This window comes from Pteronotus mesoamericanus, unplaced genomic scaffold (genome assembly GCF_021234165.1).
Source record: "Pteronotus mesoamericanus isolate MK-2021 breed Mesoamerican mustached bat unplaced genomic scaffold, CSHL_Meso_final contig_25, whole genome shotgun sequence".
Taxonomy (NCBI): Eukaryota; Metazoa; Chordata; class Mammalia; order Chiroptera; family Mormoopidae; genus Pteronotus; species Pteronotus mesoamericanus.
Window position 1 is genome coordinate 17,868,935 of NW_026555105.1, and position 126,532 is coordinate 17,995,466.

Here is a 126,532-nt window from a genome sequence, read left to right on the forward strand (position 1 = left end):
AGCAGAGATGAGAACTGCTGTAACTTTTAACAGGACTTGACTGAAAGCTGAAGAAATTGTAACACCAAAGAACACCTAAAAAACATTAGTTATGGCTGCTCTTTAAAAAAAACTTTTATTTATTGATTTTTAGAGAGAGAGGAAGGTGGGGGAGAGAGGGAGAGAAACATTGATTTGCTGTTCCGCTTATTTATGTGTTCATTGGTGGATTCTTGCATGTGCCCTGACCAATGATTAAACCTACAACCTTGGCGTGTCGAGATGACATTTCAACCATCTGAGCTTCTTGGCCAGGGCTATGGCTGCTCTTAGAGCCACATTCCATCTCAGTCATTATTCACGGCTTCTTTGTAGCAGAGGCCAGCTCACCCTCACATTCATGGACACCCCTGATCACCAATCAACACCGTAGAGTCTAGGCCAAAGAGACATAGGAAAGTCCTTTATCCTAAAGCCCATCCTCTACCCAACTTAGAAAGTTGTATTTTTAAGCAATTTATTAGCATAAATTTATTTTATCTCTTTTTTTATTTCTAATATTAGTTACCCATGCCTTCTCTTTTTCTTGATTAGTCTTACCAGACAGTCTTAATTTTATTATTCTTTTTTAAGAACAAACTTTGACTTGGTTGTTGCTATCAGTTGTTATGTTTGTTTTCTCTGTTCCTAATTTTGGCTTTTATTTTATTATTTCCTGATTTTGTTTGATTCAGATGGAATTTGCTTGTTACTGTGGCATAACCTAGTATGTAGGATACCTTCCATTTGTCCCTGTGGATATATTGTCTACCCTTTTAACCCTAAATGCACGAGTTGTTGTAAGCTACTATAGTCCTGTGCGAACCATGATATCAATGGGTTCATTTGCTCTCTGGCTACCAGTTGGGTCCCGCCAATGGGGCATCTGGTCAGGAAATTGGAGAGATGGAGTACAGTGAAGTCATATTTACTTTCCTGGCTCCCTTCCAGCAAGGTTGCTTCAGGCTGGTTAGTCTCTCAATGGAAGGTCACTGTTTCTCTCAAGGTGGCTTTCTCTACACAACCCTTTCTTTTCAGGTAATGGTTGTGCTATTGAAGAGGATGGTAATGGCTAGTATTATTACTAGCCCCACGTTACTAAGTTATCTCTTGTGGTTCTCCTGCACTCTGCCCACACTTTTTTTATAAAGAGTCTTTTTATTAAAACCTCCTCTAACTTTCCTCGTTTAAGTGAGCCCTCTGTTTCCTGTCAGGTAACCAATTCGTAGAGACAGAAAGTAAATTGGTAGTTGCCAAGGACCAGGAGGTGGGGGAATGTGAATTACTCCTAATGGGTATAGGTGTTTTGGGTTTTTTTGATGTGCGGTGAAAATGTTCTAATGTTCTAGAGTTAGATAGTGTTGATGGTTACACAATTTTGTGAATATACTAAAAACCACTGAATTGTACGTTTTAATAGGGTGAATGTAATGGCATGTGAATTATATCTTAATAAAAAATATCTAGGGTGAAAAGAAGAGAAAAAGAATACACATGCCACCTCATGAAGCAGCAGCAGTTTGCAGGCACAGTGTGGTCTAAATCCATACTTTAAAAATAAATTTACCAGAGGAAACATTCTGCATGCAGAGAGGTAAGCTATTCTGTTTATATATTTTTTAAAACCATCTTTCTGGTTGTATTAACAGTTTAGTGCTTTGGAGCAGTGTTTCTGAGACTTGGCTTATGACCCTATAATAGATCAAGACATAAATTTAATGTGTCACAACTAACTTTCCAAATAATAAAATAGAATGGATTAGAAAGTATTACGAGTGTAGGATGTTGGCACCATGCTAAGGCTTACTGCCTCATATTGTAGGAGAGAAACAGCGAGGAGATGTGGAAAATATACCCATTGGCTAAAGACATTGTTTTATTTAGCACCCTGGCATCTAATTTAACTTCTTGGTATATAATCGTCAATATGACCATCGCCCTATAATGGGAGAATTGAGTATTATTTCATTTTTTTCCATTGCATGTTGTTTAATTTTGTATCGACACAATATGAAGTTAGTTGTGAACTAAAGTGAGGGAGAATTTTATTCATTAATGGTAAAATTGGTGTGATTTTCAACTGAGTTGGTCAGGAATTTGCAGTGTGAGTTTTCAGAAAGTGCATAATCAAGAAAATTTCGAATGCATGACAAATGTAGCACTTTAATTGAATTAGTTCAAATTATGCTTAAATGGGTTGTTTTAATGCTACAAAAAATGAGAATGAGAAGATGAAAAATATGGGAAGAGTGAGTAGTGATATTGGGGAAAGTATCAACATTAATCAGCAATGACTTTATTTGCACCTCATTATAGAGAAAGGGAAGCATAAGACAGCTTTTTAAAAATGTAGTTTTATCAAATGTGCAAAACCAACAAAATGACATATATTAATGTATTATTTGTAATGATATTTTTGCAAATGAACTTAAAGCCATCAGAATTAAAAAGATACTTGGAAACATGACATGCAGAATTAGTCAGTCCCTTGAATATTTTTCAAGAAAGAAAACTATATATAATGTGATGAACAAATTATCTGAGACATGATATAGCAGTCAATGAGAATGTCTTACTATTGTTGTGTTGGGTTTCATATTGTGTGCCAAAAGAAAAAATTGCTCACATGGCTCTTGAAACAAAATTCTTCTGGCGTGATTTTGGTATGTACAGTTTTTAATGAAGAATCAATTGCTGTAAGTATGTTTTAGCAATAATAAATTGTCTTTGAATCTGTTGTAGAACTTTGGAAGCAATGCTTATTATGTTGTTACAATCTGGTATAGGTTTTGTGATCCAACTTGAGAAAGAGAAGTTAAAAACTGCATACTTTTTTTTTTTTTAAATGTCTTATATGGCCATTTTAAGGAGGGTCTTCTGCCCTGGCTGGTGTGGCTCAGTAGGTTGAGTGCCAGCCAAACCAGAGTTGCAGATTCAATTCCCAGTCACATGCCTGGGTTGCGGGCCAGGTCCCCAGTTGGGGGTGCATGACAGGCAACCACATATTTCCTCTCTTTCTCCCTGCCTTCCCCTCCCTCTAAAAATAAATAAAATCTTTAAAAATATATTTCAAAAAAAAGAAGGGTCTTCTTATGTGTTTGGTTAACCTCCTCACATAAAACTGGATTAAAAATATTTGCAGAATTGCCCTGGCTGGTGTGGCTCATCTGCTTAGGTGTCATCCCACAAAGCGAAAAGCCTCTGGTTCAATTCCCAGCCAGGGCACATGCCTGGGTTGCAGGTTTGGTCCCCAACTGGGGAGTGTGCAAGAGGCAACCAATCGATGTTTCTCTCTTACATTGATGTTTCTCTCCCTGTCTTTCTCCCTCCCTTCCCCTCTCTTTAAAATTTAATAAAGAAAATAATTTTTTTAAAAGGTCTCATCAATTTGATGTAACAATAATGAAATATTTAGTACTCTGGTTCACAAACTTGAGCATACATCAGACAGAATCACCTAGAAGGCTTGTTAAAATACATATTGCTGCCCCTAGCCCCAGAGTTTCTGATTCAGAAGGTCTGTGGTGGGGCCCAAGAGTTTGCAATTGTAACAAGTTCTCTGGTGATGCTGATGCAGCTGGTCCCGGAGCTGCATTTGAAAGCCAAGAATCTAGTAGCATACATGGTATTTTGAAATCTTGTCTGTCTTAGTAGTAATGACATTTGGAATGCTCAGATGGGTTTGAAATGTTGGTATTAGTATTATGTTGGCATTGTAATGTCAGTTGGAAATGTCACCTGTTCTCGTATTTGGAAGAAACTGTGTATTGTTGGTATTATATCTTCCTTAAAAGTTAGGTAGATTTCATAGCCATGTAGGAATTTTCCTACATGTGGAATTCATAGCCATGTGGAATTTTCTTTGTGGAAAGGTTTTTAAATTACAGATTCAATTTTTAAATTTTTTTTTAGAGTTTAAAGTAAAATAGAGTTTATTAGTGAACCTGAGAGATAGAGAGTGGGCTACTCACAGAGCAGCCAGATTCCATTTTTTAAATATAGGATTATTCCAACTTTTTATAACTTCTTATGTCCATTTAGGTGTGGGGTTTTTTTTTCCCCTTAGAAATGTGTCCATTCCATCTAAATTTTCAAAATGTATGGGCACAAAATTGCTCATTATATCCTCTTGTGGTCTCTTAATGCTTAAGAATCTCTTGAAATGATGTTCCTTTTTTCAATTTTTAACACTAATTCCTGATTGGAATCTATTCTGTTTTTTTCATAGAGTCTGTTCTAATTTGGTTGATTGTTCTCTAGTAATTACTGAAGCACAGCAAGCAATCTGGGACTTTTTTCCTTTGTACTACAGCTTAAAAACAAACAGAAAAATGATGGTTATGTAAGATGTTAACATTTGGGGATCCTGAGTGAAGGGTATAAGGGAACTGTCTGTACTATCCTTGCAACTCTTCTGTAAATCTAAAATTATTTCAAATAAAAAGTCATAAAGACAAATACCAGAAAATTGTTATTAATCATCTACTTATTTATCAAGCTATACTCAGAAGGACTTTGGGTTATTTGTAAGACTTGAATTCTCTAGAGAATTTACATTTATCACCTGTGAGGAGGTTCCAAAGAATTGTAGTAGACTCAGAGGCAGTGACTTTTACTTCAATTTGTCTTTCTTTTTAAAAGACACTTTGTGGATTGTTTCCAAAGAGGAATTCCAAAAGGGATCAAGCCTTTGCAACTTCATACAATTTAAGGAAATGAGGCTTTGCATGCGTCTTGAATTAGATCTGTGTTAATGGGAAAATCTGACTACTTTATCCTTCTGTCAGATGCAGTCTACCTAGGAAGAAAAGAAACCTCTAGAATTAATTACAAAACAATACTAAAGAGGTTTGTGAGCCAGGGTTAAGTTGTGAGAGTCTGACCAGAAATGCTTCCAGAGTTTGGGAAGGGGAGGAACTTCATCATCAAATGTGGGATTTGCAGGAGTTGGGAAATCTCACCTTCAGCAAGACAGGGAGCCTCTAAGGATTTCACCTGGCACATAGAGGGCATGTGGAGGAACTGTGGGAATCAGGGTCGAATACTTAGGGGTAGACCTGGATTGGGGTATCCAACCTTTTGGCATCTCTGGGCCACACTGGAAGAAGAAGAGTTGTCTTGGGCCACACATTAAATACACTGCAACATGTAATCACAAAAAAAATCTCATGTTTTAAGTAAATTTATGATTTTGTGTTTGGCCGCATTCACAGCCATCCTGGGCTGCATGCCGCCTGCAGGTTGCACATTGGACGTCCCTGGTAGAGCCTTAAAAAAAAAACACGCCAGTTTAAGCCATTGCACTTTATGTATTTTTGAATTGAAAGCTTATGTGATAAAATCATGTAATAATACTAGTGACTTTTTTAGTGCTGACTTTGTGCCAGACCCTGTGTCAAGTGCTTTGTATCTATTATCTCATATACAACTCAGAACAATCCATTCAGGTAGATGCGGTTTTTCTCTCCATTTACAGATAAGCAAGTTAAGGCTTCAGAAAATTAAGTAACTTGTTCAAGGTTATGATGTTTGTGTGGATTGGAGCCAGAATTTTAGCTGCTTGTTATCTGTCTTCCTCCACTAGATTCTGGGCCCTACAAGTTCAAGCCATTCACAACTGTATCCCCAATTCCTAGGACAGTGCGTGCACAAAGTAAATGTGCAACACATTTCTGGTGAATGAATGAAAGTTAGTGACGACAGGCCCTTATTTATAATTGCACATACAATGGTACCTCAGTACTCGTTGATTCGTTCCAGAACTTGTGACCAGTCCTGAAACTGAGTACCTAGCAAGCAACGAATGATGAAGCATTTTCTCTTATGGGACAGCATCGTGACTCCCACAAGTTCTAGCAAGTACAACGAATCCCGAGCAAGCACCAAGTGCTGAAACATCTTTTTCTCGTCAAAATGTGAAGAATACAGGGTTTGACGAGTTCTGAAGTCAATGAGTACCAAGGTATGACTGTATTCTATTTTGCTGTGGTAATTTGTTTGCTACTCCCTATTTCTGAATTCCCTATTTTATGCCTCTTTGTTGATATGACATGACTTGACAGTGTCTGAAACACATTTAGTAGGTATTTTTTAATGTAAAATTTTTTCTTCCCTTTGCATTTCTAGCATAATTCTGCTGTGTAGTAGGTATTCAGTGAACAGACTTTAAGACAATTAGTTTGAAGGCCACTAAAGCAATCTGAGAGCCCTGTGGCAAATTTGTGTGCACACACACATGCATTCACACACACGTGCATTCACATGTACACATCTTCTGGGGAGAAAGGGTTCAAACTTTCTCATAAAGGTGTCCTCAGCCTCCCCAAAAGGTTAAGAATGTTAAGAATTACTGTTGTAGATTAAGGGATGACTGACTGTGGATGAGAGGGAAAAACTTACCTCTGTGGTGACTGGAGAGGAGATCTATGACTGTTTTCTGAATTCAGATCATATCACATAGTTGGACAAGTTTTAGTCTTGCAAGGGCCATTTAAAATTAGGATCATCTCGGAAGATATGAAAAAGGCACAGGAACTGGCTTGAAAGGACTACGGCTGGTCAAACTAGTGACAATTTGAGCATCAAAAAGAGAAATGAAATACACCTCAAAAACTTGTAGGAGTGTCCAAAGGAGCTTTATTTACAATAGCTCCAAACTAGAAATAACTCAAATATCCATCAAAAGGAGAATGGATAAACAAGTTGTACATATTCATATAATGAAATGCTTCCCAGCAGTAAAAAGTGGAACTGGCACATGGAACAGCTTGGATGAATCTCAGAAACATTATGCTGAGTGAAAGCTCGATACAAAAGACTACATACTGCACATTTCCATTTATATGAAGTTCGAAAGCAGTCAACACTAAGCTATGAGGAACAAAATCAGGACAGTGTTTGCCTGGAGTACAGGAGTTGACTGAGAAGGGGCATGAGGAAACTTCCTGGATGATAAAAATGTTCTGTATCTATTGGGGTATTGGTTACACAAATATCTCTATCTCTGTCTCTATCTATCTATATCTATATGCCAAAATTCATCAAACTAAATACGTAGGATCTGTGCATTTCATTGTAGGTAAATGATAACCTAACAAGCCAAAGGAAAATAGATAAACAACAGTTATGTATTATAATACATTAAATTAAAAAAGAATGCATGAGTCCATAGAGTCCAGATAAAAAAGGAATGAGTACCTTTTTCTTTTTTCAGGGGACTATAATCTAATAAAAGGGGAAGAAATGAGAGAATTAGAAAATCACTATTTTGCAACCACTAGCATAATAATCCAGGCAAGGATCAGTAAAGGATGCTAAAAACTATTGCGTGATTGGTAGTTGGGGAACAAGATATTCCTAGTCTCAAAAGCCAAAGGTTACTTATTAATTACAAAGGGGAGAGTGTACCATTTTCAGTAAAGATACCTGGCAGACACCATGTTAGTCAAGAGATCAAGCTTGGTATTATTAGTAATGGGACGAATTTACACTAGTTCCTCCTGATGTGAAGCGGTAGGAAAGACACACCATCAGCTATGTAGTATTCTTGCTAAAAAAGTTGAGCCCTGATCTAATCAGGAGAAAAACAGTCAACCAGACCCAGATGGATGGGCATTCAGTACAGTTGGCCCAGACTCTTAAAAACTGTGAATGTCATGAAAAGATGAGAGGATTTCTTTAGATTAAAAGACACTAAATAGACATGGCCGTCAAAAACAATGCATAATCTTTGATTGAATCCTGGATTGGGGGGACAAAGACTGTAGGGGACATTCTGGGGGCAACTGTAGACATTCGAAGGTAATATATCAACATTAGATTTCTTGGGTATGATGGTGTCATGGTTATTAGGAACATATCCTTGTTCTTTGGGAGATACACATGTACACACACACATACACACCACACACACACACACACACACACACACACACACACACACACACACACACACACACACACACACACACGCCTGAAAGCAGGTCTGGCTGTGGGCCGCTACAAAAGCCAATACTCAAGAGGCAGGAGCTGATGTAAAGGAAAGTGGTTTCTTTGCAGATGCTGGCCATTTGGAAGATGGGGGACTCATCTCCACCTCTCATTGGAGGCAGAGGTTTTTTATAAGGAGGGAGAGTGGAACAGAACAGAACAAAGAGATCAAGGAGGAGGTTGGAAAGTCCTCTACATGCAGACGAGCACAGTAAATTCCAATAAGGCAAGTGATGGTCTGGTGTGCATCATCCTGGTTTAGTCATCCTGGCTTCATGTCTTCCTGGCTCCATGGATGAAGGTGAGCAAATCTCTTAGAACTTGGATGCTTGAAGATTGGGGTCTGTATCTTTTGAAGTTAGTTCCTAGGACTCTTATACAAACATGCTGTTCATCTGTAGGCCACATATTAGAGTTAGCACTAACAGAAACAATGTTAAAAGAATGATGGGGTGGGTTATAATTGCCTATTACAATTTTCCACTGCTATATATATATTTATGAATATACATTTCACTGTTTACATATATATAAACTGTCTGGAGAAAAGTCCAATCATTGTTAATATAACGAGAATGGTTTGTGCAACATCAATGTAACCTGGCAGCCAAGGAGAGTGGACTGGCATGCACATGGGTGAGAAATGACAACTGTACTAATCAGTGGAGGCAGTAACAGCATGAATAAGTGTGTGTACTGTGTGGCCATCGAATTCAAAATGCCTGAGCAAGTAGAGCAATGAATCTGCATTAAATTTTGCATTAAGCTTGAACGTTTCATGGAAACTATTAGAAAGATTCAGAAGGCCGCAGCTATGGGCAACTGGTGATTGGCACCTTTATCGTAACAACGCGTCCGCTCATGCATCACATCTCGTGAAGAGTTTTTTGGCAAAACATCAAATCACTCAGGTGACTCAGCCCCCCTACAGCCCAGATTTGGTGCCCTGTGACCTCTGGCTTTCCCCAAAACTAAAATCACCTTTGAAAGGGAAGAGATTTCAGACCATCAATGAGGTTCAGGAAAATACAACAGGGCAGCTGATGGCTATTGGGAGAACTGTGTGAGGTCCCAAGATGCCTACTTGAAGGGGACTGAGGCATTATTGACTTAATGTACAATATTTCTTGTATCTTCTTCAATAAATGTCTCTTTTTCATAGTATATGGATGGATACTTTCTGGACAGACCAATACACACATACATATATGTATATTTATACATGCATATACATATATATACACAATATACACAGATATACATACAGAGTAAGTAAAGATAAAACAATATTAACAATCAGTGAGTCTAAGCAAAGGGTATATAAGTATTCACAGTGCTATTCTTTCAACTTTTCTGTGGCTTTGAAAATTTTCCACATAAAAGCTGAGGGAAAATAAGATAATGCAAATAAAGTGTTTGGCCAGTAGTAAATGCTCAAGAAGTTGGGTTTTAAACAACAGTAGGAAAGCTCCATGAGGGCAGGGACTTTTGTTTCTTTTATTTAGCCCTGTATCTTTAACACTTGCAACAGTGCCTTCCACATCAGATGATACTCAAACAAATATTTTTGAAACAAATCATTGAGAGGTTGTACATTAGAAATGTAATGTGAAAAAAATGTAATTGTACAAAATAACACAAGACATGATTACATGAGACAGTTGCTTCTATGGTCTGAATATAACTGCGCCAGTTGCTTTGATTAAAATGGCTTCTCTATGATAGAAAAAAATGATTTAAAAAATTTGTACCAGGTAATCCATCTGCCCAACTGAGATGAGTTTAGTAGCTCATTTATAAGAAGTAACATACTCTAATGGCAGCATGTTTGGTTAAGTCATTTGGGATTATTGTGAAAATAACTGTAGGAGCTTCGTTTTTTCTATTGCCGACCCAAATTGACATCACTGGCCTCTTATGCGAGGGGTGCTATGCCCTCTGGTGGTCAGAGACACTCATCTGATTTCTATGGAAAAGGTCAGCAGGACAGAGATGGAGTGGAAAGAGTGCCTTTACCTAGAGGTTTCTGGAAATCTATTTCCTTACTTGCTAGTCACATAGTGACCTTAATGAGTGAATTTGACATCATAATTTTTGACTCAGTGAATCACCAGCTTTGAGGAATGTCTAGGCCGGGCTGGACTGAGGAAGTTACTAATTTAGGAATGGAAAGTGATATCTCTAGCTGGGTCAGAGCTGAGGTGGGAAACCTTGTCCCCAGCATGACTGACACAGGAAACGTGGAGGGCCATATGAACTGTAAAATTTGTGAGGATCCTTTTTCCTCGCTGTGATAAGCTTCAGGATGAGCTCTGACGGAATCCCGGGGCTGTGACTGCCCAGAGAAGGCTGGATTCTGGCCAGACAGCCCGCCAATGCTCAGCTTTGTTTGTATCCCTTTCTTATATCTTTATTTCTAACATTAAAAGATCTTTTTTCCTGAGTTTAAAAATGATACAGGGCCTGTGTTAAAAATTATGAAAAATATTAATGATGTTAAAATCACCTGAAATCTATCCGCATCGGGCTAACCACAGTTGACATTTTTAGATGACTTTTCCTTTAGGTAATTCTATACATATAACCACATAGGATAAGAATGTCTAATTAGACATTAATAGGATCATAATATACTTATTCCTTTATAACTTGCTTTACTTTTCTTTCAAAAGTGTGTGGTGAGCATCTTTCTATATTATATCTATACATACAATTTAAGTTAAAAAATTTTAAAGTATTAAAGTTATATATACTTACAATAAAATGCAAATATGTAATAGAGTAAAAGTTAAGAAAATGGATCTGGCCAGGTAGCCCAGTTGGTTAGAATGTTGTTCCCGTATGCCAAGGTTACAGGTTTGATCCCTGGTCAGGGCACATATAGGAATCAACCAATAAATGCATAAATAAGTGGAACAACAAATTGATGTCTGTCTCTCTGTCTCCATCTCTCCCCGCACCCCCACTTTTCCCCTCTCTAAAATCAATTTTAAAAGGTTAGGAAAATGAACCTTTCCCCTCACTCCACATCCTGGTGTCTCCCATGAGATTTTTCACTTAACTGTGTCATGAACATCTTCCCATATCAGAGAGAGAGAGAGAGAGAGAGAGAGAGAGAGTGTGTGTGTGTGTGTGTGTGTATTCTATTGCTTTTAGTGACTGCATAGTATTCTACTCTATAGATGAACCATGGTTCATTTAACCAGTCACCTATTGATGGATATTTAGGTTGTTTTGAGTATATTGATATGTAAATACCTCACTGAATATTTCAGTAATACATCTTGTTATACTTGTTTAGCTATTGCTAAAACAAATTCCTAGAAGCACATAAAAGGATATGCATGTTTAACTTTATTTGAAATATTATTTAGTAAATAATGATATTTGATGGCTCAAGTATTCCATTATATTGGAATGCTAGAATTTATTTAAAATGATCCTATTTTACGGTCAAATTGTTTCTATTTTGCTATCACAAGTAATACAATAAGCATTTCTGCATGTAAATCATCACCAAATAGTATCATTAGGATAGATTTCTAAAAGAGTAATTATTGAGTAAAAAAGTTTGGATTTCTCTATGACAATTCATATTGCTAAAAAAATTGTTTTCTAGAAATGTATATCAATTAAGTTCTCACCATCAGTATTCCACTATTAGTAAAATTGAGGACGGGTATCTTTTTATACATTTACTGGCCATTTATTTTTCTCCTGTGAATGGCCTGTTTCCATCTACTTGTTTTTCTGTTGAGTTGTTTGGCTCTTCCTTGTAGTTTTGTAGAAGTTCACACATCTGTTTATTAATTCATCAAGCCAATCAACACATATTGATCACCTACTATGTGCCAAATACTATCTTAGGTGCTGGAGATAAATGCAGCAATGAAACAAAACAGACCAAAATTATACTCCAATCAGGGCAAGAGGTACAGAAAGTAAACAGCTATGTATCTGGTGGAGGCAGTGCTGTAAAACAAACAAAGCAGGTAATACAATGGAGAGTGTGAGGGGCGCTGTTTTATATGGATGGTCAGGGAAGGTCCCTCCTTGAACAGAAACCTGGAGTACATGAGGAGGTTAAGCCATTTAGAGAACTTCTTGGGGATGAGAACTTCAAGCAGAGGGCACAATAAGTTATTCAAAAATTCTGCATATTTACTCTTTCCCAGAATAGTACTTTTTTTTTATGGTTTATAGTGTCTTATACAGAAGTTTTTGTTGTTGTTGAGGTCAAACTTGTCAATCTTTTCCTATTCATGACTTTAGAGTTTTATGACAGAAAGGAATTTTCTACCTCCAAATCAAAAATATTTTCATAGATTCATTTCTACTATTTTTATAATTTGATTATCAGCTTTATTGAGTTATAGTTTACATAAAATTCACCCATTTTGAAAGTACAATCCAGTGATTTCTAGAGTTGCATAACATCACCACAATCCAGTTTTAGAACTATACTTCGATTTTTGTTATACATAGCCTTTAATATAGCTGAGATTTAGCTTTTGGTGTGAAGTTAAAGATATAACCTTTTTTTCTTTCCTAATTGATTTGACGTATCTCCCCAACTACATACTAAACTTTAAGTACACCTGGATCCATTCTGGTCTCTGTTCCAGGGCTCACAAAGAGACAGGGTTTTATTTGGCTCATGGAGTTTTCAGAACTGGGAAATTTCACATAAAAATTCATATTTTTTATTTTTCTGGAAAAATTAGGAGATCCAGCAACAATTCGATGGAAGCAATAGAGACCACTCATTTTATCTGGGCATGAGGGTGGAGACGATAATCCGTTTTCCTGGGACAGTCCCCATACATGCCTGCTGTCCCAGTGTAAATTAATACTGTCCTTTTATTCTTAAAATGTTCTGGTTTGGGCGATAAATAATGAGTCACAATCTCCATAATTCCTTATCGCATCATACCCAGCATTCTACTTTCATTTATAAGACCCCTACCAGGAAAGGAAAAGGGGAGGGGGCAACGCGGCCCTGCCACAGGACTTTGCCAAAAGAATGATCAGGTGGGCTTGGAGTAGAGGGAGCATACTATCAAGTGGGAATAAATTAGGACAAGTGTCCTCTGACAGAATATAGTATCTTAACCTACCAATCCCTTCCCATTATTTCGTTTAACTTGACAACAATTTACCTAGTTTCACAACTTACCCCATTATTGAGCGTTTGCGTATGGATTTGCTGTCTTCCAGTGTAACCTGCATTCCAGAGCAGGGATCTAGTTAGTCTGTTCTGTTTACCACTACTTCCAGTGACCTGTTCGGTGCTGGGGGCAGAGCAGGCTCCTAAGAACTACGTATTGACTGAAGAGGCACCCGGGAACTAGTTATTGAGTGAACTAACGAGGAAACTGACGCGCAAGCTGTCGAAGTCCACCGTGAGTCAAGGGCAAAGACGCAGGCAGGAATTAGACCGAGTGGCTTGGTTCCTGGTCTGAAGTCCAGGATCTTTTCCAGGCCAGTTAGCTGTAAACTAACCAAAAAGACAAGAAATGCAAGAGTACAAACTCAGGACTCGTCCTCGACCTGGCGGGGGAGCCTCGCCGAGACGTCGGACGCAGGATCCCAAAAAAGAACCAGTGCATGAAAAGATGAGGATCGTGCCTGCCCTGCCTGAGACCAAGACTACATTTCCCAGCAGCCCTTGCGGCCGCACGGTCTCTGCCACGCGGCTTGTGCTTCCGCCGACGGTCCGCTGGGGGCGCTGTGGCGACCCATCTGCCGCCCCGTAGAAATCTCCCCGGCCCTGGGGCCGCTTGCTTCCTGTTTGTCGGACGAGGAGACATGGCGGCGGCGCCGGCGGCTGCTGGGTCTGGGGCCGGCCGAGGGCGATGGGCGGCGGCAACGGTGGCGGCTTGGGGCGGATGGGGCGGCCGGCCGCGGCCTGCTAACATTCTGCTGCAGCTGCGGCAGGGCCAGCTGACCGGCCGGGGCCTGGTCCGAGCCGTGCAGGTACGAAGCCGGCCCAGAGGGGCGGGGCGGACCAGGCGGGAGCTGGCGGGGGGCCGGGGAAGAGGCCTTTCCGGGCCGCCGCAGTGTGGGCGCGACCCCCCTTGACCGACCGCGGGACCTCTCCGTGGGCTGCACAGACACTGTCAGCCACGGTGGGGTGGTGGGCAGCGGCCGTCTACAGGCCCCCGGTAAGGGGCCAAGCGGGGCTGGACTGCAGCGGGCATTAATGGCGTGTACGAGCCCTGGGCCCAGCTCCTGGATTCTGCCTTCCCTGCGCCACGTCTACACGTCTGGGGGACCCTGGGCGACTTTGCTTTAGTCTCTGCGTACTTCGAGTTTCTCCACTGTGACCTGGGCGGTGGGTCATCATTGCAGTCCCCAGACGGTTCTTAAGCTTATCATGTGTCATCCCCTCAGAGAGGCCTTGTGTTGACCCCCTCTCCCCGTAGGCCCCCATTGTTAGTCACAGCCCTGAATTTGTTTCGTTCACATTACTTTTTTAGTATGTAATTAAATATTTCTTTGTTGTCTACCCGTTTTTTCCTCCAGTATCTCACATTAGGCTATGCTACAACGGATGCAGGGGCTGTATCAGTTTTGCCCATGTAGAACGTCATGGTTAAGAGTGAGGATTCTGGAGTCAGGCTTGGATTCAAAGCCTGCTATCTCTTGCTTGGGCAAGTTACCTTCTGTGCCTTAGTTTCCCCATTTGTAAAATGTAGATAATAATTAGTAACCTATCTCTTAAGGCGTTGTGAGGGTCAAAGGAGACAATTGTGTAAAGCATTAAGTGCATTTCTGGTGCATAGTAAGGGCAGAAGGGTAATTAGTTAATATTAATGCTATATTTGGTATCTGGCAAGGCTCAATATATGACTGGTATATTTTTTTAATGGACGAGGCCATTGCTTTAGAGTAAAGCGGGGTAAGACCTAAACTCCTTTCTCCTTCCGTTCCCCCTCCATCTTCCCAGAACTTAAGTTGTCAGTACACCTGTAAAACATTAGCTTGATTTAAAGACTTTTTGCATAAACTTTTGAAGGATACACAAGAAAGTAATGGTGGTTGGTGGGAGTGTAGTGGCAATTGTGTAGATGGAGGAAAAAAAATGGAAGTGAGACTTCTCACAGTATAACTTTATATATGTATGTTGATCTTGACCATTTCAGTATTACTTATACTGAAATTAAAAGGACAGAATAAAATAAAGATGAGGTGATCTGTTTGGAGATTTGCTGATAAAAGAAGCAATTTTGGCTGAGCAGTATTTACCTGGACAGTGGGATAAGCATAGATGAGTAGTTTTTTCCCCACTTGCATTCTCTATCTGCCTTAAGAACATCCTGGAAATATTTGCTCTATCCTTTAAGCTAAAATACCTTACTGAGCTGGGTATTAGGGACAGGCAGAAAGGGAATCAACTCACCTTCACTGACCAGATACAGTACTTTGGCTGAAGCATTGTGCACGGTGTACACTGTTTTTATTTAATCCTCAGTCTTTTGAATTTGGTGTCAGCACTTGTCCCTTAAACCAGATGAGAAAGCTAAGGCACAAAGAAGGTAGAAAATTTGCTCCTAAACACCATCTTGATAATCCTCTGTGTCCTGAGGGCAGTAGGGAGCTGCACGAGTTATTTAGCATAATGAATGAAGCAACTTTGGACACTTAATGTTTTCAGTGTTGGATGACTTGGAATGGGAGGAGCCTGGAGAAGCTCACCAGATAGAAGGCTGCTGGAATATTGGTTTCGCTTGGCTATTGTGGTGACTGATAGTCGTATACAGGTGTAGGAGCTATTTCAGGGATTGGGATAGAGACACCTCCCCAGAATTACAGTGAGGATAAAGTAGGGACCTTTATCTTTCAAATGTGCCCTTTCTTGGTAACTTTGCTTTATTTTGTCTTCCTTGCCACACCTCTCACCTCCTCTCTCCCTCACATTGCAGAATAAATTAATTTCTCACAGGTATTTCTGTAGCACAATAAGCATGTCCGTTATGGCATGTGGTATACTGGGAAAGACCAGATTTCCAAAAAAAATTTGTAATTGTGCTTAAAAAAATATAATGTAAAATTTACCATCTTAACCTTTTGAAGTGTACAGTTCGGTAGTGTTAAGTATATTCACATTGTTGTGAAACAGATCTCCAGAATATTTTCATATTGCAAATCTGAAACTCCATACTCATTAAACTCCCCTCTCTGCCCCTTCCCCCAACCCCAGCCTCTGGTAACCACCATTTATTTGACTTTCTGTTTCTGTGAACTTGATTACTTTAGTTATCTCATATAAGTGGAATCATTCATTTAGAATGTCTTCAAGTTTCATCCACGTTGTAGCATATAACAGGAAATCCTTGGAAAAGACCAGATTGTCAGGATGGACCTGGATCAAACCCTAGTTCTGTCACTAGCTGAGTGACCTATGTTATGTTACTTAACCTCAGTTTCCTTATTTCTAAAATGGTGATAACATCTACTTCACAGTGTTGTTAGGAGGATTAAGTGAAATAATATGTATAAAATGCTTGGCAAGTGTGTGGCATGTAGTAGATACTCATTAAATAGTTGCTATCAGGTTGTAGCTATTAGACTGGGCTTTTTGAGGAACATTGTTTTATTCTTAGCATCCACAGAGGCTGAAACAGCGCCAGGCACTTGATGGATACTCAGATGTCATTAAATTGTTTGAACTGAAATACGTACTGTATATGAGGGCATAGTCTTCCTCCTACTCAGTCCTGTTCTGTCTGTATTCCCAAACAGTCCTGTGACTTTAAAGAATTCTGGAATCAGATTACCTCGGTTTGAGTCCCAAACTGATACATGCTTGATATATGTCTTTGGGCAAGTTGCTTAATTTCTTTATGTCTCAGTTTGTTCATTTGTAAAATAGGAATGATCATGGGGACTAACATCCTAAGGTTAGGAACAAGTGAGTTAATACATATAAAGCACCTAAAATAGTGTCTGAAACACAGTAATCATGCTATGAAGTTTAGTGAGTATTGTTTTCAGCAGACACTCTATATTCTGATGGATCTTAAATCTGTATTTCCATCCTGATTTTTCCCGTTTACTCCAAATGGGTATATCCAAATAGTTTCTCCAGTTAGATATTTAATGGGCATCTCAAACTTAATATGTCCAAAATACCTTATTGCTCTTCCACCAAACCTGGTCTTCCCCAAGTCCTGTCCGTATCCCTAAATGGAACTTAAGCCTGGAAAAAGGCCCCTGGCCACATTGCTTAGAATGGGCCTGTCCTACTTAGATTTTAGTGTGCCTTATTTCCATTTCCCTTTCAATTTGCTCTCTGTCCAGGTAATAAAATATGCTGGCATGATGCTTTAGCATCCACAGGGTCTGTTCATGCTTATCCTTAAAGCACATCAGATCTTAGAAATCTCTTGTTTAAAATCCTCTAGTGCTATCCCATTGTAGTTGGAATCAAATCCAGGTTTGTTACCGTGGACGTACAAGACCCTGCATGATCCATAGGAATTGACAGAAAGGGATACACTAGGTAAATCATAGACTCTAAGGCAGAGTAACTAATACAGGTCATACCCAGCACCCCTGGAGATACTCCTTCAGATACTCCAGGGTTAGGACATCCTTGTTCTGTTTTCTAAATGCCAGTCATTGTTTCCTTGATGATTATTAGCATTTTGAAATTCCTGTTTTCCTGAGTGTAACTTCATATTGTTTCCTCAGATAGACTCCTGCCATTAAAAAAAAATTTTCCATAGGTACTACTTGTTTTAACTTTATTCTAGTAAGCATTAGTATTTGTGATACCTTAGGGACTTACGTCAAATACAGTCTTCCCTTGCCTGTCAAGGGTAATTTGATACTGAAAAACCCCTGGATAGGGTAAATTCTCATAAATTAGAAATATAAATATTGCCCTGACTTGTGTGGTTCAGTTGGTTGGGTATCATCTTGCAAAGCAGAAAGGTTGCCAGTTTGATTCCCAATCAGGGCATGTGCCTGGGGTACAAGAGGCATCTGATAGATGTTTCTCTCACTCTCTTTCTCCTTCCCTTTCCTTCTCTAAAAATAAATAAATAAAATATTTAAAATACACATATATAAATATAGTTCATCTTAACAGGCAATTTTCATAATCACAGACCATAAAATTCACTTCTAATTATATTAAGCAAAACAAATTGTATTAAAGTTGACACAAGTATTCATGGTTCCTGTTTGTTATCATAACAGGAGCCTAACAGGATATTTAATCTTCATTAGTAATCCTTTATGATAGCCATTTCCTTGTACTTAATATATTTTGAGGTATTAGATATTTTAAACTTAGGACTTAACAAACAAGATACACATTGATGTATATGGAATTCAGCCTTTAATCCTTTAATTATTTAAAAAAGAAAGGTGCAGTGAAGACAAAATAGGTCAATGAAAACGGGCAATGTCATACTCACTAAACAGTTGATAGCCCAGACAGCATGATGTAAGAGATTATCACTGGTATAAACTGTTAAACCACAAGTACTACAAGAGAAAAACCCATATGACACCTGCCAACAATTTAAACTTTGAAGATGACTGGATGGTGGCTCTTTCATCACAGTACTCAGCTGTTAACAAGGAAAGCAAAATCCAAATGATTATTTTAAAATGAGAGTAAATGCCTTGTAAGACAGTATAGAAGTAGTAAAAGAAACTCCTTGTGAAGTTGAATCTCTGGAATATGATTGGGAGGATCTCTTGGTATCAGGAGCCTTATGACAAAAAACAGCAGTGCCCTGCCCCATTTTTCACCCCCAAGTTCCACCCTCCGGAGGCAACCACTCACTGTCCACAATGTATCTGTTTTTGTGTGTGTGTTTTGTTTTTGTTTTCCCCCAGAGAAGGATCCAGGAAAAAGGAGAGCCAGTATTTCTAAATAACATGCTTATAAGGCTATTTACTGACTTAAATTTCCTTTCCCCCTTCCCCTCCCCTCCTTGCACCTCCCCCAAGGACATGCTTATTGATAGAGAGGGGAAGGGAGGGAGAGAAACTTCGATGGGCTGCCCCAGTGCGCCTTACTGGGGACCAAAACTGCAACCCAGACATGTGCCCTGACCAGGAATTGAACTTGGCAATCTTTCGGTTTATGGTATGACACTCCAAACAACTGAGCCACACCAGCTAGGGCACTGATTCTTTAATTGTAGACATTATTATTTTCTTCCTCTTGTAGAAGATTAGAATTTAATTCACAGCCCCGTCTGTCACATGTTTTGAGTCCATCGTTCTTCTGTTGTAACTATACCACAGTTTTCGGTGTTGGTGTTAAGTATTTGCATTATTATAGAGATGATGATATGATTGTTTACAGAGCAGCCATATAGTATTCAACAATTACTTTTGTGTTGTATAATTTTTTTGGTTTTTTTTTTTAGTTAAAAGCCACCCTTTCCCCCATTTCTTAAATCAAGAATAAATATAAACAGTACAGTTCACCCTTTCTGGTGTATAGTTCTGCATATAAGTTTTGATAAATGCATAGTCACATGCCCACCACTACAGTTAGGATTAGAAAATTCCCTCATAGTAGTAAACCCTTTTCCCACCCCATCTTCTGGCATTTGCTCCTCTGTTTGTGTCCTATTCTTATGTCCTTTCACAGATTGTCATAGGAATGGAATCATTCCCATACCCAGATGTAGCCTTTGAGCCTGGCTTTTAAAATTAGAATAATCATCTTTTTAAATTTGTTTTGCCTTTTGTGTCCTCACAGTTTATTTCTTAGTTCTAAAACTTTTTTTAAAAAAGAAATCCTTAGAACTTTCTATGTTTCTGTTCTAGTTTGAATTACTCGCTGGGATCTGAACAGCGGAATTCTTGGGATTTCCTGTCACCAAATTCAGAGCATTTTATTTTTCTCATGTTTTAGATCCTATTTCCTGAATCCTGTCTTCCTTTTTCTTGGGGAATACATTTTCTACTGGCCTCCTCAGAAAGAATATATGGGAAGTAACTTTTTTTAGAAGTTTGTATATCTGAAAAGATCTTTTATTCTTACACTTGCATATTTAGTTTAGTTGGGTATAGATTCTAGATTGGGAGTTATTTTCCCTTAAATTTTTAGTGGTGGAGAGGGTCACTTCCTGTTAGAGATGCAGCACAGAAAACTATTGAAAAGTTCAAACAACGGGCTGTCTTAGTGGCTGAAGTGCCTCTGTGCCAGAATATTTCCCAGTCTGTACTGGAGATACTCTGGCTCAAAGCTATCCACTGTGCCTTCCTGATCCTGGAGTTCCCCTTTCTGATTCTCTTCAGCAGAATAAGGAAGTACTTTTTTTCTAAGTTTGCTGAGAGATTTTTAAAATCATGTAAGGATAGACATCCAGTCAAGACAAAGGCGTAGATAAACATGCTTCACCTCCTCATACAACTACTGCAACAATTACAACTAGACTACAAAATAGATATTACCCAGACTTGTCAGAAAACTGAGCTGTATGGAAATCCAACAACCAAGGATTTAAAGAAGGCACATTCCTCCAGACGAGTAGGAAGGGCAGAAATGCAGACGGCCATCGAGCCATGGAGACGCAGAGTGGTGCAGAGAGGTGTGGAGATGCAGAGTAGGTGGTCCCACATCCACGTGTGGTGAATAAAAATCTGCGGGGTACCTCAGGAACAAGGGATCCCAGCCCAGACCACCCAACCCAGGGTTCCAGTACCAGGAAGATAAGTCCCCCTAACTTCTGGCTATAAAAACCAGTGGGGATTGGCAGGGGTGGAAGAAACTGCAAGATTTTCTGGAGACTCCTCTTAAAGGGCTTGCAGCAGTTTAAGGACGTATGCAGACCCACACCCTCTGGGCTTCAATACCAGGGCAACAGCTGGAGGGCATACAGGAAGAAATTGAAGTGACCAGCAACAGTGCAAGTGGCAGGAGACAGCTTCCTCCTGGACAAAACTCCAGAGGCCAGGCGAAAACATTGTCTCCTCTGCAAGCCCTCCCCCACACGGAGCCACTGAGTGGTGACATGGGTTGTCCCACCCTGGCGATGACCGGGGCTCCACCCTATGTAACTTAAGGGTGCACTTTTCTACAATAGGCTATGCTACTAAGACAGAGTCAAAGCAGCTTTATGTACTAAATAGAAACAAACACAGGGATGCTGCCAAATTGAGGAGACAAAGAAATACGGCTCAAATGAAAGAACAGAACAAAACTCCAGAAAAAGAACTAAGTGAAATGGAGACAAGCAGCCTATCAGATGGGGAGTTCAAAACACTGGTTATCAGGATACCTGACTCATTGGGTACTTCAACAACATAAAGAAGACCCAGACAGAAATGAAGTTTATATTACGTGAAGTAAAAATCTACAGGGAACCAATATTGGAGGGGATTAAGCCGAGAATCAAATCAACGTTTTGGAACATAAGGAAGAAAAAAGCATTTAATCAGAAGAGCAAGAAGAAAAAAAGAATTCAAGAGAACAAGGATAGGCTAAGGAGTCTCGGGGACATCTTCAAACGTACCAACATCCAAACTATAGGGGTGCCAGAGGAGAAGAGGAAGAGCAAGAAATTGAAAATGTATTTGAAAAAATAATTAAAGAAACCTTACCTAATTTGGTGAAGGAAATATTTAAGTCCGGGAAGCACAGAGGGCCCCAAGTAAGTTGGACCCAAAGAGGACCACACCAAGACACATCATAATTAAAATGCCAAATGTTAAAGAGAGACACTCAAAAGCAGCAAAGAAAAAGCAGATGGTTACCTACAAAGTTCCCATAAGACTGTCGGCTGATTTCTCAAGAAACTGCAGGCTAGACTGGCAAGAAGTATTCAAAGTGATGGAAAGCAGAGACCTACAACTAAGATTACTCTGTCCAGTAAAGCTATCATTTAGTATTGAAGGGCAGATAAAGTGCTTCCCAGAGAAGATAAAACTAAAAGAGTTCATCATCACCAAGCCATTATTATATGAAAGTTAAAGGGAATTACATGAGAAAAAATAGAAACTATGAAAATTAAAATGACAGTAAATTCATAACTATCTACATTTGAATCTAAACAAACTAAGCAAACAAGCAGAAAAGGAACAGAATCATAGGTATGGGATCATTTGGAGGGTTATCATCTTGGGGGAGGGAGGGGGAGAATGGGGGAAATGGTGCAGGGATTAAGAAGCGTAATTGGTAGATACAAAATAGACAGAGGGATGTTAAGAACAGTAAGGGAAATGGAGTAGCCAAAGAGCTTACTAAGAGACGGGGGATTGTTGGAGGGAATGAGGGTACTGGTCAGAGCAGGGCAAAAGGGAAATTGGGACAACTGTAATAGCATAATCAATAAAAAATATATTTAAAAAATTTTAATGGTGTTATCCTATTGTATTTAAGCACCCAGTGTAACTTTGGGAGAGTCTGTTCCAGTTCCCAGTCCTTTGTAAATTATTTATTTCCCCACCCCTCAGCTCCTGGAAGCTTTTTAGGATCAATCTCAATCTCTCTCTCTCTCTCTCCCCCCCCCTTCCTCTTCCTCTTCCTCTCTTCCCTCCCCCTCACACCCCGGCTTCCCCCTGCCCCCTCCTCTCCCCTACAGCCCTCTCTCCCCTGTGTTCTGCAAGTTAGCTATCACACACAGTGATGAAAGTCTTTATTCACTGTGCCAAATGCACAGTGTAGATACACAATAAAATATATAACAACTATAAAATGTCATGCCTATCACCTGACATGAACCCCCTCTGCAGAATGATTGCACTGAATGTTCTCTAAGAGTCTTCCTTTTTTTAAAAGACTTTTTGTCTCCTGTGAAGTTTTACTGTCATTGCTTTGGAGAGCTTTGTGGAATAGGTGAGACTTTGAGATGGTTCTGAAGGATAAGTGGAATTGGAACAGAGTGGCAGAGAGATTTCTGGCTCTAAGACCACCACTGAGAAAGTCCTCATAACTGACCATTAGGAGACTGGGGAAAGTGAAATGCTTGTGTGGGAGATAGGTGAGAGATAAGTTCAGATAGACTGGGAATAGGGCAGGGAAGGTACTTAACATTTATTGAGCATCCACAGTGTGCCACTGCAGACTTAAAAAAAAAATAGTGTTAAATATTTGACCTATAAAAAACAATCGTAATAACAATATCACAATAACCATGTACCAATCGCCAAACTTAAGACGTTACTAATACAGTAAATGCCCATTTCGTGTCATTCCCTCCCCACTAGAGGTACTATGCATTTTGAATAAATTACATATGCATATGTACAAAAGGGTTACAGAGAAAAAAGTAAGTCTCCTTTGCAAAAAGGCTGCTACTGCGTCTACTAGCACCTTCCAATTCTATTCCCAGAGGCAACTATGGCTATTGAGTTCTTGCGTGGCCTCCGTGTGGCCTCTAGAGACGTCCTAAACTTAGAAAAGGAAATGTGTGTATGTTTTTTTCCTTACACAGGTTATTATTGTACTGCATACATTGTGCATCTGGCTTTTTAAAACTTAAAATGTATCTTAGAGATCCTTGCATAATCAGTACATACAGATTATTTTGTTTCAAGCAGTTAAAATACTTTCTGTTGAAATAAACAAATAAAAATGCACAAAGATAAATATAGAACTCAGTGGACAATAACAAAGTCATCGACTATATAGCAACCACCACATCACCTCTCGTACCACCTGTCAACCACTCTCCCTCCACTCCAAATGAAATTACTAGCTTCTAACTGCATTCAGTTGTGCAAGTTTTTATTATGCTTCATATAAATAAAATCAGGCAATATGTATCAAGTTGGCCTTCTTTCAGTCAACACTGTTAGGATCATCCATGATGATAGTGAAGCTGTAGTTCATTTTCTGTATCAACAAACCAATTTATTCTACTTTTGATGAGTATTTGGGAGTTTTCCAGTTTGGGGTTATTATAAATTATGCTTACAAGAACATTCCTGTATCTGTCTCTTGATGTGTATATGCACAATTTCTGTTGCATATATACTTAGAATCACCAGGTTATAGGGTACAGGTTCAGCATCAGTAGTCACATTACAAAACAATTTCCCTAGTGTTTGTACTAATTTACACTCCCACCAGCAATGTATGAATTCCTGTTCCATGTTCTTGCTAATCCGTGGTGTTGCCAGTCTTTTAACTTGAACCATTTTCATGTTTGTGCAATGGTCTCGTGATCTTAATTTGTGTTTCCCTAATGGCTAATGACGATAAGCACCTTTGCAGACATTTATTGGGCATTTGGATACCGTTTGGTGGATTGCCTATGTAAATCTTTTGCACATTTTTTTTATTAATGAGATTTTTTCATTTTTTTATAGTTTTGCAGATATTTTCTCTCATTTGGTGGCTTGCATTTTCAGTCTCCATAAAGATCTTTTGATGAACAGAAGTACTTAATTTTAGTACAACTAATGGTATTGCTGTTTTCCTTATGTTAGTGCATTTTGTATGGTTTATAAAAACCTTTGCCTGGTTTGAGGTCATGGAGATACTCTGTTTATCTTTTAGAAGCATTATTGTTTCATCTTTTATATTTAAATATACACTCTACTTGGAATTGATTTTGGCATGTGGTATGAGCTTTTCCATATAGATATGCAGTTTGACCTAATGTTACTTATTGAAAAGTCTCTTTTATTCCTCCCCCCCTTACTTTTTATTCCCACCTCTGTCTGTTTTATGTCTTTCTGATCCTCTGGTGAGTCTATCCTTGTACTGATACATTGTCTTATTTTCTGTAACTTTATATGTGTTGATTCTGTCTATAGAATATTAAATAGGAGTGGCTTCTCCTTAATTATCTTCAAGATTCCTTGGTTCTTCTTGGCCCTTTGCCATTTCCATACACATTTTAGAATAAGCCTGTACAGTTTTACAACAAAATTTTGATTGAGATTGCATTCGATCTATTGAATGCAATGTGTTTATTCTTTCTTCCGCTCTTCTCTACCCCTCTCCCTATTCCTCTTCTCTTTTTCTTTGGTTTGGTCTTCCTTAATTTCTCTTGATTTTTTTTTTATAGTGTTCTATGTAGTGATCTTGCCTAACTTTTGTTCGATTTATTCCTTAGCATTTGACATTTTCTGATGGTATTGTAAATAATGTTTTAAAATTGCGTTTTCTAACTGTAGCTGTAATTAAAAAAAGGTGGATTTTTATATTGGTCCTATATTAATACATTACCTTTAGATTCTTTTGGATTACGTATATGTACAATAATCTGTGAAATCTTTGGTTTCTTTTTCTTGCCTAACTGTGCTTCTTATGCTGTGAATTGAAATGGTATGTCCCTGAATTGAGAGGGAAAGCCTCAAGTGTTTCACCATTAAGTATGATGTTTGCTGAAGGTTTTCTGTAGATACTATTAGCTCACTTGTTTTCTGAGTTTATGAGTTTATTATGAATAAATGTTGAATTTTATTAAAATGCTTTTCTGTATCAATTGAAATGTTCATATAATTGCTCTCCTTTGTTATTAATGTGATGAGTTACACTGAGTAAAATTGTCAAATATTAAACCAAATTTGAATTTCTGATACAAGTTTTCAACCTTTTTATAGATTGCTAAATTTGACCCACAAAGTTTTTATTAGGATTTTTTTCTATGTTCATGAGTAAGAGTGGTCTATAATTTTCCTTTCAACAGGTTTTATCATCAGGTTTATGCTGGCCACTAGTCATGGCTTTAGTTGTACCCCACAACTTTTGAGATGTAGTATTGTTCACTTTCATTCATTTCAGAATATTTTCAATTTTCATCTTGGATTTCTTCTTTGTCCCATGTACTTTTTCAAACTGTATTTAATTTCTAAACTTTGGGTTTTATAGTTACCTTTCTGTTACAGACTTTAGGTTAATTGCACTGCAAAGAACATAGTCTGTATTTTGATTCTTTTAAGTATGTTGATATTTCCTTTATGGCTTAGCAACTGGTAATTTTGTAAATGTTCTCTGGGTACTTGCAAATAATGTGTAGAGAGCAGTTATTAGGTATAGTGCTGTAGATTGTCAGTTTTGTTTATCTTCAATATCCTTACAAATTTTGTATCTATATATATTAACTTCTGAGAGAAATTATGATTGTGAATTTGCCTCTTTTTTTTTTTTTTTTAGCTCTGTCAGTTTTTGCTCTGTGTTAAAGCTGTGTACTAGGTATATTGAAATTTAGAACTGTTACATTGTCCTGGTTGACCTTTGTATCCTTACAAAGTATCTCTATCTCTGGTAATACTTTTTACTTTAAATCTCTTATACTGATTTTAAAACACTCACACTACCTTATTTTTGGTTTGTGTTTGCATTGTGTATCATTTCCCATTCTTTTACTCTGAGCTTTTAGTACATTTACATTTAATGTAATAACTGATGCTTTGGGATTTAAATATATATACTTAATACAGTATTTACTTTTAAGTGTCCCACCTGTTTTCTCTTCTTCTCTCTTTCTTAAATGTTGCTTTTTTAAAAACAGCTTTATGGAAGTATAACTTATATACCATAAAGTTTACCCATTGTAAATATATGCTTTAAGGCTTTTCAGCAAAATTATAGAGTTAGGCAAATATCACCACAATTATTTTAGAACATTTCCAATACTCTAAAAAGTTTCCTTATGCTCATAATTTAGTATTTTTAAATCTTTTTTTCCCATTACAATAGACATAAATTATATTAGTTTCAGATGTACACTCCAGTGATTAGATATTACATAACTTACTAAGTGGTCATGCCCATAAATTTCGCACCCACCTGACACCATACATAGTTATTATTAGACTATTGTTGACTGTATTCCTTATGCTGTACTTTACATTCCATGACTATTTTGTAACTCACTTCACCTTTTTCACCCATTCCCCCAAACACCCCTTCCATCTGGCAGTCATCAAAATGTTCTCTGTATCTATGAGTCTGTTTCTGTTCTGCTTGTTCGTTTATTTTGTTTTTCAGATTCAGTTGTTGATACATAGGTATGTATTGCCATTTTATTGTTCATATTTTTAATCTTTTTTTTTCTTCCTTTTCTTAAAGATGACCCTTTATTTAACACTTCATATAACACAGGTTTGGTGGTAATCAATTCCTTAAGCTTTTTCTTCTCTGGGAAGGTCTTTATCTGCCCTTAAATTCTAAATGACAGCTTTGCTGGGTGGAGTAATCTTATTGTAGGGCCTTGCTTTGTATCACTTTAGGTATTTCTTGCCAGTCCCTTCTGGCCTTCAAAGTTTCTGTTGAGAAATCAGCTTGCAGTCTTATGGGAGCTCCCTTGTAAGTAACTAACTGCTTTTTTCTCTTGCTTTTAAGATTCCTTGTCCTTAACCGTTTGCATTTTAATTATGATGTGTTCTGGTGTAGGCCTCTTTGGGTTCATCTTATTTGGAACTCTGTGCTTCCTGGACTTGTATGTCTATTTCCCTCACTAAGGGAAGTTTTGTCATTTTTTCAAATAGATTTTCAATTTCTTGCTGTCTCCACCTTCCCCCAACCCCACGATGTGAATGTTGATATGCTTGAAGCTGTCCCAGAGGCTTCTTATACTATCCTCATTTTTTAATTCTTTTTTTGTTTTTACTGTTCTGATTGGGTGTTTTCTGCTTCCTTATCTTCCAAATCTCTGATTTGATCCTCTGCTTCATCTACTGTACTGTTGATTCCCTGTAATATATTCTTCATTTCAGTTAGTGTATTCTTCATTTGTGACTTAACTCTTCTTTGTTTTCTATCCTTGTTTTATGTTTCCTGTTTGTTTGTTGAAGATATAACAGCTTTATTGGGATATAATTCACATTCTGTACAAGTCAGCCATCTAAAGTGTACAGGTCAGTGTTTTTTACTGTGTATGTGAGTTATGCAGCTATCACCACAATCAGTTTTATTTAGGACGTTTCATCACCCTTAAAGGAACACCATATCCAGATAGTAATCACTCCTCAATACCCCCCACCATCACCTTCTTTCAGCCCTAGACAGCCACTAGTCTACCTTCTGTCTTTATGGATTTACCTGTTCTGGGCATTTCATATTGGTGGAATCAATCAATAAATGGCTTTTTGTGGCTGACTTCTTTTACTTTGCCCAGTGTTCTCAAGATTTGTCCATGTTGTAGCAATTACTAGTACTTCATTCCTTGTTACTGCCAAATAATATACCATTATTTGTGTGTATTATAATTTTTTTATTCGTTCATCAGTTGGTAGACTTGTGTTTTTCTTTTTCACTTCTGTGTTATTATGAATAATGCTGCTCTGAATATTTTTGTACAGGTTTTTGCATGGACATCTGTTTTCATTTCTTTTGGCTCTCTACATAGCGGCAAGATTGCTGGGTCATGTGGTAATTATTTAACTTTTGGGGAAACTGCCAAACCCTTTTTCCAATGTGGCTATACCATTTTACCTTCCCACCAGTAATCTATGAGGGTTCCAATTTCTCTGCACTCTCACTGACACTTGCTACTATCTGTCCTTTTAATTATAGCAATCCTAGTAGTAAAAAGTGATATCTCACTTTGGATTTGATTTGCATTTTCCTGATGACTAATGATGTTGAGCACCTTTTCTTGTACTTATTGGCTCTCTGTTTATTTACTTTAAGAAAGTGTAAATTCAGAGATTTTCCATTCTTAAAATTATTAACCCAGTATCTTTAGTAGATACAGGTTCATCAGTATAGCTATTTCTCTTCACGTTAATTTTGATCGTTTGCATCTTCAAGAGATAGTCTGTTTAAGAGGTAGGTGATTTTCAACCCAGTGTGCTACAAGAATTTATAAACCTTGCAATACTTAATTATTTAGTCAGGGACACTGACCTCTTTTCCCTTAGATTTTCAAATTAAAAAATGACATAGCCAACACAATAATAGCTGTCCAGTGTAAATGAATCAAAATTATAGCTATTTTTTGTCAGATACGCAAAATATATAGTATTTTGGTGTGCTACAGAATTTTAGTAATTAGTTTATGTGTGCCATGAGGTGAAAAAGGTTGAAAGTCAGTGATCTAGGTAATCAAATTTGTGGGCATAGTTACTCATAATATCCCTTATTATCCTTTTATGTCCAAGGTGTTTGTATTGATGAGCCATCTTATATTTCCTTTTTTAAAAAAATTATGGTAGCTGAGGGGTTGCAGGTTTGATTCCTGGGGGACATATGCCTAGGTTGCAGGTTAGGTCCCCCACTGGGGTATGTGCAGGAGGCAGTGATCAATGTTTCTCACATCGGTGTTTCTCTCCTCTTTCTCCCTTCCTTCCGCTCTCTTTGGAATCAACAAAATAAATAAAATTTGTTTTTTTAATTTTGGTAGCCTGAGCTGGTGTGGGTCAGTGGGTTGGAGCGTCATCCTATAAACAAAAGTTTGTAGTTTCCATTCCCAGTCAGGACACATACCTAGGTTGCAGGTTTGATCCCTGGTCTGGGAGCATACAGTCAGGCATGTATGGAGGGGGAGTCGGGGTGGAAACCAAACGATGCTTCTCTTTCACATCGATGTTTCTCTCTCCCTTCCTCTCTCGCTAAAAGCCATGAAAAAATGTCCTCGGGGAGGATAAAATAAATAAGTAAAAAAATAAATACAAAACTGCGGTAACATAAGTTTACCATCTGGCTTCTTTCAAGACTTGTCTCTCTGATTTTCTCTGGTTTTGATACGATATGTGTAGGTGTAACTATTTATCCTGCTTGGTGTTTACTGAATTTTCTGGGTCTGTGGTTTGGTGTCATTAATTTTAGAAAATTCTCAGCCTTTTTTTTTTTTTGCTCAGAAAGTGTCAGTTTTATTTATCAGAATCTTCTGTGTTTGCCAGCTCATAGCATCGCCGCACATGTCCATAGAAACATTAGAAGTGCCCGCAACAGGATTCTTTCCTTGATCAAAATTCCACCCAAATTAAAACCAGGGGTACAGTTTTCTTTCAACTAAAATTTACCTCGTAACTGTGTTGTCCAGATGTACAATGTTTTTGACAATTTGTTTATGGATTGTACACAAGTAGTGCTTTGGAAAACAGAGAAGCTGTTGTTTTGGCAGTTGACTCTTAATGCACTTGGAATAGTTGTTTGTGGGACCTTTACTGGAAATCTGAACATTTGACTGCCTTGGATGAAAAAGGCTGAAATTCACTGATCTAGGTAGTCAAATTTGTGGGCATAGAGTTATTCATAAAATTCCTTATCATCACTTTAATGCCCAAATGATGACCCCTCTTATGGGTGGCTTTGTTTGGTTCTTTGCCGGTCAGTATCTCCTAAACCCTCAAAATGTTTTACACAACTTAATTTCCTCTCACGTCCTATTAAGACACAGCTCTGGTTCAGGGAGTATTTTGGCATTTCAACTATATAATCCAAGAATGGCATGTCCAAGTGAATTAGTTAGGATTCTGGGCATTGTTCTGGATATCAGTGATTTTCTTGCAGAAGAAAGGAGAAGAGAATGCATGTTTTCCCACTGTTTTCTCCCTGCTGGTGAGTTTGGGCACTGCACTGTAAGTCATTTACAGTCATCTTGTTTTTTTTCTAAAGATGAAATTATATCTGAAGAGAACAATTCAGCATTGTACAGAGTCATCTCCCTAAGTGAAAAGTTTTTCTTCCATTTAAGATCTATTATCTGAAGAGAAGATAATTAAATTACCATTGGCTCCATATCACTTTATCTTTTCCTAAATTTCTGTTGATTTTTTTACATCAATAACAACAAGGAAACAATTTTTACATGTAGAAGTGGTCATTATTTCAGTGTAGAAGAGAAAACTCCAGCATACTTTTGAATGGGAATAGCAGCAGTTACTATGATTCCTTGGCTTTCAAAAGATACTATGTTAGAGATTATCACAGCAAATCTATAGTAAACCTTTAAATCCAGAAAAGACAACCCCAAGATAGCACATGGTTTTCACATGGAGATTTGGTGAGATAAAGCCATGTACTTGATTTTGGAGGTCAAAAGTTCTTATTCTGTAATGAATCTCACATAAAACACAGTAAAACTCAGCCATTTTTATTTCAAGTATTTCTGGTTTTCTTCTGGTATTCCAATTACACAATTACACATACATTATAGTCTTTATAAATGTCTCACAGTTCTTAGATATTGTGTTCTGGGTTTTTTTTATGTGTGTCGCGGGAGGGTTCATTTTTTTTTCTCTCTCTCTATTTCAGTTTGGGAAGTTTTTATTGACATATCTTCAGGATCAATGATTCTTTCCTTGGCCACATCCAGTCTACTGATGAGCCTATGAAAGGCAGTCTTCATTTCTCACGGTTTTTTATTTTTAGTTTTTAACCCATTGTTTGGGTTTTTTAAAAATTTATTGATTTTTAGAGAGAGGAAAGGTAAGAGAGAGAGGGGCATTGATTTGTTGTTCCACTTATTTATGCATTCATTGGTTGATTCTTATATGTGTGCCCTGACTAGGGGTCAAACTCACAGCCTTGGCATATTGGGACAATGCTTCAACAAACTGAGCTACCCAGCCAAGGCCCGTTGTTTATGTTTTAACTTACTTATTTGGCTTTATTATTGAGTTGTAAGAGTTCTTTATATTGTCTGGATATTAGACACTTATCAGACCCTTACTGATGATTTACAAATGTTTTCTCCCATTCTTTTCACTTTCTTTGTCTTTTCACTTTCTTTGTAGTGTCCTTTAAAGCACAAACATCTTTAGTATTAAAGAAGTTTAGTTTATTTTTTCTTTGGCTGCATATGCTGTAGGTGTCATCTGTGAAATCATTGTTTAATCTAAGGTTATGAAGTTTATACCTATGTTTTCTTCTCATAGTTTTAGCCCTTACATTTAGGTTTTTTATTTTGTTTGTTTTGTTTTTTAAAAAATGATGTGAAAAGGGGTCCATCTTCTTCATTCTTTTACTTATGGATGGCAGTTGTCCCAGCAACATTTTTTAAGAGTTTTTTCAAAGAATAAACAAATGGGACTTCATCAAGATAAGAAGCTTCTGCACAGCTAAATAAAACATCAGCAGAATGAAAAGGGAACCAACCATATGGGAAAATACATTTGCCAGTGATACCTCAGACAAGAGTTTGATCTCCAAAATATATAAAGAACTCACAATGGTCTGCGGTTTGGTGTCACTACAGGAAGACAATCCAATTAAAAAATGGGCAAAGGACCTGAACAAGTACTTCTTCACGGAGACATACAGAGGGCCCAGAGACATTTGAAAGGATGCTCAGCATCACTAGCCATCAGAGAAATGCAAATTAAAACCACAGTCAGATACCACTTCATACTGGTCAGAAAGGCCATCATAAACAAATCAACAAACAAGTGCTGGCAAGGTTGTGGAGCAAAGAGAACGCTAGTGCACTGTTGGTGGGAATGCAGAGTCGTGCAGCCACTGTGGAAAACAGTTTGGAATTTCCTCAAAAAAGCTAAAAATGGAACTGCCTTTTGACCCAGCAATTCCACTGCTGGGATTAGACCCTAAGAATCCTGAAACACCAATTCAAAAGAACCTGTGCACCCTGATGTTCGTAACAGCACAATTTACAATAGCCAAGCATTTGAGGCAACCTAAGTGCCATCCATAAATGAATGGATCAAAAAGCTTTTATACATTTACACAATGGAATACTACGCAGCAGAAAGAAAGAAGGAACACCCTTTGAGACAGCATGGATGGATTTGGAGAGCATGATGCTAAGTGAAATAAGCCAGGTGATGAAAGACAAACACCATATGATCTCACCTGTAAGTGGATCAACAAAACAAACAAGCAGGAAAAATATAACCAGCAACATTGAAAGAAAAAACAAACCGACAGTAACCAGTGGGGAGGTGGGAGGGGGGTAATGGGGAAAAGAAGTGAAGGGTCAAGTCAAGGAACATGTATAAAAGACCCATGGACAAAGCCAAAGTGGGGAAGGATTGAGGGTGGGAGGTAGAGGTGGATGGGGCAGGGGAAAGTGGTGGTGGGAAAATGGAGACAACTGTACATGAATAATAAATTGAAAATAAAAAAAGGTGTTGTTGTTTTTTTTACTGAATTGCCTTGATAGCATTGTCAAAAATCAGGTGGCTATAAATATTGTTTATTTTTGGAGTCTCAGTCCAGATACTCAGTAGACAATTGATCTAAATGTCTACCCTTAGGCCAGTCACAGTCTTATTATAGACTTGGAAATCAGGAAGTGTGCTTTTTTTTCCAACTGCATTCTTTTTCAAGATTATTTTGGCTGTCCTGAGTCCCTTACATTTCTATATGAGTTTTAGCATTTGCTTGTCAATTTCTGCAATGGGGCTAGCTTGGATTTTGATAGGAACAACATTGAATCAACGTAGGGAGTATTGCCATGTTAGCAATATTAAGTCTTCCAATCCATGAACAGTGATGTCTTTCCATTTATATAGGCCTTCTTCCTTTTGTTACATTTACTAAGTATTTTGTTCTCATTGATGCTATTATAAGTGAAATTATTTTCTAAATTGTGTTTTTGAGTTCATTGCAAGTGTGTAGAAATGCATCTGATTTTTGTATATTGATTTTGTATCTTGCAATCTTGCTGAACTTACTAGCTCTGATAATTTGTATGTGTTCCCTAATATACAAAGTGGGACAGAAGTAGGTTTAAGTTGTGAGTACCTGAAACACAGAATTTATTCTTGTATTATTATTTATTAATTATTGTATTATTTTCCGTATGAACAACTGTAAACCTGCTTTGCCCCACTCTGTATTCTATATACAAGATCATGCCATCTGCAAATATAGTTTTGTTTTCCCTTTTCAATCTGGATGCCTTTATTTCTTTTTCTTGTCTAATTGCCCTGGCTAGAATTTCTAGTATACTGTTAAATAGAAGCAGTGAGTCAACAACATCCTTGTCTTTTTCCTGATCTTAGTGGTAAAGCATTGAGGCTTTCACCATTAATTATGATGATAGCTGTGGCTTTTTGGTAAATAACCCTTTATCAGATTAATTACATTGACCAATTGTTGTGCATTGAACCAACTTTACATTCTTGGGATACATCTTGCTTGGTCTTGGTGTATTGATTTTGTATGTTGTTGGATTTGATTTGTTAGTATTTTTCTGGGGATTTTTGTGTCTGTTCTCATAAGAGACAGTAGTCTTGTAGTTTTCTTGCTATGTCTGTCTGATTTTGTTATCGGGGTAATACTGGCCTCATAGAGTGAGTTGGGAAGGATTCCCCTGTATTTTTTTTTTTTTTAAGATTTTATTTGTTTATTTTTAGAGAGGGGAAGGGAGGGAGAGAATGTGTGGTTGCATCTCTCACATCCCTTGCTAGGGACCTGGCCTGCAACCCAGGCATGTGCCCTACACTGAGAATCAAACCAGCGACCCTTTGGTTCGCAGGCTGGCTCCCAATCCACTGAGCCACACCAGCTAGGACAGGATTCGCTTGTATTTAATAGAAGGATCTGGACTTGGGCTTATTGTTATGGGTAGTTTTCTTTGTTTTTTATTAAATCACTAATGTCATCTCTTATAGGGCCATGAGATGTTCTGGTTTGTCTATTTCTTTTTTTCCTTGAGTCAGTTTCTTTTGTTTTCATCTTTCTAGAAATTTGTCTATTTTACCGAAGTTATCTACTTTGTTGGCATACAATTGTTTCTAGTACTCACTAGTAAACTTTATTTCGGTAAGGTTGGTTGGTAGTAATGTCCTTTCTTTTACTCCCGAATTTAGTAATTTGACTCAGTGTAAGTTGGTCAGTGTAAGTAAAGTTTTTACTTTTGTTGCTTTTTTCAAAGAACCAACTTTTGACTTTGTTGATTTTCCTGTATTATTTTTCTATTCACCATATCATTTAATTTTCCAATAATCTTTTTTATTTCCTTGTGCTTGTTTTGTGTTTGGTTTACTCCCTTTTTTCATAGTTTCTCATGGTGGAAGTTTGAATAAGTGATCTGAGATCACTCCCCCTTTTTAAAATATAAATGTTTACAGCTATAAATTTGTCTGTAAACACTGCTTTTGCTAAGTCCCTTAAAACTATGTTTGTTTTCTTTGATATCCTTTCAAGGAAAAGAAAGAGGTTTGTCCGTTGTTTTTTGGACTTGCATTGATTTGAGCTTACTTGATGGTATGAAATGCTAATATTCGATCATTTTTTACCTGCAGAAATGGGAATTTCCTGTGCTTCGTCCTGATACAAATTACTGTCACAAACATTTCCTCCCATTACCCCAGTATTATCTTATTTTTATAGTTAAGCAAAACGAGCTCAGGAGGGACAATGGGATTTGTCTAGGTTGTTAGGACTGACACGTGTCAAGATAGACTAAGATATTATTGAAGACCTGCATATCCTGTAATAACAGTTACAAGGAACTCCTAGTCTGATTGAGAGACAGGTACACATGAAAATAGTTGATATCGGGCCCCTGATAATGGTTTGTCGCACTAGTGTTAGTGGAAATTGTGCGATAGTTGATTAATGTAGTTGTCATTAAATTAGTGCCTGGCATTCTTTGAGAGAGAAGGCATGCACAGCAAACAACAACGTGGTACCCTCTGAAGGAGCTTGTATTCTACAGGAGGAGGTGAACAAAGGAACGATTAATTATGGTACAGTAGGATAAATATTAGATAAGGTCCCAGTGGAAGGGCGCCGCCTCTTTTAGAAAGGAGAAGTGAACTCCAGTCAAGGTTTCTGGCCATTTGGTTTGCATTTCGAAGACGAAGGAGCTTCCAAATGGAAAAAACTGGGAGAGGGTATTTTACGGGAAGAACATGTGCAGAAGGGCACAGAGAGAAAATGTATTTATTTGGAGCCTGGAGTATGCATTGGGTAAGAAATGAGGCTAGTAAGGAAAGTATGTGATAGGACAAGAAGGGTGTTGTGTCACAAAGCAAGGGGCTGACTTTTAGCTTACAGGCTGTTGGGGAGCTTTTGAAGGCTTCTAGAAAGAGTCCTTTGAATTACCTGTCCTGGTGGATTTGGGATACAGCTGCTCTCCTTTGCCCTGTATGCTAGTATAGTTGTCCCTCAATGTCTGTGGGGTATTGGTTCCAAGACCCCTGCAGATAACAAAATCTGCAGATGCTCAAGTCCCTTATACAAAATGGCAGAGAACAGTTCATACAGTCAGCCCTCCACATCTGTGGATTCCCAACCACAGTTCAGAAATACTGTTTTCAGTCTGTAGTGGGTTGAGTCTGTAGATGTGAAACCTGGGGATACAGAGGGCCAACTGTGTATTAACTGAAAAAAATCGACATGTAGGTAGACCCACACAGTTCAAACCCATGTCGTTCAAGGTCAACTATAGTTCTTTCCTCACTAGTAAAATGTTTCTCTCTCTCTCCTTTTTTTGACTCACAGTTCACTGAGACTTTTTTGACGGAGAGGGACAAACAGTCCAAATGGAGTGGAATTCCTCAGCTGCTCCTTAAGCTGTATGCAACCAGCCACCTCCACAGTGACTTCGTTGAGTGTCAAAACATCCTCAAGGTAATTTTTGTGGGCCTTGGAGGGGCTGCAATTCAGGGCCTCCAAGTGACACAAGATGTCTGCCTTTTTTTTTTTTTTTTTAATCCCTCCTTCAGTCTAATTTTTAAAATAGCTTGTTTTCATTATGTAAGCTGTAGAACATTTAGGAAGTTCAGAAAAGTGCGAAGAGGAAAATAAAACTCACCTATAAAGAAAATAAAAACCCTACTACCCAGGGATAATCACCATTGAGTTCCCTGTGTCTGTCCTTCTGGACTTTGCTTAGTGTCAGTGCATACTCAATTTGGGAGGTCAACACTGTGCCCTGGGATTGAGATGACATTCTTTTTGAATAGGGTTTAAAAGATCCCATATTGCTGAAGATTCATGGAAGTGGCCTTGTGGTTGTTGATAATTATGACTAACATAAGAAAATTAAAGGGATTGGGCTCGGTAGTTGGGAGAGATATGGAAAGTATGCAGAGAAATATGGTAAAGCAGTTCTCAAACTTGAGTGTGTGTCAGAATCACCTGGAAGGCTTTTTAAAAGAGTGCTGGGCTCCACTCCCAGAGTTTCTGATTGAGTAGGTCTGCAGTTACCTTATCTAAACTTTAGCTTGAGGTGGGGAGGGGTCCACATTTGAATTTAGATCACCAGCTTTAGCTGCAATTGAAATCCATGCAAATTATATTTGGTCATAATGAAACTTAATGATACACTGTTCTTCAGAGGTGAAATTTTGATTATTATATCACATAATAAGTCATTCTAAAACATAAAAGGTTCCAGAATAAGCTTAATCTTTACCTTTAAGAAGAGATGTTTTGGGCCGCATCTACTGTGAGCATGAAGACCATTCTCAGCAATCACTGTGACGTTTCAGGAAATGTGGACATCACTCCGAAGGGCTACACAGTTACTGTGAAGGGCCCTAGAGGCATTCTGTGGAGGTACTTCAATTACATCAACGTAGAGCTCAGCCTCCTTGGAAAGAAAAAGAAGAGGCTCCTCCTGTTGATAAGTGGTGGGGAAATAGAAGGGCACTGGCCACCGTTCGCACCACCTGCAGTCATGTACAAACCATGATCAGGGGAGTTACAGTGGGCTTCCGTTACAAGACGAGGTCTGTGTATGTTCACTTCCTCAGCAGCAGCGTTATTCAGGAGAATGGTTCTCTTGTTGAAATCAGAAATTTCTTGGATGAAAAATACATCCTCAGAGTTCCAGTGAGGTCAGGCTTGCTTGTTCAGTATCTCATGCCCAGAAAGATGAGTTAATTCTTGAAGGAAATGACTCTGAATTTGTATCAAATTCGGTTGCTTTGATTCAGCAAAGCCACAACAGTTCAAAGATAGCAGAAAATTTTTGAATGGAATTTATGTTTCTGAAAAAGGAACTGTCTAGCAGACTGATGAATAATATCTGTTTGTCCAGCCTCAGAAACAGCAAGACGACGAATGATTCCTCAGACTTATTTATGGTATTTTTAAGATGCAATAAAAGTCATGTATTGATTTGAGGGGGGAAAAGATGTTTTGTATTCTTGGTCTTCTCATAGTCTGATTAGGATAGAAATAATTATAGTCACTTACACTTGTTTAAAAACACTTTGCAAAGAGTTATATATTATTTTATTTGACTCCTGCAAAATCTGCGATATGAAGGAGGAGGAGGAGGAGGAGAAAGAAGTAGAAGAAGGAGGGAAATTAATACTTGTGAGTGCTTGCTGTGTGACCATCATTTCTTTATTTCACCCAGCAAACACTTATTTGAAATTTACTGTGTACCAGGCATATTTAATTCTTATGGTAACTCTACAAGAAGGGTAGTATTTTCCTTTGTATTAGTCTAGAATATTTTGATTTTAGGTAACATCAATTCCCTCACATGGGCGGGGGGATCCTTTATTGTCTCACATAATTGGTAAGGCACAGATACGAATATGGGAGCTGAACAGAATTAGGCTGTCCATTTCTTATCTTGACATCTGTGTGTGACCTCAAGTTCCTCCACATAATCACAGGTCCCGGGTGACATTTTTACCACATGGGCTAGCCACTGTGGTGAGAGGAATGAGTGACTGAATGTTGGCTAGGCCTGATCACCTGCTCCTGGTGACAACCCCAGCAGAAGCGTGGAATGTCAGGAGGGGCACTTCCTCTAAGGCAATGGGGCTGTAACCCTGAGGAAGAGAGAATGCTGCTGGTAGGAAAAATTCAGATGCTTTTTATAGTCGCTTTTTCAGTTGAAAGAAACAAGACTTGCCTAAAACCTTGTGGCTTCTATATGACGAGCCCAGCTTTGTCTTATCCAAAGACAACCTTCCATTCTGCTAGGTTGCCAACAGGAAGTACTTCCTCATTTTATAAACTAGAAAAATGAGATCCAGAGAAAGTGGTTAAGTCACTAATTATGTGACGCTAGGCAACTATGTGGTTTCGTTTTTTGCCTGTAAAATGAGTAAAACTGCACTTATTTCACTGAATTATTTTAAGGATTAAAATGAACTAAAATACAAAAGCCTGGCATATAACAGGTGATCTATAAGAGTGAGTTCTGCTTTTCTTGATGTGTGGTACCTGGGCCAGCAGCATCAGCATTACTTGGGAGCTTGTTATAAATGTACTTTCCCAGACCCCGCCATAGACCTGTTGAAACTCTGCAGGTGGGGCCCAGTAGTCTGAATATTAAGAAGCCCTTCAGATGATTTGGATGGCCACCAGTGTTTGGGCAAACAGTGTTTGCTCTAGCCCACTGTGTTCCATTTTCCCTCACAGGTTCCTGTGGAGAGAGCATATTGAGTAGGGTCCTGGATTCTCCCTCCTCTTTCCCCTGTTTCATCCAAAATAGTTCTGCTTCTGTAAGCACAGACTCTGGAGCGAGACTTCTGTGTTCAAACTCTGGCTCTACCACATGTAATTGATAAGCTTTGTTATTTGTAAAATTGGGAGAAGTTAATATTATCTCTCACAGGGTTGTGAGGATTAAGAGATAATACATGAACTGCTTAGAACCAAGTATTAAATAAATTAGCTATTATTACTATTATTATAATTTTTATTATTATCAACTTCTCTGTAAGATTATTTTTTTCTATTCCTCTGTTCTCTATGAACAAAGGATTCTTTGGTCCCTCCAAATTTGACACCCTCTGCACTGCATTGACTGTATTAAATGCCTGCTGTGTCTTTGGACCTAGGGATAACACAAAGAGGAATCTGTTTCAGTCTTATCTTTAAAGAACACTTAATCTAGGGAAGAAATAACATATGTTTGTAAAGAGGTACAAAGTAAAAATGCTAAGTACCACAATGAATTACAGATTGCTTTGGGGGTTCAGAGGTACATGAGAATGCTTCTGGCTGAGGGAATCGGAGAAGACTTCCTGAAAGCCATGAGACTTGAGCAGTGTTTTGGTTATCTGTTGCTGCAGAACCAGATCCCAAAAGCTTGAAATAAGCATTTATCTTTAACAATTGTAGAGGTTGATTGAGTGGTTCTTTTGCTTCATGTGGGGTTGGGTTGGGTATTGAATCATCTAGAAGGTCCAAAATGGCTTCAGTCATATGCCTGGTACGTTGATGCTGATTGTCAGCTGGAGATCAGCTAAGGATAATCATTCCTGGCCTCAGTTCTCCTTGTGGCCTCTTGAGTTGTCCATGTTGGACTTCTCACAGTATGGTGATTGGGCTCCAAGATGGCAAAAGCCAAGTTTGCCAATCTTTCTTAAGACTTAGGCCAGAATTGGTGTAGTGTCACTTGTGCATTCTGCTGGTTGAAGCAAGTCACACCAGCCCGGATTCAGTGTGGGGGATGATTCTATAGGGGGACTGAATACCAGGAAGCGAGGTTCGTTGAGAGCTGTCTTTGTGCTCATGGGGACCTAAGTTGTGACTAAAATGCAAACTGATGCTTTGGAGTCTGGTTTGTGTTAGATACAACAACTGAATGTCTCTCTGTGCACTTTTTTTATACTAGGAAATTTCTCCTCTTCTCTCCATGGAGGCTATGGCATTTGTTACTGAAGAGAGGAAACTTACCCAAGAAACCACTTACCCCAATACATATATTTTTGACTTATTTGGAGGTGTTGATGTAAGTAGTTGTTTATTATTTCTACTGCAATTATTCTTATGGTTTGAGAAGTTAACTCTTGAAATAGAATACAGGAAACATTTCAGAATACATAGCAAACATTTGAGACTTTTAATTTTTTAAAAGCTTGGTAGCACTCACCTGTGTTGAAACAGCATAGCTTTTACTTTAGAAGAATTGATTTATTTGAATTGATAATACAGCCACCTTTTTTTTTTGTAAAGCACAAAGTTAAAGATGTGTCTCCTACTTCCCCACTGTCCTCTCCTCAGAGGCAGCTGTGATTACTAGTATTGCTGATGTCCTTCCAAAGATTTTGGGGGGGGGTGTGTGTGTGTGTGTGTGTGTGGTGTGTGTGTGTGTGTGTGTGTGGTGTGTGTGTGTGGTGTGTGTGTGTAACCCGAGCACTCCCACTTGAAGTTTATTTTTCTCCCCACAAAGAGGAGGCATATGATACACCCAGGTACATCCCAGGAAAAGGCTTTGTACATTGCCTTTTCCATGTAATTCTCTACTTTGGGGATAGTTTCATTTGAGTCCATGTAAATTTGTCTTGTTTTACATCTCTGTAGTATCCCCTGGTCTAATTGTACCATAATTTATTTACCCAGGCCTCAGTTGATGGACATTTAGAATTTTCTCACACATTTCCTATTATAAACAAATTGCAGTAAAGGTTTTTGTACACATTTTTGTGTACGTGTATATTGTACCTTTGGGATCAAAGCATCTGTGTTGTTTATTGTTTATAAACGTATCAGTTTACATACTTAAGAGATTTTTCAGCTTATATCCCCAGTAACGAAGTACAACAGTGTCTGTTTACTCACATGATCACCATCATAGTGTGTATATGTACGTTTTTATGGACTTTGTTATTGAAGTATAACTTGCATAAAGAAGAGCACACCAGTAATAACCACAAAATAAGTTTACCTTTGTCACTACCACCCAAATCACAAAATAAAGTATTACTGGCATCCGCTAGCCTCCTTCACCAAACATAACATTTTAAGTATTTTAAATATTTGCTAAGCAGATAAGAGAAAGTGGTATTTCTTCATAGTATTTTTACAGCTTTATTGAGATATAGTTCACATAACCATGCAATTCAGTCATTTAAAAATGTATCACTCAGGGGTTTTTAGTGTATTCATAGATATGTGCAACCATCACCACAGTCAGTTTTAGAACATTTTTATCATCCCAAAAATAAACTCCCATGTTTTAGCTACTACTGCCCTAGTCCTCCAACTCTCATCCCCATCATAGACAACTATAACTCTCTTTTCTGTCTCTATAGATATTTCTGTTCTGGACATTTTATATGAATGGAATCATGTAATATGTGATCATTTGTTACAGGCTTTTTTACTTAGCTTAATATTTTCTTTCTTTTTTTTTTTAATTTTTGTTTTTTGTTCAAATACATTTGTCTCTACCTTCCCGCCACCACTATCCCCTGCTCTCCTCCCCCACCTCCCTCCCTCAATCCTTCCCCACTTTGGCTTTGTCCATGGGTCCTTTATACATGTTCCTTGACTTGACCCTTCCCTTCCCTTTCCCCCCCCCCCCCACCTCCTTCCCTCTTGACTCTGTTGGGTTTTTTTTTCTTTCATTGTTGCTGGTTATATTTTCCTTGCTTGTTTGTTTTATTGGTTAGGTTCGACTTACAGGTGAGATCATATGGTATTTGTCTTTTGCCCCCTGGCTTATTTCACTTAGCATAATGCTCTCTAGTTCCATCCATGCTGTCACGTAGGGTAGTAGTTTTTTTCCTTTCTACTGTGTAGTTTACACATTGTGTAAATGTACCATAGTTTTTTGATCCACTCATCTACTGATGGATATTTAGGTTGCTTCCAACACTTGGCTGTTGTACATTGTGCTGCTATGAACATTGGGGTGCGTAGGTTCTTTTGAATTGGCATTTTGGGATTCTTAGAGTATAATCCCAGCAGTGGAATTGCTGGGTTGAAAGGCAGTTCCATTTTTAGCTTTTTGAGGAAATTCCAAACTGTTTTCCACAGTGGCTCTATCCCTTTCTTGGAGAAGTGTCTTCCCAGGTCCTTTGCCCATTTTTTTTTTTCCTTTGCCCATTTTTTAATAGGATTGTTTGTCTTCTTGGAGTGGAGTCATGTGAGTTCTCTATATATTTTGGAAATCAAACCTCTATCTGATATATCATTGGCAAATATATTTTCCCGTACAGTTGGCTCACTTATCATTTTGCTGATGTTTTCTTTAGCCATGCAGAAGCTTCTTATTTTGATGAGGTCCCACTTGTTTATTCTTCCTTTATATCCCTTGCTTTAGGGGACATATCAGTGAAAATATTGCTGCGTACAATATCTGAGAGTTTCCTGCCTGTGTTCTCCTCTAGGACTTTTACGGTGTCGCGACTTATATTTAAGTCTTTTATCCATCTTGAGTTTATTTTTGTGTATGGTGTCAGTGGTGATCAAATTTCAAATTTTTTTTGAAATCAAATTTTTCATCAAATCAAATTTTTTTGCATGTAGCTGTCGAGCTCTCCCAATATCATTGTTGAAGAGGCTATTTTACTCCAATTTATGCTTCTGCCTCCTTTGTCAAATATTACCTGACCATAGAGATAAGGGTTTATTTCTGGGCTTCTATTCTGTTCCACTGATCTATGTGTCTATTCTTGTGCCAGTACCAGACTGTTTTGATTACAGTGGTCTTGTAATATAGTTTGGTGTCGGGTATTGTGATCCCTCCTACTTTTTTTTTCTTTCTCAAAATTGTTGCAGCTGTTCGGGGTCATTTATGGTTCCATATAAATTTTTGAAATGTCTGTTCTATGTCTGTGAAATACATCATTGGTATTTTAATAGGGATTGTGTTAAATCTATAAATTGCTTTGGGTAGTATGGACATTTTGATGATGTTAATTCTTCCAATCATGAACACGGTATATGTTTCCATTTATTTGTGTCTTCCTTAATTTCTTTCTTCAGTATTGTATAGTTTTCTGCATACAGGTCTTTTACCTCCTTGGTTAAATTTATTCCTAGGTACTTTATTTTTCTTGTTGCTATAGCAAATGATTTTTTTTTTACCTAATTTCAGCTTCTTCTATTTCAATGTTGGTGCTCAAAAATGCCTTCAATTTCTGAATATTGACTTTGTATCCTGCTGTTTTGCTGAAGTCACTTATTAGGCCAAGTTGTTTTTTGGTGGATTCTATAGGGTTTTCTATGTACACTATCGTGTCATCTTCAAACAATGATAGTTTTACTGCAAACAATTTGGATGCCTTTTATTTCTTTTTCTTGTCTAATCACTGTGGCTAGGACTTTCAATATTACGTTGAATAGAAGTGGTGAAAGCAGACATCCTTGTCTTGTTCCCGATCTTAGTGGGAAAGCTTTTAGTTTTTGCCCATTGAGTATGATGTTAGCTGTAGGTTTTTCATATATGGCCTTTAATAATAAAGGCTTTGGGTATGCCCCCTTTATTCCCATTTTGCTGAGTGTTTTTTACCATAAGTGGGTGATATACCTTATCGAATGCTTTTTCTGCCTCTATCAAGATGATCATGTGGTTTTTGTCTTTCCTTTTGTAAAATCCAAGATGAGGGAAGACTCCCAAACTTTTTATGAGGCCAGCAGCACCCTAATCCCAAAACCAGATAAAAACACTACAAAGAAAGAAAACTACAGACCAATATTGCTGATGAACATAGACGCTAAAATCCTCAACAAAATATTGGCAAACTGCATCCAGCAACACATTAAAAAGATCATCCATCATGATCAAGTGGGATTCATCCCAGGGATGCAAGGATGGTTCAGTATATGCAAATCAATAAATGTAATACATCACATAGCTTAATATTTTCAATAGTTATCCATGTTGTAGCATATATCAGCACTTCATTCCTTTTTATGGTTGAATAATGGTTTATTGTATGGGTATACAACATTTTGTATATCCATTTTTCAGCGATGGACATTTTGGCTGTTTCTACTTTTTGGCTATTATGAATAATGGTAGTGTTAACATTTGCATACAAGTTTCTGTGTGGACTTGGATTTTCATTAATTTGGGGTATAAAAGTGGGATTACTGGGTCATATGGTAACTCTTAGGTTTAATCCTCTGAGGAACCATTAGATTGTTTTCCAAAGCAGCTGCACCATGCCCACCAGCAGTGTATGGAGGTTCCAGATTTTCCACATCCTCATCAAAACTTGTTGTTACATGTTTTTGAATATACCCATCCATTCTAGTGGGTGTGAAGTGATACCTCATTGTGGTTTTGATTTGCATTGGCTAATAGTGTTCACATCTTTTTATGTGCTTGTATAGCATTTGTGTGTCTTCCTTGGAAAAATGTCTGTCTCCTTTTTTAATTGGATTATCTTTTTATTATGAGTTCTAAGAATTCTTTATATTTTCTCTCCATAGCTTTTAAAATTTGCATTCTTCTGTGAATGACATTGAATATCTTTTTGTGTATTCATAAGTTGTTTCTTTTCTGCCAGTTGTCTGTTAGTGGCTTTAGCGTTCTTTCTGTTTATTAGGCTTTTCTCTTACTGATTTTCTATCTTAGTTCTTTCAGGTTGCTATAATAAATGTTACAAACTGGGTAGCTTATAAACAACAGAAATTTCTTTCTCACACTTCTGGAGTCCGGGCACTATGAGATCATTGCATTGGCAGATTTGGTGTCTGGTGAAGGCCCTCTTCCAGGTTGCAGACTGCCAGCTCTTTCTCATTTCCTCACATGGGGAGGGGCTAAGGATCTCTTTGGAGTCTCTTTTCTAAGGGTATAATACCATTCCTGAGGCCTCCGCGCTCAGGACCTAATCACCCCTGAGGCCCTACCTCCTAATGCCATCGCAATAGGCAGTAGGTTTTAACATAGGAATTTTGGGTGATCATAGACATTCAGATCATAGCAATTTGTTACTACTCTTCATTAAAGGTCCTTTGTCTTATGTGTTGTATTTTTTTTCCTAGTAGGAGAATTGAATTTTGACTTTGTTTATAGTACTTTTAAATGTAGAAAGGTTTTTTTAAAAACGTAGAAAGGTTTATTTTTTAGGTTGTCAGATTGATTTGTCTTTTCCTTTTATAGCTTCATAATTTTGTTTCTTGCCTTTCCCATTGTTGGATTATAAACTATGTCTATGTTACCTTTTAATATTTTAAAGTTTTTATCATGTATGTTTAAATTTTTGCATCATTTCAAATTTATTTTGCTGTAATGAATGAAGGACTGGGATCCTACTTTTTCCCCTAGATATCTGTCCTTACGGCCATCACTTGGATGGAACCGAAGGAGGCTTTCAGGGTGTTGTGGTTATTCTGTATCTTGATCTGAGTGGTGATTGTATAGGAATGATGTTCACTTTGTAAAAACTGGTGCTGTGCACTTAAGATTTCTACTCTGCTGTAATACGTTACACTTCAATTTTAGAAAAGTTTTCTTTCCTTAGAGATGCCATTTTCTACAAAGGTAAAGGTTGAATATTATACATTTGCACACATATTGTTTACCATAGACTTTATTCTGTCATTTCTGCTCAGCATTCGCTGCCCTCAGCAGTCGCAGTAGCCCTGTACCATTTACTTACTACGAGTTGGCTCAAGGGACCCCTCCCTGCTTCACTTCTGAATCACTCATTAGGGAATTTACTTAATAGAAAGCAACGTATTTATAGGAGGAAAAATAATAATGTGGGTCTCTAGCCTCATGTCTATTTTTAATGAAAATGTGACTTTCTATAGCAGGTACCTATTCCACCTTAGGACATCTTTGGATCAATAGTTCTTGATTTTATGGAGTTTTTCTCTCCTGCATTGAGTTAGATTGGCTTCTCCAGGAACTCAGTCTGTTCATAAATACAGGCTTTTGGGTCATTTTTGCCCATCACTGACCTCTAGTTGGGTGCATTTTTCTTGCTACACTCCCTCTGTTTTTTATTGTGTTTAAGTCTTCCGTTTCTTTGCTGTTGCTTAGTTGTCTGTTATTGCATGTGGGGTGTTCAACTATGACTTTTGAATTGTCTGTTTCCTTGACTTCTGTCAGCTTTTGCTTCATTTACTTTGAGGGTCTGTTATTAAGTACATCTTTGTTTGTAATTGTTATATACTCTTGATGGATTGACCCTCTTAATATTGGAAATTGTCCTCCTTTGTTTCAACAGATTGGGTTTTTAAATGCATATGCTCATTGAAAATAACTAAAATTGTGTTGTATTTAAATATGTAAAATGAAAAATGAATGCATATCACCCCTAATCCCTGTAGAAATCAATATTGATAGTTTATAGTGTATTTTTTGAGATTCTTTTTATAAACTTATGTGTATAAGAGAAAACGAATGTTCTTGAAGCAAAAGAAGAATTGTAGTGATATTCTGCAGCTTTTAAAAAATTAAGCCACAGTGGATCCCCAGAGATTACCTAATCTAATATGCTTATTTTTTAAAATTAGAAAACTGAGGCCATGGAGGGGCATTGACTTGCCCAAGTTTACATGGGGAATGGGTGACTAAACTGGGAGTAAAACCCAGGTTTTCAAACTGGTATAGAGCTCATTGCCCTGAACCTCACTGCCATCTGCCTATGTTGGGAACAAGAGGCTCTTGTAATACTGTTACAGATATTTGGGCCATGAAATAGCATAGCAAAGATTGTTTTGTAAGTTGTGCTTTGAATTCATTTTGAAGATTTTATCTAAAAATTTTTTTTGTAGCTCCTTGTAGAAATTCTTATGAGGCCTACAGTCTCCATCCGGGGACAGAAACTGAAAAGTAAGTATGCTTCTGAGCCACTTCCTAATTTTCCCGCTTGCTGATAATGGTGGTGGTTTCCAGGAGTTTCTCTTCTTTCCTTTCTAACTCGTAACAGTGAGGACATGCCTTATATCCAACTGCAGGATACTCTCTCCAGTCCCAACTAAGCAGCTCTATTTATTCATTTTGTACTAAGTAGAAATGTAAGCTGGTGCTGTAAAATAAAAAGTGTGAAAACCACTGGGTTAAAAGAACTGTATCTTTGTACTTTTCTAACAGTCCTTGGGTCCAGCTCTTATCTTTTCTTTGGAAATTCTTCTCATATATAGTTAATTGAGAGAATAAGCAATAACTTGATAAGATATTTTTAAATTTTATTTATTTACTTTTAGAGAGAGGGGAAGGGAGGGAGGAGAGAAAGAGAAACATCAATGTGTGACTGCCTCTCACACGCCCCCTACTGAGGACCTAGCCTGTATCCCAAGCATATGCCCTAACTGGGAATCGAACCAACAACCTTTTGGTTTTCAGGTTGGCACTCAATCCACTGAGCCATACCAGCCACGGCTAATTAAGATTTTTTTTAAAAACTATTTTTGTTGTTGTTTTAAAGGTGATATATGTTCTTTGTAAAAAGTTCAGTCATTACCAGAATGAATATAGTAAAAATTTAAAGTGTTCTGGTAGGGTGTTATTTCTTAAACTAGGTAATGGGTATATGGGTATTATTTTGTTATTCTTCTTTATAATTTATGCATGTTACAAATACTCTTTTTAGATATTCAGTATTTAATTTAAAAAAAAAAAGAAGTGCACTTCATTTGGCATTAAAAGCCAGAGATCACTTAATATTTGATGAGTGTTCTCTACAAACATCACATATATATTTTTTAATTAAAACAAAATTTCTTCCCTAACATCAGCATGACATACTTTATATGACCTCATTTGTAGGTTCAGTAGCAGTTACCAGGATTTATATTCATCTTTGAATATTCATATTCAGCATTTTTTCCCCACCTGTATTGCTCTTTCTGTTCTCTATCTACCCACATAACCCTCATAGCAGGTAACATCTGGTAATTACTTGTTGGTGTTCTTATCTGTTCTCTCTCCCACTAGATTTATAAGTAAATCTGCTCTAGAGTTGGTGCTGAATAAATATATGTTGCATTAGTGAATTCCAGTTCCCTTCAAAAATGAAAAGTCTAGAAATACTGAAATATATTTGTCTGGTTTTCCAACCTGCTTTGAAGTCATAAAATAAATAAACCAAGAAATCCCAATACGTTGAGAGGTAGTGATGACAAATAACAGGACATTTGCAGTCTCTCGAGATTATACCAGGTAACCCATCCAGTCAGGGTTGTGTGGCAGACTGCCCATTGGGACCTCAGAAGGAGACCCAGCATTGTTAGACGTTGTAGCAGCATAAAAATAAGTGGAAACAGTTTTTGAAAATAAAACTAATGCCAAATAAAACACTTTATCCATGGTTCATACTCAGTTTTATCATCTTCTAGTTTGGGGGTCATAAAAATGTATCTGTCCTTATTTTGCTACTCTCCTGTTCCCACTCACAGGGAAGTAGTTAGTTCTTTATTAGGTTGATAGGTCAGGCAATAAATGCCTTTTCCCTAACATAAATAACCAAAAAACAAAACAAAACACTCCGTGAGTCTGTAGCAAAAATGTTGTAATTGTTTGCTGCTAGTAGACTTTCAATAGAAATTTATAGTGAGGCATCAATATGCTTATACTTTGGATTCTAGTAGTTCAGCTTTTGGAAATATATCTTGAGGAACCAATTCAACACAAGCATAAAAAGGCTACTCTTACATATTAAGTTGTTTATTTTTTGTCTACTTAAGTAGCAAAAAATAAAAAGCTAAACTAAAACTAAAACCATGGGTATATTCTAAGCAAGCTATTGTACAAAGGGAACATGGAGTATTTTAAATAATGATATCACTACCGAATGAAATTATGAAGACTGTGGAACATAGTAAGAAAATGGCTGCTATATCAAGCCGAAAGCAGTCTGCAAATTGGTTTGTAGGTTCTGACGGGCACCATGAAAATCTTTGGTAAGTAAGGACTGGAATGAGATATGCTTACAGGAAAATAATCATCTTGGAGGAGATTATGAGGAATAGTTTTTGTTTTCAAAAAAAATTAATACAGTTATACTGTCTTTTTAATGATAAAAATAACCAGTTATTATCCATTTGCTTTCAGTAAGTGATGAAATGTCCAAGGACTGTTTGAGCATCCTGTATAATACCTGTGTCTGTGTAAGTACCCCTGCCTTTGGGGTCGCATTTATCTCCCCTCCATATTTGCAATGCTTGAGAACAGAAGATTCAAGTGAGGGTCGTAGACAAAGAGCTGTCTTCAGACACTGGAGGAATTGGGTTTATGTGTGTCTGAGAACCAGAACCAACAGGTAGAAAATACGGGGAGGCAGTTGACCCTTAAACAATATGAATTTGAACTGCACAGGTCCACCCATGTATGACCTGCACATTGTTCAAACCTGTGTTGTTCAAGAGTCTGTATTTTCAGTTCACAGTTGGGAATTTGTGGATGCGGAGAGCTGACCATAGTTACACGTGAATTTTCAACTGCATGTAATCCCTGTGCTGTTTAAGGGTCAACTGTGATTGTTAAGAGCCAAACCCTGGAGATATCCGAGCAGAGACTGAACAGTTACTTATCAAAGAGATAGAAGGATTGGAAGAGTGTATATGATCTTTAAGATACCTTTTAACCTTGTTATGCCTATTTCTTCATTTTCCTTCTTAGAAGACAAAACAAAACCAAAAGCCCCACCCAAATACTGGTGGTACATACATACTGAGTGAGAAAGAATGGTGAATAAAGGAAGAATTTCGGTAGAAAGAAAATAGCACAGCACTTAGTGCTAGAACTTGATTTTGAGTTCTGGTGTTTGACTTAGCACTTACTAGATCATCTCCCTGAGCTTTAGTTTCTTATCGATAGAACACAGTTACTAATATTAACATCATAGGGTTCTTGTGAGGACTAAATGAGATGATACATGTAAAAGTACTTTGTAAAGCAGTATACAAACATTAGCTTTTATAAGACACTGTACCTGGCTTTTGGGAACTTATTTGGTAAACTATAAATAGTGGATCATAATACATGGCAGAATGAAACAAGTGCCATTGGAGATGTGAAACCTGTGTGCTATGACGGTACAAAGGAACATTTAATTTCATTTCTTGCGTCATTCAAAAAAAGGTTTCAGACATCTTACAGGAATATTTAAAATCTACCAAACTCAAAAATTTAGAAGTAGATAAGAATGAAAAGGATAAAATAAGGTAAGGATATAACATATCTAAGAATTGGGTTGATACAAAAAATGTAGACATAAAATCATCTGTATAACGGATGGTGCACAAATTTGCTAAGCTTCTTAGCAACCAACACAAATAGGGAAATATGTTTTAACATTTACACAGCTCTGCATCTGTAACAGTGCTGTGCACTGGAAATACAATGCAAACCACTTGGATTACTTTAAATTCCTTGTAGCCACTTTTTTTTTAAAGAAAGGAATAAAAAACAGGAATAAGTAAAGTTAATTTTAATAAGTTTAGAATTCAAAATAGATATGAAGATATTTACATTCTCTCTTTTTTTTAACTTACCTTTCAAAACCTAGTGCTTTTTACACTCAGCACATCTCAGTTAAGACTAGCCATATTTCAAGTGCTTAATAGCCACATGTAGCTAGTGGCACAAATAGGCACAGATGGCACTATAAGATAAAAATAAACTCATTGTTCAGGAAATGCAGAATTATTCTTGCAGCTAAAGCCACAAAAAAATAGTCCTTATTTAAAAAAAAAAAAAAAGACTGTATGATATAATTGACTTTATCATTGATTGGCTTTTAGATTTGCAAATACCAGTACTCAGGGACTGGGCAGAAAACGAGAAATGTTTGAAGTTGCCATTTTTGGAGTGGGGACTTGTGTTGTGCAAGTTGTGACAAACCTGGAGTAAGCGTGTCCTTCCTGAAAGACATTTAAATTAAAAAATTTTAAAGTACTGTTTGTTGGTCAAATAAAATTTGGCCTACTGTATGCAAGGTTATAGCTCCTGATTTACATATCAAGCAGATACTAGGTCATGAACCTATGAGGACTATCATGGGGGGTGGGGAGGAGCTCTCCCCAGAGAAATGCTTTTGCTCACACTGTTTTGTGTGTAGTTTTAGGGATTTAAGGCCTAAGCCAAGGATTCCTGATATAATGTGGGATTGTGTTTCCAGTAGCTGGAAGGGATATCTTGTTCTTTTTTTTTATTTTTTAACATTTTATTTATTAATTTTTTCAGAGAGAGGGGAAGGGAGGGAAAAAGAGAGGGAGTAAACATTAATTTGAGAGAGAAACATCGATTGGTTGCTCTTGTATACACCCCAACTGGAGACTGAACCCACAACCCAGGCATGTGCCCTGACCGGGAATTGAACTGGCTACCCCTCACCTTGCAAAGATGATGCCCAGCCAGCTGAGCCACATTGTTAGGGCTTGCTCTTCATATATATCATTTGTATTTATAACTTATTCTGCCTTTTCTCTCCTCCTTTATGATAGACGGAAGGAGTTACAAAGCGTTTGGCAGAAAAGAATGACTTTGTGATCTTTCTGTTTACACTGATGACGAGTAAGAAAACATTCTTACAAACAGCAACCCTCATCGAAGATATTTTGGGTGTTAAAAAGGTGAGCTATGTCCTCCAGCAGGTGGGTAACCAGATGGGAGAGGGTGTCTGAAATGATTGGATTCTGAAACCAAAATTATTCCATATTCCTAGTGTTAAACTATCTTTTTGTGTTACTTAAATATATTCAAACAAAAACTAGGTTATACTTTATATACTTATTATAAAACCTAAACAAATTGAAATCAAACTCATTATAAAACTTAAAAGTTCAGATTAACTTCATGAATTTAATGTGATGGCTAATGTTACTTTGCCATAATCAAATTGCCCCTCAGTAATTATTATAATGCAAGATCTTTTTCGTATACCTACTGCTATATGCTGTGTGATTTCATTGTCTTGCCATTTTTCTATATTTGAACTGCTGTGAAACCTTCTTTATTAGGATATGTTTCCCTTGGTGATCTTTGACTTTCGCTTATTAAGTTCACCTCTGTTTTTCCCCATTAGTTGTCAACAGTTAATTGATACCAACACAAGAGACATAAATACGAGCACTGAAGTTCAACCACTTGGTCATAAGATAGACATTCAAATGATCCAGAATATACTTTTAAAAAACCAAAAAACAGAAAACTGATTGAAATGAAAATACTAAATTAAAAATTTACCATTGAGAACTCACATCCCCAAAAAACATACCCATAGACTTCTGTTAGAGAACCACTGTATTGTATTAGATTTTTGGTGTGACGCTTGCTGGGACCTGAGGCTTTCTTCTCCAGTCCTTGTCCCATACCTGCATGTTGGTTGCAGATTGGCAGATTTTTTTCTCTTGCTACTGGGGAGGCAGGAGCAGCCTTTTAGAGTTGGCATTGCTGGTAAAAGGCACCCATATGCATTGTGTTTTCCCCAGCTTTTATTTGTCTTTCTGCTGCACTTTTCCTCAGGTCCTCTTTGTTATCGCACAGGCAGAAGATGCATAAGAGGCCCATTGTCTGTAGAAACACATTGGAAATGTGTGCAGGTCCCAGACAGACCCTTTGTGCCCTTTGATAAAAAGGCTTTGTTATTTTTCCACTAACTGTATGTTCCAGCCAGTGTATGAGAGGGGGCTTCCAGGGTGGACATTCCAGTCTCCCTGGCAGTATCAGCATAGGAATCTAGAATGGCTTCTTCTGTGCTGTCAAAAATGTTGATGAGTTCTGCTAGACATTATGGGTACTTTGGTACAATTTTCAAGGGAGACAGACATCATAAAAAAGGAACCTAGGCCACAAACTGGGAAAAGGTATTTGCAATCCCTGCAACTAACAAAGGATTGGTAGTCAGAATTTATCAAGAATTCTTAGAAATTGGCAAGATAAAGATAAATAGTTCAATAGAAAAATAAGCAATATATGAACAGGCATTTTGCAAAAGAGAAACAAATGGTCCATAAATATAAGAGAACACGCTTAACCTCATTGATAGTGAAATACAAATCAAGAGCATACTGAGAGCAACTTCAGTGAGAATGTATCATTGATGACACTTCTATACTGATGATACTTTTTTCTATCAGCAGAATATCTTTACTTTTCTTTTGTTTTCTCCTTGAATATACATATACTCAGAGACCCAGCACGTGTGTAAGCACTGCCCTGAGGGCCAAGACATCAATCAGTACTGTGGCCTGAGGCACCTGTAGACTATGCCCAGGCAGCCGTGGGAAAGTTCATTCCCCGAACAGTGATTCTTTATCAGGGAATCACTAAATTGAAACCAAGAGGCCAAGAGGTTGTGAAATCAGTTCAGTGGGTCTGCTAGCTCAATAGAAAAGATCAAATTGTATCATGTAAGAGTATTCTTTGAAGAAGTTTTTGTTTCATATTTATATACTTATTTATACATCGACTTATGTCTGTTTACTGGGTTGTTATGAAAAATTTATTTCTTCTTATTGGGCATTGTCAGAATGGTTTGTAATACACTACCCCAGAAAAACTGCACATGTGCATCAAGAAACAGAACAAAAAACTGAAACCAATCTTGTGACCCATCAACAGGAAAATGGGTAAATGTACTCTCTTCACACAATAGAATACAGGCATACTTCGGAAATACGGCAGGTACTGCAATAAAGCGAGTATCATGATAAAGTGAGTTGTAATCTTTTTGCTGGTGAAGGTCTTGCCTTCTATTTGTTAAAAATGCAACATATGTGAAGTGCCGTGAAGCAAAGTGCAATAAAACAAGGAATCCCTCTGTTAGAAAATGGTGGAAATAAATGAACTATTGCTAAAGGCAACAACACAGGTGAATCATAAAAATTATTGCTAGAAGTCAGTTGCAGAAAAATGTGTATATATATATCATTTTTATACAGCTCAAAAATAAGCTTAAATCATATAAAACTTTTTAAAGGCAAAGTAGTAATAAAATTCAGGGTAATTGTGGTTATCTTTGGCACAGAGGCACGGACATGTAATAGTAAAGGCACACACAGCTATTCACTTTGTTATGTTTCATACCATATGTTGTATGTATCAAACAAAAATTAAAATACATTTGATCCTTGAACAATGCAGGCTTGTGCTGCATGGGTCCATTTATACACCGATTTTTAGTTATTTTTTAACTGAAAAGTTTTTCTTCAAATCTGCAAATGTCATGTATTCCATGAACTTTTCTCCTTTTGAAACATCCTTATATTCCTCACATAATACCAGATAACAAGGAGCATTTTAGAAAGTTCCTTAACTTGATATAGGATATCTATTAAAACTTACAGCAAACATTAAACTTAAACTTTGGAAATATTTCCTCTAAAGTTGAGAAAAAGGCAAAAATGCCTATCACTTTCTCTAGATAGTTGTGTATATACAGGAAGCACCTAAAGAGATGTTCATTGCAACATTGTTTAACAGTGACAAACAAAGTGAACTAGAGTTACTTGTATCAGTGCAGTTAAATCTCAATGTTGACTGAAAAGTAAGATGGTATATGGTACCATTCACACTGCATGCAGAACAATACCATGTTTTTATGAAAGTATTCATAAGTATAGAAATGTGGAAATAATAAACACAAAGTTCAAAATAATGGTTACCTCTGGGTAGAAAGAGGGGAATGCAACTGTGTGGGAAAACACGGGGCTTTGGCTATAATTGAAATACGTTATTTCTTAAAAAAAATATCTGTTAGCAAGAATGGCAGTTTGTGAGTGGTAGATACTTCTCTTTTTTTTAAATAGACAAAATGAGCCACGTGAACAAAGGTAGAGAATAAAAGCAGTGGTGCTCAAAAGGTTTAATTCTCAGACCAGTCCTATGAGGTAGGTTAGTCCCATTTGACAAATAAATAGACTTAAGAAGTTCTATAACTTAGCTAAGGCTGCACAGCTACAAATTGCAGAGCTGGGGTTTGAACCAGAGTGGCTGCATTCTTAGGGGAATGCAGAGGAGGAACATATCCAACCTCTAATGAACTGACAATGGGAATTGTTTTATTTGTGTCTTCTGTAGGAAATGATACGACTAGATGAAGTCCCCAATCTGAGTACCTTAGTATCCAATTTTGATCAGCAGCAGCTTGCTAATTTCTGCCGTATTCTGGCTGTCACCATCTCAGAGATGGACACAGGGAATGATGACAAGCATACACTTCTTGCCAAAAATGCTCAGCAGAAGAAGAGCTTGAGCTTGGGACCTTCTGCAGCTGAAATCAACCAAGGTAAAGTCTCTTAACTCTCAGAATTTTAAGATGGTAGCTTTAAGTTACCTTCTTAAATCATCTAGGTGTTTTTAGTATCTCTAGAGATTAATCCATGTGAGGGTTACTGACCTTCATCAGATTTTTAAATGGATCCAGAACCTCAAAAAAGTAAGGAATCATTGTTTATCAAAGTTACAAATACCTGTACCTTTTGACACTAAGCCTCTCTGGACCTTTATTTTATAGATTATGTATACACATACATATACAAGGTTATTCATTGCAAATGAGACTGCTTATAGAGTATTTACATAATGGAAAATTATATAGCTTTAAGAAAAAAGCATGAAGAAAATATATACTCATAGAAAAATCTCAAAGATATATTAATGGAAAAGGGGAAAATGCAGAACCATGCGTATAATATGCTTTTGTATTAAGGTGGGGGGGACTAACACCAAATGTGTCTGTTTGCTCATATACAGTATGCATAAACTGAAAGTATACATAGGAAGTGGCCACCTGCTAGGTGTGGGTATATTATATATGTTTGATTTTAGAACCATATGGGTATATTAGTTACTTAAATTTTTAAAAAATACTCTTCTAGCTCATCTTGCCAACCTGTTGCTTTTTGGTAGCAAATGAACTCTGTTCTATTGTCCTTGCCTAAGCAGAGTTTGGGGAAATTGGCCATATATCCGTTTGAACATAAAAGTATAGATGACTCATTTGAACTAAAACATTTGTGTCTTAAAAACTAGTTCTTGAACATTAATAGGCTAGAAACACGGTTGATGAAAAACATACCATATGTACCATAGGGTTAACCAAATAACCAAGGTGAAATCATAAAAACTTACCACTGGAAAGCAGCAGAAGGGAACCATGACCATTCTGCAGTGGCCCTAATGATGCTTTGAGAACACTGCTCTGTTTCTCAAGTCCAGTTGACTGGATGTGCGCGTTCCCAGGCCTGTCTCTGCTAAGGGCTACCTGGCAGTCTTCTAAATATAGGCTATGAGTCCTTCTTAACTCCATTAACATTCTGTTTTAGTTATGAACACCAGATGGCTGTACTTGTGGGTTATTAGGGAATGTCATTTTCCACTTTTTAGTCATATGTTAAAACGGAAGTGTATGAACTCTGTGGACCCCAGGTTTGTGGTTCTCTCTTTAGGCTTGTTTTTCTCTCCTAAGTGTAATAGTCTTTCTTGATCTGTGCAAGCTTTTCTTTCCCTCCCCTCCTCTTATGACTTTTGAAAAGTACTCAGGTTAGTAAATCATAAAATGTACATTCTTAAAATCATGAATTTTATTATAGCTGAAGTATACCTCAAAGCTGATTTAAATGTACACATACATATACACTACGCAAAAGTTGACATTTGTACATCTCCTGCTATATGGCAAACATTAAGCCAGAAGAATATTTATCTAGAAATAATTTTATGTAATCTTCCAGACAGCCCTGTGAAATAAAGATTAGTATTGGGTTAGCCAAAAAGTTTGTTTGATTTTTTTCCATCCGATGGCTCTAGTTGCACATAGTTGTCTTTAACTTCATTGAAAACAATTTTGTTAGATTGGTGATAGCTGTCATATCAATGTGCATTTTTTTTTAAATCAAAATTGGTGAACTTTTGTGTAGCCATTTTAATACTGAAGATGGAAGAAATATGCAGCATTTTCAGTATATTATGCTTTATTATTTCAAGAAAGGTAAAAATGCAACTAAACACACAAAAAAATTCGTGCAGTGTTTGGAGAAGGTGCTGTGACTGATTGAACATGTCAAAAATGGTTTGTGGAGTTTCATGCTAGAGATTTCTTGCTGGATGATGCTCCATGGTCAGGTAGACCAGTTGAAGTTGATAGCAAGTTAATAGCAATCAAATTGAGACATTAATTGAGAACAGTCAACATTACACCATGCAGGAGATAGCCGATATACTCAAAATATCCAAATCAATAAAGTTACTGGTAAAAATGAAAAAAATATGTCTTTTATTTTATGGAAAAAACTAAATGACTTCTTTGGCCAACCCAGTATCTCTGTTGTACAGCTTTGGAAACTGAGAGTCTCAACAGTTCAGTATTGGATACTCGTGTGTGCTGAGGCACTAAGTTAACTTTCAACTTTCAGTTTCCCATTTAAGAAATCTGTTTAATCCTGTTATTATTGATTACCTTCACATCCTGCTTGTAAGCTGACTTAAGTAAAACCAGCATTACCCATCACCTTTGGGGAATGAGATATTTCTAGTTAGTTGGTTTTTTAATTAACTGAGTTTTAATCCCAAGTCAGTTTTCTTTGATTTGGGGGATTCAAAACAGATAGTCTTTGTGAAATGTCTGGGTTCACTTTCATACCTGTGTGACTAACACGTGATATAATCTCCGTGTGATATCTGTTTGTATCTTTTGGAATAAAGCTTTATTAAATGTTGTATTTTAGCACATTATATTGTATAGGGTCTAGGCCTTCACAGCCCTCTGACCATAATTCCTGTCTCTCTGCTCCCCCATTCCGCACACATTTTTTCTCCAGTCAGATGCACCAGGAAGGCCACGGTGAACATAATTAAATCACAAATGGATGAGAAAGATCTTAGTCCTCAATGTTGTCATGCATTAATTGAATTCCAATAATGAATACTTTTAAATGGAGGTATGTGTAGTAGTCAGGTCTGACCACCGTAACAACATTCCATAGACTGGGCGGCTTAAATCATAGAAATTAATTTTCTGCCGGTCCTGGAGGCTAGAGATCAAGCTCAAGGTGCCATCAGTGTTGGTTTCTGGTGAGGCCTCTCTTGTAGATGGCCACCTTCTCACTGTGTCCCCTGTGGCCTTTCCTCTGTATGTGCACAAAGAGATCTTTAGTGTCTCTTCCTCTTATGTAAGGACACTGGTCCTATTGGATTAGGTTCCCACTCATATGACCTCATTTAATTGCCCGCCCTAAAGACTTTATCTCAAAATACAGTTATATTGTAGATTAGGGCTTTCAATGTATGAATTTGGGAAGGGGGTAGGGGAGACACAATTTAGTCCATAATGGTTAAAAAAATTAAAGCCTGTAGGATACTGCCAAACTTTTTTTTTTTTTTTTTTTAAATGCACTGTAACTCTGAGCTAGTTTTCTTGCCTGGCAAAGTAATTCTTTATCCTGTCTTTCTGGAGCATAGATAATTAAAACGTTAGATCCCTTTTTAGGATTCTCAGAACTACTAGTTGTCCTTTCTGTTGATTCAGATGGGAACAAATGGCTCCATCTTGGGGGAAAAATTGTTCAGGGTTTTAGAGACATAGATGAAGCCACAGTGCCAGATAATTATCAGTTCATAGATGACTCCGAGCTGAGAGGGGCTGATTTCTGCCACACCTGAGCTAGGATGGAATTCTGCATCATCTCAGATAACTGAAGGGCAGGGTCTGAGCAGTGAGAAGAAAATTTACAGAAGTATTTGGGAAACACTGATGCTTTAACAAGAAGACAGAAGAGGCCTGCTTTTGCAGAAATTCTCAGAAATAGTGTGTGTTTTAGTTGTCAGCCAGTTTAATATTAACCAACAGTGTATTAGAGCTACTGATAAGGCTGTGAGAATACAAAGACTGTGCAGTGCTGGGGTGCCAGTCCCCTGAGACTGCATATAAGGTGGTAAATATAATCGGGCCACTGGTTTTTTGGAGGTAAGAAGAGGGAGTCCATCGCTTTCCTCAGCTTGTCAAGAGAGGAATGACTCATAAAGGCTCAGGAATCTGATGGGAGTCAGAGTCTCACAACCCTGAATCCTGAGCAGGTCACATCTGAAGGGCTGTGTTCAGTGTGCATGGTTTAAACACTCAGGGAAAAAAGGGCTTTTTTTAAGTGTTTTTAAACACTCAGGGAAACTGGAGAAAAGAAATGAAGATTTTCATGTAGACTTCAATCTCATTTATTTATTTTGGGGAAAAATAATATACATCTAAGGTTTTAAAAATTTCGTAAGGTACAAAAGCAACAGCAAGTATACAGTAGAAGGTTTGTTCCCCTCCCCAAGGTAACCTATTACCGTTTTTTCATGTGTTCTTCAGACATGTCATCCAATCATGGGGGGGTGGAGGAGGGGAAGAGAGAGACTGACTCCTCCCTGCTTGTATGGATGGTAAGGTAAAATAGGCATCATTCTGCCCCTGACTTTTAACTTTATGTTGCAAAACATTCGATTCCAATTCATTTGGAAGTACCTGATTCCTAGTTACAGCTACATAGTATTCCTTTACAGGGGCATACTATAATTTCTCTCATTCCCTATTGATGGAAATTTGTTTTTTTTCAAGGCTTTGTTCCTACAAATAACAACCTTGTGTCTAATATGATGTGCAGGATATTTGCTTTTTGAACATTGATAGATGCTGACAAATCAAACTTCCAAGGAAATTACTGGTTCCTCTTCCCACTCTGTATGCTCTTCTCAGTACAGGGGCTTTTTAAACTTCTTGATATTTGTCAAACTAATAAGTAAATATTGTTGTCTTAAAAAAAACACAATAAATACTAAATTTAAAAAAAACAAAGCTATCTCAGTGTATTTTTTAAATTAATTAATTTATTTTTAAAGAAAGGGGAAGGGAGGGAGAAAAGGAGAAAAACATCGATGTGTGGTTGCTTCTCACACACCCACTATGGGGAACCTGGCCCACAACCCAGGCATGTGCCCTGACTGGGAATCAAACTGGTGACCCTTTGGTTTGCAGGCCAGCACACAATCCACTGAGCCCCACCAGCCAAGGCTCAGTGTACTTTTCTTTATTAAGGTGAAAGTAACATAAAATTAACCATTGAAATGAACTGTGAACTGAAATGGTTCGATTCTTGGCCAGGGCACATGCCTAGGTTGTAGTTTGATCCCCCATTGGGGTATGTACAGGAGGCACCTGGTCAGTGTTTCTCTCTCACATCGATTTTCTCTCTCTCAAGATCAATCAATAAATTTTAGGAAAAAAATAAACAATGGGCCTAAGCCAATACTGTTTAAATAACATTTAAGCATTCTTTTTTAAGTTAACTTAAACATCTTTTGAAGTCACTGTATAAAAAGGTATATATCATTATTCTTAAGTGTCTGTGTTGTATTACATTGGATATATCATTTAATCAATATACTATTAGTGTACATGCCATTGTTTCCACCTTTTTGTTATTAAAGAAACTGCACCAATGGATATCTATATACAGCTATCATTGTATATATAATTGGTTATTTCCTTAATGTAAATTTCCAGGAATGGACATCCTATCTCAAAGACACACAGATTTAGAGCATAAATTATTCTAATTTATATTCCCACCAGTCAATATAAGAGAGCCTGTTTCTCTGCACCTGCTAAGATTGATATGTTTCTGTAACTTTATTACTATTTTACCTTTGGCCGCCGTCAGGTTAGAAATCATTCCTGTCATGCAGGTGAGGAGCAGGTTGTTTGTTTAGGATTTTAGAGCTGGTCTCTGTTTTGAAAATTCCCTCTTTTTTCCCCTCCTTGGCAGCGGCCCTTCTCAGCATCCCTGGCTTTGTCGAACGGCTTTGCAAGCTGGCAACTCGAAAGGTGTCAGAGTCAACGGGCACAGCCAGCTTCCTTCAGGAGTTGGAGGAGTGGTACACGTGGCTTGACAATGCTTTGGTGCTAGATGCCCTGATGCGAGTGGCCAATGAGGAATCGGAGCACAGTCAAGGTACTTGTGGTGGGTCTCCTGAGAGGTGGGGCACTTTCCCGTGGACTCCTCGAGCCATTTTTTACCCCTTTTCCACGGAGGATAAATTGAAATTTGCTCAAAGTAGAATTTTTCCTCAGGGAATCCTAGGTCATGATTGTTAGGATTCTTTTGACAGCTAATGACAAAAACTTCTTTAAACTCCCTCTAAGGGGACCTGATTGGAGGGAGTAGGGCTTCGTTGCACAATAGGAGAGACTGTCTGGAGCCAATAACCAGAGCATTCTTAGGAACCCAGAGAGTTCTTGCGCTGTCTCTCATTTCTTTAGTCTTCCCTTTTCTCTTCTCTGGTGCATAGGCTGCCTCATAAACATGTAGGACCCTAGTCTCGGCTCCAGCCACCCGGTGCAGGACTCCAGCCCATCTGGGTCAGTTGCCCAGCTCGGAATCATTTCGGTGGCCAGCAGGATGGGGTCAGATTATACAGACCCAGGAATTCTCACTGTAATCATGCAGATAAAATTGAAGGGAGAACATTGTGCAGAGCTCTGTGGACCTGCTACCCCAGTGAAACTGTAAACAAAACTTGTGCTTGCTTTGGCAGCACATAAACTAAAACTATAAACAAAACTTAATAAAAAAATGACAGCTCCTGACCAGTGTGGCTCAGTTGGTTGGGTGTCATTCCACAAAGCAAAGTGCTGCTGGTTCAGTTCCTGCTCAGGGCACATGTCTGAGTTGTGGTTTAGTCCCCAGTCAGGGCACATGTGAGAGGCAACTGATCAATGTATCTCTCGCACATCTATGTTTCTCTCCCTCTCTTTCTCCCTCCCTTCTCCCCTCCCTTCCCCAGCTCTAAAAATAAATAAATAAAATCTTTTTTAAAAAAGCCAGTGACAAAAACTATTTATGTAAGGTCTGTAGAAATTATTCTCAGAGCATACAGCAAATGAAATATTTCTTAAAAAAAAAAAATCTAAAACTCAGTAAGGACAGTGAGAGCCTGTGACAGTAGAAGTTAGGATTCATGGAGTTCCACTCTGGGCTGGCGTGGCCAAAAAGACAGCGCTCTCTCAGCTCCCAAAAGAGGAATTTGGTATCGCAACAGGCGGGGCAGACTGCCAACTTTATAACTCCCTCCAATTCCAAGTTGAAGAGGCTAAATTCTTTTGATTGAGTATGCCCACAGAGTCAGGGACTCCTTTCTTTCTTCCTCCCAATTTTTTTGAGATTGACATATAACATTGTAAGTTTAAAATGTACAGTGTGTTGATTTGATATATTTATATATTGCAAAATGATTACCACCACAGTCTTAGCACCTCCATCCCATCACATAATTACTATTTCCTTTTTGTGGTGAGAACATTTAAGATTTACTCTCTTAGCAACATTTACTAAGTATATAATACAGTATTATTAAGTATAGTCATCATGCTATACATTGGGTCCCCAGAATTTGTTAATCTTATAACTAGAAGATTGTACCATTTGACCAGTATCTCCCCATTTCTCCAGCCCCTAGTAACAGTAACCACCACTCTGCTCTGTGTCTCTGAGTTTAGATTCTACATATAAATATCATACATTCATTATATGTCTTTCTCTGACTTACGTCACTTAGCATAATGCCAAGAGCTTCTTTCCTCTATCCACCTCCATACTACACTCGTAGTATGGAAGCTCTACTCTACTCCAGGCCTGGCAGGCCAAGAATTCTATGCTTCTTATCTTCCTTTACTCAGCTCAGTAGGACAGAGGTTCCATACAGAGAGAGACTAGAAGTTGCTGGCTCTACTTGGAGTAATAACACCAAGAACTTTCCAGGGGAAGAGGTGATAGGTAAGAACAGAATGTGAGAAGTTTGAATCTAAGGGCATTCTCAAAAACAATGTAGATTTTGGTGTTAAGCAAATAAAAGGAGGCTGTTAGCTCTTCTTGAGAATAAAAAGCCAAACCATGTGCTAGCTAGTTTACCAGAGAGAACCGGGGAAAAGCCAGGTAAGGAAAGTTCTTCTGAAGTCAAAACAAATGTTATTCTCAAAAACTACCCCTGCCCAGATTTAATTTAATCAGACTTCAGAGTAGTTTATGCCTCGAGGCATTGTCAAAAAGTTTAGAGCATTCAGCCAGTAATTAGGGGAGCCTGACAACTGAGTTGCATACCAGATGAGGCAGAATGCTCAACAGAAGGATCAGAAAAAGAACGAGTTAAAGGGAGTTCTGCTGAAATACTGTCATCTAGGGAGACTGTGCATGTGCCCAAGGCTGGACTCACTGAGCTGCAACACTGGGGCCTCGCCAGTCCTTGGAGAAACAGACTCGACTGAAGTAGGCTCGCCAGGCCACTAAACAAGCAAGGAAACAACAGCAGGCCCTGCAGGGAAAAAGCGGAATCAGTGTCCAGTATTACACTGTGTCCAGTGTTACAGTATTTTCCTCCAATATCTAGTCCTTAACAAAAACTAAGGAACATACAAAAATGAGAAAGTATGACCCATAAACAGGAAAAAGTAGTTAACAAAAATGGTGTGTGAGAAAGCCCAGATACCTCCTTAATGCAAAACAAAACATTAAAGGACAAATAAAGGAGTTTAAAAAACACATGAGATAGAAAACAAAGTGAAAAGGCAGAGGTAAATCCAGCTTTGTCAATAGAATTAAATGTGAGTTGATTAAACAGTTCATTCAAATGACAGATTATCACATTGAATTTTTTAAAAAATACCCAATTAGGTACAGCCTACAGAGGATATACTTTCTATTCAAAGATAGAAATTGGTTGAAAATAAAGTATAGAAAAAGATGTATCCATGCAAAGAGCAACCATAAGAAAGTTGGGATGGCTCTACTAAAAGAAACTGAGATAAAAGGGACATTTTATAGTAATAAAAGGGTAACTCTGTTGAGAAGATATGTTATATAAACATTTATGCACCTAACAGCAGAGCCCTTTCCAAAAAAATGAATCAAAATCTAACAAGTTTGAAAAGAGATAGACCAGTAATGATAGTTGATGACTTTAATATCTCATTTTCAGTAATGGATAAAACAACTCTACAGAAGATCAACAAGGAAATAGAAGACTTGAACAATACTATAAGCCAACTAGACTTAACAGATACACATATAGAACTACCTACCCAACAACACATTCTTCTCAAGTGTACATAACGTTCTCCAAGACAAACCATATGGTAGGCCATTAAAAAAGTCTCAATAAATTAAAAGGATTAAAATTGTACAAAATATGTACGTCAATCACATGGCATGATATCAGAAATTAACAGCAGGAAAAAAATGGGAAATTTACTAACGTGGAAATTAAGCAATATATTTTTAAGTAACTGATGGTCCAAAGACAAAATCACAAGGAAATTAGAACATGCTTTGAGACAAAAATAAAGGCACAGCATGCCAAATTTATAGAATGCAGCTAAAGCACACTTAGAAATATGTAGCTATAAATGCCTGCATTTAAAAATAAGTTTCAAATCAATAACCTTGTGCATTAAGTCATTGGAAAAAGAAGAGCAAACTATATGCCCAAAGCAAGCAGATGGAAAGAAATAATAGGATTGGAATAGAAATTAATGAAATAGAGAATACCCATCAAACCAAAGTTGATTTTTCAAAAAATATCAACAAATTGACAGGCATGAAAAAGAAATAAAAAGCATCTAAATTAGGAAGAAGTAAAACTATATTCATAGATGACATGATCTTATATTTAAGAAGACCTAAGGAATTTACTAAAAATAGCCTGACTGGTGTGGTTTAATGGGTTAGGCATCATCCCACAGACCAAAGGGTTGCTGGTCAAGACATATGCCTGGGTTGTGGGCAGTGTCTCTAGGGGTGTGTTGGAGGCAGCTGACTGATGTTTCTCTTGCACATTGATGATTCTCTCCCTCTCTCCCACCTCTCTGAAAATAAAATCTGCAAAAAAAAAAAACCCAACAAAAAACCACTAAACTAATAAATGAGTTCCAACAAAGTTTCAAGATACAAGCTCAGTGTTCAAAAAACAATTGTATTGCTCTACAGTAGCAATGAACAAACCAAAAATGAAGTTAAGAAAATAATTTCATTTACAAGAACATCAAAAAATAAAATACTTAGGGATAAATTTAATAAATGCAAAACTTATACTCTGAAAAGTATAAAACATTATTGAAAGAAATTAAGACCTAAGTAAATATAAAAACATCTCATGTCTCAAGTTCATGGATCGGAAGACTCCGTATTTTTAAGGCAGCCGTACTCACCAACTTGATCTACAGATCTATCTACAGATTCAACACAGTTCTTATCAAAATCCCAGCTGGCTTCTTTGGAGAAATGGACTAGCTGATCTAAAGTTTGTATGGAAGAGCAAGAGTCCTGGAAGAGTCAAAACAATGTTAGAAAAGAACAAAGTTGGAAGACTCACACTTCTAATTTCAAAACTTAACTTCAGAGCACACTTCTAATTTCAAAACTTAACTTCAGAATGCTACTGGCACAGAGAGGGACATATATAATGAAATAGGATTGAGAGTTCAGAAATAAACCCTCACTTAATATGGTAGTTGATTTTCAACAAGAATTGTAAGACCATTCACCTGGGGAAACAGTAGTCTTTTACACAAATGGTGCTGGAGCCATTAGAGATTCACATGCAAAAGAATGAAGTTGAAACCCCCTAGTTCACATCATATATAAAAATTAACTGAAAGACATCAAAGACTTGAATATAAGAGCTGAACTTATAAAACCATTAGAAGAAGACTTAAGAGTAAATATACATTGCCATGAATTTGGCTGTGGTTTCTTAGATGGCACCTAAAGCACAAGCAACCAAATTAAAAATAAAAATATTGAACTTTATTAAAATGAAAACCTTTTGTGCTTCAAAAAACACAATTGAGAAAGTGAAAAGACAACCCAGAGAATGGAAGACCATTTTGGGGGGTAGAGTAGAACTTTTTTTTGTAAACCATGTAGCTAATAAAGGACTTAAATCTAGAATATATAAAGAACTTCTACAGTTTAGTAATAAAGGGACTACCCATTTTACAGCATGGACAAAGGACCTGAGTAGATGTTTCTCCAAAGAAGATAAACAAATAGCCAATGAGTACATGAAAAGATACTTAACATCACTAGCCACCAGAGAAATGCGAATTGAAACCTCAATGAGATACCACTAGGATGTTTATTATCAAAGATACAGATAATAACAGGTGTTGACAAGGACATAGAGAAATCAGAACCCTCATTCCCTATTAGTGGGCATGTGAAATGGTGCGGCCACTTTGGAAAACAGTCTGGCAATTCCTCAAAAGGATAAACATGTTATCATGTTACCCAGACATTCCATTCCTGCCTATATACCCAAGAGAAATGAAAACATGTTTACCAAGAAACTTATACACGAATGTTCACAGCGACATATTTATAATAGGCAAAATAAACTATCCAAGTGTCCATCAACTGCTGCATGGATAACAATGTGATATACAATCGAACATTGTTCTGCCATTTAAAAAATGAAATACTGATACATGGTGCAACCTGAATGAACCTTGAAAATACTGTGCTGACAGAAAGAAGCCGACAAAAGAGCACATACTGTGTGATTCCATTTATATGAAATGCCCTAACTAGGCAAACCATGGAGACAGCAGTTGAATGGATGCCTAGGGCTGAGGAGGTGTTGGGAAATGACATGTGGCTGCTCATGAGAGTAAGGTTTCTTTGGGGGGATGAAAATGCTTTAAAATTCATTGTGTCGATAGCTGCACAACTCTGAATACCCTAAAAACCTCTGAGTCATGCACTTTAAACAGGTGAATTTATAGTATAGGAATTACGGGTCAAATCCATTAAAAAAAAAAAAAAGCATGTCTCAGAGTGTGGTACAGACATAGAGATGGTGACGGCCACTTTAATCCGTTCGGTGGAGCTGAAGAGATCTGAAGGGAAGTGCAAGGCCCCTTAAACTAGTTTTTCATTCCTCATCCTTGGGGGCTTACCTTGTTGCTAAGCTCTAGCCATTGCTTTGGGGACTGTGTTTCTTGACAATACCTATCCTAGAGGTTCTTATCAGGCCTGTGCAAACCAGGCATCAAAGGTTGGCAGCAACTCAGGGAAGAGCCTGAGCTGCCTGCGTCTCATTTTCTCACAGACGTTTATTCCTGAGAAGGGCTTGTGTGCCATATGCTTCACCTGCTCTTCCTGAGACATCCCCTCCTGCAGTCACCCCCAGGATACCCTCTGCTCCGTGATGGGGACACTGAGGCTCCCAAGGCCACACAAGTATGCAGCAGAGGCAGGATTTTCTACATGATGACTCTCTAGATTCTTTCCACAGATCATTTGACTCTTAAATTGTTCTGGGAGCTGGGCCAAGGAATCCCAGCATAGAAACTGATGGTTTTTTCCCCAACCTTCAGGAAAATATATGGAATAAAATGGAATTTTCTCAGTTAGATTTTCTCCAGTAAATTTTTCCTAAGTCTTTGCACACTATAACTTTAGTTGTCATTAAAAAGAAAGCTTGCAGATTTAAAAAAAAAAACAAAACAGAAAACAAAACCCGCAAGTAGCAAGCAAGCAATATCAGAAAAACTCAGTTTTTTTAAATTTCTACTTAACGTAGATGTTGCTTATTATGTGCCTGACATTGTTTAAAGCACTTCCAATATATTAAATCCTTTAATCTTTGCATCACTGATAAGAGATAAATACTATTGGCATTATCCCTATTTACTGATGAGGATTGGTGCAAGAGCTTTGTGACATCAACAAATTTACCCAAGGCCACCCAGCAGTCGGACCTCGTAGTCCCATCTTAGCAACGCTTTTGGTGCTTCTTAGTTGTCCTTCATTCAGCAACCAGTCTTCTTCCAGAGTTGTGATTGTATGTTAGTGACATAACATGGCTGGAGAGAATAGTTCCAATCTGTAGGCTGGAGTAAGTTAGGTTCTTATATCATGATATCAACATGCAAAAAACCACCACCACTTTTTGCATGCACCTTACCTGAATATATGTGAATCACTGCTCTGTACCATGAGTTTTTCTGGCCTTTGTAAAAAAGCCTCTAGGGCAGCAATTCCAAAAGGGACACTGAGGGGAAGGAACTCCTAAGGTCTCCTGACTCTGACCAGTGACCTTTGAAAATAATAGGGACCTAAGAGTGAGTCTTCCAAGGATCAGCTTCTGGGCTTTTCCTGTGTTCTCATTCAGTCCTCATAGTAACCCTGTGGCACTCCTGTCATTCCCAGTGTACAGAGCAGTCTGTCGCCTCGTGAGGAGGTGGCCGGCCCAGCTAGCAAGTTGTAATTGCAGAGCTCTGTCTTCACCACTTTGCTGTGCTGCCTGTCCAACACCACACTCCTCTGTGGCCTGCCCAACCCACAGAGACTTCTTGTTCATTAGGTAATAGAATAAATGAGATGATTTACCTAAAGCCTGAGTACAGTGCCTGGCACATACCAAATGTCCCATAACTGTTTCTTAGCTGCTGCTATTGTTACTAACAATGAAATTGGGTAAGATGAAAATCTTCCAGTAGATAATATGTTTATCTGTATCACTAGTAGCATTGTGATCCCAGTGTGCCTTGGAAAGTTGAACCTTAGAAAAGTTTAGAAGGTTCTTTGAAAAACTGGGTGGAAAGGATTCCTACCAGTCTTTGAGCAGTGCCCCCTTGTGGAATCTAGGGAGAGGGACCAAGTACTCAGAGAGTCTGTGACCTGAAGAGAGTTTGACAGTTTGCTGCTAGACATCTGCCTGGGCACTTTCAGGGCAGGAGGGGCAGGGAGGAGTGGTCAGATAGGGGCATGGGAAAGGAATACGGGGGAAGGGATGGATCACTTTACTGCATCAGCCGTGTCAGAGTATTTTCAGTGTGTGTTAATGTTGATGAGCTAAAACTGCAGAGTCCATTTCTCTTAAGTTTCTAAGCGTGTCTGGCTCCTGGAGGGAGTTTTATGGCTTTCACAGTCTCCATCAGGGACTCGGGGCCTAGTCAAATGGCTCTTTAACCTCAAGTCTATTCAGACCAGGTTTGAGGGACAGAAACATGTTTCCTCGCGAGCAGTGACTCAACCCTCTCTCCCGGTGGCTGTCTCAGCCTCCATTGTTTTCCCTCCTGCAGGGGCTTCTGAGGAGAATGGCCTGCCTCACACTTCAACTAGGACCCAGCTGCCTCAGTCAATGAAGATTATGCACGAGATCATGTACAAACTGGAAGTGCTCTATGTCCTCTGTGTGCTGCTGATGGGGCGTCAGCGAAACCAGGTGGGCCTCACCCCCCATCTCAGAGCAGGGAGCAAGTGTTTCCTGGGTGTGTGTTGGGGTGTGCCGAGTACTCCACTAGGCTGCCTCTCAGAATGGGCCAGCACAGTGTTAGGGTTGTTTTCCTTTTCTCTGTGTTACACGTGAGGAAACCAGTGTGATTTCAGAGCTCAGCCTTTCCACTGTTCTTTGCTGTGGGCAGCATTTGTATGCAAAGCATTGATGCCTAGGGCAGAGCAGGCCTCTTAGCCGTGTTACATGATCTTGTTAACATGAAGAATAAAGGGTCAGTTACTGGCGAGATGACTGCTCTGTAGATGCACTGGAGGAGGTGCCAGTCTGATGAGGACCAGGGGTGGTGGACCAGAGCCCAGCGCTGTGTCAAGTTACGAAAACTAGGCAGCTACTAGGGGACACCAGGTGTGCTGGGGTTCCCTGTGCTTTCAGGTAGTTCCAGGAGGGAGGAGCAAGGGCCTGTAACCTACAAAGGGAGGAAGAGGGCTTTGGAAGTGTCCAGCAGCATCTTTAAGGTAGAGAAGTAGCCCTCCCCTGCTAGCTACATGATTCTCTAAGGGGTGAAACTAGGCATGGGAAGGGGGTGCATTAAGAGGAGGGAAAGCCGGGAACTTAATAGTCCTTAAGCACCTTCTTGATTCAGACACTGGACTGTCATAACAGCTCTGTGTGAGATAGGTGCGATTACCCCCATTTTACAAGTGAGGAGCAATTTTAGATGGGGTAGCTAGGGAAAAACTTACGCGAAGGTGGCGCCTGTCATGGCAGTGTCCTGAGGAAAGTGAGGGAACCAGGCATGCTGATCCATGTGGCAGCCTACCAGGTAGAGGGAGCAAGCCCCCGAGGTGGGAGCATGCCTAGTGGGTTGGGAGACCAGTAAGGAAGAGGGTGGGGGACGGGGAGGCGGTGCAGTAGACTGAAAAGAAGGAAGGAGAGGCGGACTGCGGGGTTGCAAGGACCAGATTGCACAGGGTTTTCACAGGCCATGCTAAGGACTTGGGCATTTACTCTGAGTGAAATAGGAAGTCATCCCTGTGGCTGCCGTGTGAGAGAGTAGCAAGGACCTGCCTGGCAGGGGTAAGAGTAATGAGAAATGCTTGCATTCTGGATCTGTTTGGAAAGTAGAGCAGGTAGGATTTGCTGATAGAGAAGAGGTGCCTTCCTTAACTCCTTCCAAGGCTTCTGGCCTAAGCAGAGGAGAGGATGGATTTGCCCTTTACCAAGATGGGAAGGAGGGTAAGGTTGAGGTGGGTAAGAGGGGAGGGACAGCGTGGGGAGGAAGGTGAGTTCAGTTTGAACAAGTTAGGTCTGAGGTGCCTGTTAGAATCGGCCCTGGATTACTTATACCCGGAGTTTACAGAGAGGTCAGGACTGTTTGTATCCTTTGCCCATTTTTTCTGTTTGTATCCTTTGCCCATTTTTTTCTGTTTGTATCCTTAGACTTGGTCTTTTTGTTTTAAGAGATCTGTAGAAGGTATCACTTTGGGGGTTATCAGCCAATGGTTGTTACTTAAAAACCAGGATCTCACTGGGTGAGATCCCAGCTTGACATCCACAACATTTGGGCTTCTTCCTTCAACATGGAATACATGTGTTATAAAAACAATAGTCATAATGGCTTATATGTGCTGAGTCCTGTTAGTTTTCTGAGGCACATTCACAATTATCCATATTTGAATTTTCAGGTATTTGGAAAGTTTTACAACAGATAGTGACCTCTTCTCCCACCTCCCCACCCCCCGCAATTGATGCTTGAGAAAACCAAGGTACAGAAAGGGCCGTGCTCCCAGTTGCCAAGCATCCATAGAGCCAGGACTTACACTCTGCTGCCCTGGCTCTTGTGTCCCTGCACCATTACAGCTCCCTGCTTCCTGAGCCCTCCTGTTACCAAGTTCCTGTGAGTCACTGTGGTCTTCAGTGAAATCTACTGCGCCCTGCTCCCTGGGTGGGACCCTTGATGGGCCTCGGAGTCCTGCCCGAGTGAGAACCGGCGCCATGCCGGCTCATTCTGTTTGCGCAGTCGGCATTTCCGGAGTTCCTCCTCTGTGCCAGCACTGTGGGCGCATGGATTCGGACCCCACCTAGGCTAGGGTAGCAAGGGGAAGAGTTTCCTTGGCCAGGCCTCACAAAGGCTTCTCCAAGAGTGGCCTTGTTATTGTGTATTTGGGCCAAGTTCTGTGACCAACCTTGGCTAAATTGAAATCACTAGATGGAAACACTCCCCACATTCATAAATTCCATCCCTCTGATGCTAAAGAAGGTAATCAATATAGCAGACCTTTTTTTTTTTTTTTTTTTTAGCACATCCTGTAAGTCAGACATTGAGCTTCCCCCACGTTACCTCATTGAGTCCTTTCAACAGTTCATTTCCTATCAAGGGACTCAGGCTCAAAGAAGAAAATTGCCCAGAGTCACAGAGCTCTGTCGCATTCTGGTCTCCCTTGATAAATGCGTGCCTGTGGTGGGCTGGAGGGGGCAGGCTTTAGCATCAGAGCACCTGTGTTAGAGTGACATACTCAACACTGCCTTGCCCAAGTCGGTCCTGCCGAACTTCCCTTTCCCCTTGTAAAATGGGAATGAATAATCGCTGGTGCTTTGTCATGTATACTTTCTGATTTTACATATACTTTCTGATTTTATTTATACAACAGCCCTGAGAAGAGGTAGTAGTAGCTTCGTGTTATGTGATGTGAAACATTAGTTTTAATAGGGAAAGAACTCGTGTAGTTCTATGGTAAAAAGTAGTTCTGTATTAAAATGTGTAGGTAAGTATCAGTGAAGCCTTTCTCCCCTCTGATCCTGAACATTCTGGTTCTTCCACAAACATCTAATTTTACCAGTCATTAATGTGTGTATATATCCTATATATATTTATATACAATACATTCCTCTCTTTTAAAACATAATCAGTAATATAGCATGTACACACTTGCTTTATTAATATTATATCTTGGTAAATGTTCAATTCACTACATGTAAAAGACCTTTATTCCCTTTTACTGTTGCCATATATCCCATTGAATGGATGCACCATAATTAATGCAACTCCTCCCCATTGGTGGAAGTATAGGCTGTGTCTGCTTTCTTGGTATTATAAGTACTGCTACCATGAGTAACTTTGTACATCTGCCATTTAATATTTATTAATATATGGATGCCTGTAAATTCCTAAGAGTAGAATTGCTGGTCAAAGGGAACATGCATTTATTATTTTTAGAGATACTTCCTGCTGTCCTCACTCTCCAAGCAGTACCAGTGCCCTCCCACCAGCAGTGTGGAGCGTGCCTGAGGCCCAGCTCACCAGCGTGGTATTATACAACTGCTTCTTTACCAATCTGGAAAAGTAAAAAATTAGTTGTGATTTGAATTTCTCTTAATAGTATAAGTGAGGCTGAGCACTTTGCACATATTGAAAAACATTTTATATTTTCATGTTTGTATCCTTTGCCCATTTTTTTCTGTAGGCTTAGTCTTTTTGTTTTAAGAGATCTGTAGGATTCCTTTTAGAGGAAATTAGCTTTTGCCTTTGTGTGACACAAGATTGTCAATATGGTCCCATTGGTTATATTTAACTTACGACTTCGCTTATTGCAAGTTTTGCCATGCATAATTTTAAAAGGTTTATGTGGTTGAATTCAACAGTCTTCCTTTTTGGCTTCTGGGTTTGGTATAATACTTTAGAAATTCTTTTGCACTCTGATTATTTTTTTAAAAGTATCTGCATAGATTTTTCTAGGATCTTTAGTTTTGTTTTATCATGTATTTACCTTGCCTCCAATTGAAATTGATCCTACTATGAAGCATGAGGGTCATTTTTATTTTAATGGTATGCAGAGGCAGGGAACAAATTAGAAAGGTTAAAGAACTTGTTTAAGGTTACAAGTTTGACTGTGGTGGAGTTAAGAGACAAACCCAGGGCTGTCTGGATCCAAAACTCATGGTCTTAAAAGAGGACCTCCTGTGCAGTGTGACTCCTAGGATATTGTGAGGATCAATGATCAGAGTTAAAGAGTATATTTGTGTGTAGCAGGGGTAGGGAATGTGTGGATGTTTTCTGTAAACCTCAGCACTCCCTATTGACTGTTGCTTTCTTTGTCCTGAAGATCATCATTGTACCAGCACGAGGCTATGCTAGATCTGTTCCTCACGTTAGTCTTAAAATACTTTTGCCCTCCTGTCCCATCCAGGTTCACAGAATGATCGCAGAGTTCAAGCTGATCCCCGGGCTTAATAATTTGTTCGACAAGCTGATTTGGAGGAAGCATTCAGCATCTGCCCTTGTCCTCCACGGTCACAACCAGAACTGCGACTGTAGCCCGGTGAGCAAGGGACCCCAGGGACAAATGGGCTTTACTTGCCAGTAGTAGTTGTTTCAAGACCTGCTCCTGATCCTTTGAAATCTCAGCCTTTGAGAGTAGAGCGGAAACTGAAATTTACAACCTATGAATTCCATAACTGGAAGCTACCTTGGGGAAGGACCCGACCCCGCCCCTCCGCCTCTGCAGAAGAGCCCCTCTTTGGGGGCCTCCAGCCAGCTTCCCTTTGCATGCCTCAGAGCTGGGGCTCACTTCCCTCCAGGCCGGGACACCCACTCCACTATCTGACAGCAAGGCTGTCCTCCCGTGCTCTGCCGCGCTGTAACGATATCCACTGGTAGCTTTGCCTTTAAGAACCACATACCACCAGTGTTCTACATCCAAAAAGGGTTTTCGGATGCTTTCTTCCTTTAAGGGGTTAAGGGCTCTCCTCTGTCTTGCCTCTGTCACAGTGCCCTAGAGAGAGTAGTGAACTGGGAGTCGGGAGGCCTGCTGAGCCACTCAGCTTGCTAGGAGAGCTTGAACAAGTCACTGAATCTCTGAGCCTCTGTTTCCTGCAAAAGGAAGGTTGCACCTCCTTGCCTGCTGGCCTCACAGGCCACGTGGAGACTTGGCCTCCAGCATGAGGGGAAAGTGCTCTGGGACCTTCCAAGTGCCCCTAGCTGTTAGGGGCTAGTGCCATGGGTCCTGTCTGGTGTCTGTGCTACATTCTGAGGACTTTCCTCAGTGCCTTACCTTCCAGGTGACCATTTTTCTCTCTAGCCTGTCACATTTACGCTTCAGCCCATCCATTTAAGGTTTTAATTTCAAGTGAATATATTCGGCATTTCTAGACATTCTGTCTGGCTCTTTGTCAAAAACTACTTCATGTTTATTCAGATTGCGTTAATGTTTTGTTATGTTGCATTTTCCCTCTTTTTAATTATTTGTAACACCACTTTTATGGGGTTTTTTGGATTGCTCTTAGGGTACTAATACTTGTGTTTGAGTCTTCACACTCAACTTAGGGTGGAGCTTTGCCTTGCGCTCTGTAATGTTTACAGAGCAGTCACCTCTGGGAGGCTTGTTTGCCCTGTGAGTACCTATGTGTCCTGGACCTGGAAGTATGTATTTCTACAGAGCACTTTGCTTTCGTCTGCCAGGTGCTCCTGGGGCTGCCGTGCCCCCGGGCAGGCTTCCGTGCTGTGTCTCAGCCACTGCTCTGGTACCCGAGCCCAGGGCGCCACTTCCCCTGGGCTCTTCTTCAGCAGCCGCGTCCTGGCAGACGCAGGCTTCTTCGCCAGCTCTCTGGGCTGGTGGGTGGGGGCCTCCTGACCCTTCTTTCACCATATGTATGCCCTCCCCAGGCTTTATATGGCCCACGGTTCTGCCTGGTCCCTGCAGGGCATTAAAACCCAAGCCCTGGCCTGAATAAGTCTTGTTTTCATTTCTCCACTATCAGCACTTGTGCTCAGTGCTCTGAACTCAGTCCTTTCTTCATTTCTGAGTCCTGTGGATTTTTCTTTCTTTGTTACGCCCTTAGTGTCACATTTAAAAGAATTTCAGTTAATTTTTAATCCAGTAGTTTGGTGTGTTTTTAGCAAGAATAATCCACATTAGCCTATTCTGCTGTTGGCCCAATGTGGAAGTCAACAAAGGGTTTTCGGAGTAAAGAAAAGTCCTCGCTGTTCTGAAGCGAGGACAGGGGCTCAGAAGCAAAGTGACACGCCCAGGCTCTCAGCAGAGGGCTTGTTTTTTGGGGAGGGGCATTGTGACTGTGGTTTTAACATCCAGGGTGCACATATGTTTTAGGACATCACCTTGAAGATACAGTTTTTGAGGCTTCTCCAGAGTTTCAGCGACCACCACGAGTAAGTACGAGCCATCCCTGGAAGAAGAGTTGTTGCTCTGTCTTCTGTCCTCTCTCTGTCCCATCGCTGATCTCAGCCCAGGAGGAGGACCTGGGAGCTGTGAGAGCCGCTGTCACCACGTGCGGCTGAACTTCCTTGATACTGTGATAAGAGCTGCCATTTGTCCAGCCCTTCCTCTATGCCAGGCACCACCCTGAGCTTTCCCTTGGCCCTCCCAGCCACCCTAGGAAGTGAGTACAGAAGTCGTTAGGCCCTTACTACTCTTGGAGTCAGTACATCCCTCAAATGTCTGTCCCGTTGAACCTGGCTGTTCACAAGGGCTGGCAGGAACCTTAGACAAGCAGAGTGGGCTGAGTATTTGCTTATTGAACAGATAGAATATTTTTCACTGTACAAGAAGGTGTGCTTGCTTACTTATTAATTGAAACACTCTGCCCTCTCATTTTTTTTTTCAGATGGAATATTTTTCACCAGCACAAGATGTGCTCACTTATTTATTTATTTACTTACTTACTCCCTTACTGAAGCACACTCTGCCCTCATTTTTTTTTTCAGGAGAGTAATTCTCTACTATAAGGGAAACAGTGCAGGGGGCATGAACGGCAGCCAACCCTTGACGGAGGCAGTGAGGAGACGGTGTGGTGGGGACCCTGCTGAGCAGGAGTGCGCAGGCAGCCAGTGCTCAGCGCCTGCCCGCTGCTGGGCGACTGGAAGCGGCGCCCGCTGTGGAGTAGTTTCTGAGTTTTTACTCCAGGGAAAGCTAGAGGTTAAGATTAATGTGCAAGGCCTGGCTTTTTCAATGTCAGTTTAAATTCTTCTGAAGCTGGATTAGCTAACAGAACATGCCTAAGGACAAATGTGGCCTCGGGGCCTCCGCTTGGCAGTGTTGTCCATCCTCTGTGAGAGCTTCTCTGTCTGAAGGAGTTAGGGAGGCCCCAGGGAGTATGTGAACCCTCTGAAAAATGGCACCAGTGTGTTCCGAACATGTACTTTTTCATTCTGAGGAAGTGGGTTCCTAACTTTCATCAGACTCTTAAATCTGAGCCCTTCTGTGTGCCAGACACTGTGGTCGGCTCTGGGAGACAGTGGTGAGTGAAGCCAGCCAAGGCCCCTGTCCTGAAAGGGAGAGAGCCATGGCACCACCGAGTGCACAGCAGCAGGGGAGATGGTGCTGAGGAGGACAGGAGCCTGGCTCTGTGCGGGAACATTTGACAAGGGGTCTGGACCTGGTGGGGGGCGGTAGAAGCTCTTTCCTGCAGGAGTCAGTCAGCTGAAGCCCGAAGGGTCCATAGTACATTAGGTGAAAAGGGAGAGTGAGGGGTGAGTGTTGTCACTAGGAGCCGAGGTGTCTGCAGAGGCCCCTGCGGGGGGCGCACAGTGGGCTCCAGAGCACCAGAGTGACTGATGATGCAAATGGGGGTGGGGGTTGGCCCCGAGTGAGGCTGCAAAGGTGATCGGTGGCCGGGCCACAGGACCTTTTGAGTCTCATTCACAGACTTGGGTTTTATACATGCTAAAGCAGTGCTAAACTGTGGGAGCATTTTTAACAAGTGATTGGCATGATTGAATGCCCCTGAATATCCCTCTGAGTGCTGTATGTGGCATCGATTTCTGTGCGGAGACTATTTAGGAAGCTGGTCTGTCCACCTGACTCAGGTGGTGACAGGCTTGGATGCCAAGGGTGAAGTAGGGAGTGCCACAGCTGACCCAGGTCTCCTGGCGGGGATGCCGGAATAGAGCCAGGTTTGAGAGGTGCAGGCATACCTCGAAGATGTAGCAGGTTTCGTTCCAGACCACCACAGTAATGAGCGAGTAATGAGTAAAGTATGTTGTAATCTATTTGCTGGTAGAAGTCTTGCCTCAGTGTGTTAAAAACACAACTGTGAAGCACAATAAAGTAATAAAGCACAATGAAATGGGGTATGCCTTTAAAATGAGTTTCATTTGGACATACTGGGTCAAAGTGCCTTTGAGAAATCATGGAATATTCAGTGGCAACAGGAAGGCCTGATGTGCTAAGGAAAGGGGCCTTGCAAGTGAGTGTGGCAGGCAGAGGAGTGGGGGCTGGGGCCAGGGCCACTCCATAGCCTGAGAGCCATGGGTCCCCTCTCAAATGCCAGATCAAGGGGTATGAGGTATTGGGGGAGAGTACCTGGGGGGTCCTCAGATTCTCCCTCTCCACAAGAAAAGAGCAGGGGGCTAGCCCAGTGCGACAGGGCAGCCCCGGTTCCTGTCCTCAACCCCCTGCAACGCATTTGTTTCAGGAACAAGTATCTGCTGCTCAACAACCAGGAGCTGAATGAACTCAGCGCCATCTCTCTCAAGGCCAACATCCCCGAGGTGGAAGCTGTCCTCAACACCGACAGGTGAGCACGGATGGCGTGCAGCTCTGGCCCGCAGCCCGCCTGGCTGCTCTGTGCCTCAGAGCACTCAGATGGGCGCACACAGCTGTGCGTACTTGTCCTTTCTCACCCACATGCGGCTACAGTGTCCTGAGGGCTCCTGTGTGCAAGGCACTGTCCTTAACGCCAGCTGCTGTATATCGTTGGAGCCCCACGGCAGCCCCGAGAAGGAAGTGCCATCATCACTTCCACTTTACAGATGGGGGGTGGGGGTGGGGGGAGGCAGGGGCTCGGAGAGGTCAGCTGCCAAAGGTCATATGTGCTGCCCCCCCCCCCCACTTTGTCTCTCACTTTTGCTGACACCCTTGTCACTGGCATGGTGGCATTTGCAGCCAGCAGGACAGAGGCAGGCCCCTCAGCACAGTTCCAGTTGCTGGGTTATGCTTGCCTCATCTTCTGGAAGCAGACAAGGAGGCCCCAGACTCATGGGGATCAGGCCAGGGGGACTGTATCCAGCAACAGGAGTCATAAATTCCCAGTTTGCCTTTTTTTTTTTTTTTTTTTTTTAGGGATCAGAACTCTTTGTTCAAATGAAATCATACATAGTATCACCCCAGTGTGTGTAGTGATAAAGTGGAGCTGCTTTATTTGAAGAGAATGTTTGAGGGCCCAGAAACCCCTGCCTGCCTGCTTCCCCTTTCTTCCCCATGACGTGGCCTGAGTCATTTTCTCACCTCCTGCCTTAGCTTCCTAGACCAGGAAGCCGAAACCCAGAGGGACAGGTAGTTGTCCAAGGCCAGTGGGAGCTGAACCAGAGGCCCAGGGTACTCTCTGCCTTCACCTTGTCGGCACAGACTTTGCCCCTTCTGGTGGATTCTGTCATGGCCTGTTCCCATGCCACTTCTGGTGTAAATGGCCTTCCTCCATAGGTCTGAGTGCTGTCTGACTGGATGTGTTTCTGACCCCTTACCACTTGCCAGTGGGTGTGAATGCACTTGGCTATTCAGTTCTAAGAATGAAGGGGGCCATGCGGTACTCTGGACACAGGGAGAGCGAGAGGGCATCCTGGTGGCCTGGAAATGTCCCCATGTTTCTTCCCACCTAAGTCAGTGGGGAAACTAGTCCCCTGTCAGCACCTCAGGTCTGCCACCAATGTCCCTGTCTATTTTTTTCTTTTTAGTATAAAATGTTTATTTTCAGCCTTTAATCTTGCATTTATGTTTTAGCTGTTAGATATTGGGTGTAGATTTCTTTTTCTTAATCATTTTTTATTTTTCAATTAAAGTTGACATACAATATTACATTAGTTTCAGGTATACACCTCGGTGTTGTTTTTTTTTAAAATCCTCACCTGAGAATGTCTGTTGAATTTAGAGAAAGAAGTATCGATTGTTTGCCTCCTGAATATTCCCCAACCAGAGATCAAATCTGCGACCTAAGTATGTGCCCTGACCAAAGATCAAACCCAAAACCTTTTGGTGTATGAGACGATGCTCCAACCAACTGAGCCACATAGCCAGGGCTACACCCCAGTGATTTGACATTACATAAGTTACTAAGTGATCATCCCAATAAATCTTGTACCATCGGACACCATACATAGTTATTAGAATATTATTGACTATATTCCTTACGCTGTACTTTACATCCCTATGACTATTTTGTAGCTACCAATTTGTACTTAATCACTTCACCTTTTTCACCCTTCCCCCTAACCCCCCCTCCCATCTGGCAACCATAAAAATGCTCTTTGTGAGTCTATTTCTGTTCTGCTTGTTCATTTATTTTGTTCTTTAGATTCAATTGTTGATGGATACATATTTATTGCCAATCTATTGTTCATATTTTTTATCTTTTTTTCTTCTCTTCTTAAAGAAGACACTTGAACATTTCATATAATACTGATTTGGTGTTGATAAACTCCTTTAACTTATTCTTGTCTGGGAAGCTCTTTATATGTCCTTCAGTTCTAAATAATAGCTTTGCTGGATAGAGTAATCTTGGTTGCATGACCTTGCTTTTCATCACTTTGAATACTTGTCACTCTCTTCTTTCCTGCAAAGCTTCTGTTGAGAAATCAACAGAAAACTGACAGTCTTATGGGAGCTCCCTTATAGGTAACTAACTGCTTTTCTCTTGCTGCTTTCAAGATTCTTTGTCTTTAACCTTTTGCATTTTAATTATGATGAGTCTTGGGGCTGGGCCTTTTTGGGTTCATTTGGTTTGGGACTCTGTGCTTCCTGGACTTGTATGTCTGTTTCCAGGTTAGACAAGTTTTCTGTCATTTTTTTCAAATAGGTTTTCAATTTCTTGCTGTTTTTTTCCTTCCAGCACCCCCATGCTGTTAATGTTGGTATGCTTGAAGTTGTCTCAGAGGCTCCCTACTCTATCATGTTTTTTTTTTCTTTTTTCTTTTTGCTCTTCTGACTGGATGGTTTTTGCTTCCTTATATTCCAAATCACTGATTTGATTATCAACTTCATCAACTCTACTGTTGATTCCATATAAGTTAGTCTTCACTTCAGTTACTGTATCCTTCATTTCTGACTGGTTCTCTTTTATGTTGTTGACATTCTCACTAAGTTCACTGAGCATCCTTATATCCAGTGTTTTGAAATATGTGCCTAGTAGATTGCTTGTCTCCATTTTCTTTAATTATTTTTTCTGGAATTTTGTTCTGTTGGTCCATGTTTATTTGTCTCCTCATTTTGACAGTCTTTCTGTGTTTATTTCTATGTAGTAGGTAGAGCTGCTGTGTCTCCTGGGCTTGGTAGAGTGGCCTAATGTAGTAAGTGTCCTGTAGGGTCCAATGACACAACCTCCCTGTTCACCCAAGCTGGGCACTCCAAGTGTGACCCCTGTGTAGGCTCATAGACCCTCCTGTTGTACTTGAGCCTTGATTACTGTTGGCACATCAATGGGAGGGATTTACCCACAGGCTGATCAGCAGCAAGGACTGGCTGTGACCGATCAGCTATGCAGGGGCCCACCCCATGGAGCAGGACTGACTTCAGCAGAGCTCTGGTTGAGTCTGCCCTTTGAGAGTGTCTCTTGTGGAGGTATTTGGGTGGTACTTTGATGTGATCTGAAGCTGTCTACCTGATGCAGTGGCTCTTGGGTGTCCTACCAAGGTCAGGGTCAGCTGCCACCTGTGTTCTGAATGGGGGCCTCCCAGCATGAGCTGCAAAGCAGTCTGCAGACGGCTGCTACTTGTAGTGGGCTTCTTTTGGAGGTGTTCAGGGGAGGCCAAGCTGAAACCAGGGCCACCTGGCACTGGTGCCAGGCCTGGGACCACTTAACAAGAGGTACCAGGCACACCAAGGCCAGATGCTTTGTGTTTGAGAGATATTAGGAACGTATGAGGCACGAGCCAAAACAAGCCATTCATACGGAAAAGCCACTGGAAAGAACTTGGGTTGGCCCAAGCTGGGTGGGATGGGGTGGGGTCTCAGGGACTCATCAGGGTGGGGTGAACAGTGTTAGCCGGATTGATAGAGACTCAGACAAGGTGCCTGCCTCTGGCTCTGTGAAGAAAGGGCTCAGAAAAGGAACAGTGGCCTCTGCCAGCACTTCTGTCTGAGAAAGAAAGCTGCCCGTCCAGGCCTTGTCCCAATGCCAGACAATTCAATTCCTCTCCGTATGTCTCTGATGCCCTTTGAGCTGCCGCCACTGCACTGGAGCTTAGAGGGAGTGACTGAGTGAGTCTGTGTCTGGGCCCTTTAAGAGGAACTGCCTGGGACTGCAGAAGCCCTCTCTCTCACTCAGCCACAATCCCCCTGGTTTTCACAGCCAGAAGTTGTGGGGACTTCTCTTCCTGGCTTTGGAACCCTGGGCTGGGGCCTGGTGTGGGGCTGGGGCCTCTCAGTCCTCATGGGGAGCCTCTACAACCAAGATACTGCTCCCAATTTTTATCTGCCACATGTGGGTATAGGACCAGCTCATTCCATGTTTCCTCCTCTCCCACCAGCCCCAGTGTATCTTCTTCTTTACAGCCTTAGTCGTAGGGCTTCTCTTCAGCTAGATTTCAGGCAGTTCTGAATGATAGTTGTTCTGTAGATTAATTGTAATTCTGATGTGGTTGGTGAGCACCATGCTTACTATGCCGCCATCTTGACTGGAAGCTGGTGTCCCTGTCCATTTTATTTCAGGAGTTTGGTGTGTGATGGGAAAAGGGGCTTATTAACTCGTCTGCTGCAGGTCATGAAGAAGGAGCCAGCTGAGTCATCTTTCAGGTAGGTCTGGGGACAGGCATCTGCCACTCCTGAGGGGTCCAGAAGCCAAGTGTGTCTCAAGTGGTTAGAAATACATTCTTTAGTCAGCAGCTTCACTCCAATGTCTGGTTACTATGGGGGAGAAGGGGGTTCAGCTGCCATCTCCCGTGTTGACTTAGCAGGTAGGTATATATTAGCTTCTGCTGCGTGCCAGCAATGCATTTCAAGAACTGACCAAGCATTCACCATGCATCTATTCTGTGCTGGTGCTGAAAAAGTGGAAGAAAAATAGCAGATCCAGTCTCTGCCCACATGGAGTTCCCTGGGTTGTGGGAAACAAGCATGGAAAGATTCCGTTTCCATGCAGTGTGAAAAGACACACAGCCAGGACCTGCCCCCGGAGCCATGGGAGCAAAGGAAAGCCCTTTCCTACTGAGGCTGGTGGAGTGGGCATGGACCCCCTGCCTTGTCCTGACCCCCCTTTAGGGGTCCCACCTCTGCCATGGGGGGCCAGCTCAGTCAGCCTCAGCCAACTCTTCTCTGGGACAGTCTGTCAGGTATAAGCTCGGTGGCCCATCCACACATGTCCTTCAGGTTCCCTCACACATTCCAGCCCCTCTCCTCCTGTCCTCCTGTCCTCCTGTCCTGAAAGGACAAAGCCTAGAGTGCATTTTCATGTTATTCCCTGGGACCAGCCCTTCTCTGAGATGTAAACTCCTTCCAGACAGAATCCAAGGGCTGTTCCTTACCCTGCTGTCAGCTCCATGAAGTTGGGGGTTTTGCTGTGTCTCCAGTACCGAGTATGAGGCCTGATGACTGGTAGATGTTCTATAAATGTGTGTTGAATAAAGGAAAAGGCAGCAAACATCTCCCAGCCCCTTGGGGAATGGAACATGGGCCAGAAGAGGGCAGCCTTAGCCACCTGGACCAGGGGTTAACATTTGGGTCGCAGGTTTTGGCAAGCCCGGGCCGTGGAGAGTTTCCTCCGAGGGACCACCTCCTATGCAGACCAGATGTTCCTGCTGAAGCGAGGCCTTCTGGAGGTAACGGCCTGGAGGAGCCAGGGTGTGGGCGTCCCATCCTCCCCCAGCCCCATGCACTGCTTTCCTGTCCTGAGACTAGACAGCTGGGCAGGATCCACCAAATCTATTTTAAAATGACAGTGCAGATTGCCCTAGTGTTTGTCCTGAGTTTCCAGCTGTAGGTTTCTCGTGGGTGCTTCACGGGTGATGGAAGGATCTGGGGTGGCCACAGAGGAGCGTAAATGTCTGTGGGGTCAGCCAGCAAGGCCTTTTGACCCTGAGGATATTTTGCTGCCAACTGAAAGTTTATTTCCCTTTATTGAAATAAGGCATTCAGGAAAAGCAAGTCACAAAAGAGGGGAGCAAAATGGCTAAAACTATAATTCGTTTTTTGTGTGTGTGTGTGTGTATATATATAGATAGATATGTCTATATATCTATATATATATATGAATGAAACCCATGAATTATTGTAAATTTTATATGGAAAATAATTTATTCAAATCAATGTAATTTCAGGAAAATGAAAACTGGAAACAATTTAACTGTCGTAGATAACTTTACCAAGGAGTTAAATTGGCCTTTTCTTGATAAAGTCATTTATTTTAGTGTAAGTGCTTTTATTCATAAACATAAAGATTAACCAAGGGGTCAAAATGTGTCTTGTGCCCTTAAACCCTGTGCTTCATTCATTTGAGTGGCCTCAAGTGCTGGACAGTGGCCAGTGTCAGGTCTGGAGACGCCTCCCCTGGCCTGCAAGCAGGAGAGCCTGGCCATCTTGATGCCCACAGAGCAGGTCACAGGCTTTAGCTCTGAGCCCTGGGCAAATGCAAGGGGTCATGGCTACATACACCATCCCACCCCCCACCCACCTCCTGTGAAGAATTGAGCTTGGTCCTGCCCGTGAAGCCACCAGCATTCTCAGATGAGAATCTAGACAGGGAAGCAAGTTTCCTCTACCTGGATGCTTGTCAAAGCAGATGTCGTGTGGTCTGCGCTACATGCCAGGCCCTGGTGGGAGGCAGCAGCAGGCAGTTTAGCAGAGCACAGAGCCACAGCTGCCCATTGGCCCCGGGCTCAGCGGCCTTCCTGCCTTCACCCTGTTGTCTCCCACCCCCAGCACATCCTGTACTGCATCGTGGACAGCGAGTGCAAGTCCAGGGATGTGCTCCAGAGTTACTTTGACCTCCTGGGGGAACTGATGAAATTCAATGTTGATGCATTCAAGAGATTCAATAAGTACATCAACACTGATGCAAAGGTAAGACTAACCCAGGGCTCCGTGGGATATGCTGCTTTGTCCAGAAGGTATCTTGGAACCCTTGTCCTGACCAGTCTCCTGGGCGGGTTTTAAATTGGAGAGTACCAGGGAGTCAGGGGCAGTCTTGGACAGGCATCTGTTAGCATCTCTGCCGGGCATGAAGGTCCAGCTGCTGTGGGCCGGTGTGACGGTTGGGAGCAGGTGGGCTGTGAAAACGGCTCTGATGCAGCGTGGTGGGTGCCATGGGACTGGGCCTGGTGTGTTGGGCTCAGCGGGGCCGGGGGGTTGGGAGGGTGGTGTGCGTGTGTGAGAGAGAGAGAGAGAGAGAGAGAGAGAGAGAGAAACCCAGTTCTGACCAGTGAAGGAAGAATGAGGAGTTCAGTGCCCTTCAGTGGGAAAAACCACTGGACGTGGTGTCGAAAGATCTGGGTTGAGCTCCTGCTGGGGCTGCTAATTGGCGGGTGGAGAGGGCAGGTCTGTCAGCTTGTCTGAGCCGCTCTCTGCTGGGGACAGCTGGGCAGGGGTAGACCGGTGCCCCTTGCAGCGACCACCACTGCAGGAGCCCGCCACCTGCCGTCTGAGCCTGGTCTGGTCTCTCAGTTCCAGGTGTTCCTGAAGCAGATCAACAGCTCGCTGGTGGACTCCAACATGCTGGTGCGCTGTGTCACTCTGTCACTGGACCGATTTGAAAACCAGGTGGATATGAAAGGTAAGAAAAGGACAGAACACCAGCACAGATCCATCCAGTGTGGCCTCACTGGGGTCAAGGTGGTAGCTCTCTGGGTGGTTTTCTTTGCTGCTTTTACTTTTCTCTGTGGTTCGTGCTTCCTTTAATGAACATGTACAACATTTTAATGAAGGTGCAAAACAGCAGAATGCAAAAACATCCTTCTTCCCCGGGGCTGGGATTGCCCGGGATGAGGGCCTTGGGCGGGTCGGGCCCTGAACACGGCTGCAGGGATGGGGGGTGCGCCCCCATGGGGGGCTCTCGTGAGATGCAGCCATAGCCTGGACTGCAGGGCAGCCGGAGGTTTGTTCCTGCTGCAGCCAACCTTTTCATTAGCTCTCTTCGCCCCTGGGACTCACAAGCTTCAGAGTCAGGTGCCAAGGGGGACGTGACTAGTGGCCTAGGTGGCAGTCCCTGGGCCTGAGCCACAGACCACCTTCCATGCCACGGCTCACACCTCCTTCTGTCTGCCCCCAGTTGCGGAGGTCCTGTCCGAGTGCCGCCTGCTTGCCTACATATCCCAGGTGCCCACGCAGATGTCCTTCCTCTTCCGCCTCATCAACATCATCCACGTGCAGACACTGACGCAGGTGAGAGGCCCTGCAGAGGTGCGATGGGAGAAGGGAGATTGTCCTGGAGCCCGGCAGAGCTGTCCTCTCCCCCGTTCAGACTAGGAGCACCTCTCCCTGAGACCCGCCTCTCAGTTCCTCCCAGCCACTCTGAGGACTTTCTCCAGTAAGGAACCAGTGCCCCATTTTACAGATGGGGCCTGAGCGGAGAGCAGATCTCTGAGGCCACGGTGGGCTTGGGGAGGCGTCGGGCCTGGCCCTGAGTTCTAACTCCGGCCCAGTGCTCACCCACCCCGCCTGCTGTGCAGGCTTTGGGCTTGGACCTGAGGCTTACTACTCCCTCTTCTCTCAGCTGTGTAACCGCCCTTCTCTGAGCTTCACATCCCTCTTCTCTAAAATGGGAAGCATCTGACATACATTTAGTGAGGCGAGGCCCGGGCTGGGGATGCAGAGTGAACAAAACAAGCCGAGACTCTTCCTCCTGGTGCTCAGACTAGTGCCAAAATGCGAGTTATGCACCCAGCTCTGCCCAGGGATTGAAGCTTCTGGAAGAATAATGCCTGAGCCCCGGTGCAGGAGACAGGATGGACTCTGACTAGGCAGTCGATGGATGATGTTTCCATCAAGGTGGGGCGGGGTGGGGACAGGGACCGGGAAGGTGCCCAGGGCAGGGTGCTGGCTGTACTGGCATCATTCCTTGCCCCAGTCCTCTCTCAGGCTATGCAGAGGCAGCTCAGTGTGTGGCCTCCGGGCTCTGCAGGGTCTGGGCGTGGGCCGCCACCTCCCTGCCCAGTTGCAGTCCAAGTCCACCAGGGGCTGCTGGGGCCACCAGCAGCCACCTGAGCCGGCTGGCCTGGGACCTTGCAGGAGAACGTCAGCTGCCTCAACACCAGCCTGGTGATCCTGATGCTGGCCCGACGGAAAGAGAGGCTGCCCCTGTACCTGCGGCTGCTGCAGCGGATGGAGCACAGCAAGAAGTATCCTGGCTTCCTGCTCAACAACTTCCACAACCTGCTGCGCTTCTGGCAGCAGCATTACCTGCACAAAGACAAGGACAGCACCTGCCTGGAGAACGTGAGTGCCCTGCCCAACTGGCTGGTGGGCGGGCTGTGGGCATGCAGACCCAGGGCTCCTCAGAGTGGTGTCGGGGTGTGGTCCCTGCCTGGACGATGGGGCGGGCAGCTCTTTGTCCTCTTACCCTGTCCCGTCCCCTCCCCCACCATGGGGTGCCAGGCTCGACCTGGGTCCTCCAAGCGCCCGCCCCCCAGCTCCTGTCTCTTTGCCCAGAGCTCCTGCATCAGCTTCTCATACTGGAAAGAGACCGTGTCCATCCTGTTGAACCCAGACCGCCAGTCGCCCTCTGCCCTTGTCAGCTACATTGAGGAACCCTACATGGACATAGACAGGGACTTCACTGAGGAGTGACCTTGGGCCAGGCCTTGGGAGGCTGCTGGGTCAGGGCCAGTGTGGGTGACCGTGGGTATACGTGCCGCACACCCTGCCACGTCCCCGCCCCTCCCCTGCCTTCCTGCTGCTCTCTGCCTGTCCCAGGTCTTCAGGTACAGGCTTGGTGGGAGGGAGTGTCTAGAAGCCCTTGGCCCCTGGGTCTGAGGGCCCAAGGTTATTGAGGAACCTTAGTTCCTTCAAGAACCCTGTGATAAGGACAGGGGCGCTGCGCCCACCCTTCCTTCAGAACTTTGGGGCCCTGGCCCAGCTAGAGGCAAGGGGACTTTTAAAAATAGCTCTGTTGAGCTCCTGCCCGGTCTCTTGGCCGTCAGTCCTGGGATGGGGAGGGAGATACGGGCACCTTCCCCCAGTCTGTGAGCCAAGCTTGCCCTGGCCTTTGGACCCAGGCAAAGGCTTCTGAGCCCTGGGCAGGGGTTGGGGACACCGGAGAGCGCTGCCTTCCCCCAAGCCTGCCCATCTACCTGCCCCGCCCTCGTTTTCCTTTAGCTCCTCTGGTTCTGTTTGCTCATTGGCCGCTGTGTTCATCCCAGTGGGTGCCCCAGAAGTGGGGGACCTTTTCCTTCAATTCCTGGGGGCGCGGGATGGCTGTGTCCTGCCCCAGCCCCTGCCCCAGGGCAGCGTCTCCTGCCTGAGCCCAGACACGGGAGCCTGCCTGGGAGCACACCCTCGGCCCCTCCTTGTGTTGCCAATTTATTAACAACAAATAAACCAATTAAATGGAGACTATTAAAGAACTTTATTTTAAATGACTGATGTGGACCTGATTTTTGTCTGTGGGACCATGTGCTCCCCTTCTCTCCTGAGCCCCAAAGAACGAGGAGGAAGCCAGCAGAAGCTGCAGAGGTGGCGTTTGTTCAGGGTTCAGCAGGTGTCTCTCTTCAGAGCCCAGGGACCCAGGTACTAGTCACTCCTTGTGCTGAGGGGAGAAGAGGGGCTGAGGGAGCTGTTCCACCGCCCCCGCCCCCCCCCGTGCAGGGGCAGGGCAGTGCCCCAGGCCACCGCTTACCTTGTGGCCCAGGGCATCCCGGGTCCGTGCACGCAGCTTGTTGGCCTGGGTTTCTGCCATGTCTGCCCGCTCCTCTGCATCATCCAACTCGTGCTGGGCCTTGCGGTACTTGGCCAGGTTAGTGTTGGCCTGCTGCTCCTGGGGGCGCAGGCAGGCTGGGTCACCCTTGGGTAACATGGTCCCTGCAGACCCCACCCCGTCGCAGAAGGGGTCTGGCTTTTCTTGGTGTTCCACTCTGCTCCCACCACCACTCCCCATGTCCCTGCTCCCCGCTCCCAGCACCCACAGCGGGAAGGACGGGGTTGAGACGCTCCTTCCAGAGGTGCCCACGTGCCAGACCTGGACCAGAAAGGGAAAGTACATTGGGTCCATTCAGAGACAGCTGGCTCTCAGCTCTTACTGTGAGAGCTGTGAAGAACCATCTCTTCCCACTGGGACAGGTGGGTCATGAGCTAGGCCACTGCCCTGAAGGCAGCCCACCTACACACAGTGCCAACCCTGGGGAGCCCTGGGCAGAGGTGGAGCGGGGCTGGCAGCTGGAGCTAGCCTTGAAGTTGGGTTGCCACAGGCATCCTGCCCGGGACCCAGACCCAGTGCACTCACCGCCTCCTCAAACTGCCGCTTGTAGCTCTTGACCTTGCTCTGCAGCTTGTCCACAAGGTCCTGCATGCGGGCCAGGTTCTTCCTGTCCTCCTCGGCCTGCACAGGTACAGGGGACTCTGGTCTTGCCTGGACCTGACCAGCTCTCAGGCTCCCCTTCCAAGGTGGACCTAGTCACCCACCTGGTACGCCAGCTCCTTGACCCGGCGCTCGTGTTTCCGCACCCCCTTGAGGGCCTCAGCGTGCTTCTTCTGCTCAGCATCGAGCTCAGCCTCCAGCTCCCGCACCTGTGAGCGGCCATAGGGTGAGCCTGGCACCCAAGCCTGACCTTGGGCTGCCCACAGTGCAGGGGATGGGGACATGCCACGCACCTTGGCCTCCAGCTTCTGCACCTGCTTCTTCCCACCCCGGAGGGCAGCTTGTTCTGCTTCCTCAAGCCGTGCCTGTAGCTCCCGTACTGTCTGTTCCAGTGTCTTCTTCATCCGTTCCAGGTGTGCACTCGTATCCTGCTCCTTCTTCAGCTCCTCGGCCATCATGGCCGCCTGTGGGGGAGGAGGTGGAATGGTCAGGAGGTGACTGGCCCCAGTGGAAGTCCCTTTGGGCTCTGTACTCCCGCCCACCGCCTCGGCCCAGCCTCACGTCAGTGATGGCCTTTTTGGCCTTCTCCTCAGCTTCCCGCCTCTCCTGGGCAGCCTCCTCCACCTCTCCACTCAGCTGGGCCAAATCCACCTCTAGCTTCTTTTTCTGGTTCAGGAGCCCTGTGTTCTGGAGGGAAGCAGAGCCTCAGAGTCGGCCAGCAGGTGGCCACATTACGCATCCCTGTGAATCGCTGTCCCCACCTGCGAATGCAGGAGGTTGAGGCGCTCAGTGGCCTCCAGCAGCTCCTGTTCCGCCAGCCGCCGGCTGCGCTCGCCCTGCTCCAGGGCAGCCCGCAGCTCCTCCAGCTCCGTAGCGAGCAGCGTGCCCCGTCGCTCCAGGGCTTGTGCTTGCTCCCGGAGCTCGGCCGACAGCCGCTGCTCTTCGTCCCGTCCTGCCTGCTCCTCCTTGAGTTGGGCCTGCAGCAGCCGTATAGCTGCCTGTGCCTCTGTGGCCTGGCGGGTGGCATGGCCCAGCTGCAGCTCCAGGTCGTTGAGGTCACCCTCCATCTTCTTCTTGAGCCGCAGCGCCTCATTGCGGGCGCGTGTCTCTGCATCCAGGGAGGCTTGCAGGGACTCCACTGCCCGCTGGTGGTTGCGCCTGCGGGAGGGAGATTGAAGGCAGTGGGAGTCTTGCAGGTAGGCACCAAAAAGCAGGTAGGCACAGCACCATCCCTGCTCGTACACAACGCCCAAGGAGCACTGGAGACATCCCATTTGGGGAATAAGTGCCTGGTCCCTCCCTGATTTCAAGCCCCTTGTGACTTCCTGTTCCCCATCAAGCAAGTTCACAGGCAAGGGGGATGCTCTGGAGCAGACAGATGTGGGCTGAACTCCAGCTCTCCCCCTACAGGCAAGTCCCGTAGGCTCCCCAGGGTTCACCTCCAGACTGGGCAATTATCCTGACCTGAGAAAGTTGAGTGGGAGGGGCAAACTAGTGTCCCTGCCAGTCTGCGCACAGCAGGGGCTCAGCAAACACTGCTTTCCTCTTTTTCTCCCACTTAGATGGCTGGGATGGGAAGGGCTGTTAGCCCTGGGACGCACAGGTGGACCCCTGGATGGTGGTGGGTAGGGACGGCCAGGGCTCCCATACCTCAGGTTAGTGCACTCCTCGTCTTTTTCTGCCAGTTTCCGGTCCACCTCTGCCTTGACCTGGGATAACTCCAGCTGGATCCGAAGAGTCTTGGTCTCCTCCAACTCTAGGGCCCCCTGAGGTGCAGAGTAGGCAGTGTGGGCCCAGGGCCCTGAGCATGGCTTACGGGAGCAGGGAGGCCTGAGAAGCAGTAGGTCCGTGTCCACCCCAGCCCACCCCTTTGGCCAGCCCCTGACCTCGGCCTCCTCCAGTGCGGCCTGGAGCTCACTCTTCTCCCCTTCCAGTGCCTTCTTGGCTTTCTCCAGCTCCTGGATGCTCTTTCCACTGAGGCTGACATGGTCTGTGAGGTCACTGATCTCCTCTGCAGAGTAGACAGGGCACTCATGGCTCATGGTCCAAGCCAGGTCACATCATTCACCCCTAATTCCAGGGTGACTCCACTAGGGCACCCTGTGTGACTCCAAAGTGCTCCCAATGACCCTGGAGCAGTTCTCTGACCCTGGGGTAGGTCATACCCTGTAGATTCTTGTTCTCCCGCCTGAGCGTCTCCAGGGCCTCCAGAGCCTCCTCGTGTGTGTGCCGCAGCCGGAAGAGCTCAGTGCCCAGGCTGCGGGCCTCCCTCTGGGCCGCCTCCAGCTCCCGTTGCGTCTCCTCCTCCTGCCGCCGCCGCTCCTCCAGTGCCCGCTCCAAGTGCCGCTGCTTCTTGTCCAGCGCGGCCGCTGCTGAGGTCGCCCGCTCCAGCTCCAGGGTCACGTCCTCTGACTCTGTTTGCAGCCGCAGCTTGGCCTTCTCCAGTGATGAGCACTTGGCATTCGCGGCCTCTACCCCTTCCTCTGCCTCCTGTAGCCGCAGGGCCAGTTTCTTTCTAGGCCACAGGAGCAAACGGTATGGAATGTGCAGTAGAGCGAGGCTGGCAGAATCGTGGCCCCTGCATCTCCCCTCTCCCCATCAGGACTCAGAGGCTCAGGTGTCACCATATGTGGTGATGTTCTGGCCAGCAAGGCACTCACTTGGCCTCCTCCAGCTCCTCGGTCCTTTGGATGGCGTCTGCCTCATACTTGCTCCTCCACTGGGCCACCTCAGCATTGGCCTTAGACAGCAGCCGCTGCAGCTCAGCCTGGGCTTCGGACTCCTCCTCGTGCTGCTCCCGCAGGAGGTCGCAGTCGTGCCGCAAAGCCTGCACAGCGTGGGCCAGCGCACTCTTGGCCTGCAGGAACCCCAGTGACTCAGCATCAGGCCGGGCCAGTGGCCCTGATGCCCAACACTGCCCTCTCTGTGGCAGCCAGTGGCCAGCCCACCTTGTTCTCCTCTTCCAGCTGCCTCCGTAGTTCCTCCAGGCTCTGGGTGGCCAAGGCCTTCCCACGGCTCAGCTGGCTGATCAGAGATTCCTTCTCCTCAAGCAGGCGGCTCAGCTCCCCTGCAGCCCAAGGGGCGAGGCAGCAGGTCAGCTGGACAAGGGGCAGCACTGAGACCCCAGGGTGGCCCGGCTGAGACCCTGGCCTCACCATTCTCGGTTTGCAGCCGTCCGCGCTGGGTGCTCGCGTCTGCCAGCTGCCGCTGCAGCTCCTCCACCTTGATCTTGGCCTCACTCAGCTGATCCTCATAGGTCCGGCACAGCTTCTCTGCACTGGCCTGAGGTCCAGGGTCATGGGGCAGGACAAGTTTGTGAATCAGGGTGCAGGATCTACAGCTGCCAATCAGATTGGGACCTGGGGTGGGGAACTAGAAGGCTAAACGTGGGCTCAGGAATCTAAGAGCAGTGCCCCAAGTTCAGGGTCAGAGATTCCACTGCTGGGCTATGGCTTAAAAGATGGACATCAGAGGAGAGAAGGTTGGACTAGCCTCAAGGCCAGTGGGTCAGGGTGAAGTTAGGACACTAGAGTCTGAAGTCAGCTAGGGACGGTGGTCAGAGACCAGCTGTCAGGATTTGGTGGTATAAAGGTCAAGAGTCGAGGTTGGGTGCTGGGATTCAGGACAGAAACAGTCGAGACAGTTACTCGGTCGGAGTGCACAGGTCAAGGGCACAGAAGTTTAGAGTTGGGTGATGGATTACAAGTGACTCAGGGCATTGATTTTTGGAGTCAAGGTTTGAGGTCAGAACTAGTGAGTGTCAGGGGTCAGGATCTGGCGTTGGCACGCGGTAGTCAGCGGTCAGCTGTCGGAGGCAGAATGGGTCTAGAGTCAGGATGGCTACGGGATCAGAGCGAGGGGTCAGGAGGGAATGCTGAAGGCGGATCAGAGGCCAGGATCAGGAAGGAGGCAGATACCTTGCCACGGGCCAAAGTCTCCACGCTGGCACCCAGGTCGTCCACTTCCATGCGGAGCTCACTCTTTTCCTTTTCCAGCTTCTGCCGCACCCGCTGCAGGCTGTCCACCTGCTCACCCAGCTCTGCTGCGCTCTCTGCCTGCTTGCGCCGCAGGGCAGCCACCGTGGCCTCGTGCCGCAACGCCGCCTCCTCCAGTTCCCGCCGCAGCCGCCCCAGCTCGGCCTCGCGCTTGCGGCAGCCCTCTCGCTGCCCTGAGGACACGCCGCCGGCCTCCTCCAGCCGCTCGCTCAGCTCCTCCAGCTCCCGGGCTGCCTCTGCCCGCTGTTTCTCCACACGAGCCCGGGCTGCCCGCTCTGCCTCCAACTCTTCTTCCAGCTCCTCTGCCCGAGCCTGAGGACAGTCGGTGACAGCTGTCACCTCCCTGGACCTATGACACCGGTCCCCACCCACCCCATACCCCACACACCTGCAGCTCCTTGATCTTCTTCTGCAGCTGTGCCCCGAGGAGCTGCTCATCCTCCACCCGCAGGTTCAGCTGACTCAACTCCGAGTCCTTCCTGGAGGTCACAGAGGTGCAGAGCCTGCCCTGGTCCTAGTCTCCATCAACCTGCCTGGCCCCTGGCTTCCTCGCGGTGCACCCTCTGCCCAAGGCGCTCTGCACCCAAAGCAGCCCTGTGGACCTCCCCATGCCTTCCCTTTCCAGCCCTGGCCTCAGAGCCTGGCCAGGGCCCTTGGTCCAGGGAGGGCAGGACACTGCCCCGGGCGCCTAGCAACCCCCACCTCTCCACCCTCCACGTTCAACCTCTGCTGTCATGTGGAACAGACTAGAGTCCAGAGGGCATGAGAAGTGGCGACGGGTGTCTGGTCTGCTCCCCACCCCACACCTACTTCTTGAGCTTCTCCTCCAGCTGCTGCTTGTCCTGGGCAGCGTCTGTCACCGACTCCTGCGTCAGCTTCAGGTCACCCTCGAGCTTGCGCTTGGCCCGTTCTGTGTCCATGCGCAGCTTCTTCTCCTGCTCCAGGGAGCACTCCAGCTGTGGGGGTGCGGGGAGCAGACACGCTCAGCCCCGGGGCCCAGCAGTCACTGACCCGGCTTTCCCGGCACCGCCACACAGCCCGCTGCTGCGGCCCCGACTCACGTCTTCCACCTGCTGCTCCAGCCGGAGCTTGGCCTTGGCCAGCGCGCTCACACGGTCCTCCTCGGCCTGCAGGTCGCCCAGGGCCTGCTGGTGGGCCTCCTGCAGCGCCTTCTTCTCCTTGGTCAGCCGCGCCACCGACTCCTCCAGCGCTGTCATCTCCTCTGTCAGGTTCTTCACCTGTGCCCAGGCCAGGGTCACCATGGGGCTGTCCTCCCACTCTCTGGGCTGAGCAGCCACCCCTTCCAGTGAGCAAGCAAATCACTTCGCTCTGAGCCTCATTTCTTTGCCCTTAGGGGATGACAGCACCATCCTCCCCGAGGGAACCACACGGGGCTGTTCAGAGGGTTCAGTGGTAGGCGGCACAGGGGACGCAGAGCTGGGGAGGTGGGGTTCCTGCCCTCAAGGCGCTTGCAGTCCAGAATCGCTAGCGTTTGCTGAGCACCTACTGCATGCTAGGCCCTGTGGTGGGTGCTAGCCAAGGCTAGTTACACACTGAGTCCTCACGCACCCTAACGAGGTAAGGGCTGCATGAACCCCATTTGGCAGATGAGGAAACTCAGGCCCACGGGGAAGAAGTGACCTGCCCAGGGCTGTGGAGCAGGGGCCCGGGTGGAGCCGGAAGAGGAACTCGCGGCTGCCTGGCCCCACCTTGTTCTCAGTGGCCTGCTTCTCCTTCTCGGCCTTGGCCAGCGTCAGCTCCAGGTCGTCGACGTCCTTCTTGAGCTCCGCGCACTCGTCCTCCAGCTTGCGCCTGCGGGCGGCCAGGTCGGCATTCACCTCCTCCTCGTCCTCCAGCCGCTCGCTCAGCTCCTTCACCTTTGCCTCAAGCTGCACCTTGGACTTGATGAGCAAGTGGCAGCGCTCCTCGGCATCCGCCAGGTTGTCCTGCTCCTGGAAGGGACACGGGGATGGGACAGAGTCAAGGCAGGGCTGTCGGCCGGGCTGTGGAGAAGGAACGCGCCTGTCCACACACAGGTTTGACGTAGCTGGGCTCTGGGGACCCAGGAACGCCTAGGACCCGCTCTCGGCCCCGAAGGGACTTTGGTGGGGCGATGGCTTGGGTGGAGGGGTGGCAGGGCAGGAGTGGCCCCTTCAAGAGGGAAACATTAGACCGGCCGGGGCGACCAGAGTGAGGCCCAAATGAGGGCTCCAGGAGAGCAGCGCTGGGCCACGGCCTTCTGAGGGGGCAGGGCACGGCCATGGCGGCTCAGGCGCTCTCCCGCGTCACCGCCCCTCACCGCCTCACCACGCCTGCTGCCCGCCGGTATCCCGCACCCGCAGGCGAGTTCTGGGGCCGCAGGCCCACCCCCGTCTTCCCACCAATGTCTCTCCGGAGCTTGCCTGGCATGCAGGTGACGCACAGTATTTGCTGAAGGACAGAATGGCTCGGTGGGCTTGGGGCGACTGTGGTCCCTCGCCCCTACCCCTTGGTTATTTCTGTTCCCTGCCACCTGGAATCCTGTGGCCCTTGACCAGAGAAGGGAGCGAGGGGCGGTGCCGGGCAGGGAGGGGAGAGCGGGCCAGCTGGCCTCGGGAAGGTGGTGTGGGGCGGGCGCGCCCCACGCATGGACCACAGGCCCAGCCGTGGCTGCGGAGGCCGGTAACATAGGTGGCTGTGCAGGGACACGAGCCCACAGCCTCAGCTTGTGGCACCTCTGGAGTAGGAAGATGGGCCCGGATGAGGCCTGGGCGCCCGGGCCAGGTCTGGGGCAGGTCTGCCCCGGCTGGGGGTCTGGTTGGTGTATCTCCTTGGAGCAGTAGCCTGGGGTTCGCTGGGGGTGCGGGGGGCACCGGGCCACTGAGGAAACCCCTCCTCCTGCCCCTCCCCGACTCACCGCCTGCAGCTGCAGGGCCAGGTCATTCTTTTCCTGGGTGACGCTGACCTGCGTCTCCTCCAGCTCCTGTCGCTTGGCCTCCGCACTGGCCAGCGCCGATCGCAGCCCCCGCAGCTCCGCCCGCAGGGCTGCCAGCTCCTCCTCGGCCTGTGCCGAGCGCAGCAGTGGCTTCATCTTGAAAAAGAGCTTCATCCATGACCAATTCTTGACAGCATTGAAGGCACGGATGTTCCACTGGATGGTGAACAGGGCATCCCTGGGGAGGGCGGTAAGAGGTGACCAGTGACCGGTGACCAGGGCCCAGCAGGTTCCGTGCTGTTCCCTTCATAGTAACAGGCCTGACGTTCACCGAGCACCTCCCCTGGGCCAGACTCTTCACTGTGTGATGTCACTTTCTCTTCCCAAACGCCCTCCCAAGGAGGTCCTCACACCTGTGCTTTACAGGTGAGATTGAGGGACAGGCCAAGGCCACATGGGTATGCCTCTGGGGACGGGCTTAGGGCCTTGAATGTCCCAGGGGCTGTGGCAGGCGTTCTAAAGATACAGGAGTGGTAACGCCCCCAGGCTGCAGGAACAGACTGCCTGGGCCCACCTCCGCCTCCCAGCCTCCCCCACCCCAGCCAGCAGCGGCGGGAGGGCCCTGACTCAGAGGCCCCCTCTGCTGAGAGGAGACAGTCACAACACCTACATCTTAGGACCGCCCTGTCCTTCAAACAAGATAATGCACATAAATTCTCTTCCCTGGCACCTAAGAGTCTTGGGAAACACTAGTTGTCATTACAGCCACTCTGGGCCACGCTCTGGGATGCAGAGACAGGTGCTCTTACCCCAGCTTTTGAGGTGAGGAAATGGAAGCTGGGGGGTTGAGGGGCACAAAACAGACCCTTGCCCCGTCGGAGACACTTCCATCTAGCCGCAGGGGTGTCCTGACCCACAGGGCAGTACGACAGGGCTCGAAGAGCCTGGTGATTCCGTGACCCGGGGGACACCGGTCCCAACACAATCCCGTCCCCATGCCCTCCCCACACACACCTGCCCCCAAGCAGGCGCTGGTACTCAAGGCGCATGAGGCGGCCCCGGCTCCGCGCCTGCAGCAACGTCAGAACCTTGGCCAGACGCTGGTCACGGAGCTCCTCCAGGATGCCCAGAAGCCCTGCCTTGAAGAACACCTGGGGGTGGGGGCGGCGAGACAGGTGTAACTTCCAACCACCGGCCCGTCCCCTGTCCAGTGTGACCACCCACAGCTGGGGTCGGCCCTAGCGCCTGTGTGCCCTGACCTTAGTGTGGCCAAACTGGTACTGGGTGTGGTCAATGTCCAGGGAGCCCAGTAGCTTCTCCGTGGCCTTCCTGCTGTCCATGAAGGTGTCATCAGGGATGGCACTGGGGTTCAGGATGCGGTACCTGGGAGAGCGGGGAAGGCTGGTAGGTGGGGGCTGGGCAGGGCGCCAAGGACTGGGGAGGCTGGTGTGGGGAGGGCCTCCCCGAGACTGGAGCTGAGCTCCAGGGGGACACACTGAGCAAGCTGCGGGGGGGAGGCACCACGTCACTGGGGGACTGGGCGTGTTCTGCTGAAAAACCTCGCATTGTGTTTAAATGCATCCAGTAGTCAAGTTCTTTAAGAGGCTGCTGTTCTTACAAAAGGCATGCAGCACTTTTATAATATTTTTTAAGAAGGCAAAAAAACGAGAGCAGGTGATGTGGTATAGCACATCTCAAACTGACAAAGAATTTGGGAGAAAATTCTAACCAACAAGTGGACACCCTTACACATGTGTCGGGGGCGCGCAGGCCACGTGGCTGTGGCCACACTGTGAAGGCAAAACCCCAGAAACACAAAAGCGCCCTCACTAGGGGACTGATAAAGAAAGCAGGGGTCGCCAGGCTCTGGGCTATTTCGCAGCACGATGCAGCGTATCACTACACACACTCGCCCAAAGCCACAGAGCGCGCAGCAGCAAGGGAGGCCCCTCGTGTACACTGCAGGCTGGGGCGGTGACCATGAGTCAGCGCAGGCTCCTCCGCGGTAACCAGAGGCCCGCTCCGGTGGGCAGTGTTGATAATGGAGGAGGCCTGTGTATGCGGGACCGGGAGAAAATGGGAAATTTCTGTACCTTCCACTCAGTTTTGCTATGAACCTAAAACTGCTCTAAAAAATAGTCTAAATTTGAAAAGAAGGATGATGATATAGACTTATCCCTGTTGATAAAGAACAATCTCCAAAACATGCTGTTACATGAAAAAACAAACTCACAGACTCGTGTGTGTGTGCGTGCATGCACACGTGAGTGAACCCGTGTGTGGTGTTGGTATAAACACAAATGTGTAACGGCCAGTGTGCATGGCCAGTTACTTCTGGAAGGAGAGGGACTTCAGAGGCTGGTAGCCTGACAACACCAAGCTGATAAAGGGCAGGGGAGGGAGCTCACAAGGTGCTGGCATGAGTACCCAGCCTTGTCCACATGAGCCTTCATTCAATTCCCAAATCTACCTCCAGCTCTGCCCACCCCCAAGCTCCAGACTAATGATCCAGTCTCACCCATTACTTTTCTTCTAGGACAGACGCTGGAGACATTTACAGTTTGACAAGTGCAAAGTAGAGCTCAATACACTATCCTCCCAGGTCCCCCAAATCAAAAACGCTGTTTTGGTATCTCAGTAACTGTACCACCAGCTCCCCAGGTGCTCAGGCCAAACACCTGGGAGTCACCCCTGCCTTTTCTTCCTTATTCTGTACCCGATTCATTAGCAAGGCTGTTGGCTGTCTGTTTCCCCCCCCCACCCTCTGCCCGTCCATCAGCGGCCCCCAGGGCTCAGCCACCACCGTTTCCCGCTGGGACTCCTGCCCAGCCCCCTCCCGTCCCATCCCATGGCATCCTCCTCAGTGATGGGGCCTGTCTCTTGGGCGTTAACATGTGTGCCCTTCCTGCCCCCGCAGGCCACTGCCTCCACCAGGGCGGGAGGTGGAGGAGGAAGGTGATTGTGTAGGGGAAGCTGGGGAGGAGTCGGGCTGGGGCAGGAAGATGCCCACCGCTGCCGGAAGTCGGCGTAGAGCAGCCTGTTGGGGAATCCTTGGCGGCAGATCCGGATCCCCTCCAGAACGCCGTTGCAGCGCAGCTGGTGTAGCACCAAGAAGGAATCCATGACCCCTGGGCGGGTGGGAGTTAAAGGAAAAGGTTAGAGGTCCATGGACACACCTTGATGCCTCAAAGACCAAAAGTCCATACGTGGGGCTGGGCAGAAAGGGAAGGTCCTGCTTCTCGTCTGCCCTGACCCCTCCCTTCAGTGTTCCCCCCCACCCACCCACCTGGCCCCAGGGTGACTACCTGGGGTCTTGTTCTCATTGGGGACAATGCATCGGACAAAGTGGGGCTGTGTGGCCCGCAGGTTGGTCATCAGCTTGTTGAGGTTCTCCTGGGGAGGAGAGAAGGCACACAGGGCAGAGAAGCAGAATTGGAAACCGCAGTGGATCAGCCCGCCAGGGACTGGGGCCGGGCGCCCAAGCGTGCCTCCACGTGTCTGTCCTTTCACTCTGTCCCAGTGCCCCCTGCCCTCTTGTGCTTGACTGGGTCCCTGTCACCAAGATCTTCACTTCCGCACCTAAACCCCCACAGACCCCCACCCCCTCCCCCCAAACCCTGCCCAGGCAGCGTGGGGACGGGAAGCAGCACAGACTTGCTGTGATGTTCACGTGGAGAGGAGTTAAACATCACTGCAAGTCTTAACGGCCGCCCGCCCAGGATGCAGGGGACAGAGCGGGAAGCGAGGACCAGGCTGGCGGCGGCAGGGTAAGGCCTGCTCAGGGGCCAGGCTGGGCCTCACCTTGTGCACCTGGGACACGGTCTGGAACGATGCTGCCTTTTTACGCTTCTCTTTCACGCCTGACTTTGGAGGTTCGGCTATGGGAGACACAAGGACCAATCACTCCAGTGACGTTGCATTCTGTGAGTCCCCTACAAAGAGGCAGTCTAGTCCCTTGGCACTCACTGGAGCAGGAGCCTGCATAGTTCTCGTAGAGGGTGGCCAAGAGCTTGTTCTGAGACTTTTGGAAGATGGGGACCACTGTCTCATTCAGTGGATCCTTGTTTTTCTCCAGCCAGCCCACAATGCTGTAAGGCACCTGGCAGAGACCAGACGGGCGCTGAGCCAAAGCAGAGAAACCGGAGAAGGGAGGAGAATGGTAAAGCACTGGGCTTCCAACAGGTACCTACCACACCCGCGTAGTGGACCACCTCGAAGTGGGCCTGGTATTTGCGCTTCTTGTCAGGCCTTGGCTGCTGGAAATTGGGGGACTTCCCTGCGTGGTTATCGTAGAGCTTGGCCCGGAAGCTGGCGTCTGAGGCCTTGGGGAACATGCACTCCTCCTCCAGGATGGACAGGATGCCGAGCGGCTGGGACAGGGAACAAGCCAGAAAGGTGTCCATTGCACCAGCCCATCCAGAGCCCCTCCCTCTGGGAGCCTTCCAAGACAGCCCCACCTCAGCCACCAGTCAGAGGGACAGAGACTGGACCTGCACCCAGGAGCCCTGTCTTCTAAGACAGAAAGGAAAATTTGTAGCTTGGCCTCCAGCCCTCTTCTGTACAATTTGCAGCTCTTCATCCTCTTTGGTTAAGAGAACTGTGCGAACTCAAACGGGCGCCTCGGCACCCACTCGCCCCCGCACCCCGTGACCCCGCATGCACTCACACACGGTACAAAGAAAGAATCTGAGCTCCAATGGTGTTTCCCTCACTTACTAGCTGTGGGGCCCTTAGACCTTGCTACGCCTCAGTTTCCTAACCTGCAAAATGAGGAAATGAATACTTTGTGCTGCTTTAAGAGAAAAAAATAAAAACAACCTGTCAACCAGCTAAATAAATGTCCAACAGGAGATTCTAGAAATGCATTGCCTGAAAAGCCTCTGCTACATGCACTATCGTGCCTTCTGCAACAATGTTCAGTGCTCAGATTACATTTTCAGAGAAAAAGAGGAGAAGTGGGTGTGTGTCTGTCTGAGAACTGAGGCCCGGGTTGCAGGACTTGAGGAAACAAACCAAACTGCCACGACTCTGGTTGTGTTAGGGTTGGGGGAAACTTTTTTCCCCTTTACTCCTGTCCTCAAATTTTTCTTTCTTCCATTCTTTACACAAGGAGGAGAACACATGTAATATTTCACAATCAAATAAAGATAAGCACGTACATCCTACTCCTTCCCGCTCCCAGGGCAGTTCTGAGGGTCCAGTGAAATTGTGGTGGCAACGAGGCCTTGTAAACTGCAGAACTGTCCACCCTCAGGGGCTGTTGTCACCAGCGCTGGGATGCACACTCACACTCCAGCACTGCTCACGCATACTCTCCAACATGCCTTCACAAGTGTCCAGCACACCTATCACACGCATGCACGCATTCCCATGCATGGCATGCATAGAGGCCTGGTCACAGCCAAACACACACACAAGCTCACTTCAGTGCACAACCACACACGCACACTCACACATGCTGGCCCACTGCGCCCACACCCGCCCCCGCGGCAGCGAGCTTGCGCCCAGGCTTCACCTTCTCAATGAGGTCGATGCAGGGCTGCAGGTCCAGGCCAAAGTCGATGAAGACCCAGTCGATGCCCTCCCGCTTGTACTCCTCCTGCTCCAGCACAAACATGTGCTGGTTGAAGAACTGCTGCAGCTTCTCGTTGGTGAAGTTGATGCAGAGCTGCTCGAAGCTGTTAAACTGCAGAAGGAGGCGTCCAGCTCAGCTCGTCTCCTTGCAGGTGGGGGGACAGGGAGGCCCGGGAGCAGGGATGTGCGTGAGTTCACCTGGGCCCAGGCAGGAGCCCGGGGCTCCTGTCCCCACCCAATATGGTCCTCTGCCCCAGGGAGCACAGGGCTAGGGGGGAGGGCCTGTTCTCACTTCAAAGATCTCAAAGCCAGCGATATCCAGCACCCCGATGAAGAACTGCCGGGGCAGCTTCGTGTCTAGCGTCTGGTTGATCCGAGACACCAGCCACCGGAAGAGCCGGTCATAGGTGGCCTTGGCCAGAGCCCCCACAGCAAACACCACCTGCAGGGGTGGGGACGCTGGGCTGGGACCTGGCAAGGAGGGGACCCTGCCCCAGCTGTCCCCAGGGGGGCCCTGGCCCGCGAGCAGCTCACCTGCTCCACACTCTGGCCCTTGGTCACATACTCATTCCCCACACGCACTCGGGGGTGCAGGAGGCCTTTGAGGAGGTCCCCGCTGTTGACTCCCATCAGGTAGGCAGCCTTGTCAGCACCTGGCAGGTCACACGGGTGGGATGAGCAGGAGGAAGCCAAGAATTCAAGCACCCGGGGCTCAACTGGCCTCAGCCTGGCATTAGGAGAGGGAGGTTGGGAGGGGCCCAGTTCAGGGCCAGCAAATTGTACAGCTTAGGAAGGAGAGGGTCTGGAGCTGAGAAGTCAGGGGTTACGATCAGAACCAGCTAAGACTGAGGGCAAAGACTGGACAAGGGTTAGGGTTACTGGTCACGGCAGGACATTGGGGTCAGGGCCAGAGCCCCTCACTCTCTGTGCCGTCGGCCTCAGCCTGCTCCTCCCGCTGCTTCTGCTTGAACTTCATGTTGCCGAAGTGCAGGAGGGCACCCACGATCTTATAGCAGGCGCACTTCTCGTCCACGCTGAAGCCCAGGATGTCCATGGCGTGCTGTGGGGTGGGACAGCGGCATCAGAGACGTCTGGGCTCCTCCAGGGTCCCGCCAAGCGAAGGGCACTCAGGCTGCTCCCTGCCTCACGCAGCCCGATGCAGCAGGCGCCCCGCTCTGCCCCCACCCAGCACGTACGTCCGTGGCCATGAGCTCCTCCCCATCATCCATATTGTCCACGGTGATGACGCCCTGACTGCAGAAATGGTAGTCATAGGGGTTCATAGACAGAAGCAGCATGTCTGGGGGACAGGGAGCAGAGGAGGTGGGTCCGGCTGGGCTCACCTGGCCATCCTCCGCCCCCGTCCCAGCGCGCTGGTCCTGGTGTTCAGCCCCACAGGAGTCAAGGGCCCTCCCAGGACTTTGCGTACTCTGTTTTTCATCCCACCCCCATGCCCACGGCGTCTCTTTCTTTGTGGTTCTCTGAGGAAGGAGCCCCTGTCCCTACATCTCATGCGTCCCTCCACCACTGTTCATGGCCACCCTTCTGGCCCAGACCCGGTGCTGAGGCACAGCAAGGACCAGACTCTGCCCTCAAGGGGCTTGCAAGAGAGGGAGCTCGGCCTAGACAAAGCCATTGGTCCTTCCTTGGTGGTGGGTGGGGCCTCTCTAGTCTCAGGGCAGCAGGAAGGGCAACTTTGCAAGGGCTGTGGCACCACAGAGCCAGCTCCCTGCAGGAAGAGAGGGCTCAGCAATAACCAGGAGTCTGCGGAAAGGGAGAGGGAACAGAAGGGGCTCAGAGGAAAGGCAGGATGTCAGAGACCCCAGAAGAGTGAAGAAGCAGACATCCAGGGCCTGGTCTGCGGGGGACCCGGCAGCCCCAACTCCTGCCCAGCCCTGTGTGCTCTGCCTCCCACCCTGTCCGTCCCCGGCCCTCACCCTGCAGCTCTGGCTTCTTCCCTGAGAGGATCTGGTAGTAGACGTGGTAGCCACGTTCTCCAGGCAGCTGGAAGATCACCCGCGACTTCTCCAGGAGATCTGGGAAGAGGGAGACATCGGCCTGCCACCCCGTGCACCCCTCCCAGAGCAGGCCGCCCCAGGGGGGCTGGAGGGGCAGGCAGAGGTGTCAGGGAGGGGCAGGGGAGTGTGTCGCGGCGCCGTCTGCCCACATCAGCAGGTACTAAGGGAGTCTCTCCATCTGTGCACGACATAATGTGGGAATGTGTACGTGTCCGTCTGTACACCCGTGTGTAACTGTCTGGGGGCGTGAAGGTGGGTGTCCGTTGGGGGGTTCATTTCCCCATTCTTTCATCTATGCTTTCATTCCTTCATCCATGGCCACATTCCCTTCCTCCAGAGCAGGCTGGTGTGTCTGCACATGGTCGGCCGGGGCAGGGGTTACAATGTCCGCTGGCCATCACCACATGTCTGTGCTTATCCATCAGGACCCGGCGTGACGCCCAAGGTGGGGAGCGGTCACTGTGGGGGCCCCTCTGTGCACGGGGCCTGGGCACCTGGCGTCCATGCTGCTGGGTGGGGCGAGATGCGATGGGCAACAACCACAGACGCATTTGGAGGGGCTGACAGGGAGGATGGGGACTCGCTGTGCAGAGAGGAGGCTGGGGCAGGAGGGGCACAGGCCCACCCTACCGGGGCCAGTGAAAAGACTGGGGTGGTGTAAGGGCCCAGTCATCAACGGCCTAACTAGCCAAATAAGGGTTTGGGTCTCTATCATAAGATGACAGGATCTAGAAAAGATTTCTAAGCATGAATACAATGTGGTCAGATTAGCATCCATGGAAAGTTCACTCTGGCTGGAAGACCACGCAGAGACTGGTGGCGTGTTGCAGGTGAGGTGAGGCGGCCTGAGCTGGCCAGTGGCCAGGGGACGGAGAGAAGTGCCTGAAACGGGCAGGAGCCCCCAGACGTGATGGACGCTCAGTCAGAGCAGAAACACTCAGACCTAGGCCTGCCCCCGCCCCCGCCCGCGCAGACTCACAGCTGTCAATATCCGCAGAGGCCAGCTTCCCAGAGGGTCCAAAGTGGATGCGGATGAACTTGCCCTGTGGGCAGAGGCGCAGGCTCAGTCCGGGGGCGGGAGGGCCCGGCCAGTGCTGCCCTAGCTGCCGAAGGCTCCCCGCTGCCGATCCCGCTCCACCACCCACCTCTCCCACTGTGGCCACTCACAAAGCGGGACGAGTTGTCATTCCGCAGGGTCTTGGCATTGCCAAAAGCCTCCATAGCAGGGTTAGCCTCAATGATTTGATCCTCGAGGGTGCCCTGGCGGGGTGAGAGGTGCTCACTGACAGGGACCCCAGATTAGCCCATCCCAGACAGGCTGTGGTTGGGAGGAGAAGGACAGGGTCCCCAGGACCTTGCAAGTGCTGTCCGCCCCACTCACACTGGCCCCATACTTACCCCAGTCTTTGTGGCCAGAAATTGCTGGGGGGAGAAGGAAGACAATGTTAAGGTATGTAAGGTCTCACCAGGCCAGGGGTGGCAGTAGTTAGCAGGACAGTGAACGTTAGCCCCCAACCCCACTCCCCATGCCTCACCCTCCCAATTCTGTTACAGGAGAAATGCTAGAAAGGAGGAGCGAGCATGGCAGGGGGCTGGGTCTGGGGGAGGGAGTCCCCCACTGGCAGCCCTCCCCCTCCCCCAGCTGTCTCTATATCCCTTTATTTCCCACGCTCCAGGAGGTAGCCCCTGCCCCAAGCCCTAGAAGTTCCTGACTAAAAGCTACTTCCCTCAGAGCCCAGTTCAAATGCCCCCCTCCTCCAGGAAGGCTTCCCTGATGCTCTATGGCTGGAGGAGATCTCTCGCCTGAACCCTCTTGCCCTCACCTCCCTCTGTGATAGCCCTTCTCCACACTTCTCCTTTGGATTGTGATTAGACACATCTTCTCTGCACAATTAATTTTACATCTACTATTATTCAAAGTGGCCCTGCCACTTTGCCTTGCCAGGTACCTACTATTGCCCTCCTTTGCAAATGAGGAAACTAAGCCTCAATGCAGGGAAGTAATCTGTTCGAAGCCACAGAGTGAGTGGGGGGCAGAGCAGGCACTGAGCCCAGGCATCTTCCTTCCGCAACACCCACATCTGTCTCCCCTCAGGAGACTTACTGGATTGAGAGATCCCCCCACTACTTTCCTCTCCTAGCCTCACCCCTGTCTTCTCTCCATTTCCCTTCCCTTTTCTTGGCTACCCTGGATCCTAGAGGCCTGGGAAGAAAGGGGAAGAGGGAAGAATGGATTCTAGAGTGACGGATGCAATGCTACCAAGGGACTTTGGTTATTCACTCACCTCCAGGGGGCCTAAGACTTAAATAATTCCCCAGAGATTCTGGTGGGGGGACAGAGGCAGGAGCCCACCCCCCCGAGCTCCACTCCATATGATTCCAGCCAAAGATTTGGAACTGGCCTCTCTCTGGAAGGTGTAGTCAAATTTGCGGCCAAGCAGTGGGGAGGTTGATAAGGCCTTTAAGTTCTAGAACCCATAGGCCCTGTGGGCCAGGCATCCCCCACCCCCGCCCCTACCTGATGAGGGACCCTTTCTGACCAGGGGCCTCCCTGCCCCTGCCCTGCCAGCTCCAGCCTCTTCCTACCCCCCATTCCTGTTACTAGACCAAGCCCCAACTTTCTGCAGCATCCTCACAGACACTTTAGGAGTTTGGAAAATGGGGTAGGGAGAGGAAGGAGCAAAAAGTACCAAAAAATCAACAGCAAAAAACAAAACAACAAAAACAACCACCACAACAACAAAAAAACAAAACTGAAATAAAAATCAAAAACCAAGAAATTCAAATGGGGAAAAAGGAAAAGGCAAAAAGGGGAAAAAAAAAACAAAACAAAACTTAAAGTAGAGAAAAGAAAAGAAAATCAGAAGAAAGAAAAACGCCCCAGAATAAAGCAAGGCTCAACAGGACCAGGAGTGGGGGCTGTGTGGGAGGAGCCCTTGGGCTTCTGGAAAGAAAAGGCAGCCCATTTGGGAGCTGGGTACGGGGAGGGAGCATACAGAAATCTGAGCCCCCGGACTGGGGTATAGGAATGAATATTGTACCTCAAAAACAAAAAAATAAAAATAAAAAACAAAACAAGACAAAATACAGTGGTCCCCCCATTATTTCAGAAATTTTCAAAAACCAAACAGAAACCACAGAGTACAAAACTGCCTCCTACCCTGGCTTTTGGGAATGCCAAGTGCCTTTGGCTCTGGCTAAACTCCACACAGGGCTGCTCGTTTGACTGACAACAGGTCTTTGGTGCATGAAAACCAAGAAAACAATCACTGCTTAACAAAAAGCGGTCTATTTGGTAAACTTTCAAAATATGAAGGTCATAATGGGAGGGAAAAACTAAATAAAAAGTTTAGGAACAGCCATGCGGTCCCACCCCTCTCTGGTACAGATGGGCACACTGAATCCGGACTGGGACTGGGTCACACAGCGTGGCAGGGACGGCCATAGCCTCTCTGGTCAAGCCTTGCTCAGGCCAGAGTCCCCCACCAGGGTGGAAGGCTCAGGCAGGGCTGGAAGCTCTGCGGAATCAACTTAAGAAGAAAAAAAAAAGAAAAGAAAAAAAAAAGGAGGAGAAAGAAAGAAAAAGAAAAACAGTGAGAAGCAGTGGCGAGCAGCGCCCAAGCGGGCGAGTCTTACGGCCTTCTTGCCCGGCCCGTCTCCCAGGGCAGCGACGATGGCAAAGTACTGAATGACCCGCTTGGTGTTAACCGTCTTACCGGCCCCCGACTCTCCGCTTGGACGACACAAACATAAATCACCAATGCCCATCTGGCCACTCTAATTCCTCCCATCCCCCAGTGCCCCACCCCACAAACAGGGCCCCTCTGTCCTCCCCTAACCCAGCTCCCAAGTTTAGGACCCCCAACTCAAAACCCCGCCCCCAAATACATCAGCCCTCAGAAGTGCTGAGTAGTTTACAAAGCAAGCCAGTGTAGATCATCCCGGTCGTGAGATGAGATGAGATGAGAATACACATAATGCTACTGTTTACTGAGCACAAACTTTGTGCCAGGCGCTGAGCCAACTGCTTTACCTATATTGGCTCATTTAGGCCTTGGAAACCCTGTAAGGCAGGCGCCATTACCACCTCCATTTTATGGATAAGAAAATGGGCTCAGGGAGGTTATGTGATTGTCCCTGCTGTGTGTCAGGCATGTACATTAACTTGCTGACTCCTTACGGCTCTGCAGGGCAGGTGGATAGGATTGCTCTGATTTCACTGATGAGACTCAGAGGCCTAAGGGCACCAGTAGGAGGAAGTGACCATAGAACTTGAACCCAGGTCTTTCTGGTTTCAAAGACCTTGCTCTTAACCACTAGGCTGCATGTACACACACACTCCACACAAACAATGTTCATATTGGCTTGGCTGGACATGAGCCTGGCATGTTAGAATTCTACCACCTCCCCATGGAGGCAAACAAAGGATCAGAAATAAGACCCAGAGATAAGGAGACAGTACCAAGGAAAAGGGAAAGAAGTCCCTCCGTCCCCCTTGAACCAGAATCAGAACTCCCAAAAGATCAGTGTGGGAGGAGATCCCAGGCCCTGGCGAGAGGGGGTATCAGCGCTGGTGATCACTCTGGTGCGCAGGTGTCTCCTCCCTGCTTACCATCCATAACACATCTGCCCAGGACAGGGGCAGAGAACATGCTCTAATTTAGCTTCAGCTGGGACACTGGCACCAAGTGGTAAAAGTCCAGCCCTAAGCATTTAGTTTATTTAATTTTTTTTTCTTATCCTCACCCAAAGATATTTTTTCATTGCTTTTTAGAGAGAGAGAGAGAAAGGGAGAGAAGAGGGAGAGAGGCATTAATGAGATAGAAAAGCATCAACTGGTTGCCTCCCATTCACGCCCGGACTCTGGGTCATGTGTGCCAGGATACGACCAAACTCACAACCTAGGTACGTGCCCCAGCCAGGAGTCAAACCCACAACTTTTCAGCTATGGGATGACACTCCAACCGAGCCACACTGGCCGGGGCGAAGGACTTTAGAAACAACCCTGGGAAATGATTTAGTTCCACTCGGTTCCCGCCAGAGGGCCAGCATTCCCCACCCTGTCCCCAGAGCCCCACACTTACGTGATCAGCATGGATTGGTTTTCTCGGTCTGTAGGAATGGGAAGGAGATACAGAAGTTAGCCAAGGTGAGGGACCAGCCATGGGTGGTACATGCTGGGTATCCATGGCACTGGAAAAGTCCCTCCACCAACCAGAGCCAGAAATGGGAAGGACCAGATGGGACCCTTCCAGGCCGCCAGCCAGCTCCCACGTGGCAAAACAGAATGGCTCCACTAGGGTGTCTGCCACCATCAAAAGGAAGGCAATGCAAATGGAGGAATGGGGTCCTTTACAGAGGCTTCCCTGGGGCTGGGGTGGGGGTCTTGGATGGGGAGAGGAAGAGGAGTGGTCCAGGCAGCTCTTACTTCGCAGCATATCATTGTAGGCGTTATCTGCCACTGCATATATGTGGGGCGGGGTCTCTGAGCGGCGCTTTCCCTTGTAAGCGGCCACCACTGAGGGCGTGTAGACAGGGAGCCATTTATAGGGGTTGATGGTGACGCAGAAGAGGCCTGAGTAGGTCTGAGGAGAAAGTGTATAGATGGGTTGTTGGAGGCTGTTCCCTCTACCAGGCCCCAGCTCTCACAAAACCATGACCTTTGCATTAGTCCCCAAGGAGTCACTTAACTGTGCCCCGTGATACCCTCTGTGACTGCCCTAGCCCCAACCCAACCCTCAGCCCAGGTCCCCATCTCCAAAGCCCCTGTTGCAGAGCCTCTAGCCTCTCCCACAGGCCAAAGTTCCGCCCCTATACTCCTAGAACTAAAACTTCAGCCCCTACTCTACAGCCCCCTGACGTCCCCATAACCCCCTCCAGCCCCGCCCCTTACTGCCCACAGCGCCTCCCCTTCTCCATAACCCAGTCCGCAACGGCGCCTGAGCTGGGCGTCTAGTCCCGCCCCTGCTGCAACGACCCCGCCCCAACCATACATAGCCCCGCCCCGCCCATGCCCCTCCCCGACTCCTGGCTCACGTAGATCATCCAGCGAGCATAACGCTGGCGCAGGTTGTGCAGCACTGAGGCCTCGTTGAGGTGTGTCATCATGGCCATGTCCTCCAGCAAGTCGAAGCGGGGAGGGTTCATAGGCTGCAGCTCTGATTCCCGTACCATCAGCACCTGCCAGGGAGGCCGTATTGTGGAGCGGAGGCAGGCAGCCATCCACTAACCTCTGCCTCTCACCCCTATAAGCTCCCAGGCCCCCTTTCATACACAGCGCGCTGGCCAGGTGCTGCATGCCCGGGGTTCTGGAGTAGAGGAGCTAACACAGGGAAAAGGGGCAGCCAAACCTTCTGGTCTTTGGTCTCCACGCTGACTCTGCCCCCAGTAGCCTCCGACTTGACCTCCGCCTCCACATAGGCATCCTGCTCATCAGGTACCCAGACTCGCTTCTTCCCTGGGTTGAGGGGAGAGCACTGGGGCTTTGAGAGCAGCCAAGGCACACCCGGGGGCTGGGGGCCCAGCTGGGGCTCCCAAACCATGTCCACAGAGCTGGGCCCCTCCCAGCATCCCCTCTGTCAGGGCGCAGGAATACCCAGAGTAGATCCTTCCAGACTCAGGCTCCTGGCAGGGTCGCTGAACATCTTCTCAGGGGACTCCCTGACTGGGGTAACAGTCCTTCACTGCCCTGATCACGCTCTTGGGTTCCAATTCCTGCTTCTGCCGTATGTGCCCTGTGACCTCAGGAAAACCCCTCATTCTCTCTGGGCTTGTTCCCTCAAAGGCAAAATATTATGGGTATCTGAGGTCCCAAATGGAGAAGCCCTTAATGTCAGGCACATAGTTCTCTGGGGGATTCTACCTCTTTCATTTCACTAAAGACTCAAACCCAGGTCTCCTAACTTTGTCTTGCGTACCTTCCTGCCTGGCCAGCTGGCCCCAGAGCTTCAGGGAGCCCATGTTCCATGGCGGTTAAAGGCAGGCACTCAGGCTGCACACCACTGGGTTCTGTTCCCTGTCCTGCCACTTACTAGCCAAATGTTTTAGTCAGGACCAGCTACATAATTTGCAGGCCCTCATGTTCAAGCATACATCCCTGTTTAAAAAAATTATTAAAATTTTCAAGATGGTGATAGCGTGAGAAATCAAACCTGAGGCCCTTCTGAGGGTAGTGCCCTTTGCAAATGCAGAGATGGCACGCCCATGAAGCTGCCCCCGGCCCTGGTCCCCACCTCCCCAGGTTGTTGTAATCATGTGTGGAAGGTCATATGCGCTGGGCCTGGCACTCAATAAGCGCTTGATACACATTGCCTATTGTTATTATTGTCCTATGAACAAACCAGGTCATAAATAGTAGTCTTCATTCCTGTCCCTAGTAAACAGAGGCTTTGGCTCTATGGAAAGCACTAAAAATAACTCCAGCACAGGTTTTTTGGACACGTGGAAGCAGCCTGCACCCATACCAATCGCTCTCACCTCAGAGGTCTCAGGCTCTAGCACAGACTGCAGCTCCGGGATGCAGGTGATACTGTCCCATTTTACAGAGGAGCAAACCGAGGCTTGCCCACAAACAGTGATGAACACAGAACTTAGCCTCAGGACGCCAGACTCTGAGGGGAAGGTCCAGAGCTAAAGCTGTCAGGCCACAGTGTGCGCTCCCCTGAGCTCAGTGCCACCCTCCCCACTCCTGCTCTGTGTCCATAAAGGCTTCTCTGCGGCTGTGCCCTCTGCCTTCACTCACCATCCCACGGCACGGTGTGCACCTTCATCATCTCCTGGTAGCCCTGGCGGAGGTAACGGGCGGACTCCCCGAGTTCACTCACATCCATCATGGTGGTAGCACTGAGACGCGGAGGATGAGGGACTAAGAATCTCGGAGGTTTAAGGCGGTCCAAGGCAGCAGGCACTGGAAGATGGCAGTGAAGGAGGAACTGAGGGACCAGGGGCCCCAAACTGGGGCGTGATCCAACAATCCTGGGTGATCCCCTGGGGCTCCCCGCCTCAGCCTCCCTGGTGAGCCCCCAACACACACACAGACACTCTCAAACAGCAGAGCATCCTCTCCCACAGACATGGAGAGGCTCGGACCAACCCATAGGCACCCTCACCCCGAGGCCCACCTGTCCTCCCTTTAGCTCCAGCCCCAGCCCTGATCACCCACCTCAGCACCACGGTGAGGGCTGAAAGCTGGGCTACCCCTTTTATTGCCGCCGTCAAGGTCAGTGAGGAGGAGAGCTATGTCAGCAATCTCCACGTGTCACAGCCCCCCCAGCCTGGCCACAGGACACAAAAGTCAAATTCCCTTTTATCTCCACCAGCACAGCCCCTGGGCTATTTTTACCTCCCATTGTCAGTGGAGCACAAAGGCTGAAGAGACACTCCACTGAGAGACAGGGAGCCGGGGACTCAGAGACCGACACTGGCGGGGACAACGCCGTGAGAGACCGGGGAACACTGAGGAGCTGGGGGAGAGAAACTGAGTCACAGGGAGTGTGATACACCCAGAAGAAGACCCACCACCCCAGAATGGAGAGCGAGGAGACTCAGAGAGGGGAACCATACAATGCCCTCTGGGATTCTTTAGTCCAACTCTCTTTATACGTCCAGGGAAACTGAGGCCCAGAGCAAGGAAGGCACTAGCCAAATTTCACAGATAAGCAGTGTCAGAAACCAGGTCAAAAAGAGAAGCAGAGAGAGAGAGAGAGAGAGAGACCTCTCTCCAAGCACCTGGATGCTGTCTCTTTCACTCAGCCTCTATCCCTATCTCTCTGGAATCCTCTGGGGAAATTAGCACATAAAGAAAACCAGACCTGAGACCATAGACATGAAGGAATGCTTTGGCAGAAAAGGAAGCAAATCGAGGAAATTAGACCAATTAGAAGCCTCTTCCTACTCTAACATTCAAGATTCACAGAAAGCCAACTTCCCACTCTTAGCCCCATCCTGCACCCCACTTTCAACAGGGGTTGGGGGTGCTGACACTCAGTCAGCCCAATATGGGCTGTGGAATGTGTCAGGGCACTTCCAGGCTGTCCTGTCCATCATCCCATTCAGGCCGTGGTGACGCCACAGAATTTTAGAGTCGGAGAATCAAAGGATCCAGGAGCCTTAGTCACTGCGCATCTAGAGCTGCAGAGGCCCAGAGCCAGGGTTACAAGCAGGTATCAGGCTGAGCTCGCACAGAGAAGCCCTCTATGTGAATGGGCTACCAGTTCCGAATACACAGATGTATCTGTACTCCATAAAATACATAGGAATAACGTCAAAGATACATTTACAACCACATATAGTTTAAAACAGGCAAAATTAACATACGATGATAAAAATGGAAGAGTGGTCCTTGGAGGAAGGGTAGTGGCAGCAGGGACACAAGAGCAGCCTCTGGAACACAGGGAGCGCTCTCTGTGCTGAGCTGAGCGATGGTTACACACGTGTGTTCTTTCTGTAAAACTAATTGAGCTGCATGTATGCTTAGGATGGACTTTACTGTATGTATATTACACAAAAACTGCGTTATAAATACGTGCCATATTTGGCCATATCCATCAAAATCACAAATGCCCAGGCCCTTTTAGGAATTCATCTTATAGGCATTTCCCCACGTTATGGAATGATACAGGTCTCCTTTGGGTGGACACAGAGATTGTTCTCGGTCATTCTGCCATACCAGTCAGGGCTGCGGCGACTATTCTGTACAGTCTGATGGATTTTCACAAAGTAAACAAACGCACCCTGTTCAAGAAACGGAAACTACCAGCATCCCACTCACATCCGCTTCCGTCAGCTCTCCCTCCCCTGCCGCCCTGACTTCCAGCGTCACAGACTGGTCTTCCTCATTTATATAAATGGAATCCTACGTTATATATTCCATGTTATGCTCGTGAGAACATCCTTCTGTTTTAATTCTCTTCATAGACCTTAGGTTGTTTCTTGCCTGCCTCCCCACACTAGAAGGCAAGAGCTTGGTCTAGATACCCAGCACGTTGCAGAGCACCTGCGTGTAGTAGAAAGTCAATAAATACCTGTTGAGTAAGAATATGAACCAAAACTGATAGATCATTTACATTTTAGGGTTTTAATATCCTTGCAGGATCAGAGGCCAAGGACCTGGGCTTGAGTAATTTATGGAAAGTCCAGAGGGCAGGGAAAACTCTGCTTACGGTTCAAACACGCTCAGAAAGCAGGGCTTCTTGCCGAGGGCCCAAGCAATACAATTAGCCTGGAGACCCAGCACTTCTAAGTAGCTTGGCTGACACCAAGAATAATGCTGGTCTGCATTCTAGAATTCCCTGCTCAGTGTATAAACCTTGAGCTGAGAACCCAACCAAAAGAAATGGGTCTAGAACTGCCCTGTAAATTTATGTTTACTACCCAGGGCACACCTTTCTGTTGAGATGAGCTCACAGACAAACATGACAAAGCAGTGAGGAAGCCCGAGACACACGTGAGAGATGCAACAAATGCTACAATGTCAAGGACTTAAGGTACTGACTTTAAATACTTACAGAGCTGTCCTGGAGCAGAGGGAGCCTATGTGACTGGTGTGACCTCCAGAGCAGACCAGTGGGTGAAGTTAGATGAAGCAGAGGTTGGACATACACACAAAAAAGAACTTTTTCACACCTGGAGCCAGTCAGCAATTGAAGAGGCGGCCCTGGAAGAAAGTGAGCTTGCCAACAGCAAGAAGAGTCAAGCAGGAGCTACACAGGGCTTGAGGCTTTGGACTGGACAACCTGAGATCTGCTCCAACTTTAGGACTCTAGGTTTCTAGGATTTTAGCACCTTTGGAAGCTCTGTTTCTTGGTAACCACCATCTCAATTAACACATCTACTGAGTAGCCACTGTAACAGCCCAAAGCCCTTCTTCCTGCCTTCTCTTCCCTCCATTACCAGTACAGAGCCAACATATATCTGCACCTACTTTAGAATCCTGGGGTGTTGGAATCCTGGGTCATTAGAATCCTGGGGTGTTGGAATCTGGGATCACTAGAACTCTGCAAGGCTAGAATCCTGGTGCAAACAATATGTGTACATGGTTTGTTAATTAATCTCTATATTTTCCTGTATCTTTTACATTGCGGCCTCCATTTGTTTTTAAGACTCCCAGAGTATCCAGAACCAGCAGCACCAGGGCTGGAAGGGAAATTGTCTCATCTAGGCCCTCAGCTTAGCTGAGGACACCAAGGCCCTGACGCTGCACCGGGCGGGAGGCCCAGGCCGGACTGCAGGATCCCACTCCCAAGGTGAGCTCTACCTCAGCACAGGGAAACCAGGAAAAGAAGGCAACTTCAGCCACCACCAGCATGAGGGCAGCTGAGTTACCTGCAGCCTGGCCTATAGTGTGTCCACCCAACTGGCCTGGAAAGATTCTCTCCAGAAACCATTCAAAGAACCTCCAACTCCAGACACTTAAGGTACTGACAGTGTGGGGAAGGGCTGTCAGGGAGGGCTGGGCCTCAGGGACTCTGGACAGGCCTATCACTGCCCTCAAAGACTGAAATATTATCTGCCTACCCCCACCTCCCCTCCCCACGGCAGAGCAAGGGAAACGGGGACCTAGCAAGGAACAGACTTGCAGGGAGGGGGCAGGGAGGGGGCAAGATGGATGGTAAAGTGGCCAAAGACAGAGATTGGAAGTCTTAGGATATAGGGAGGATGGAGCCAAGCTAGACATTGGGGTCTTGGTGTCCCCAACTCCTCTCCACCAAAGGCCGCAGAGCAGCAAGCAGTTGCCGAGAGTCCTGAGCCCACAGCTTAGTATCAGCCGGACCTGGAGGCAGCTGCTGAGCTGGGGCTATTCTTGGGGAGATTTCCACAAGCAATGAGCAGATGGGGCAAAGCCCAAAAGGGGCCTAGCCCCTCTGCCCTCTCCTCTTCTAGCCCGAGATGCCAGGCAGGTAGGCAGAGAAGGTGTGATCTGGGAAGTAACCCCAGCCCAAAATATACCTGCCACCAATGCACCCCAGTGCCTGGAAGTCCTTCTTTGGAGAAGATATTGAAAGACTCTGCTAAAATGGTACTCCAACTGGGAGGGACACACGAGTTCAGTTCACTTTGCAGCTGACAGTTTTTAATCTGTGTCCAGGATGGGAACAAGACATTCATTGTCCAGAAAAGGAAAGGCACTCAAGGAAGATGTTAGAATGCAAGAGTTTAAAGGATAAAAGCAAGTTTGACACCCAGCCTGGCAAGGAGAGGGGCATGATAAGAAGGTCCCTTCCCTCACAGAGAAGCAGTACATAAACCAGCAAATACTGTTTCTCAGGTAACAGAAGATTATGGCACATGCTATAAAAGAAGTAAACAGAGTGATGCTGTGCGGGGTGATGGGGGTGAAGTCTATTCAAGTCGGTCAGGGAGGACCTCTTTGAAGAGGTGACTTTCGAGGTGAGACCTGAAGGATAAGGAGGAGACAGTCAGGCTAAAAGACAAAGGAAAAAGATTCCAAGCAGAAGGAACAGTAAATGAAAAGGCTTGAGGCAGAAAGTAGCTTGGTGGTGGTGTGTTGGAGGCTCTGTCGCCACGTCAGTGCCACTGGCGTGGGAGCAAGGGGAGGGTGCTACAAGGCGAGATTAGACAGGTAGGCAGGGGCCGGATTACTGAGTCTTGCAAGACTGGGAAGGGGCTCTGGGCTTTATTGCCCATGTGACAGGAAGTTGTGACAGTAAGAGAGTCAGCAGTCTGAAGTTTAATGATGATCGCTCTGGCTGCCATACAGGGAATGGACCGGAAAGGGCAAGCGATGAAGAGGCTGTGGCCACCCAGGTGGGAGAGGGAGGACCTGGCCAGGGAGAGGCAGGGGAGGTAGAAGAGAGGGTGCAGAGAAAGAACGTGAACCCAAACTCCATGGCCAGAGTGGCCACACAGGCTGAGGCTGGGCCACAGCGGGGCATAAAGACAGGGAAGGCTGGACGGAGCAGTTGGGACTGGACTGTGACGGGCTTCAAAAGCCAGATTAGGATTTGGTGCTTTATCCTGCAGGAGTTGGGGAGCCATCAAAGGCATTTTTATTTTATTTTTTTTCATCAAAGAGCTCTGAGCAAGGGCATTTGACAGTGTGGTCAGATTTATGCGTTCACAAGATCCCTGTGGCAGCTGGTGCGGAGGATGGACTGAAGGGGCGAGACCGGTGGCAGGAAGGCTGCCTTAGGAGGCGGCTGCCATAACGGTCCACCTGCGAGGTGGTGAGGCCCAAAGAGGGGCCCTCTCCCCTGGCACCCTGGGGGTGGTGGGGCCCCTGGCTGTCCAAGGCCCGTCCCCCTCCTGGGGCCCTGGGCAGCTGCAGAGGGCCCGAGTGGGCCCCAGCTCTGGTGCTTCAAGCAGAAAATAGGATGAGGGCAGCCAAAAGGCATCAGGACTGTTTATCCGGAGGAGCCTCGCCTCAGCATGGATTTAAGGCTGAAAGGTTACTAGGGGGAGGGGGTGGGGGACCAGCTGTCCCCCATCCTCATGAAGGGCAAATAAAGGAGGGCTCTGTGGCCTCAGCGGCAGCAAGAGGGAGGTTAGACACAGGAGGGGAAACGTCCTGGCAAGCATCAGAGAGTGAAAGGAACCTTCAGTGATCATGCAAACCAACTCATTGAATAGTTGGGAAGCGCGAGGCACAGAGGAGGAGGCAGGTCCTTGTGTAAGGTCAGTGACTGAAAGCTATGACTGGGCCCAGCAGCACAACCTCCCCTCAAAGAGCCCAGGGGCCTTCCAGAGCACTGCCAAGAGCACTCCTAGCACTTCCGAGAAGAGCCTGGGACGTGACTGCTGCAGAGAGGTGTACATATGCAGCCCTCCTGGAGATAGAAGGATGGCGGGAAAGACCTCTGGGGGAATGAACTGGCCCGGGTCTCTGCTTTGCTGCATCCTTGAGTTCCACCTTAGTCTTAGGCCCTCACTGTCTCCATAGCGCTCTGCCTCTGCCCCCCGCCCCCAACAAATCTCAGCGTTTGGGGCCTCTGACTCAGTCTCCCTAGAGCTCAGCCAGACCTCACCGGTACAGTGCCCCCATGCAGACAGACAATGCTCAGGCCCAGTGCCCAAGCTGGAACAGGTGACAGCAGCTGCAGATCTATCTATAGCTCCCATGCCCTCCAATTGTTCCTAACTTCAAACAATGGTTGGGCCCTGGATTAGAGACTCCCCCCAACCAGCCCTGCTGAAATCGATCCTGGGGAAGGGGGGGCAGGGGATGGGGCTCACAAGGGCCTGTCTGGACCTCCACATTCCCACCTGTAGCTCAGGGACCTAACGCCTGCCACTCAGAGGCTGTGTGAGTAAAGGTCCAGTGGATAAAGGAACAGGGTGTGTGCGAACAGCAGACCTGTATATGGCCATGTCAGTATGTGATATGTGGGTTTCCCCCCTCTTGCCTTGGTGGACAGACACTCATGGGCACTGAGATGCTACTTCCATGAAGGCGGAGACCTAGTCTTCCTTATTCTCTTCTGGATCCCAGCCTGAGCCTGGCCATGGCAAGTATTCAATATACATTTTTTTGCCTTGACCCTTAGGAAGAGTAAGAGGTGTATTAGCTATATGACTCACATGTGAGTGGCAGTATAGAGTAGTGACAAAGAACACTTTATCTAAAGTCAGACTGCCTGGGATTGAATCCTGACTCTGCCAATTACCAGCTGTGAAATCTTGGAAGTTTACTTAACCTCTTAGCAATGGAGACTTGTAAACAGCACCTGCCACATAGGACTCTGATGAGCATTATATGAGTTAAAGTAACATTTACAGGGCTTAGAATAGTGCCTGGCACATAACGGGGACTCAATAAATTACTGTTGGTATTTCCATGATAGATCTCTAAGTGAAAAAAGCGAGGAGAAGGATGTATGGGATATATAAGAACACAGAGAGGAGTTGTGCGTGTGCTCACCTATAGAGGGACCACCTTTGCGTGGAAGTAACAAGCTGCTGCCAAGTGTGGTTGCTTCTGCAGAGGAAGATAGGTGGCTGGGGGCTAGGAAAAGGAGGGAGACTGATCTTTTTCTTGCATACCCTTTTTACCTTTGAATTTTGAATCATGTATATTACCTATTTCTTAAGTGTTTACTAAATGAATGAGAGTCACCTCGGACACGGTGCTTGAAAAAACAAGGTCCTGCTCCCGGCGGGGCGTGCCTGGTTAGAGCTGGTCCTCAGAGTGTGGGCTCACTGCCCTCAGCCACAGGCCTGAGTCCCCGGGATACCTTCTTTCTTGTAGCCCAATAGCTGACAAGGTGTGTCCATGAAAACCATTCCAGGGCAAACGGTAAGCCAGAGGGAGGTTTCCTAGTTTCTAGGCCAACCAGCAGGGGTGGAGAGGGCGGTGGAAACAGGCTCCTGCACCCTTCCCTGGCCCCAGCCCCCAACTCTTCAGTCCAAGCTATTCTTAGAGCCCAGATAATGCCAGCAGTTGCTGCCGCTCATATCAGCTTCCAGAACCACCCCGCCCTGAGAGGCCCAGGGCTGCCCCCCGCCCTCTGGTGTGCTGGCCTCCCTGCCAGGTATGGGCATCCTGCCGGCTGGCTCTGTCCTCTGTACTGCACGGGCTGCACACATTCTGGCCACAGCAGGTAGGTCAGGGGACTGGGTGGTGAACCCCTCCAAGACTCCCCTTCCCAGGCAGCTGCATGGACTAGGAAGGGCTGAAGGACATCCTAGAGTATGAAGTGTTCCCCCTAAGGAGTCACCATCCAAATAGTCTGGCCCAACCCCAGGCTCCTAATTAAGCTTAGAATATGAATGAAAGGGGTGGGGGCGATGGACGTGGGCAAGCCAGGGAAGTTGCAGTGCGGGGAGGGTGGTGGGAGGGGCCTGGGAGGGCCAGAATGGAGGAAGCAGGAAGCCAAAAATAGGTGGTCTGGGAAAGAGAGGGCAGAAGAGGGTCTGATAGCACTGGCTCCAGAGTCAGACTGTCTAGCTCTGTTCCTTATTTGTTACGTGACCTCAAACAGCTCTGTTCTCTTAAGGCTTCAATTTCCATTATAAAATGGACATAATCTTATTTCATCAGGTTGTTATGTCATGGGCGTGGGTGCATGCATGTGTGTAAGTTCTACAACTTCATCACCTGTAGAGATTCATGGGTCCTCCACCAGTCAGCACCAGTCAAGATAACAGAACAGTTCCAACAACATCCCATCCTTTACACCTGGCCACCTCTCATCTGTCCTCCATTTTTTAAATTGTCAATTCAAAAATGTTATATAAATGAAATCATACAGTATGTAATTTTCTGAGATTGGCTTTTTCCACTCAGCATAATTCCCTGGAGGAATCCAAGTTGTTGCTTATATCTGCGGTTTGTCCCTTTTGGTTGGGAGAACTCCATACTAGGCTATGCCACTGTTTGTTTAACCCTTTGCCTATTGAAGGCTATCTGGACAGCCCTCGGTTTGTGTTATCTTATCACCTGGGTTTTGAGGGGGAAGGGTGCTGAGACCTTCCAAATTCTTATTCCATCAAATCTAGGGACAAAGCCAAGAAATCTCCCCCCACCCATTCTATCCTGTTTCTCAGGCCTGGTATTAGGATTCAGTCGCTCCCACGTATGCCAACCCCCAATTTTTAGGGATATGTCTGGAGCCCGCTGACCCTGGCCAAGAGGCCCTGCCCACTCCCCAGTTTCATCTCGGCAGCTCCACCCTCTCACTTGTTTCACTCCAGCTACACCAGCCTTTTGAGAGTTTACTGCAAACTACACCAAACTCCTTGCTGCCTCAGGGACTTGGCCTCTGCTGTCCTCCCACCCAGAATACTCCTCCCCCAAACTAGGGCATGGCTACCTCCTTCTTGTCCTTCAAGTCTCAGCTCAAATGTCCCCTCCTCAAAGAGGTCTCCCTTGACTACACTAGCTAAATTAGGTCTTTTCTATAAATGCTATCTCTTCCCCGTTGGTATCACATATACCAATTTTTAAGTGTAGTACATTTATTGGCAGATATGCTTATTTATCATCTGCATTCCTCTCCCCCACACACACACCAAGACAAGGTCTTTCTTGAGACCCAAGAACAGAGAGATCCCACTCTGCATCCCTAGTAGCTAGGAAACCTGGCACAAAAGAAGTAGCCATGTGCGCGGGCCATGTCTACCGGCATGGGGCCGTCTGCCTCTCAAAAGCTGTCTTTCCCAGGGCCTCTCACTCTCCTCCCAGCTGACCCTCCATGCCAGGCCAAGTGGGTACTGTGACTTGGGTTTCTCACCCACCCAAACCTAGACAAGCCTCTCCTTTCTTTGCATCTCTGGGTTTAGCTGAGCCAGGCTAGCAATACAGTACAGCGCTTAAGAGTTCCAGAGTCAGACTGCTTGCGTGCGATCCCTCAGTTACTCCGTCCCTCATCTGTAAAGCATGATTAGTAACAGCACCTACTCCACAGGGACTTAAATGAGATAATATGTATGAACAGAAAAAAAAGCACAGTGCCTCATACATAAGTTTTCAATACATGATCATTACTGTTATTTTTTATTAGCATTATTTTCATCAAAAAGTTAAACAGAGTTAACATATGATCCAGTAAGTCCACTGCTAGATATATACCAGAGAACTAAACTCAGTAAAATAAACAAGAGAAGTACATACCACTAATACAGACACCATGATAAGGTTCCCCCAAAAGGGTCATCCCTAAGACTGTGGGACCCTGTTCTAATCCTTACACAATCCCTTTCTGGCTTCTCTCTCTCCAGCCCCCTCCCTCCTTGGTCAAAGGATGGGGAGATGGAAGGGCAGGAGGACTATAGCCTCTCCTTGGGGAAAGGCTCCCATCACTAGTTTCCAAGCGACAACTGCCTTCTCCCACTGATAGAGTTCTCAGTCTCACCCAGCACTTCCAAGCTCCAGGATCTCCTACCTACAGCCAGCACAGCGTAGGCCCAGAGCCTTGCCATCCTCTGGCTACAGGCAGAGTAAAGAGTCAACTCCTCGTCTACGAGCTGCATTCATTCTGTCTTCATGCATCCATCCACCCATCCATCCATCCAACCATGTGTATATTTACTGACAATAAAGTTTGGCTTATTAATCTGGAAAATCCCCATGGGATATCATTTCACGCTCACTAGACTGGCAAAGACAAAAAGAAACCTGGCAATACTGAGTCTTGGTAAGGATGAAGAACAAGGGCAATTCTACTGCAGTGCTGGCAGGGGTGCAGGTTGGTAACCCCACTTAGGAGAGACATTTTGTGTTTTCTAGTAAATCTGAATATGCTCATGACTTCCAACACATTGTACATGGAGGCACATATTAGACTGTCTACCATTGGCAATAGTAAAGTACCAGAGACAACCCAAAGGACCTTCACAAGAGAAAAGGTAAATGAAATGTGGTGTTTTTATGCAATGAAACCTATAGCACAGTGAAAACAAATGAACTAGGTACTTTTATCAACATGGATGACTCTCCAACATAAGGCTCAATGAGAAAAGCACAAGCCACACAAGAATACACACAGTAGATTACCATTTAAAGTCCCCAAAACAGGAAAAATAATATCATATATTATTTAAAAATGCACATCCAGTAAAAGGATTAAAAAACGCATTGGACCTACATCGGTCCCTATGCAAAAGTTAACTAAAAATGAATGAAAGACCTAAATGTAATAGTGAAAACTATAAAACTATATTAGAAGACATAGCTGTAAATCTCCCTGGTCTTGGATTAGGCGATGGTTTCTTAGCTATGACACTCAAAGCACAAGCAACCAAAGAAAAAACAGATGAAATGGACTTCATCGAAACTTCTGTGCTTCAAAGGACACTATTAAAAAAAATAAATCACCCAGCAAGATAATCCACAGAGTGGGAGAATCTATTTGCAAATCATACATCTGATAAGGGTCTGGTATCCAGAATATATAAATAATTCTTTCTTTAAAATTGAGTTTGGAGAGAGGAAGGGAAAGGGAGAGAAACATCAATTTGTTGTTCCACTTCTTTATGCATTCATTGGTTGATTCTTGTATGTGCCTTGACCAAGGATTGAACCCGCAACTTTTCCATATTAGGGTGATGCCCTAACCAACTGAGCTACCCAGCCAGGGACAGAATATATAAAAAATTCTTGTAACTCAACAATGAAAAGACAAATAACCCAATTTTTAAGTGGGCAAAAGACTTGACTAGATATTTTTTCCAGAGGAGATATACAAATGGCCAATAAGCACATGAAAAGATTATTAGCATTATTCATCATTAGGAAAATGCAAATTGAAATCACAATGAGATACTACCATTAGGATTGTCATAATCAGACAATAACAAGTGTTGGTGAGGATATAAAAATTGGAACTTTCATAAATTGCTGGTGGGAATGTAAAATAGTACTGCTGCTTTGGAATAGTCTGGAAGTTCCTCAAAAAGTTAAACAGAGTTAACATATGATCCAGCAAGTCCACTGCTAGATATATACCAGAGAACTAAAAACATACATCCATACAAAAATTTGTACATGAATGTTCACAGAAGCATTATTTATAATAGCAAAATGTGGAAGCAACCCAAATGCCCATCAACTTATGGATGAATAAAATGTGGTATATCCACACAATGGAATACTATTAAGGCATAAAAAGGAATGAAATACTGGTACATACTATGAGACAGATGAAGCCTGAAAACACGACAGTAAGTGGCAGAAGCCAGACACAAAAGACTACATATAAGATTCCATTTATGTTAAATGTCCATAATATTCATAGAAGCAGAAAGATTAGTAGAGATCGCCAGGGGCTAGAGAGGGAGGAATTGGGGAGTGACTACTAATGGGTATGAGATCTCTCTTTGGGTGATGAAAATGTTCTGGAATTAGATAGTGGTAGTGGTTGCACAATCTTGCAAATATAATAAAAACCACTGAATTGTACACTCAAAAATGTTGAACTTCATAGGATATGAATATATCAATAAAAAATTGCACAGGAATAATAAACACCAAATTCAGGAGAGTCTTTACTTGGGAGGTGTGGTTGTAGAGTACCTTCAGCTTAATTAGCAATGTTTTATTTCACAAGCCGGAGGGTGGTTATACGGGTGTTTGTCATACTCGTCTTCATCCCTTCTTAATGTTTTCATAATAAAATTTAAAAGTATTTATGGACTGCGGAGGCATTGGGCTACCTGGGTGGTATAATGGTAATAAAGTCAGATCCCATCCTGCCCCAAAGTAGATAAGGGTAAGTAGTAAGTGGAGAAGAGGGGCTATAAGTCAGTCTTCTCCTTTCTGGGCTTGTTACCTTGTGGATCAAATGAGAGCTAGACTCCAAGCTTGTTAGTAGAAAGTCCCTGAGGGTCCGGGGGGCCAAGGAGTGTGTCTCCCCTTTATCAGCCCACGGATTTAAGAGTTCTTGTGTGATGAGAGCACAGGCCATCAATCATTGCAAGCAGGCCCAAGGCAAAGCTCAGCTGAGTCTGTTTCTTCTCAGTAACACCAGAATGGTAACTTCTCCCACCCAGGATTACTGTTGGGGTGTAAATGAGATAACACATATAAAGTGTCTGGGACAGGCCTGGCACACAGTAAATCCTCAACACATGGGAAAGGCCTCACTTTGATTCCACAGGCATTTCCGGGGCAGCACTGCTGGGCCAGGCCTGTGCTGGGGGCTGGATGGCAGAGGAATTCCACTCTGAATGTCCAAGCAGCGTCCCCCTAGCCAAGTGGGGAGACAACCTCATAAACAATACCAGGTGCGATGATGTCATTGCTAAAAATAGACAGCAGCCACGTGCACCTTGCAGACCATATGCAATGCAGACCCTGGGATGGCAGAGATGCCCCAATCAAGAGGTCCAGGCTTGGAAAGCAGCAAAGTCTTAAGGCCAGAGAGATCTCGGGGAGATTCTCTAATCCCGGGTTCCTTTACCCAGGATTCCTGAAGGGGCCCTAGGAAGTCTGTGGATACCTCTACATGGTATGCAAGAAGTCTGTGTCTAATGGAGATTCTTAAAGGAGTCTATGGCCACAAAACTAACAAACCACCAACTTAACCTAACTTAGCATGTCTTCATATCCACCCTACGGAGATACAGTACAGTAAATCCTCACTTAATGTTTTCGATAGGTTGTGACTTTAAGCGAAATGATGGATAATGAAACCAATTTTATCATAGGCTAATTGATATAAACAGAAGCTCCTATAGTTATAATAAAACAATGTTGAAAAAAATGAACTTATTTGAGGACCTGTTATATCTACCTTGAAAGGTCATGAGATTAAGCTGGGTAGTTCAGAAGTACCTGAAACATTCTAAGCTTTCACCTAATGTTGGCTTCCTTCCCTTCCTCCATCCGCAGCTCATTTCTATCATTCAGCAAATAATGAGCATCTACTATGGGGCAAGTGCCAGTCCAGGTGTTGGGTGTAAAGTAGTGAACAAGACAGATATTGTCCCAGTTTTCACAAAGGTCACATTCCAATGCAGGGAAACACAAACACATAAAATGAATAATTTCAGACACTAATAGGTACTATTAAGAAAAATATATAGGCTAATGTGATATGGGGTGATGGGGTGGGGACAACATCTGAGGAAAAACATCTCAATGACAAGTAGGAGCCAGTCATGACAAGATTTAGCAGCAAAGCCTGGCTGGAAAGACCCTTGGCCAAGAGCCCCTCACTCCCAGTCCCACCCCAAACTAGATGCCTCTGAACAAGTCACATAATTTCTGAGGCTTAGCTGCCACACTTACCAAATGGGAATAAAAATACATTACCTGCCGCAATGTGAGGGGACTCAAACAAAAAGCTGTTAAGGTCTGGAATCCTCCCCAAATCTCATAAATAGACACTTGACATATCACTTGATACCCATTTTGGAGGAGGGAAACCTGGGTCATGATTTTTTATTTCATGCTGCCCTAGAAATAGCTTTCTTTGTTCCTGGTTAATACAGCAGGCTTCTCCTGCCACCTGGGGCCTATCACAGTTACTGCTGCTTCAAACTCTTCCTCAGGTATGAAAGGAGACCAAGGAAGGACACGGACCATTGTTGTGGTAATAACCAGACTACATATCCCTTCCCTCTCTCCTAGCAATATTGAAGAGCTCAGCCTGTCCTGTAGACAGAGAATGTAAATACTTTGAGAAGTTGGAAGCATCCTGGCCCACGGGTTGGACCATTTATTTATAATTAGTCATAGTACTCCTTCCTAAATATCTCTTCAATCTGTCCCCTTCACCTCAACCACTCCCTCATCACCTCACAGCATCTTCTGGCCTTAGTCTCCCCACTTCCAAACCATTTGCCACACTGCAACCCGCACCAAACACAAAACAGACCGTGTTTCTTCTCTGCTTGAAACTCTTAAGACAGCTTCCCATTGCTCTTTGGACAAATGCCAAACTCCTTACCCTGGCATCCAAGGCTCCCTCTCCAAGACTGAGCTCCTTCCTACAGCCTGCTTCAATGCCCAGGCCCTTCTCAGTATCCACACCAAACTCCTAAATGGCTCTAAAACAAGCCTAGCCACAGTCAGAATTTGCCTTTGCAGTTTCTGTTCGTGCACTTGAAACACTGTCCCCAATCCTGCCTCTCATCTCCGCCCCTAATTCCTTCACTGCCTACACGTTTCTACCTATCCAAGAACCCCAAAGCCTCCGCTGATTCTCCAGAAAAATCACTCTTTACAGGTGTATCTTCTTAATCATATGTGAAAGCAGGGACTGCGTCTTATTCCTGGTTAATTCATCAGCGCCTGGACTGCGTTCAGTTTAACTAAAATTCTTATCAGGTGCTTCAGACAGAGAAGAATCCTCTCATAAACCAGAAAGAAAAACCAGTTAAAGCGTTGGGAAGCTGCCAAGGAGTGAGGTTAGGGTAGGTATCAATCTGCATTAAAAACAACAAAACAAAAAACCAAAAAACTGCCCCAAATCCCGATGCAAATGATAATGGACATTTTGAGAAACACTGGGTAAGCCTGAA

The 126,532-nt window shown here is 44.7% G+C and overlaps 2 protein-coding genes and 1 pseudogene across 3 annotated transcripts; 2 read left to right on the forward strand and 1 right to left on the reverse strand.

Annotated features, from left to right (window-relative positions):
- The first annotated feature begins 13,785 nt into the window (after positions 1-13,785).
- Positions 13,786-88,176, forward strand: TRPC4AP (transient receptor potential cation channel subfamily C member 4 associated protein). 2 transcript variants are annotated; one of them, XM_054573847.1, is made up of 19 exons: positions 13,786-13,983; positions 36,296-36,424; positions 40,383-40,499; positions 47,228-47,285; positions 49,506-49,561; positions 51,899-52,027; positions 55,476-55,683; positions 61,199-61,384; positions 69,487-69,653; positions 73,853-73,984; positions 75,773-75,831; positions 78,096-78,197; positions 82,322-82,405; positions 83,337-83,427; positions 84,527-84,667; positions 85,268-85,376; positions 85,872-85,984; positions 86,831-87,037; positions 87,251-88,176. In XM_054573847.1, the coding sequence occupies exons 1-19, from the start codon at positions 13,816-13,818 to the stop codon at positions 87,386-87,388; spliced, it is 2,394 nt and encodes a 797-aa protein (XP_054429822.1). In that variant the 5' UTR covers positions 13,786-13,815; the 3' UTR covers positions 87,389-88,176. The 2 variants fall into 2 exon arrangements, with proteins under 2 accessions (XP_054429822.1, XP_054429823.1); XM_054573848.1 differs by having other exon boundaries at positions 69,511-69,653.
- On the forward strand, positions 37,224-37,941 carry LOC129070749 (60S ribosomal protein L9-like; annotated as a pseudogene).
- MYH7B (myosin heavy chain 7B) lies at positions 88,170-111,813 on the reverse strand. Its single transcript, XM_054573846.1, has 41 exons — positions 111,777-111,813; positions 111,357-111,521; positions 109,966-110,072; positions 109,652-109,795; positions 109,044-109,200; positions 108,700-108,727; positions 107,252-107,348; positions 104,783-104,893; positions 104,595-104,658; positions 103,535-103,633; positions 102,794-102,897; positions 102,519-102,657; positions 102,132-102,250; positions 101,890-102,039; positions 101,539-101,709; positions 100,214-100,393; positions 99,990-100,122; positions 99,825-99,901; positions 99,329-99,416; positions 99,034-99,151; positions 97,283-97,406; positions 97,038-97,174; positions 96,006-96,261; positions 94,819-95,061; positions 94,171-94,347; positions 93,920-94,065; positions 93,498-93,588; positions 93,032-93,421; positions 92,270-92,396; positions 92,063-92,181; positions 91,775-91,971; positions 91,280-91,629; positions 91,001-91,125; positions 90,765-90,880; positions 89,876-90,272; positions 89,676-89,801; positions 89,408-89,578; positions 89,219-89,323; positions 89,040-89,135; positions 88,437-88,574; positions 88,170-88,346 (listed from the first exon to the last, which is right to left on the reverse strand). Exons 2-41 carry the CDS (start codon positions 111,445-111,447, stop codon positions 88,335-88,337), a joined length of 5,820 nt encoding a protein of 1,939 aa, XP_054429821.1. The 5' UTR covers positions 111,448-111,521; positions 111,777-111,813; the 3' UTR covers positions 88,170-88,334.
- Between the last annotated feature and the right edge of the window lie 14,719 nt (positions 111,814-126,532).

Bases quoted from the DNA above. Each gene is read 5' to 3' on its own strand.
- MYH7B (XM_054573846.1), bottom strand. From the start codon at position 111,447: ATGATGGATGTGAGTGAACTCGGGGAGTCCGCCCGTTACCTCCGCCAG. The intron at 109,796-109,965 runs GTTTGGCTGCCC...CCTCCCTGGCAG, and splicing joins TGGAGACCAAAGACCAGAAG to GTGCTGATGGTACGGGAATC. The intron at 103,634-104,594 runs GTGAGTCTGCGC...CCCTCTTCCCAG, and splicing joins CTCTGCGGATATTGACAGCT to ATCTCCTGGAGAAGTCGCGG.
- TRPC4AP (XM_054573847.1), top strand. From the start codon at position 13,816: ATGGCGGCGGCGCCGGCGGCTGCTGGGTCTGGGGCCGGCCGAGGGCGA. The intron at 13,984-36,295 runs GTACGAAGCCGG...TTTGACTCACAG, and splicing joins GCCTGGTCCGAGCCGTGCAG to TTCACTGAGACTTTTTTGAC. The intron at 85,985-86,830 runs GTGAGAGGCCCT...GGGACCTTGCAG, and splicing joins ACGTGCAGACACTGACGCAG to GAGAACGTCAGCTGCCTCAA.